The 121,896-nt window shown below is 46.2% G+C and overlaps 1 protein-coding gene across 3 annotated transcripts; it reads right to left on the reverse strand.

The window, feature by feature from the left end:
- Positions 1 to 1,239: 1,239 nt before the first annotated feature.
- FAM168A (family with sequence similarity 168 member A) lies at positions 1,240 to 105,985 on the reverse strand (the record flags this gene model as incomplete). Of its 3 annotated transcripts, none has more annotated exons than XM_082011278.1 (6): positions 1,240 to 1,352; positions 2,945 to 3,119; positions 5,564 to 5,706; positions 12,168 to 12,293; positions 24,290 to 24,370; positions 105,900 to 105,985. In XM_082011278.1, 6 exons carry the CDS (start codon positions 105,967 to 105,969, stop codon positions 1,240 to 1,242), a joined length of 708 nt encoding a protein of 235 aa, XP_081867404.1. The 3 variants fall into 3 exon arrangements, with proteins under 3 accessions (XP_081867404.1, XP_081867405.1, XP_081867406.1); XM_082011279.1 differs by having other exon boundaries at positions 12,168 to 12,320; positions 105,900 to 105,969; XM_082011280.1 differs by lacking the exons at positions 2,945 to 3,119; positions 5,564 to 5,706 and having other exon boundaries at positions 105,900 to 105,969.
- Positions 105,986 to 121,896: the final 15,911 nt, after the last annotated feature.

Below are 121,896 nucleotides of genomic sequence, written 5' to 3' on the forward strand. Positions count from 1 at the left end.
AGACTTGTGTAGTTGCATACAATGTTTGACTCCGGATCTGGAAGAAAGCAAACGTATTAAAAAGAAGGCGTGAGAAGCAAGCGGTGCAGGGGCTCTCCTCTCCTCTCCTCTCCTCTCCTCTCCTCTCCTCTCCTCTCCTCTCCTCTCCTCTCCTCTCCTCTCCTCTCCTCTCCTCTCCTCTCCTCTCCTCTCCTCTCCTCTCCTCTCCTCTCCTCTCCTCTCCTCTCCTCTCCTCTCCTCTCCTCTCCTCTCCTCTCCTCTCCTCTCCTCTCCTCAGGCAGATGGGCTGCTCTCTGAATCGCACGACAATTTGTCACGGGCAGGATTAGCCCGGAGTAACGTACGCAGCAAGGCGAGGTGGCAGATAACCCCCCGGGCTGGGCGAGGCCTCTGCGCGGCACCGTGTGCTCCCATCGGCTGCGTCGAGACGAGCAGCTGGGATCTCTGGGATCCAGAGCTCCAGAGGAGCCTGCGGCCGGTTGCACGCAGCCCCGGTGCTAAAGAACAGGATGATCTCCCACAATGTTTTAGCAGGGGAAAAATCCCACATGCAAGTGATATGAAAGATGGGGAGGGACTCTTTGTCAGGGACCATAGTGATAGGACAAGGGGCAACGGTTTTAAACTCAAAGAGGGGAGATTCAGACTAGATCTAAGGAAGAAATTTTTGATGCTGAGGGTGGTGAAGCCCTGGCCCAGGCTGCCCAGAGAGGTGGTGGATGCCCCATCCCTGGAAATGTCCCAGGTCAGGCTGGACGGGGCTCTGAGCACCCTGCTCGAGTTGGGGATGTCCCTGCTCATGGCAGGGGGTTGGACTAGGTGGCCCTGAAAGGTCCCTTCCCACCCAAACCCTTCGGTGACTCTGTGAAAGAGTGTGATGCATCCAAAACCTTAAAGCATGAAAATTTCCACCCTCACAGCGCCCGGCTGCACTCGGAGCAGCTCGATGCCACTGAGATCACCGCTAAAGCTTTGCATGCAGCGAGCAGCAAGAAGTAAGGTCACGGCACGCCGTGCTGTGCTAACACCCTCCGTAGCCCCGTGACAGCGCGCCGTGCAGCTATCGCTGCCGCGGAGCGGTGCTAAATGGCTCTTCCGGAGCCAAAGCATCGCCCGGGCAAAGGGATTCAGCAGCTTTGTGGGAAGGAGAGAAGCGACGGCAGTGCTCGGTGGCTAATTAATCGACACGGGCAGAGCAAGACTCGCGAAGGCAGCACTTACATGAATTGGCCAGCGGGTTTACCAGTGTGGAGGTACGTAGCTGTAGGTGGGGGTTCCTTGAGCCCTGTACGTTGGCACAGAAACTGGATGTGCTCCGATGGCGGTGTGTTGTGGGGTGGTCAACAAGGTTCCTGCAACGGCAGGGAGAAGTGCTTAGCAAGGAGGAGAGCTCCGGCGGGGGAGCGGTAGCCCCAGGGCAGGGTGCTGCAGACCTCATCTGAGGGGTGGGCATGGCGTCAGCTGCCTTTTTTTTCTTCTTCAGTTCTCCCAAATACTATTCTGCCCGTGAGACCTAAATCGAAGGCGTTCGACTCATGCGTTTGGTGTCGGCCAACGCTATGAAGGGAATAAACCCACCTGAAGCTCCAGTGTATTTTCCATGTTACTTTCAGCCCTTAATTCATCTTTTTCCCATTTTCCTTGTCCCTAAAGACCAACAGCAGAGTGAGCCACCGACCTGCTGACACCTTCCACCTGCTGAAGGCACCGGGCTTAACTGCAACAGCAGATCACTGCAGTGATCTGAAACATCTAAGGACCAAACTGGAAGGGATAAGAGTTGCGGAAGGAGATGAGAAAAACCCCAGACCTTCCAGGGAAAATTAAGATGAACTTTGCCAATCATCTCTCAAGGGCAGTGGAGCGTTTTTGCTTCATTTAAAGCCAGGAAGTAGTGATCCTCTCCCAGGTGTGAAGCAGAGGGACCGCCCGGTGCAGCCCCTTTCCTTTTAGTCTGCAGCTGGGATTCTAGGCAAGAATTTGCACCATGCCTTCCGCAGACACGGGGAGGGAGAATACAGCCCCAAACCACTCTGTTCTGGGAGTAACCGGGTGCTCAAAACAACTTCACAGTTTCTGGTATCTCTCTACAAATGCTACTCATGAAGTCTCAAGACAATCCACGTGCATTAGTTACGTCTATCCACTTCTCAGTACAAGCAACAGCAAATCTCTCACAGGGTGGTTCTCGTCATACCCAGGCTGCAATATCTCTGCTTGTAGCAGGGATTGCATCCCACAACAGAGTCCTATTTCACAGCTAATGCAGATGCAAAAGGATGAATGATGCGTTTCTCGGCATAATTCAATACACAATCCTAAGAATTGTCAATGAGAGAAATACAGGCTTTGGAAAAAATAAAACCAGCCCGTATCCTTCCTCCATGTGCTATCAACTAATTGCAGTTTACCAGGATTGAAGCAATCCTGCACGTAAATTGCAGAGGATTTGGGATACAGAAACCAAGGTTAATGTTCATTTTGTCAAACAAAAGCAAGACCATAAGTATCCTAAAAAAAGAACTTGAGGATAGAAATGCAACAGGATGGACAAACCTGGTTATTCCTCTACTTATGGAACAGACAGAGGAAAGAATAATCTATTTAAGGATGCAAGAGTGCATCCCTCTAGAGTGAACCTAACAAAAGGTCTTCTCTGCTATCCTAAAAACTGAGCTAGACCAGGATCGGGAGCAAATTAATTGATTTTCACCTGCAAAGGAGCGGTAACCAGCAAGCAAAACTAGCAGATGAAGCTGCAATTAGCTGTGTGCAAGGTGCTTCTGCAGCCTCTTGCCAGGTACACCCTGCAAGGCTGCGGCCAGCACGTCAGATGCCCAGAGAGCTTTTTGTCCAGGACGAGCCTCCTGCACAGGTTAGTTGGATACGTCGCACCCAAGAGATGAAACGATGGCTCAGAACACGGAATGATTTGCCTTCTTACCTGCTGACATAGCCATGGTGGTCCCAGCGACCATCCCCATGGCCACACCGTTGGTCCTGGGAGCAGCGACCGGGGCCGGATAGATGGCCGATGGGATGCTGTTGGGCTGAACCACGGTGGTGTGATGGATAACGTGAGGCTGTGCCGCGTACACTGGCTGGGTATAATACGCTCCCTGTTTGAGAAGGGAAAAAACCACCATTGTCTTTGCCGTTCGACTGAAAGCACAAGCCAAAGCAACCACTTGAAGCCCATTATTTGATTTAGAGGCGCTCACCAGCTCTGCGTGCAGCGGATGTCAGCCCGGTAACACAGACCGTGCTGTCAGCAAGGAGTTACATCAGCTGCGACCGTAGATCCTGCTATGGAGTGAGCAGTGATGCTCTCGGGGCCAGTCCTGCTGGCTGGGGCAGCACAGCCCCACACCTACCCCCCGCGCTTGGTGGGTTCCCAAACTCAGCCCATATCACAAGCCCGGAGCGACTCTGCTGTGACAGTCCTTCACTTTGAGACTTCAAGCCCTCAGCTCCTCCGGCCGTGTTGCAGAAGCAAGGCGTTACGCGTAGCTGCTGGTACCAAAAGCCGCCCATGGGACATCGTTCAAGCCCTGCCAAAGGGCTGGTCCTTCTCATGAGGGACCTTCACATGAGCGAGCTCCTTCTGCTTCACATGAGCAAGCTGCTGTGCTTGGAGACCTGGACAAGCAAGGATGAAGCTGAACCTGTGGACATGTGGGATGGTCCCTGGGATGGATGAAGGCAACGGGACTGGGAGGGGGATCAGCATCATGAGGCAGAGAGTCAGCTTGTCAGGGACAAATGGTGCTGCATCCGTTTGGTGGGATGAAATGGGACCTGGACCCAAAGGACTTTGGCTGCTGGCATAGGAAATGAACAAGACATGGAAGAAGAGGAGAAGCCATGGCTCTCGGCTGATCCCAAGGTGCTTGCTCCGGTCTGGGAAGCATGTTGTCTTCTCGGGTTTCTGATGGGAAACAGAAGGGCTCCAAAATCCAGGCTGCTGAGTCCCGCAGGGTTTTGAAACAAGGGGGAAAGGACGGGTGGGAATAAAAGAAAGGAGCCAACAGAAAAAGGTCCATGCCCAAAATAAAGAAGGGCCTGAAAGGTGAGCGGCGCAAGGGAGAGAACTGCCATCCCTGGAACAGGCAGGGACACCGCCGGCACCCACAAACCAGGGGCAGTCGGAAAGATTACGGGGTTTAAACCAACGAAGGGAGATCTTACTGTGCGCTCGTGAAAGCCATTAGAGAACCGCTGAAGGAATGGATTAAGAGGAGAAGGAGATGCAGGTGAACTATGAAATTACTTCTTTCTTTCAGGAGCTACAAAGGTTGATAGGACAAATTGCAGATGCTGCAAGGCATTTCCTTGGGGAACGAGAAGGACGTGCCAAGATAAATTATGCTCATGAAGAAAAGGTGCCTGAGGAACCAGCTGCAGAGAAGGAAAACCCCAGGCAGTGAGTGCTGCAAGCACAGCGTGCTGAAAGGATCTACCAAATCATCTACTCGCTGTTGTTCCCTTACAGGCTGTCAAAACTCTTATTTGCCGGTCCCTGGGAAGCAGAGATGAGGAAATGACATCTGCAAGCTCTGCTCCATCTCAGGCTTGTTGGTGGGCACTGCTAGCGGATGCCAACCTCCTGCTGTGGCCAGGATCGGAGAGGAACCAGCATGCAGGGATGGGTCTGGTCCCCCGCAGTTTATGCAACACTCAGTTAATGGAAGGAGAGGTGACAGCAGACAAAATCCGCAAGAGGAGGCGCTCTGGTCTCAGCAAGGCTTGTAGAAACCACTCCATGAGGTTGTAGCTGCTGGAGAAGTTGGTTGACGTTAAAGAGGAGGAAGAAAGCTAGGGGAGCCGTAGGGCCAGATTTCTCTGAGGACCTCATGATCTTCAGTGTGAAGGGGCATCAAGGTGATTTTCAGAGGACATCTACCCTGTATTGCAACCTTGTGGAGGATCTTGGCCCCAGCACATAGCTAGAGGCGGTGGCAATGCAGGAGCAGAGAAGATGGTACTGGAAACCCATCCAGGTGCTCAGGGAGAAGCTCCTCCACGAGGACACAAATCTGGGTCATGCCTGAAGTAGCTTGTGCTGGTGAAGGTGACACAGGGGCTTTTCCATGAGAGATGGCAGGAGGGCAATGCAAGTCAAGTGAGATGCCAACGGCCACCACCAAGTGGACCTTGTGGTGACCCAGACTCATCTGTGGCCCTGGGGAAGAGCAGTGTTGAGAGCCTCTGGGGAGGGTGGGGAGAGGTGGGTGCAAGGACCATCCTGAAGCCAGCAAGCCCCAGAAGTCAGGTGTGTGATTTTGGGAGAAGGGACCTGATTCCCATCCTGGCTGAGCCACAGGGATGCCATTATGTTGACTCCGCTGCACATCGATAACCACACAAGACCACATCTCATCCACAGGTTCCAATGGAGGAAGCAAGAGAGAGACTCCAGCATCTTGGAGACCCACCAAGCCCCACCAGGACATGGATGCCCAGCCCTGACAGCGAAGGATGAAGCCCTACGGGAACCTTGGGCTGCATCTGCACGCCGCTGAGTGAGGTGGTGAGCTGCCGCGGCGGCTGGCGAGGCACCTACCTGGGTGTACAGGTTCTGCTGTGGATAGGCACTTCTGATGGGGTACATAGCAGTTTGGTACGGGTTTGGAGACGGTGAGTAGGGAGGAGGTGCGTTGTTACTCTGGGTCGGTGGGACCTTGTAGGGAGTCCCCGCAGTGTACCCTGGCAGAGACAAGAGTAGTCCAAGTTAGGATAAGGATTTATAGATGCAGAGTCGGTCCACACAGCACATGAGCAACCCAAGCCACCGTCCGTGATGCACCGTCTGCTCGCTGGGCCTCACTCAGCATGGGGACGTACCGAGATGCACCAGCATCTACTGACGTCCCATAAAACCCACCAAGCCGAGACCTCTGAGTCCAGCATCCAGCCACTGCCTAATCAATCACAGCAGCCAGGGCTGCATCCTCCACCCAGCCCGGCAGTGGCTCTTCCCACACTGCCTACACCGGGCCAAAGAGCCGATGAGTATTCCCAATGGTCAAGGCATGACTTGATGGGACTCAACTAGCACTTCAATCACCCAAGACAGCAGTATCCCCACACCTACTCGCCCATCTCTACACATCTACCTGATGAGAATAATGCTTTTCCTTCTCTCCTCCCCAGATTTTTGTCCTTTCACCTTTTTTGCTTGGGGTGTGATGGGTAAAACCAGAATTTAATTGCTGGAGGATCTAATTTCATGGCACAGTACTGCTGTTCCCTGCCTATGTCCCCAGGCAATGACCGGAAAGGCAGCACCACCGATGGTCCAAACCTCCATATTAAGAGGTAAAAATGATGCATGTTTCCAAGTATTTAATCAGGGTGGGTAGGGCTGAGCAGCCTCCTCTCCTGCAAAGGAGGGCTGTGACCACCAGCTCACCTCGCAGCTGGGAGAGGCAACCCCACACGATGCTCAAGCACCTTCATACCTGTCACAGGCTGTTTGCATTAGCCGCAAAAGCAGCAGATCTGCTTTACTGCCATTAAGAAAAGCCATTTTCTCTGCTCGGTAAGCAGGCAGGGCAGGCTGCTGGCGAGGCGTGCGGAGTGGCGGGGGCTTGGGAGGGCAGCGCTTGGGCAGCCAGGGAAACGTCCCTTGCCGTATTTTCAGCTTTGTGATCCCAATACGGCAGATTTCAGCAACTTTTGTCTTCTGGTAGGATGCACGGAAAAGAAACTGGACTTCAGCATTCCCCAGTCTTCCCCGTCATCCCATCAGGCTGTTTAGCTGGAGCATCCAAGTCCCAGATTTACACTTTATCAAAGGTCTAAAGAAATTTTAATTTATCTTGCAGCATTTAGGAGATGCTGAGTATATGGGGGACAAACTAAAATGAAGGATTCTTTCCGAAACATGGGAAAAATAAAAAAATAAATAATCCCAGAAAAATAAACCTAACCTAACAAAACCTAATCTAAAGGATAACGTGATATCAGCTGACCTGCTGGCTGTGGGTGTCCCTTTGGGTTTTTGCTGATATTTGCATTATGTTCTGGTGCTTATAAAAGTCTGTTTTCCTTCCAGGAAGACCCAGCAGTACCAGCTCAAGATCCTCTAATGCAAGTTTGATCACATTTATCTTTTTTTTTGTTAAAAGCTTTCCCTGGAGTGAGGAGTGAGGACATCCCGTGAAGATCTCCACTCTTCTTCTGCTTCCTTTCAAGGTACCTTCCTACCTGTTGGCTTGTGATGAATATGGGGTTGACCCCCATATGCTCCACCAAAAAGAAAGGGGTGGCTTTAAGCAGGTCCACAATAACACTGCATAATCCAACTCTTTTCACCTGGCAGTGAAGTTCCATAAGACCTCATGGGAAGTGCAGCATCTAAAGGTGGTGCAACCTGCCTCAAGGATGGGGTGTCCATGCACCTACGATATGCAGCACATGAATTCCCAACCTTTAGAGGCATTTCCAAGAAAGGCTCCATGAAGTTGCCCCTGAAACATTATTTAAGTGCTAAATTGGGGAAAAAATCCTCAAGAATACTTGTTGTGCTTTAAGGGTTGATTTTTTAGGGTAGACTAAAAGCTGAGCTGCTGCCATGGGACACCCCGCACTGCATCAAGTGTGCTGTGAAGGCATCAAGGTGTTGGTCACAGCTCGATGAATGGTTAAAAAAAAGGAAATGGTAAAAAATCTGCTCACACGAGCAAGGAAAAGCACATGGGCTGGGATGGCTGATGAGAAACAGTAACGAGCTCTTGCAGGAGGGCTGGGAGAAATCATCCTTAGAGCAAACGGGCCCTGAAGACTGTGTAGGATGGAGAGATAAGCCCAGTGATAAGATGTCTAAACCCTCAAATGAACTAATTTACTCAACCAGTGTTCAGGGCAGCAATTAATGAAGGCTAAGATTTCAAGTCCACTAATATCCCATATTATCCACCCAGCGCTGAAACAGCATGAAGATAAAAAGGAGCTTTCTAGGAACTCCCAAACAGCATCTCACCGCCTCCTGATTACTGCAGATTGGAAAAAAATGTGCTAATTAAACAGCGCAATAGCTGTGACCCTTCTTCTGACTCGCATTAGCAGGAGAACAACTATCTTTAAATGAAAGATGGAAGCAGTGGGAGGAAATACAGGTTCGAAATGGATGTATTCACCGTAGCAGCAGAACTGGAGACTCCTCCATCATGAGGGCCTCCAGGAACCCAAGAACGTCACCTGCAGACCAACCAACCTCCTGTTTTTCAATCTTACGGATTTTTTTCTATTTTGAGCTCATTTTCTTCCAACAAAGACCTTGGAGGCTGCTGGTTCTTGGCATCACGCTTCATTTCTGATGGGCATCTGGAGATGTGGACCAACTCAAGGCTGTGTAGTTTCACCACCTTGAATGCTAACGCTTGCTGTGATTTCTCAATTGCTGCATCATGGACAATTTTGCTACAGTATTAAAAAAGGTATTAAACATAACTGTCCAGCCAGATGTAATCTTCCACGTTTATAAATTGGGAAAAAACCAGAACAATTTGCGGGTAAAAATGACGCATAATCAAGTTTTAATGACACAAGATGATGGAGGCTCCTCTCAGAAAAGCATGTCTGACAGCTAATTTTAAAGCCTAATTATGACTATCTAACACCTTATTAGGATTAGGAGGTAGGCATGGCCCATGCTTCTGCCGCTTCGCGGTTCAGCAGCAGGCTGGGATTTCAAAAGCAATAGCGAGCCTTTAAGCTCCAGCTTCTATTAAAATTGCTGATTAAATCCCTCATGCCACTCTAGAAATCTCAACCTTATGATCCTGCAACACAGAAGTGCCCTGAATTGCACAGATGAATTTTTCTATAAAAGCACGAAGGCTGGTGCGGGGAAAAAAGAGTTCTATGATGAATTTTGTATCACCACGTCCTCTTGTTTCCACATGAAGGGTTCGCCACAAGCATGACTCCTTAGATGGCTACGGAATTGGCTGGATGGCCACACCCAGAGTTACAGTCGACGGCTCAATGTCCAAGTGGAAACCAGTAACGAGCTGTGTCCCTCATGGTCTGTACTGGGACCAGTACTCTAGTATCTTCATCACTGACATAGTGGGATCGAGGGCACCCTCAGCAAGTTTGCAGAAGACACCAAGCTGAGTGGTGCGGGTGACACGCCTGAGGGACAGGATGCCATCCAGAGGGACCTGGACAAGCTCGAGGAATGGGCCCGTGTGAATCTGATGATGTTCAACAAGGCCAAGTGCAGGGTCCTGCACCTGGGTCAGGGCAACCCCCGGTATGAGCACAGGCTGGGGGGTGAAGGGATGGAGAGCAGCCCCATGGAGAAGGACCTGGGGGTCCTGGTGGGTGAAAAACTGGACAGGAGCCAGCAATGTGCACTCACAGCCCAGAAGCCAACCGTGTCCTGGGCTGCCCCCAAAGCCACGTGGCCAGCAGGGCGAGGGAGGGGATTCTGCCCCTCGGCCCCACTCTGGGGAGACCCCCCTGCAGTGCTGCATCCAGCTCTGGAGCCCTCGGCACAGGAGAGACATGGACCTGCTGGAGTGGGGCCAGAGGAGGCCCCAGCAATGCTCTGAGGGCTGGAACAGCTCTGCTGGGAGGACAGGCTGGGAGAGCTGGGGGGGCTCAGCCTGGAGCAGAGAAGCTCCGGGGAGACCTTCCTGCAGCTGCCAGGGCTGAGAGGGGCTGAGGAGAAAGCTTATAAATTGGACATAAGGAAGAAATTTCTGACGATGAGGGTGTTGAAACCCTGGCCCAGGTTGCCCAGAGAGGTGGTAGATGCCCCATCCCTGGAAACATCCCAGGTCAGGCTGGACGGGGCTCTGAGCAACCTGCTCGAGTTGGGGATGTCCCTGCTCATGGCAGGGGGTTGGACTGGATGGCCTTGAAAGGTCTCTTCCAACCCAAACCCTTCTGTGATTCTATTCTATGTCCCCACACTATAGGCAAAGCCGGGATGAAGGCACCTGGGCAGCCCTCACCCAGCCTTTAAGTTCACGCATGTCTTGCCATGGTCTTTCACTGCAGGTTCACAGCTCAGTGGAGCCCTCAGAACCTTTTCTATCTTATTGGTGCAGATGTGGGGAGGCACTGAGCAGCTATTCCATATTTATTTGTATTTATCCCTGTTCAGTGTGTGGCTCCAGTCCATACTGGTGGGGACTCTTCACCCTGGGAACAGAAGGACTCATCTCACAGGCTTCTCCTTGGCTGTCCTCCATCCAGATCTGACCCCTTGTTGATGCTCATGAGTAAGCTCTCACCCATCTCCTGCCTCAGGACACCGGGCGAAGGCTGTACGCCCAAGAACAACACCTGGGCTAGGTGAGATGGAGCTGAGGGGCAGGACCAATTTTGGGAAACCCGACCTGAAATGCTTCTGATTTTTCAGAGCCTACACCTGAGATGGCATCTCCCAGCCAAGCTCTGGCAAAGGCAACCGCAGCTATAAGCCTGAAACACCTCTGCAAATCAAACCTCAAGGCTTTCTCTATTCCATTTAATTTCCAAATTAAATGTGCTCAAGCCTGTTCTCTGGAAACGAGGCCAGGCTGCATGGGTCTGGCCGGTGACTGCATTATTAATCTCCTTTATCACCCACACTGGGTGGCCACAGCCGAATTTTGCTCCCAAACCTCTTCCTACCCCGGTACCTACTCTTGATCTCTCTGGTTTCGAGGGAGGATTCTCACCCGCAGCAGCCCGGAGGTGCAGTGGGGAGGAGAAATCGCATTCAGGCATAGGTTGAACTCCAAGGGAATTTTGACAAATAATATCTAGGTTTCTACTAATTACTAGCTGAGATTTTTCCAAACACCTTCAACTCGGTCAAATCTGGTCTGGCGTGAAATTGGGTGCGATGCAAAGCCCAGGCACCGTGTCAGGCATACAGTCTCTACCCCAAAGAATGGTAGGGACATCCCTTTTCAAAGAGAAAGTCTCCCAAAGGCTTTTAATAAGTTCATTTTTAAGAATTCTTTTCGTCAAGAAAAGAAACAATATTTCTTCCTCTCATCTCCTTCTGTAAATGGTTTAATTTAGCACAAAAAGGGAGCCTGGAGCAGAAAGACGGTGAGGAGCTTCAACCCAGGTGTGTGCACGGCCGCAGCGGTCCCAGCCTTGCAAACCGTGGAGAGTCGCTTTAAGATACCTTTCCCACCCCCCCCCAAATACGACTGGGAGATTCTCCAGGTCCCAGGGGTGTTTGGAAGGTTAATTTTGCATTTTGAACCTAGGAGTGGTCCCACCTCACACCTGCAGCACGCCCCGCGCTAGCCAGGTCCCGGCTTTAGCAGGCGGCATGAGGGCAAGAGCGGGCAAGAGTAGTCGGGCAGGGGCCAGAGGACACCCCACGCAGCAGGGGAAGCACCGGGGGCCTTATCACGGAGCTCATCCCCCCTCCCTGAGGCACTATCTGGCCTCGCCGGGGATGAGATTACAAGGCTCCAGCTGGAAAAGCCTGTTTGACTTCGATCCATAGGCAGCATCTCCTCCCCCTGCCCCTGCTCAGCCCGTTTGAGTTAAAAGGTGGGAATTTCACCGGGGGCTCCTTGAAAATCATGCTTTATTTTGGAATTCTCTCTTTCACTTTTAAGGGAACAGGAAATAATCTCTCCCCGGTTTTTCGACGCGTATCATTCTGCTGAACCGCAGAGCATCATAATACACCCGCAAACAACCGCCGGTTGCTCCCGGGGACCAAACGTTCGGCTAGAAGAGAGGCCTTCACCCTTCTCCAGTTGACTTCCTCCTCTGAAGGAGCGCTAGGAGGGTCGGTGCTCTCCTTTCCTCGCTCCTTCATAGTTTTAACGCATGTGAACAGAAAGGGGCAAGGATGCTACCTCATTTTCAGAAGAAAAAAACCCAAGAGCTCTCCAAAATTTCATCCCAGAAGGGAATTGCAGCAGCAATGCAACGCTCCCGCTGGGCAGCTCTGGCAGCAGAAGGGGATGGATCTGCTACATGGTGCCAGCGAGCACCCCCAGGACCTACGGCAGCCTCACCTGTGTCAGGGCTCAGCACCCAGGGAAGGACACACGGACACCTGCACGGACATGAGTGATCCCATCCGTTGCAAACAGGCTGATCCCAGATAACCCCATCCCCAAATAACCCACAGGAGGGGAGACAACTGGGCACAAAACAACCAAGTAAAACCCCAGAAGAAAAGGTTTATTTACTGAATGCTGCAGAAGAAGCCTGGTAAGTTCTGTTCTCGGTCCCGGTGTCCACCGGGAGGTGGAAGGTGCCCTCCGTGGCACAGGAGGAGGAGGTCTGTGGCCAGGCTTGCTTCATCAGAAGTGTAGCTTGAGTGGAGACAGAGAAGAGATGTCACACAGAGCAACGAAGATACAACTTCCCGCATTGATGTCACATTTGAACCACTTTGCTGCTCTCTTCCCCCCCCTCTTTAAGGACAACTATCTGTAGGAATTTCATACCGTGCTTCCTCTCACCCCACCTGCTCCTCATGGAGGGAGCGTTTGCACAGTGCGTTGCAGCAAACCAGTTACCTACCCCAAACAACCGGCCTCCTGAGCTAAGTGACCTGCATGAAGATTTACACCCGGGGGCTGTGGCCAGCAGAGCCACCATCTCGCCCCAGATATCACTGGTCACCCCTGTGCGTAGGGACAGTAACGGCTGTCCTTGGCCTTGTGTTTCCCAGCTGGAAAACAGGCTGAGCCTGGTGTACGAGGCATTTTATTCACCATAAAACCCTTTGAGATGCTTGCATGTTAGGTACCACCAGTGGATGAGGTACTGGTCGCTGTGACCACCCCATCACAGCGTTGGGTGGTCCTTAGAAACTCTGGAAAGCACAGGCAGCAGAAGCAGTGGCTTTGGGCAGGTCACCCTATATCCGAGTTTGTGGAAAAGTATTTATGAAGCCAAGTAAGATAACCCAGAAGAATCTCAAGAGCCAAATCTTACAGAATCACAGAATCACAGAATCACTAGGTTGGAAGGGACCTTCAAGATCATCAAGTCCAACCATTAATCCAGCGCCACCATGTCCCCTAAACTATGTCCTGAAGTGCCACATCCACACGTTTTTTAAACACTTCCAGAGATGGCAAGTCCACCACCTCCCTGGGCAGCCTGTGCCAATGCCTGACCACTCTCTCGGTGAAGAAATTTTTCCTAATATCCAATCTAAACCTCCCCTGGCGCAACTTGAGGCCATTTTCTCTTGTCCTATCGCTAGTTACTTGGGAGAAGAGGCCAACACCCTCGTCACCTCAACCCCTTTCAGGTAGTTGTAGAGAGCGATAAGGTCTCCCCTCAGCCTCCTCTTCTCCAGACTGAACACCCCCAGTTCCCTCAGCCGCTCCTCATCAGACTTGTGCTCCAGACCCCTCCCCAGCTCCATCACCCTTCTCTGGACACGCTCCAGCACCTCAACATCCTTCTTGTAGTGAGGGGCCCAAAACTGAACACAGGATTCGAGATGCGGCCTCATCAGTGCCGAGTCCAGTGGCAAGATCCCTGCCCTGCTCCTGCTGGCCACACTAGTGCTGATACAGGCCAGGACGCTGTTGGCCTTCTTGGCCACCTGGGCACACTGCTGGCTCATGTGCAGCCGGCTGTCAACCAGCACCCCCAGGTCTCTTTCCACCAGGCTGCTCTCCAGCCACTCCTGCCCAAGCCTGGAGTGTTGCCTGGGGTTGTTGTGACCCAAGTGCAGGACCCGGCACTTGGCCTTATTAAACCTCATACAGTTGACCTCTGCCCATCGATCCAGCCTGTCCAGATCCCTCTGCAGATCAACACTCCCACCCAACTTGGTGTCATCTGCAAACTTACTGAGGGAGCACTTGATCCCCTCATCCAGATCACCTATAAAGACATTGAACAAGACCGACCCCAGAACCGAGCCCTGGGGAACACCGCTTGTGACCGGCCACCAGACGGATTTAACGCCGTTCACCACAACTCTCTGGGCTCGGCCATCCAGCCACTTCCTCACCCAGCGAAGAGTAAACCTGTCTAAGCCACGAGCCGCCAGTTTCTCCAGGAGAATGCTGTGGGAGACGCTGTCAAAGGCTTTACTAAAGTCTTGTGGGATTTGAGAAAGGACCAATGGAATTCAGTCATCCTGTGGGTCTTAAATTTTCTGAAAGAGGAAAAGGCCTTGTATCAACTGCCAAAATGCACTGCTGTATGATGAACCAGCACCAGCTATACCTTTATCCTATGCCCAAATGCACTGCCAATGCTTACCTAAGAAGGACTGCCATTACACCAAAGGCTCTCTGGAGCACATCTACGGAGAAGGCAGATCACCAACACAAGCCTACAACCAGGCTCCTTCCCAAAGTTGGTGCCTTTGGGAAAGGCTTAACAGGTCTTTTTCTGTTTGTGGTTTTTTTTTTTCCCCCTGAAACTATGAATCTGTTCTAACTTTTTGTTCCAGACTAATCTCAAATGATGGCCCCCCACCATCCTTGTTTTAAGTCCCACCACCTCCCAGTGGAGTGCTTTTGAAAGCCTCAGCCAGTTACTACAGCTCGCTGCTCACCAGCTGTCATTAGAGAAGAAATAAGCTCCGGATTCTCCATGTACCGCGGTATTTCACACACCCAGCTACTAAGGAAAGAAAACCAAGCGAGGGTTGATCGATCCTCAGCAAGCTGCTTAGTGGTTAGACGTCACTGTGAAGTTGTGGAGGGTAAAGGAGGTAAAACGATGCAGCTGCTGGAATCAAAGAAAATCGCCGATCTATGGCTTCTTGAAAGGTATTTTTCGTGAACGCAGAAGGTAGACTGTTGAGACGCTGTTTTTCTACACCAAATGACTGAATTGCCCAAGATCTCTATAAGGTTGGAGGTCAGGGTATGTCCCCGTTGTCCCCTTCTCCCTGTGGTGGCTTTAGGGACAGGTAGGATTTCCCCAGAGATACAGTAAAGGGATTTTGGGTCAGATCTGCCAACTCATGAGACTTCTGGAGGGGAGGAAAAAGAAAAAAGGTCCTTTGGGCAAGAGAGGAACAATGAAGGTGTGATTTTGTAGGCAGGGAACTGACAGCAGAACCAACCAAGCTTGGACAAAGCCATCTGGGGCAGAAAGATGAGCTCTTTGGAGGGACACCATGGCCCACAGCAGGAGGTGGTGGGTTCCTTATCCTCCCATCAACCCCGAGGGAGTCACACGTGAAGACGTGTTAAAGATGCACTTCACATCTCCTTCTCCCAAGCAAGTTGGAGACATGGAAACGTGCTCCTACCTCCTCACCTTCTTCCAGAGAAAACCAGGAGGTTTGTGTGGAGTGAGATATTCAGAGCGCAACTTCTCCTCCGCTCGAGCACTGATCACATTCTGCTCCGAGCCTGTGCCCCCTCCCAAAGGTTTGCGAGTTATTAAGGGTTTCCAAACTGCCTTGCTTTATTTTCCACGGTACACTGCGCTCCGGAACATCACACTGGAGAGCTAACTCCCAGCGCTGAGACAGAAACACGCTTTTACTCAGAACCAGATTAATTTTTGCCTCTGGATTTCACAAAGGTTTTAATCTCCAAGCCTGATGAGACAATTTATTTAGATGTTATATGAATCTTTCCTCTGCGGTTTCTCCTCTCCACATCAGACCTACCAAAAAATCAAGGTAATTTGGGTCTGAGATGGCTGGGAGCTCGCCATAGCTACGTGTGTTCTGTACATTAAATCATGGATCCTTGGAGAATCCATCACTTAAAACTACACAAAAGGTGAACCAAGGAGGCTTCTAGGAACATTAATATCTCCTGGTCTTTTGCAAGAGCTACAATTCACAGAGGTTACAAATCAGCCGTGACTATCTAATATCATTTAAGGTCTAACTCCTAGCAGTGTCTTCTGGATGTGGTTTAGCCTCTCGCCTACGCTGGTCATTAAAAAATGAAGAGCTTTTATTCATTACCAGTTGGGTCCCTGGCAAATCTAATGGTGGGAACTGGGCAACCGATGAGAACTGAGCGAGGGTCTCTGCAGCGCCGGGACTGGTCCTTCTCCCTGCGAGGACCTCTAGCCAATATGCTCAGGCCATATTTTAAGTGGAAAAGAGAAAAATAGGAACCAGGTGTGCCTGAAGAAAATTCCATGCATTAACTGGAGTACAGAATCGCAAGGAAGGGATGAAGCAGATGACGCAGTATATACGATACCTACATTTCTTGCTGCCCGCCACCAACCTTATTTGTGATGGATACGGCTTTGAGCCTCATACAAAGTTGGCAATAAGCTCAGTTCCCCAGGCAGCCCCGTTACTCTGTGCCTGAGGGCCTCAAGACGGTGGGAGCATTTGTTCCTAGAAAGCCTTGCAAGGCTCTACAGGATATTCACCCCACCAGCCCCCAAGATACCCACCTTAGGGGACCCACTGGTGCCCCTAAATAGTTAGTGGGCGCCTATAGAGGATGGTTCAGAGCACTTATGTGGGGAAAGACGATGCCTACGCTTTCCCTCTGCAGAGCAACGTTTCCTCCAGGGAGGACCCAGAAGCAGGAATGGGGGATCGGAGCCTCCGTCCCGTCCCACAACATCCCCACAGAGACCCGTAATTTCCGAGGCCGACTTTAGAAATCTCTGTTCTTCTCCGAAAGGGCACTGAAGTAATGGATGCAAAGCATTACTCTCCCCTGCATTATTAATAAATGCAGTTAAAGCGTAAGCCAGCCTCCGTGCGAAAAGCGTGCCCTACTTTCAGAAAAATGAAAAGGCACGCTTTAATGAAGGAAGTTAAAACAAAACAACCATCTCAGGAAGACAGAATGCCTGGGAGGGAACATGCACCAGGCTTAATGAAGACACACATTTATTTATTTTTTTTTTAAATTGGCGCGCCTGGTGTCTCTGCAGTAGAGTGATTTTAGGTGCTCATTTTTACATACTTGAAAGGAATTTTCTTTAATAACTCTGTCCTAAATAACCAGGCTTATTACAAGCATCAGATTTTGCAATGCCGGTGTTTTGCAGCAATCTTGTGTCTCTCCCTCTAACAAATATGGAAAAACACATCAGGAAAATCACACGAGGCAGAAATTTGGGTTGTTTCAATGAATCAGGATGGAAAGAAATTAATTCCCTTGCTTGACGCAGGACTCTCTTGGCTGAGCTTTGCAAGCAATGCAGTGGCTGGCTGTTACCTGCACCTTGGGAAGGGCTGGTTTGAAATGATCTGATGAAGGATTTATCGTCCCTTTGGTGTCCGAACGTTAGCAAATATTCACCAGATACCCGACACTGAGACTGGGAGGAATCAAGACTGATTCCAGTTATTTTCCTTTCCTCACTGCTACTGGACCTGTGTGGACCAAGGGGACTCCAGACTTCTCCAAGCTCCTCTCCACGTCTCCTTACGCTTCTCCGATTGAGGCAATTACAAAGTTTGTAACACTAAACTAAATTGGGCACTAAATCATTTAGATTTGGCACTAAATCATTTAATTTTCCACATGGATCCCAGGGTCTTGAGAACCATGAGGTCAACAGAAGAGCAGGAGCATCGCTGACTTCCAGCGCGGTGTCAGGGACTGTAGCGTGTTTGGAGGACATCAAGGACGAAAGCGGATGGCACACAAGTGACAGGTATTCGAAGACTAAACTTTGGAAATTAACCACCGCCGGTACACTTCTCTTCACTTGGGGTGAACCACACTAAGGGCAGGAGCAGAAGGCAGTCTTCGTCTTCGCTCCGTGGTTGATCTCTTTGCTAAGATTTTGCATGGAAGCCAAAGGCCATGAGATTTGGGGCAGGAGACACCTAACCAGAGAGAGCTTGTCTGAGGAACACCTTTAGGGTGGACCAGAGAGGCTGATCAAGCTCGTACAGAACAGTTTCTTTCAAGACTGACAGCTCGCTTTCACTTACATCCCACAAATTCAGATCTCACAAGCGAAGGATGCTCTTCCCACACTTTTCAACCTCTATTCCAAGTAGTATCAAGGGACACATTTGCCTGGTTAACCTACATATGGAGAATCAGATATCCAAGCAGATGAAACTTTGGTTTGTGATTGCTTTTTTAGTGATCCTGAAGGATTTGTGCCAGCAGGTACCACCCCCAGCGCCAGCCCAGGAGGACTGAAACCGAAGAACCTCGTCGGTGGATAGGATGTGTTTGAGAGCAGCAATTCTGCTGGGAACATACAGCACCGCTTTCTGCAGCGAGGCAGCTAAAGGCTCAACATTGAAAATTGCTTAAAAATACATTTAGAATTAGTCTGCCGTTTCAGAATCAAAGATTTTAAGAATAATGCCGAGCCCCTCTGATTCCAAGCATGTTTGATGGACGGCATGAACCCCGGCAGCATGTTCTTCTCCGCAGCGGGGTTATTTCCAGCCTCCTGTATGACAGCAGCTGATTCAGTTTGAGTAAACGCTCTCCGTACCGATACAGACGACTGGTTTTAACTCGGCCACTGAACCACAGTATTACTTTAACTCAATTCCATTTAACACAGTTGAGGATGCTGCCCGCTCTGCCGCATGTCCCCACTGGCGGAATATTTTATGGAGCTTATTTTGCATTAGCTGCCTCTCAGAAATTGGTAGTTTTTCTCCTTTAAGTCTGTTTTCCATACCAAAGTGACCACTGACAGTGGGTGCAATGCTGGGAGGTCCTGAGCGGTGGAGCCCGCGCCTGCCTTCCGGAGTTATTAATGTGGCACCTTGCCTGCGGCAGAATCGGCATCTTAAAAAACGTTAATTCGATAAAAACTGGCACGGCGTTGCAAGTGGCTTGAAAAAACCTCTACATTTAAGAAAGGTCTGAGCCGGGATTGCCTCTGGAGCCTTTGCTCTGCCTCTGAAGATAATGTTGATAGATGCTGTCCTCACTCACAGCATCACACAGGCTTTTTTCCTCCGCTAACTGGTACTTGTGCATCCCTGGCTGCTCAGCCGCTGGTCTGAGCACAGCAGAGTCCGCGAAAGCATCCTTCCCGCCGGCTGCGGACGAGCAAGCTGAGCGCTCTGAACCATGCCTCCTCCTACGAGATCAATCTCCAAATAATGGGAAAGAGCCCTGCCGTGATATTAAATTGCATTGATTTCAAGAGCTGCGCGATTGTTTACGGGGAGGACGGAGGGGTGGGGTTGACGAGCATCGGTTTTAATCTTCGCCGTTTCCTCGCTAATTTAGCGCTTAGCTACGTTGTGTTAGGCGCTGGAAGATTTTTGCTCTCAATACAAAATGACCTGTCAGCTTTCTGGACAATAGGAGATTTCTAATATGGAAATTATTAAAAGCATTTTTAAGAATCATAAACAGAGAAATGAAATTTAAATGTCAAGACGGCTGTGAATGCTTTCTTGCTTGAGCCTTAAGCTGCGTAACAAAAAGATCTGGCGAGGGGAGACAAAAACGATCAGAGGTGGGTTTTTTTTAGAGAAAGCAAGTCAGTAAAGATTAGGATGGCACTTCAGAAGGGAACATCGGGGGAGTGAACAAAAGGCTGGCTGGCACAAAGATTGACCAGGGCTTTCGTTTCCCCTTCCACATCATGCAAATGTAAAGCAACAGACTATTACTTGCGTTGCTTTAAAAAAAAAAAAATCAGTAACTCAAGCCTTAATTAATCTGCAGAACTGCTTGCTGCAAAGTACTGTAGTGGTAAAATAGAGCAAGAATCAACACACGTGGGAGGTTAAGCGTCGTTAATAAGAGGGAGGACACCCGTAGCCACAGCCACCAGGACAAAGGTAGGGAAAAATCAGTCTTCGTGGTTTTGTCCTTATAAAAGCCGCTGACCAGGAAGGCTTGGGGTGGGTCATTCCATGCCGAACCATCACGAGGAAACTTCTGAGGACCGATCTGACTGTTTACAGGGAGGAGAGACCAGGCGGATGCCAGACAACCCGGCACTCGCTGAGTGTGGGGGCCTCTTTCTTCTGGGTGGAAGGGACAGGCTGCAGACGCCGCTGCAGGAACAATGGGGCTGAAGAAGGGGTGCCCAAGGGCTCGCTGCTGCCCGCCTGTGCGAACCCCAACTTCCAGGGTTATCCCTGTGTTTCCTTGTTGTCTCCTGGTCGTCTTGACTGTTTCTTCACTGTCTGGGTTGGGACATCCACTTCTGTCTTGTCTTTGTTGTGAGTGCAAGCAACTGCTTTGTTCAAGAGAAGGAGGCTTGTCCTCCAGCCAGGTCCTCTGCTTTGACATGCCAGATGGGTCTCATTTCTCAGGCTATCCCTAACCTATGCCAAGAAAGCAATCCCATAAAACATCATCCTAGAGGTCTCCTTCTCCAAGGGTATCTTGACTATGTATCAGCGTTACTTGAGAGAGCATCTAAACCCCCACCTTGGGTTCCTGTTCCTCCTGAGCATGAAGGACACCCCAGGCAGGATTCATCTGAAGTTCTCCTGGCAGGACAGACAAGGACCCGTGGGGAGTCTGTCCCCAAAGATGGGCTAAACGTCTCTCTGGGGAGGTTTCTCTTTCTCTCCACTGAATACAGAGCGAGCTGGGCTGGAAGGATTTGAGACCTAAGGTCTATACAGCTAAAGGGAACCAAATCTTCCCTACATGTGGCAATTGCTGCAGCTGTTCAAAAAACTTGAAAATTTCCTAGTGTTTTTTTTTTTTTCTTCTTATTTTTAATTTGGAAAATTAAACTGAGCTGAAATGAAATCTTTCCAGGGGAACGTGTGGCTTCCATCAAGATTTTGCAAAGAAAAGTATTTTGTTTGGATAGCAATGCAACATTTCTGGGGGTTGTTTCAATTTGTTTTCTAAGAGGAACTCCAGCCTCCCAAGGATGGTGTCTGAGAAGTACAAGAAGCAATACAGACCCCCAAAAATTCCTCATCCTGCAGTGATTTGGTGCTCCTTCTCCCTTGGGTGTCCCCTTGGCCATCACCCCGCTCGGTGGTGGAGCTGCTGCCTGCACGAGGCACAGGCGGTGGCTGGGGACAAGAGACATTTTATAATGTCCAGGCCAATATGCAGGAACGCTGCAGTATTTACATCCCTGGCTGAGCAGGGAGGATGCTGCCAGCCACTGGCAGGACAAGCTACTAATAAATTTGTGGGGTTTTTTCATGCTGTGGAGCTCTTTTCGCTTTACTCTTTCAGTGTTATATCCTTCAGGGGAATTTGAAGGTGGCCAGCACACATCTAGGGGAACAAAACTTGTTTCATATTACAGGTTAAGATTTGCAGTGGGAAGAAATGGAGCTAAAGACCCTACCAGAAGCGCATAAAACCAAACAAAACACAACAGATCCCTTACAGAGTCATTTGCAGTAAATGGCTTTATTAAATAACTTTGCAAAATAAACTGTGATGTGGAGAAGTCAGCACCAAAAGCTTTTGGCCACAAAACCCTCATTCCTGCTTCATCAGCCTTGGAAAGCTCCCGAGCCTGAGGATCCATTGATTTTATGACAACTGGGAGACTGAAAACTTGGCAATTCAGAGGAGAAAGGGTTTAGCAAGGCTGCCACAAAGTCCGGCTTTGTGTTCGTTACGCAAGCATCTATTTCACTCCGATGGCTACTGAACACTTAGCTGAAAAGACGGCTTTATTCAGAAGTTTTAAAATCCCACAGTTCTTTTGAGGCGAAGCATTCAGAATAAACATCTCGGCCAACTGAAAAGCCATGAAGTCAAAACGAAGGGCGAGATGTTATTTTTCATCTCCAATGTGTGCGTGGAAATGGGCGAGCGAGAGGTTTTTTCAGGCCTTTTTCATAAAAACCATGAAAAAAGGCTCAGTCCTTATTTCAGAAATGTTTTTCCAATCACAGTTCAGACACTGCCAATTCTTGCACTTGACCCGTGTGACCATAGGCCTTAAAGAAAACGCTCTGACAAGGCACTACAGCCTAAAAAGCCCACAGCTAATAAATAAAGTTGTAAACACAGAATGGCTTGGGTTGGAAGGGACCTTCAAAGATCATCTAGTCCAACCCACCTGCCATGGGCTGGGACATCTTCCACTAGACCAGGTTGCTCAAAGCCCCATCCAACCTGAACTTGAACACTTCCCGTGATGGGGCATCCACAGTCTTTCTGGGCAACAAGATCTCAAGGTTGCTATTAAATAGGAGGTTTCAGTTTCTTACGCTACCTTTCAGTTAATTCACTCGGGATAAGAGTTACATTTTGAAACTGCTACTTAGCCCTTGGGTTTCTACCGCCCTTTGTCATGCCAAGAGGCCTCCGTCCCCCAATAATCTGGCTGAAAGCAAAGAACTTAACTGCGCTTTAAAAACTCAGGGTCATTCAGTCCTTCCAAAGGGCTGGTTTCAGTAAAGTACTTAAATGTAGGTTTGACTTCAGTTAAATTATATTTCCTGAGTAGGGGCCTAAGAGAATTCTTCAACTCCAAAAAGAAAAAGACTTCCATAAAGATTTTCATGTTTGGACTTGAAAGCGTAAAAAAGCAAGTGATTTAGCAGAGCAACTCAAATATTCCTCATTAAGCACAGAACCTCATTAGTCCATGCTGTGGTGAAGACAACTCCTTGTGGACAGGTGGGAATTACTCCATGACTCCTGCATCGGAGTAACTTCTCTGACTTAAAAACAGTGGAAGGTCCACTTCTTCTGGAATAAGAAGTGTCCTTGCTTGAAGGTGCTTTGACAGCAGCTCCCATGATTAACTTACATTCTGTCCTAATCTACATGAATCTTCTACCATTGGCAGCCCTTGGCTATAAGCAACTCCCCCATCTCCCCACCTTATGTAGATGAGGTGTTCAACCTCGAAGCGATGGACGGGGCATGACTGGGTTTGTATTCATGCCACCCACATGCTTTGATGGTTTTCTCCCCTCCAGCCAGGCGGGAAGGTTCTGGATACGTGTGCGTCCTCCTCCATCCTGACCTTTCTCTGCACCCACAGAGCAGCGTAGCTGGAGCCATGGGCTGGGTATGTGTTTGGTCAAGAGACAACAGTGGAAAACAGACGGAAGGGAGGTGCGGAGGAATGGTGCTCAACAGCAGGCAAGGGAAGGAGCTTGGAAGTCTGGTCATGGGCTTTTATTAAAAAAACAGCCCATGGCTAATGGAGAAATGAGAAATGGCTTTGTGGGTGAAGAGGGGAGAGGAGCAGCAGGGATGAGGAGACGCTTGCTTGGAAAGGTAAGAGGTGAAGACAGACATCGCTGGCTGAGCCAGAAGAGCAGTAAGGCTCTGGACAGGAAGAATGAGTGCAGGGGGTGTTGTTTCTGTAAATAAAGACAAGTAGCCTGTGCTGGATATGCGCAAGAGGGAGGCAGAGTGGGGGATGACACAGTTAAAGCAGTGGACTAGGAAAATTATTTTTGTACCAGCTCTCCAGGAGATGGAGGAGAATTTGCCAAGGTTGGAGACGGCAGAGACAGCAGGGCTCCAGGGTAGGGACTGAGCTACGGAGGACGAACACGTTACCCATCAGCCTGGCTGGTAGGATGGTTCAGACAAACTGCAAAGGAGGATGTAAAAGAGCATGTGGCTGGTGTGAAAAATGAAGACCTCCCTGAAAAATGAAGACCTTTTATCTCCAAGAAAGGTTTCCCAGAGATAGATGGGGACTAGTAGAGAAGGGAATAAAGGACAGAGCCTGGCTGAGCTTTAATGGAAAGCTGGAAGAGGCAGATGACAAATACGTCCCAATGGACACACTGCAGCAGAGGTAGGAAACAAGTGGCCAACCTGGGAAAGCCAAGGGAAGACAAGATGTTACGTAGTAGAGTGCAGCTGGTGCTGTCCAAGATAACCAGCTCACCACGGCTGAGGCAGAAGGGTTCCTGAGTTTGGCTAGGAAAAGCTTGCTGCATCTTTGGAAGAGCCACTCTAGGGCGGTGTGAAGGGCTGGAGCTGGACAGGAGAAGACACTAGGACAAACCCAGAGTCCGTCAGTGCCACAGGAAAGAGGAGGACAGTAAAGACATGACATGGGAGATCCGGACACCCAGCGGGACACAGTTGCTGACGTTTCTGCATCTATGACATGGAAGGAGGAGAGGAGGGCAAGCAAGGGGAGGGGGAAGGCAATTTCGGGGAGATAGCATCCAGTATTCAGAAAATATTAAAAGCCATCAGTGCGCAGGTATCACAGCGATGAGGATTGTAACATTCCTGGGATTAGTATTCATAATCTGTGGCTCAAAAGTACTTTGCAACATAGACAAATATTCCCAATGGAGGCGTTGAAGATAATGACAACAGAGGGTGTGAAGTTAATGGCAGAGTTAGGAAGGGAAGAGCTTAACACAGGCCTCTTCCCTGGCAGGTATTTGCTGACAAGGACACTGCTGGGTTTTGTACAAAGCAAAAGGTAAATCCTCCCGCATGCTTCAACGTGCCCGATCTCATCTCCGTACATAGATTTTTACCTGGGGCGTAGCCGGGGCTGCTGGTTGGATACATGTTTGGGTTGTAGGCTGGGGCAGCAGTGGGATAGCCCGTCGGATAACCTGCAATGAGAAAAAAAAGAGAAATTACGCTTTTGTCCACAGGGAGAGAGAAGAGGACAGCATCCCTGGAAAGCAATAAACCTGTGTGAGCAAACAGGCCATCGGCACAGTTGAGAGAGAAAGCACAGACGTATTCTCAGTTGGCCAGGGTACGGGAAGGACTATGCATGTGCTCTACATACTTACACATGACATCATCAATATTTCATCTTTATTCCTCTAGAAAACGAGGATGATAACCAGAATGCAGAACGCAGGAATGCTCAACGTGCTCTGAAGAAAACTACTGAGAAAATGCACACACTGAATGCAGAATTCAGCTACCAAAACCCACCAGCACAGCTGTATTTGACAGGTTTTCCTTGGCTGCTTGCAGCCGTCATAGCTTGATCATGGTGGCACTTTGTGTTCGAACAGCAGAGCTCAGCACCCAGCTCGAGTCCTCGGTGCTCAGCACGTCCATTAACCAGAACTTCTTGCTAAAGGAAAGGTAGAGACGTTGCATGAAAACATGCCAGCTCTTATATTCACTCATGGCTGCACAACTGCCATCCCTGGGAGAGACCCAATTACCTGCCAGGCCACCTGGAAGGAACACGCACGGCAGCTCGTACCCTTTGAAGCCACATGAGGCTTTAATGAGCACTTCAGAAAAGGTTGCAGAGCATCTTCAGTTTTCATCATCGTCACTCGGATCGGTCACAGAGAGTTCAGGGGAAATCATCTACGCAGTCAGCTACGTGGAGGCTTGGAAACCACCGTACACTGCAGACCCAAGTCCCTATGTGCACCCCCACACAATGCAGGTGTCTTGCACCAAACTCTTCATTCATTAGAAGTTCTTGTCCTCCGCGAAGACCACAGCTGACAACTTCCGCACCTTGGTCTGCTCCGTTTCGCTTTTGTTCACTACCCTACCTCCATTTCTTGGAAATCTTCCTGACTGAAAACAGTAACACTCAAATAACTCCATCCCTTCTTACGTGCTCCTGCATAAATCCCCCCAACAGACCGAACGGGACACGTTAATCTTCCTTTGCTGGCGGAGAGTTTGGCTTTGCTGTGCTTCACTGCCACGGCCGCTGCCCCGGTTTGTTTGTGCATCTCGTTGGCCATTGTCCCAGAGCAGAGCCAACCCAACAGCAGACAAAATGACCCTTGGAGAGTCTTTCCACGCCAAGCTCCACTGATGCTGTCTGCTGGTTGCCAGCAAAGGCTGAAAGAGGTAATTAGCAGGCGATTCACACCCCCTTTTCTTTTTTGCTTTATTAAATAAAAGCAAGCGTGGGTTTTTCCTTCCCCTTTCTGAGCAACAAGACAAACACATCGCAATCTCTCCCTCCCATGCCCCAAAGCTTACTGCTCTTCGACTACGTGCAGATTTCTAAAACCTGGCACCCGGCACACAGCTGACTACTGCGGCAAAATTTTGATGTTCATTTGAATAAATCTAATTCAACAATCATGACCACTGTACTGGAATAAATGACTGTATGTTCTACCCTCTCATTTTCATCAGTAATATATTTGGCTTCTAAATCAGGTTAATTAAAAATTGCTGTAGTTAATGTTGGATAAGCAGCAGTTTCACAGATTTTCTTCTTTTTTTTTCTTTAGGCTACATAAAACTATGTTGTCATCGTACTCAGGAATATATACAGCCTTTTAGCAATCAAGAAGCTCCTCAGAAAGTTATTTGCAGATCCAGTGATTGCAAGCAGAACATTAATGATGAAGATCTTAAATCAGAAATATCCCTGCCTACTCTCCGCCTCATTAGCAGATAACGGTTTCTTCTCCAGTACATTCATCGCTCCAGGGTCCTCCCGTGGCCTGCTCGAGCTCGATGATCCCGCTTTGCCTCCAGAACAATCTGGCTACGGGTGTTAAACCAACTCCAGCTTGCTTCTTGACCACACCAAGCGTATTTTCCCTATAATTCTCTCAACCGTGTTTCTACACGGGGTTTTATCTCCTCGGCACACAGTTTAGTAGCCGGTGGGTGTGCGTGCATGCCATGGTGTTGGGAAGTCCCTTGCTCATCAACTAGGGATGGGATCTAGATAATAGCCTCTTTGGGCACCAAGAGGTTCTTCTGGTCTTTGCTGCTGGTTAATCTCCCCACATAAATCCTAAATCCCATGAACTGCTGCAGTAGTCCTTAATAATAGTCCTTAACTAATAGTCATTAAGTCAACAACCATGACAAACATAGTCCTGTGTGGCTACATGCAGCAAATGTGCCCTCTGAGATATCAACAGCACTCACACTACCAAATTCAGCAGAAAAACTGAATTTTTTTTTTTTTGCTCTCTTTTACTTGGACTAAAATTTTCAACATTAGGTTTATACAGAAAAAAAGAAGCCTGAAATAAATCAGACCAGTTTCAGACAACAGGAAACCTGTGGCTTTGGGTACACTTTTCCATCCAGCCAATTATTGAAAGACTTCACAGTTATTTCAAGCAGATAGAGACAACTGTATATTTAGGTCTCCTTTCTCTTTTTTTGAGTTTAACTTCTGCTTGGCAGGACTGCATCTTGCTTATTGTGCTATCTTTTGTTGTTCTGAAAGACAGTTACGGCCATTTTCAGAATAATTTTATTTCAGATAAATACCGTTTATATCAAGGAAGCTTTAATAGCTTGGGATGCGAAAAGATGCAGCCAGCCCTGCTCTACTCTATCTTCCACTCTGATCTCATAAACTTTGATAAGTGCTGACCTCCAGCAAGAAAATTTGTCCTTTCCATTTTAAGGGGAAACAGAGATGAGAAAGGTACAGGAAAATTAATGTGGTTTGCTCCTTTTTTGGACATACTGAGAGATAAGAAAGTAGCAGAATCTTGGGCAATTTGTGCCAAGGGAAACGTGCTTGAGAATTCCCAGTGCTCAAAACCAACCGGGTTTAAAAATATGTGAGACATTTTTATACCTTCTTGGTTTTTGAGCCGTTAGGATTTATGTTTGTTGGCTCTTCTTCATCCCCCGAATGACCACAAACAAGCTTCCTCAGGAAAGCGAAAGCTGCAAATCCCATGGTGGTCCCCACGTCATACATCCCCTGGGGTGTAAGACAAAGCCCGGATCCATCGACCAGGGTTGAGCTCAGGAGAGGTGGCAGCACCAAAGTGCCCGTCACCCTGCTCTGATTTTCCCCCTGGATACCCTGAGAGACCTCTCGTAAATCCCTGTTCCTCCTGCTGACCTTTCTCCCCTGCTGCATCCGTCTTGCCTCTTCACCCGGAATAAAATAACAGCAAGTGGGCCAAACCCTCTTGTTTTCAGCTGAGCGCTGCTAATCTTCCTGGGCTGGAGACGGGAAAACATCAGGGACAGAAAGAAAACATCCTTTACTTTCTCCTTGTACCGATCTGCACGTGCTGGGACCCCGTTCCTCCCGGGGCTTGGGGCCTTATGACAGCAATGATGCAGAAGGAAAGAAGATGAGATGAAAACTTATTGAACAAAACTTATTAGATTCCTCACAGAAGAAATCAAACGTTGTTTTCTGGCTTTATTTTAATTTAATATCACCTCCGCAATCAATAGCAGTAGGAAAGCCAGTGCTCCTTTAACGTTCTCCCCAAGGAAAATATACAGCTCTCCAGCTCTGAGAAGCACTAACCAACTGCTTTAAAAATCACGGCGCAATAACTGGCGGTGCAAAGCGAAGAGCACACGGGGCTGCGCCAAGTATTTTAAAGCCGCCTTTAATTTTTCATGCATTTCTAAATGTTTCTGTACCGTTATTTCCAGCTCTGCTTACCCTTGTCCTCTTCGGTGCGATGCTGCTTTTGCTTAAAGGCTACGAGTCCCAGCTACCCACCCCCTCTTTTTAACACGCACACCTTTAGGAGATGCACCAGTAAAGGAGCTCATGAAATAATTAATTTAATTAGAATTATGAAGATTTTAATTAAAATTAAAAGAGTGGCATACAGAGCCTTCAAATGTGGTTAACCACCAGCTTTGTTTAGCCCAGGCTCCTTCGTGACTATACTCAGAACACCCATAATAAAGCAGTTAGCTTGTATTTCCAGCTATATATATTTTACTGCCTACGCACAAGACCGACGCGGGTGTAACCGTGTACATGAGCTCACCGCAGACCTCTTCCGCGCGAGACAAGAAAGGGTCGGATGGGGCATTTAAGACAGCTCCTGGCAGCCTTCCGGGACAGCTTGTGCCTGGTCCCCGGGTCCCGAGCTCCTACGCAGCCGCTGGGGTTGTTCTGTACGTCAGCACAGCAAAAAACGCTGAATTACTGCGGAGAAACGAGCGGGCGGGAGGAAAAATCCAGAGGTGACAGCGGGGAAAGGGCTGCCCTGGGAGGAAGGGCGAGCAGCAGGGTGGGGAGGGTTAAAGAATTGAGGGGAAGGGGTTATTTGGGCTCATTCAAGGATTAGATTCGTTATTCTCTTTCTTTCGTTTCAGCATGTGAAATTCGGGGCACTAATACCCAGCCCCAGGCGCAAAACCAGTTCCTGCGCTTCCTTCCCGCGAGCCACCAGAAGAAGCCTGTAGGTTGGCCCCACCAGGGTCCAGAGGACCACGCAGGAGGGATGAAGTGCCATTAAACCCCACGGCAAAGGCACCCATGGCAAGTTTTAGAGGGGAAGCCCCAGTTCAAAGATCCCCTCCTCGTTTCTCTGATTCTTCTAAAGGAGGCTGCAGCGTCCACAGCCCAACCTCGCTGCAGAGGAGCAACCTGCATCCACCGAATCGCAGAATCCCAGAAGGGTTTGGGTGGGAAGGGACCTTTCAAGGCCACCTAGTCCAACCCCCTGCCATGAGCAGGGACATCCCCAACTCGAGCAGGTTGCTCAGAGCCCCGTCCAGCCTGACCTGGGATGTTTCCAGGGATGGGGCATCCACCACCTCTCTGGGCAACCTGGGACAGGGTTTCACCACCCTCAGTGTCAAACATTTCTGCCTTAGATCTAGTCTGAATCTGCCCTCTTTTAGTTTAAAACCATTACCCCTTGTCCTATCGCTACAGGCCCTGCTAAAAAGCCTGTCCCCATCTTTCTCCTCAGCCCCTCTCAGCCCTGGCAGCTGCAGGAAGGTCTCCCCGGAGCCTTCTCTGCTCCAGGCTGAGCCCCACCAGCTCTCCCAGCCTGTCCTCCCAGCAGAGCTGTTCCAGCCCTCGGAGCGATGCTGGGGCCTCCTCTGGCCCCGCTCCAGCAGGTCCATGTCTCTCCTGTGCCGAGGGCTCCAGAGCTGGACGCAGCACTGCAGGGGGGTCTCCCCAGAGCGGGGCAGAGGGGCAGAATCCCCTCCCTCGCCCCGCTGGCCACGCGGCTTTGGGGGCAGGCCAGGACATGGTTGGCTTCTGGGCTGCGAGCGCACGTTGCCGGCTCCTGTCCAGCTTTTCACCCACCAGGACCTCCAAGTCCTTCTCCATGGGGCTGCTCTCCATCCCTTCACCCCCAGCCTGTGCTGTTACCAGGGGTTGCCCCGACCCGGGTGCAGGACCCTGCCCTTGGCCTTGTTGAACCTCATGAGGTTCACAGGGACACACTCCTCAAGCCTGCCCAGGTCCCTCGGGATGGCATCCCGGCCCTCTAGCATATCACTCCAATCCAGATTTGAAAAAACGGAGCAAATTTACCAAAAGACAAAACTGCAGATGCATTGCTATGATACTCTCTGACAGCAAAGAACCACATCAGGTTAACCAGCATCTTAGCCAGGCTGCGAGCCTGCCTCGGTAAGCTTTAGGTCCAATCCTGGAGCGTCAGGGCCCCCAACACGTGGTACCAAGCAGGGATCAGCCACGTTTGCCCCCAGATTTCATTAATGTTTCTAATTGTGTCACCTACTGTGCGAATTTCTTACACTCATCTAACACAGCCTTCTGAAGGCACACCGTACACCTCAATATATCGTAAGGTTCATGCCCTTTGTCCTCCTGTCTCTGGATTTGTGCTCTCCTCTGTGTACAAACATCACAAAAGCCACATCCAAGAGACGGTGGGGTGCTCAGGAACTGCCGTAGACTTCAAGGGACCTTCCCTGGGGTTCTGCCACTCATTTCTTCCCTCCAGCCCTGCTGAAGTGGGGACACAACTCCATTGTCTGCACACCTGGGGCACACAGACGCCAAAAACCAGAGCAGACAGAGCACTTGAGAATACTTGGAAAAGGAACTCATAAGGTGATCTGAACCCGTTATGCTGAACCGGTCCGGTTATCACAGACCGAAGTCCTTCCCAAAAGAAGGTCGCTGGTTTTGCGCAGCCCAAACTCAACACGTTCCGCCAGGGTTTGGCATCTGCCGGCAGCATCTACCATAACCCGTTCACCCTCAATTTCACACCACGTATGGGTGAGCTTCCAACTTCAGATCACAAGCAAAATTGTCAGGAGCATCTAAATAACATACCAGCCAATGCAGCACTGAAAATTCAGAAGTGCTAGGTCTCTGCAGGACTTAGGTACTCCTGAAACTCTTGAAAAAGAATTTGCTTCTCTTCAGGTAGAGAGCCCAGGAGGTTTGGTCCATGTTTCAGCCTTTCACCAGTGACTGGGTGAATGAATTGTCACTTACAACACCCATTTCCAAAATGTACCATTTAATCTTTCAAGAATAGCTTCTGTTGGCCATTATCTGATTAAGGCTTAAATTGCTACAAGCAGCCTAAATTAATTTACAAGACAAAATATTCTCCTTCATTCTTTTTCCCTAGCAGGTCTCAAGCAGTGATACACTCCTAATAGCGGCCGTATCACAAGGATTTTTACAGGGACAGATAATAAAGTCCCTTATCTAAGTGAAGGACAAGGCACTATAACACCACACTTCAACTCGCTGAGCCACTGCCACCAAGGACTCCAGCTCACCGCTGCTCAGCCACTTGCTGCACTATCTCGAGAGCTCATTAACTACCAACATTCAACGGACTAAAAAGCAGCCGCACAAAACTGCCCATTTTGCATCATTCATCGCTCCAAGGCGGATAAATTCAAGGGGATGTTTTACTAATTCCCTCTTTTAAACCCCTAAATCACTTTATGCCAGCTTGTTTCTGCCGAGTGATAGCTTTGAGGCTGCAGCAGGTCCAGGAGCATTTTGTCTTTAAGATCACCTCTTCAGGCCAGCCATATGAAGCCAAAGTATTTTCACCCAAAAAATACTCTCATGTTATCTTTAAGCCCATCCACTATTCTCATTCTTATTGCCTAGACCTCAGAAACTCTTCAAAAAGAGTATTTATGAGTAACTTCTCACATGAGAAACTTCATGTCTTCAACTTTACGCTGCTGTAAATCTGTTGCCTTTAGACTGATGGGGAATTTACTCTTGCCAAACGTCACATTCTGTGACATGAATGTGCAAATCCGGTACGTGAGGAATTACCCCAGAGCTGAGAAATTAGAGAGCAGACACCGCGTTAGGCTTCCTGGCACAGCTCCATCAAAGCCTCCACCAGCCAGACTTGCAGCAATGCTCTTGAACGTCGATTGCCGGCAGCAATGACACCAGAAAGAATGTGCCTAATTATGTGATGATTGGGGGGCACAGAGAAAAGAGCCGAGAAGGACGTTCGGGAACTAATTCTGCATTGGAAGCCAAGCCTCCAGAGACGAAGAGCTACAGCACTTCAGAAATGACTTGCAGCAGAGGTTTAAACAAACTGTGCTCTCCAGGGCATGAGTCTTCCTCCACCCAGAAAGATGTCTTTTCAGCCCGCCTTGCTCCTCGCACAGCCAGAAAGCTCAGGGCTTGGGCCGTGCATCTCCTCCTGCCTGCTGGGGTGTTGTCCCCCCGGGAATATCTCTTGGTGCATGGTGGGTAGGGAGGTGGCCTCTGAACGGCTTCTTACACAGGGCATTTTACAGACCTTTCCTGTTCAATGGGAACTATTTAAAACACCACTTACTTAAATCAGAGACTAATTCCTCTGGATTTATCCAACCTAAATAAGGTGTGTAGCTGCCCTGATACAACGCAGTTGCCTACCTGATACACAGCAGGTATTCCTCCCCCATCACTTCAGATGTTCATGGCCAGCCTGTTCATCCCCTCATGGAATAAGCCATGACCCAACGCGATCAGGCTGCTCATTTTATGGGTCCAGCTGCCTTGGTGAGCACGGGGCTGCACCAAGGTCAACAGAGAGCAACACTTCCAAGACCAAGCACTTGATTTACCAGCCAGGAGCCCTTTGTCACAAGTGACTTACAGACTAACGGCTCCTAGGATGCTACAGGTATGACCAAATGATTGTACAGTGTGTCTACAGATTGTCAGTATGTTTTAAGATGTTACTGCCCTTCAGCTGGAATTCAGGTCAAACTCGGTACTAAAACATCAAGACACATCTTATCCACTAGATTTCACTTACCCCCAGCTTAATTTGGCCTCCTGCATTTTAAAAGGCAAATCTGTTGTACTGAAACTCCTTTTATAGCTCAAAATATACATTCCCCAATTCACAGAGTTTTCCAAATCAAACTTAAGTCTAGAAGCAGTCTCCAACTCAGGAGGACAGAGCTGAAACCCTCCTAAACTGAATTCTATTTTGTTTTACATTTAACATTTTAAATTATACGAATCTGAGCGAATCCTGTTTTGCCAGCTCAAATGCGACTACAGCAGGAAGGGTGGCATAACCTCTTCTTTCTTCCCTGATCACACAGAACCATTTAACAGCTGAACCGAGCACGGCGATCACATGCAATTCCATGTCAAGCTCTACCCAAACCTCTCTCACATGCTGCTCCTCGGGCATTACGAAGGACGAGCATCTAGATCTGCAAATGCACCTTGATGCTGCAGCGAGCCCAGAGGCTGGGCCAGGTTTTATTTTACACCGATTGTCCCACGTTACCGCAGGTTCCCCATCACTCACCGGCCGTCTTGCCACGAAACTGCTCCACCCCACTCATGCTACATGGGTGTAAAAATAGAGGAAAAGCTGAAAGCAAGGGTGGAACCGTTCTGAAGAGCAAGTTAACGGATGGTTGAGAATCCAGCATTTCTGAAGTCTCTGTGAATAATAAATACATTCATCCCCATGAAAAAGTGCCACCCCCTTATTACCGTTTCAAGCCTCACCAGCCTGAGAGTAGAGCAGTCAAATGAACAAGCAACTGTTTAAAAAAAAGATTTGCTCTAGCATTTGACAACCTGCTCGCTTCCCTGGAGACCTTTTATAGTTGGTTCTTTTTTCACCTGAAAGGTCCTCTCCCTTACATAAGCAGCAACTTATGTCTTGCTTGTTACCCACGGCCACGCAAAACCAATCTTCACGTGGACAGTAAAGGCACCCACAATATTGCTTGGTACTGTTGTTTCCCATTTTTAAACACTGATGTCCATGCAGACCAGCAGTTGCTGACCACATACTCAGGCTGAGAGTCTCTGCTGGACACGTTATCACACAGCTGGAAAACCATACGCGCTGCGGTTGAGACTGTAAGTTAGCACTGCCAACTCATCCTATGAGAATTAAAGGACCTTAATTAAATGGGGTAATTTATTGCATCTGCCGTTCAAGGGTTGCCCTTGTGCATCCGTGCTGATGAGAGACCTTGTGATGAGCCGCAGACAGACGGCCGAGTCCCCACAGCCCACAGAGGAGCGGCGGTGGCGAGGGATCGGCAAGCTTATGCTGAAGGCAGCGGGGCTCTGGCTGGAGAAGGGTACATCCTTCCCATCAATACAAAGTGCTTCGTGCCGTCTCTCCTCCCGAGGCATTCAGAGCAATGACGTAATAGTTTGGGTTGGAAGGCACCATCAAAGATACCTAGTCCAACCCCTCTGCCATGGGCCAATACATCTTCCACTAGATCAAGTTGCTCAAAGCCCTGTCCAACCTGACCTTGAACACTTCCAACGATGGGGCATCCACAACCTCTCTGGGCAACCTGCTCCAGTGTCTCACCAGCCTCATCATAAAAAATTTCCTCTCTATGTGCAATCTAACCCTACCCTCTTTCAGTCGAAAACCATTGCTCCTTGTCCTGTCACTACAGGCCTTGGTAAAAACTCTCCATCTTTCTTACAAGCCCCATTTACATATTGAAAGGCTGCAGTAAGGTCTCCCCGGAGCCTTCACTTCTCCAGGCTGAACAACCCCAACTCTCTCAGCCTTTCTCCGTAGGAGAGGTGTTCCAGCCCTCTGATCATTTTCACGGCCCTCCTGTGGATCCACCCCAACAGGTCCATGTCTTTCTTGTACTGGGAACCTGTGCTGGTTTTGGCTGGGATAGAGTTAATTTTCTACACAGTAGCTGGTATGGGGCTGTGTTTGGGATTTGTGCTGAAGACAGTGTTGATAACACAGGGATGTTTTCATTATTGCTGAGCAGTGCTTACACAGGGTCAAGGCTTTTTCGCCTTCTCACCTCACTCCACCAGTGAGGAAGCTTGGGGTACAGAAGAAGCTGGGAGGGGACACAGCCGGGACAGCTGACCCCAACTGACCAAAGGGATATTCCATACCATACCACATCATGCTCAGCCTATAGAGTTGGGGGAAGAAGAAGGAAAGGGGGGACGTTCAGAGTGATGCTTGCGTGCGCGGCTTTTGCTTTACCTGTTAAACTGTCTTTACCTCAACCCAGGAGTTTTCTCACTTTTACCCTTCTGCTTCTCTCCCCCATCCCACTGTGGGGGAGTGAGCGAGCGGCTGCGTGGGCTTAGTTGCTGGCTGGGGCTAAACCATGACAGAACCCCACAGTACTCTAAGTGGGGTCTCATGAGAGGGGAGTAAAGGGCAGAATCACCTCCCTCAACCGGGATATTGTATCCTCAACCAGGATACGACTGGCTTTCTGGGCGGCAAGCACACGTTGCTGGCTCATGTCCGATGTATGCGTGAAGCAAGGGAATAACGGAGCCTCACTGCCTCGTGAGTCCCTCGGGCTTTACTCCAGCTCCACATTTACAGGGCTGTGAAGGCGTTACACAGGGGTAGACAGGCTCTGCAGGAGAGGAGGCTGCTCTGGACCTGCAGAGTAGAAGATGAGGAACAAAGAGTGCAGGTCTCCTCATGTGAAAACGTGCGTAATTCCTTCCCTCTCCTTCCTCTCCTTCCCCAGGATCACAGCTCGACCCAAAGGGTGGTGAATTCCACTTGTGTAAAAGAACACACTCTTTGAAAAAGGAGTTTTTCTTATGGGTCATCCACATCTTACATGATAAGCAGAACACTTGGAGATTACACAGAAAGGAGCTCTACAGGCATCACAGATCACAGTATCACAGAAGGGTTTGGGTGGGAAGGGACCTTTAAAGCTCACCTAGTCCAATCCCCTGCCATGGGCAGGGACATCTTCAACTAGAGCAGGTTGCCCAAAGCCCGTCCAACCTGACCTTGAACACTTCCAATAATGGGGCACCCACAACTTCTCTGGGCAACCTGGGCCAGTGTCTCACTTCCCTCACAATAAAGAATTTCTTCCTTGCGTCCATTCGAAATCTCCCCCCGTTCAGTTTAAAACCATTACTCCTTGTCCTGTCGCTACAGGCCCTGCTAAAAAGCCTGTCCCCATCTTTCTCCTCAGCCCCTCTCAGCCCTGGCAGCTGCAGGAAGGTCTCCCCGGAGCTTCTCTGCTCCAGGCTGAGCCCCCCCAGCTCTCCCAGCCTGTCCTCCCAGCAGAGCTGTTCCAGCCCTCGGAGCGTTGCTGGGGCCTCCTCTGGCCCCGCTCCAGCAGGTCCCTGTCTCTCCTGTGCCGAGGGCTCCAGAGCTGGACGCAGCACTGCAGGGGGGTCTCCCCAGAGCGGGGCAGAGGGGCAGAATCCCCTCCCTCGCCCCGCTGGCCACGCGGCTTTGGGGGCAGCCCAGGACATGGTTGGCTTCTGGGCTGCGAGCGCACATTGCCAGCTCCTGTCCAGCTTTTCACCCACCAGGACCCCCAAGTCCTTCTCCATGGGGCTGCTCTCCACCCCTTCACCCCCCAGCCTGTGCTGACACCGGGGGTTGCCCCGACCTGGGTGCAGGACCCTGCCCTTGGCCTTGTTGAACCTCATGATGTTCAAACGAGCCCACTTCTTGAGCTTGTCCAGGTAATGCAACGTCCAGATAACACAACTATGCCTCTGCAATATGTATATTGTATATACCAAACCCCCCAAAAAACCTGTCAAAGACTACATGAATATGGAAAAATATTTTTAATGACTATTTCCTTTATGCTGTACAGACTTATGAGAAGGTACTATTGAAAATCATGGGAGTGGCCCAGGCGCCCTTGGCATGAAAGGTGATGGAGAGAAAATATTCAGTGTGACGGCATGGGCATGTGGTACAGTTATTTTGTCTTCATTTCACAGCTCACAACGTTGACATAACAGGGTCCTGCCTGCCTGGAGGAGATTTTCCTAGCTGGAGGTCAAAGACAGGGGATGGCTGCTGGGGCCTTCCTGCCCTGCAGCGCTGGAGAACCCCAGCTTCTTGGGAACTACGCAGGAAGAGCAGTGGAGCTCTGCGCTCTTCTATGGGACCCTGTGGTTGTATGGTGCAATATATCAGCTTGAAGCTGTTGCCTTCATCATGCCAGGGAATTAAGAGGCTTTACAAGACCAAAAAGATATTAAGCAAATGACAGAAGCACTGTTTCGGGTATACGTTGCCTTCATTTTCTCTTGCTCAGGGAAAACTTGCTTTCAGACCATTTTTTAAGGTCCAATACAGTTGCAAGCTGTTTGCCAAAAGAGATGATTCCCATTGCCATTCTTATTTCAGCTCCACCTCAGTTTCACTACCCAGCTACATCCAAAAGAAACCTCCCAGGCCTTACTGCAGCTGTCTGGGTTCAGGATGCATTTCTATGAGCAAAACTCATCTTGAAAACTAGGAGCAACTGACAAAAAATATTAGTGAGATAGTCTTATTATTTAAGGCACATACTATAAATAAACCATAGTGACAGAACTTGACAGACTGTCAATCAATATAAGTTCTGGGCAAGAGACATGTGTCATATCCGTTCCTGTGTTGAGACATGTCTCTATGGGAAAGAAGTTCTAGAAAACTGTTTAAGTCACGCAGTATTAATGCTCCCTGCAATTATTTACTTCATTCTGTATTTGACTAATCCAAAGCAAGATATGAACAGCCACTAATGATAAAATAAACTTGTTTGTTGCTCCAAAGAAAGCGTAAGCCCTAGATAAAGAAGCCACTACAGTTTTTCTTACAACATTGAACTGCGGCTCCACCTTATCGGGTAATGTTCCCCAGGGAAATATTTAGCTGGAAGGATTAAAATACGTAATGATAGCAAAAGCCTGCTAACCTTGAAGCAGACCAAGTGGTACTCCTCCTATTCTCCCTAAGATAAGCCCTGAAGAACAATGATTTTTATTCTTCCTCGAAGGATTCCCAGTCGTGGTGAAAATCAGCTTGCCATCGGTCTGCAGCTAAAGGCAGGCGTCCCCATCAGTGCCGGGTAACCACTAATAGGCCTGTCCAGAGCCGACTAACGAGGCCAGGGTTGCTGGGAAAGGACAGATCTTTTATTAGAGAACCTGACATAGCTGCAAAAAAAGGAAATGTTTTCAGGCACCGACGTCCATCTGCAGCTCGCTCTCCGGAGAACCTGTCACCATTTAGTTTCTAGTGCAGAAGACCACGTAGCGCAGGAAAAGTGAGTTTCAGAAGTAAATGTTGATATCCCCTGCAGTGCTTTAGCCATGATAGGCTCTGGGTAGCAAGAGGACAGACCACGCCATCAGAACAGCGGGGCCTGCACCGAACCATCACCTAATCAAGCGCACCCTTGCACAGGATGGTCCTGGGGAAGAGCAAGGGGCCAATGTACCAAGGGAAGGCCCACAGCTGGAGGGCAAGCTGAATCGAGAAGGTTATTATTTAGCAATAAGCTGAGCTGAGCACAAACACCAGGAGATATTACTTGGACACTAGCAGTTCTTGCCTTAACAAGGTTCAACTTGCTTTAACAAGGCTCAGTGCCGGGTCCCGCACTTGGGTCACAACAACCCCAGGCAACACTCCAGGCTTGGGCAGGAGCGGCTGGAGAGCTGCCCGGCAGAAAAGGACCTGGGGGTGCTGGCTGACAGCCGGCTGAACATGAGCCAGCAGTGTGCCCAGGTGGCCAAGAAGGCCAGCAGCATCCTGGCCTGTATCAGCACTAGTGTGGCCAGCAGGAGCAGGGCAGGGATCGTGCCCCTGTACTGGGCACTGGTGAGGCCGCAGCTTGTATCCTGCGTTCAGTGTTGGGCCCCTCACTACAAGAAGGACGTTGAGGTGCTGGAGGGTGTCCAGAGAAGGGCAACGGAGCTAGGGAGGGGTCTGGAGCACAAGTCTGATGAGGAGCGGCTGAGGGAACTGGGGTTGTTCAGTCTGGAGAAGAGGAGGCTGAGGGGAGCCCTCATCGCTCTCTACAACTACCTGAAAAGGGGTTGTGGTGAGGTGGGGGTTGGTCTCTTCTCCCAAGTAACCAGCAATAGGACAAGCGGAAATGGCCTCAAGTTGCACCAAGGGGGTTTAGATTGGATATTAGGAAAAATTTCTTTACGGAGAGAGTGGTCAAGCATTAGAACAGGCTGCCCAGGGAGGTGGTGGAGTCATCATCACTGGAGTTGTTCAAAAACTGTGTAGATGTGGCACTTTGGGACATGGTTTAGTGGGCATCATGGTGTTGGGTTGACAGTTGGATCTTAAGTTGATGATCTTAAAGGTCTTTTCCAACCTTAATGATTCTGTGATTCTGTGATTAAGACTCACAGAAATGAAGACAATTTCTGCACAGAGGGTCAACACCAGAACTTGGACGAAGACCTGAGATCCCAAACTCCCGGACCAGAGACGTACATGATACCCAGCACTTCTTAACCTCTCATCTAAGCTACCACGAAAAGCCAAAACAGGGCAAAGCATGGCCCATCCCAAGTCTCTTACCATGATGAGGCACAACAAATTCTTAATCAGCTGAGGTGAGACGTGGGCTGTAGAGATTGGGACAACACATATGAGCAGCTGTACTGGATCAAACTGAAGTTCTGTCTAGTCCAGTATCCTGCCTCTGACCGTGGTGAAAACTATGCCTAGGATGTCTGGGGAAGAGAGTAGGAAAAATAAATGTTTATGATTTCCCCCCCAACACACTCCCAGCCTTCAGCCATTACAGTCTGGGGAGTTCCTGTGCTAGATATTATTTTTACCTTATTTATTATTATTTCTCTCTTAGTGGATTTCTCTTACATGGTCTTGTCAAGTCTTCCCTTAAACTATGTAAGCTTACAACCTTGGATCTCCACAGCCCAAATACTTGTTGGAGAAGCTTCATCTTTGGTTTGTTGCAAGCATTTCGCTTTCCTTCATTTGATGGCTCCTAGTTTTTGCACTATAGAAATGGGGAGTGACTGATTTTTAATGATCATGTCATGGCTCTGTTGACCGCTCTCAGATTCCCCTTGTTATGTCTGTCTGAGGCTGCAGCTTTCCAGGTTACTCAGTTGCCCTCCGTGTGGAAGCCTTTCCAGACCTTTATTTGCCCTCATTGTCCTTCTCTGAACATTTCTCAGCTCTCCTAGAGACCTTCTGAGATGGCGGCCAAAACCACCCAGAGTGTTCCAGAGGTGGGGGTGAACCAGGGAGATGCCCAGAGCTGTACTGGCACGCTCTGGTCTTCAGCTCCTTTCCTGATTAATTCCTACCATAATAATCGCCTTTTTGGACAGGTGTTGAGCACTGAGCTGATGTTTTCATGGCACTGTCATGGTCCAGGACCCTCCTCCTGAGTGGGAATGGTCATCTCAGATCCAGCATTTTAGATGTGAGATTAAGCCTCCTTTTCCTCACATGCATCACTTCACATTCACCTACACTGTATTTCACCTTTACTCAAGTCTCACGAGAGGCTACTGTAAACCTTTACATTCAGCCCTCATCTTTTACTGGCCTGAATAATTTAAAATTAGCACTCCTCAGCACTCCTTCCCTTTCCCAGGTCACTTCTGAAAGCGCTGAACAAACCCAGCTCCCACCACTGACCTCTGCCAAATGCCAGGACCCCTTCACCAGAAAAGCCTGTTACTTCTGCCCTCTCTTTTTCTCTTTTAATAAATTACTTATCCTGGAAAGGACCTTCCCTGTCCTCCTGTGATGCTTAGTTTCTCTGCAGATCCTTGTTGAACTGACCTTGTTGAACCCGTTGGAAATGCCACCTTCTTCCTGCAGGGCCTTGTTGACATCCCTGGAGAATGGCAGTGGGTTTGTGAGGCTTCGTCCAGAGATTAAGCTACTTCTTTCCTTCTTAATCTTTGTTATTTTCAACATCTTTACTTCGAAAGACAATGAAATATGGTTTTCTTTTCTACAGAGTAATGAGGATGAAGCATAACAACTTCATTGGGTCCTTAACTCAGCCAATTATCTTAAATTTAAAGAAGGAAAATAGAGTAACTGTTCCTCCTCCTGCTCACAGTGACTATACATAGCTCATTTTTCATCCTGTCCAGAGGCTTCTTCCTCTGTCTTTTCTTGAATATTGTAGAAAGCGTTTTCTGGGGCTATTATAACATTTGGAAGGTCAGCACGGGTGCACGGCAGGTGAGGAGATGCCACAGCAGGGCTTCTGAGATGGCAGCTGAACTGATCCAGAATGACAAACTAAAGGGAGGTTACGGCCAGGAGAGTGAAGGGATTGCCTTTTTTTTTTCTCTGGAAAACTCTGTTTTTCTCTGTGTAGTCAGAGACAAATCTGCTTACTTCACGGCAGAAGTCGCCTTCTGCTCTCACTGGCTTGCAGATGTGATGTGGTTCAGGGAAAGGGAGCTGGAACCTTGCTCAGTTCCTGTGTCTTTAATGGAATAATCACTTATATTCTCAATACTGAATACGCATTTCTTTGTCTGAACTGAGATCTACACTGAAGTGCAGAGGTTGGAAGGAAAAAAAGCTGCAGTAAACTGAAATTTGGGGAGATGTCCATGAAGAGAAGGAAGAGGAGGACATCATGTTTCTGGTATTGTTTTTCCACCTTCAAGTGAAGGTTCCCTGGTGCAACTCTGACACAGAAAAGGTTCCACCGTGGTGAATTTTAAGCATCAGATCCTCCTTGAGATCCTTCTCTAACCAAAGGGGAGACAGAGCATCCTTCTGGCCCCAGAGACATCCCTTCTCTTCCGGCGGCACGGGCGTCCAACCCACGAACACCCGCAGGTCGCTCCAGTGTCGTACATGACGCCCCAGAAGAGCAAACGCTTGTCAATCATGGGTTCGCCGCCTCCCTGCAATCTTGCGGAGGGCAAGGAGACATCTCACGCTTTCGGAAGCGGGAGCTCCCGGTCCCCTTCTGCTCCGGCAGAGTTTCTATGGCAACTCTAGACGGGTCTTGAAGGGAGGATTTCGGGTAGGCTCTGTCTGGAGGAGTTTGTAATGTAAATGCAGGGCCGGCAGGAGAGCAAGCCCACGCTCTCCGTGCCCTCAGGGTATAGGTTATGGCAGGGTATTTATAATAACTGCTCAGAAAACATCCCTTTGTGATGTCCAAAACGTACTTGTTCATCTGGATAATTTTTAATTCATTTTTTTCAGCTCTGCTCCCAACCCAGGAGGAAAAAAAAAATCATTTCAAGCCTTGGCGTTCTACTCCAGATGTAATTTCTGCTCCACGACAGACAGTGCAGCGCACGCAAGACCTCCGTGCTTCCAGCTACGGAAGGGGAACAAGCTTCAGTGTGCGTCTCTGATGCCTTTTTAGGCTTCAGAATTGGGGATTTGCTCCCATTTTGTATCTATCATAATTCCTTTCTTCTGCCCGGTTGGTGTTTAGGACAACTGGGTCCAAAACATTCCTTGTTTCAATGACAGCAGCCTCTGGAAAGGGCTTCCTGTGCCCTAGATACCTGCAGTCAGAAATCAGTCTGTCCCCACAACCCTGCAATGTGATCAACTTTGCAACGTGAAGAAAGGGTTGAAAGAGCTGGAGGAAGAAGGAAGGGACATCCCAGTTTCACAGCCAGAGATGCCGACACGCCGAGGAACAAGCTAGCGCGCCGTGAGTCACCCAGAAACTGCAAACTGAGCAGAAGATGACCCTGTTTTGTCTGTTTGGCACAAGACTATCCTCCCACTTCATTTGTCATCCCTCAAAGTGTTGTAGAGATGCAGTTTGAATGTTTTCTGGGACAAGTCGCCGTTTTCTGCATAGGAGGGTTTTGCTGCTACAGACCTCGTGGGACCAGCGCCGTGTCTATTGGAGGAGTTAAATGTTGAATAATGGGTGTCAGAAATGCTTTTTCCACCTGTAATTTTACAGGACAAACAGCAAGGCGTTGGCTTGGAAGAGAAGTGACGGTAGATAGCTCCTTACCTGGCCGTGCATTGTTTTTATTCAAGATGCTTGAATTTAATTTGCCAGTGTTGGACCTACCTTAAAAATGGTGCTCCAGGTGTGCTGCCAAAGCCAAGGTGCCCGGCGCTGCCGGTTTGGCATGCCATGGGACTAACGCAACAAAAACTGCCCAGTAATTAAGTCTCTCCTATAGCACAAGCATCGTCCCGCTTCCTATCTAGGCTTTTTACACTCCATATTCTCCTCCGACACTGGGGCAGCATCCTCCTGATTTCACCAGAGCTAGTCAGTCTTGATTCACATCCTTAAACAAGACCTCTGCAGACACCAAATTTCCTATTTCAGCTAATTCTAGTAATAGGCAATTCCAGGATGATCACAACAACGTTACAGAATCAAATTATTGCCCAAAAGGGCCAGTTTTAAAGGACGGACCCAGCACTTTTCATTTGTGACGGTTAGCCAAGATAAAAATTCAAAATGATAAAATATTTGGGGCTGCGAGAATAGGCCAAGCTTGAGTTAAACTCAGGAAGATTGAGGGTTTAGGGATCACAACATCTTTAACTTAGATATGGAATTTTAAAACGCTAATTAACTTTACAATGTCCATATGGTATTTTGGACATTTTGGACTTAGACCAGCCAAGTGAATTGCTCTCAAACACATTAGTGTTAGACAAACACAGCAGCAGATGGAGCACACACAGAATATTAACAAAACCAGTTTTTGGGTGTTAAAAGGCTTAATGGGTCTCTCACATGTATTTGGGCCAGGAGATTAGATTCAAATTGTGCTTGGGGGAAGCTGAGAATACATAGTATTTGAACTGGCAAAACTCCACAGTGGTGTTTAAAAAAAGGCTCTAGCGAAAAAAAATCTAATTTCACCAGCTCAAAAGTGCAAAGGTTCTCTCGGAAAGAGAGGAGAAATACAGCGATCCCACAAAGAACCCTTATCCCGAGGTCTTTATCAGCCATCTTCCAGCCAAGAGCTGGGACGAGGTCCCATCACCACCACACCAGCCCCTTGAGAAACCCACCAGCAGATGCAGCTCCTGCCCAACTCACCGAAAGCCAGGGAGAAAAAGTAACAGCACTGAGCTACGGAGTTACACAGCATTTACTCCTTCGGGTTCACAAACTGAATTTTTCAATCCCATTACTTCCTAAAGAAGCGTCTATAAACCATGTTCTTGCCTTATAATCCCTCTCCTAAAAAAACCCAGAAACTAATTTTGGGAAATGTTTTAATTAGAGCATCGTCTGTTCTGGTAGAGCTTCTCTTCAGAAAGATTTACAAGACAAAAAAATTAAAAAGCAAATAAAAATCCCTCCCCCCCATCTTGTAAATATTTTATTCCTTACAAACAGACTTCTGCCCAGAAGAAACTACAAACATATTAAAAACCACAGCTGAGGGGTGACAGCCCAGGGATGTTTTATCACAGTACAATTTTCATTTGCTTGCCATAAAACAATGATTTCTATCATAGTCCAACTCAGCAAAGCAATTACAGCTAATTAAGTAGATTACATTTTATGGTTGAGGTGCATTCTCCTGGTTGCTCAAGTAGACGTGATAAATTTGTGGCGGCTCCTCTTTTGCTTGTTTTCGACACGGGGAAGCAGTCAGGCTTGTTTAAAAAAAATCCCAAGACTCGCGTGGTTATTACCTGGGTGCAATATTTTACGAGGATAAGGAGGAGACCTCTGAGACTCTCGGGGTGATTGACACTGAAGACTAAAGGCACAGGGAAAGATAAAATGCAAAGTGCTTCGTATGCGATTCAACAGCTGGAGACGCAGAGGAGGAAGGTGCCGACTTCCCAATTCACGCAGGCAGCCGCGGGACCGCAGGTGGGCTGCAGACCACCGAGAGCTACGGCACGAAATCAGTGCTGCCCGTCCGCGCGGAAGAACAGGAAGTTTTAGTAAGGCATCTTGAAATATTTGTAACGTTAGATACACAGCAAACTCTCCTAAAATACATAATACACGGGTAGGTAGAGGGGGTAGATGCGTATTCACGATGCACGCAAGCCCAACAACTCGAACCAAAAAGGCAGCAAGTAAGTGTTGTGGCTACACTGTCACATGCTGTTCACATTTTTGCAGTCCTCTGACGTTCAAGCCCAAATCCCAAAGGATCTAAAGCAGTCCCCAGTGTCCAGATTTAATTAGGTATAACTTATTTCCCCCTATATAACATGTGTCTTGACTGAAAGCTCACTGAAGAAAGACGGGATTTTCATGTTTCATAAATCCAGCACACCAAAGCTAATAAAAGTATCCCATTCCCACTTCCAAATGGCATTTTATGGACAGGGTTTCTTCATGATTTAAAGCTGAAATGCAGTGTTTTGGGATGGAGGTCCCCCCCTTAGTGATGGAACAGATTGCCCAGAGAAGTTGTGGATGCCCCATCATTGGAAGTGTTCAAGGTGAGGTTGGACGGGGCTTTGCACAACCTGATCTAGTGGAAGATGTCTCTGCCCATGGCAGGGGGGTTGGACTAGATGATCTTTGAAGGTCCCTTCCAACCCAAATCATTCTGTGATGGCTCAGGAACACAAGGCACTGTGGACACCTCCCTGCAGACGGGAGGAAATCAGAAAAGCATCCCAACAGCACTTCCCAACACATCCATCCCAATGACCCAACACAGCTGGTTTTCCTCTTGGTCTCCTACAACCACCCACTGCAGAACAAACAGAGCTCTACCAAAGGAGAAATACGAGAACACGTGGAATATTTAAACCTGCAGACTTATCTTATCAGAAAATGTATAAAACTGTAATAAGGGACGTCGCTGTGTGTTCCCCCATTAAATTATCCTGCCCGAGGCATCACTTTTCCTCTACAAACTTGAGGCTTGCCACGTCAGTCCCCCGTCAATCCCTCTGCCCCATGGGGTGGCTCCTGGACATGAAGACAAGGCTCCTTGGGTCACTCTGTGCCCCCTAATTGTAGAAGGGCAGACAGTCATGCTGTGTTTAGGGAAGATTTTGTGACTTTGTTTTCCTGTTCTTAAAGGGTTTGGGGATTTTACGTTGCGCTCCTAACTATCCTCTCAAGACTTAAATCCAGAAGCCAACTCCTCAGCAAAAACATAGGGGACTTCGCAAATCCATAATGAGTCATCGTGCCGCAGGTAGTGAGGCTGGCTTAAAAATAACACGTCCACCAGTGTGTCTGGGAAACACAAAAAAGGGTCACCAGTTCCCTCCAGGAATAGAAAATTGTAGCAACGGACTTGGATGGGAAAGGGAAGGGAAAAAAGGAAAACCTCAGAAGTTGGAGGAGCTAAAGGCATTATGTCGAGCAAAATAAAAATCAGATGGCTCACACCAGCCTCCTCCATGAGCTGCTGAGTAGGTAAATTAGCTTAAAAAAAGGAAGACGACTAGTTATGGTTTGGGATTCAAAATAGCAGCACACTTCAGTTTTACCAGCAGAACCTGAGGGTTTTAAATTAGGAGCATAGACAGGGAAAGGAAAGAGCCACCCAGAGGAATCTCTCAGATAGTATTACAAATTGTTACCAAAAAAGCCAACAGTAGAAAACTAATTAATTCATTGCACAAAATATACTTCATAAGAGAGAATTTGAGGCACTTGAAACTGAAAAAATAGCAATATATCTTCATAATTACGAATTTTTCCAACACTACTTCTTGTGGGAAAGGTCTCTTTCCAAAAAAATGTCTGAAGCACGATTGCTTTCACACACGTCCCTACCCACACCTCTCTCTTGGTGAGGACCATCCCAAACCATGGGTTTGGATGACGGGCTGTGGTCCATCACTGCTGACTCTGCAAACTGGGGTGCACCGCAAAACCATCCTCCGGCTCTGGAGCACCCAGGACACTACGATGAAGCCGTGCTTGAGGGTGCTGTGCAAGGACAAGGTCAACCCTGTTCTGAGAGTCTGTTGACTTCTCCCTGCAGACACACCCAGAGCTGCATGCTTTTGTGTAATGTTGATGCATTTAATAAATGCATTGCTTTTGACGTAAACTTGTAAAATTCTGTATATCCTTCAACAAGGGATGTGAAAGGCAACGTGACGAAGTAGCCAAAACTCCTGGCAGGTTTCTGTTTTGTCTTCTGCATTGTATGTTAATGGGAACAGTTGAGAAATGAAGGATCAGCTGAGTCTGTCTCTAAATTTAAAAAAAAAAGCTTAGGTGCAACAAGTATGTATTTATCCTGGCCTGTTTTTTCAGTATCAACATGACCGGCAGAGGACACAGTCCCTCACCAAAGGTTCAGCAGGCAATGGTGCTACTTTCGCTTTAGATCTCTTGAAATCCTCCTCTGCCTGGCTTTCTGCCTCCCACTCCATCTCAGCACGCCGGAGACCTCCTATCATCTGCAAAGCCCTGGTCTACTTTCAAGCAAGGCAAGTATAAATGACATGTATTTTATTGGATGCAGTTATTTTTAAACCTATACTCAAAGAATACATTTAAATTATTCTAAAATTTCAGCAATATAAAATATTAAGGTGACCCTTCTTCATCTCTCTAACCTCTTTATGGATCCCCATATCACAAAAAGGTGCTAGGCTGGCTCCTGCCTTCAGTGAGGGTCCCTGTGATGTGAAATTGTGGATAGAGGGGCCCAGCTTGAAGGATAAAAGGGCTTGCGGGGACAAGGATGGAACGGAAGAGCAGGGCTGAGATGTGGTGTCAGGTCGCTGGAGTATTTGGCAGCGAGGGTACCAGAGGGGTGGGATGGAACAAGGTACAGCGGTCATCAAAAGATGATGGACACCGGTTGGACACATCTGTGATGATGATTGCCCCATCCCTGGAAGTGTTCAAGGCCAGGCTGGATGGGGCTTTGAGCAACCTGATGTAGCGGAAGGTGTCCCTGCCCATAGCAGGGGAGTTGGAAGTAGATGATCTTTAAGGTCCCTTCCAACCCAAACCGTTCTATGATTCTGTGACACCGGGGAAGGAGGTTCTAAATATCTCCTGAGCAGGTTCAAGGGAGCAGATAAACGGGTTAATGGTGATCAGTCACTGAAGAACTGAAGGCTTCAGGAGTCCTCAAAGAGCAAGACTGCCCGAACAGGATGAGCATGAGCTGCAGGAGGGTCCAGTTGTGTGGGATGACCTTTCTCTGATTTGGACATGTTCCTTGCTTGACATATTTTTGGAGCGATCAGCATCAGAGACTGAAAGGGGCCAGCAGGTTGGAGGACTGGGGCCAAAGGAGGTCTCTTGGGGGGATGTGTGCTCCGTATAGGACATTGTGAGGACTTGTTAATCATTTCACTTTCACTTTAGCTTTAAAAGCTGTGAGATACTCTCTTAATATATACCTATAGAAAATAAATACGCATCAAGCTAGAAATTCCTTTTATAAGGGATGCAATTTTTTTTTTCACATGGTTGGAAATGGCATATTAAAAATACCTTCATGCTAAATTATTTCCCCTGCAATATTTTTTTAAGCATCATTATACAAAGCAGTTGCTATCTTTTCTGCAGATTTTTCCAGGGACTGACTACAGGAACGATATTTTGAATTAGCATTCCTTTAATCAGCATAGCTGAAATCAGCCTCCTAGTTACCAAATGAATTAAGTCAACAAAAAAGTCCAAGTTTGAAGAGACTGTTCCTTCAAACCCAAAGGGACATTTCTTCATTAAGTTAAAACTCACCAGAAGTGATGAACTGTTTTCGCAGCATCAGCTGAAACAAAACCCAAGACCCATCACTTGTAGGCCCGCCCATGTGCTTTTGTGTGATGGCAGAGAAGGTCCCCGAGGAAGCGTTTCCATGCACATCGTGCCCTAAAGAAATTAGCAACCAGATTTCCTATAGGAATCTGATTTTATCAGACTGATTCGAGATGGAGCATCCTTACAAAATACTCTCAAGAGATTTTGCTCCTTCTTTTAAACACAAGCAAGTGCCAGTTCCAGGTCACTTGGCGAACATCAAGTGGGTCACACGCAGAGGCTGTTCTCGGTGCACGGTGACATCTCGGGTGTCCTGGCTGGCACAAGCAGACTAAAGTTTGGTCAAATAACCACCAGGCAGCTGGTCAGCCAGTGTTCCTGGTCCTGTTCAATACTAATGAACTTCTGTAGATTTACAAGTATAAAATCAATGCATTACAATTAATTTATACTGAGTCACTGTCTTGCAGTATCTCCTTGCAGCAAGCAATTGTAGGGAAAACCACAACTGAATAATAGCTTCATTTTCTAGGTGAAACTCTAACATGGAATACTCATCCCCTGCCTCCCCACATCACCAAAGAGTCAAATCTAAGCTTTTGCCCCAGAATAAAACAAAGTGAGATCTTAAAACACTGAGCAAAGCTCTGAGATCAAAAATATAGCTGAAGTTAAGAGGAGCCCTACCACTGGTATCAATACCTGGGCTTTCTGCCCAGCCAGCAGCCTGCTGGAGTTTAGACCAGTACGACTGCCTCGTATCAAAAGCCAAGTGCTGAACCCTTCAAAAGTCAGGTCGTTACTGAATATCCACATTCCTGCCACCGGCATCCACTGGGAGCTGTGGCCATCCAGGCACTCCCCGCAGGTGTACTTGGAGTTTGTGTTGACCTCAGATCCAGCACTGCTTCAAAATACACACTGAGAATAAATCTGGTGACACGCAACACCTTCCCTCTACTGGAGCCTCTTGATGCCTCAGAGAAATGAGACATTACTGGGGCCTGCATGAAAACATCTGTGGGTCCATCTGAAAAAAACGATATTTCAGGTGTAAAAATAATGGTGGAATGAAAATTCCCCAAACCAAAAGCTTGTTATTTCTCTGTACTTTAAATATTGAGTTTAAAAAACAATGAAATCGCCAACCAAATCACCCATCCGGGAGTTTTATGACTGCAAAAGATGCTGGGGAATCTGAGGATACTTTTCAAAAATGAAAGGACCAATAGCAAAGAAATTCAGAAATACGACAAGAACAGAAAGACCCACTTTTAGCGTTTCATTTCTAGTAAAACAAACTAATGGGAGCTCTGTTAGAAGTATGGAATTTTCTAAATTTACGTTGGAAGTATTTCAGGAAATGTATTTTAGTTGTGAAATTTCACCTCGAAGCTCCACGTTTCATTGCAAGCTCAAGTGAGCCTTCACTGGGTTTTTGCAAAGCAGCTGCTCATGAACTCCAAAGTCACTTATATTTCTATGTGCAAGCTCAAACCAATGGAAGCAAACACCACAGTGAGCAGGATCACACCTAGAATAACTAGGAAATTCATAATCCAGTTTTCCTCATGGAAAAGTGAGCAAAATGCTATAAAACGCAAGGAGATGCGATAGAAAAAATTATGGACAAATGCTCACCACATTACTAGGAGATAAATCTCAACCAGAGCATCCATCTCAAGACAGACCACAGTAAGACATCTCTCTGCAAGGAGACACAAGAGATGCATTCAGTCCCGTCTTCTCATCTCCCTCTGACCTCCAACAAAAAAGAAAGATGAATTCTGGCTTGTGCCTCATCCCAGTTTGGGGATTACACCTTTCTTTTGTGACTGTTTCCCTGGAGAGGATCCTCCATCCTCTTTGTTTACTGCTCAGGATCTGGAAGTCGAAATATCAGCATGTCAGCGAGGCATCTAGGTCGCCAGCGCTCTGGCTTCTTTGTGGACTCTTATTTCGGGGGTCAACGTTTTGCCTGATTTCGCTGGCAGTGGGCTCTTCAACACCTTGCTTTTGTGAAAAGGAAGAGAAGGGCTCCACGGCCCCTTCCACAGTCCATGCTCCTGTTTCTGGTGCAGAATACTCTACTTGAATGCTCAGCGTTCTTTTTGGTTTATTTTCTCAGAAATTAAACATGAAGAGGGACATTGTGGCATTCATGTGTGTGCATGCTGGAGATGAGGTAAATGGTAAGTAATGCCAGTCCAGCACATGCATCACTAACGCATGTGAGATGCCAAAGCCCACTCATAATGGACACAGAGAAGAAGACAGTTGTCAGAGCCGTAGTTCATAGAATCACAGAATGGCTTGGGTTGGAAGGGACCTTTGAAGATCATCTAGTCCAACCCCCCTGCCATGAGCAGGGGCATCTTCCACTAGATCAGGTTGCTCAGAGCCCCATCCAACCTCACTTTGAACACTTCCAATGATGGGGCATCCACAACTTCTCTGGGCAACCTGTGCCAGTGCCTCACCACCCTCATTGTAAAACATTTCTTCCTTATGTCCAGTCTAAACCCACCCTCTTTCAGTTTAAAGCTTCTCCTTCTCCTGTCACTAGAGGCTTTGGTAAAAAATCTCTTTCCATCTTTCTTAGAAGCTCCTTTTATATATTGAAAGGCTACAATAAGGTGTCCCCGGGGCCTTCTCTTCTCCAGGCTGAACAACCCCAACTCTCCCAGCCTTCTTCCACAGGAGAGGCGTTCCAGCCCTCTGACCACATTTGGTGAAAGCCCAAAACCTACATCCTTACTGAATGAACGAATTCGGAGGCAAATTTAAAATATAAAGGCAAGGAGAGAGATCCTGTGTCAAGCAAAGGCAGACAGAACAACTCCCTGAGTTCCTGAAGCGCCAGTCCCAAGACTACAGCTACACTGAGAAAATTTTGCATCCACAGAAGACAGAATTGGCCAATATTTTAACCCAGAATTCACATTGTGTTTTGTGAATTGGTTCTGTTCACCTTCAGGTTGCCTTGCATTTAAGTGAGCTCAAGCAAACGTGGTGCTTATGGTACGGTGCTTTCACGGAGATGATGGAAGGTATCCGCCGCCCCTGAGCTTCCTACCTCGGACCTGGAGAGTGGAGCAGTTCCCTGCTTAGGTGTCCCGAGAAGGAACTGAGAGAGACATCCTTATTGCCAACTATTTGATTCTCACACGAGTATCAGCTACACAGCAGGAGAGATCCCCAGTAGGTCCCACTACCCCTCAGGTGACAGAAATTATGACCAAGGAAGAATTTCTTCCTTTCCTCAAATCCCTCACAAGATCTAATGATTCCTTTAGCTTTTCCACTGTTCTTCCACAGGAGAAAGGCAGAGGGAAAGGGCTGAACAAATTCCTACCAGCCCTTCCACTCCCACCCCATTGACATTTCTTTTTAGCTCTACAAGAGCTTGACATTTTCTTGGTATATCCACATGGATCCATCATAGATGGGCAAAGGGGTTACAACAGTGGTATTAATTGTAATAAAAAATCTTCCATCTGAGAATAAAGAGAATTGAAAATAAAGATTAACTTTTTTTTCCTCTTAAAAAACAGAGACAGGCTTTAAAAAAACAAAATCACCCTGGATTTGCTTCTCAGGATGATAGAAATGGTGCTCAAGAACCAGCTGTGTGAAGTGTGGTCCTGGGCACAGGAAAGTTGCCACCAGGGCTGAATAAAGCCGCAGCTGAATGCGTTTCAAGCAGCTCCTCGATGGAGGAGCAGAACCCATTAACTTCTGGATTTCCTGAACTTGCTGCTGATGTTTTCCCTTAAGAGTCGGCTGTGGCCTTGAAATGGAGTACGGGAAACTAAGAGGTGCAAAGAGCTCTTTATCTGGCAATTTTATTTGTATGTATTTATTTTTTTTTGGCAGTGCTAGACTACTTCCTACATTGTCCAACTCCGTTTTAAACAGCCAAAGCTTGCACCGACACCTGTTCTGGAGACAAGGTCTTATGGCTGTTATGACACCTTCGGCTTTGAGTGGAAGGACCTGCACATCCAACACACCCTGGGATGAAGAGGATCCAAAATTATTCTGGGGAAAGGAAAGACGAGCATGCTCCTGAGCAACAGCAAACATATTTGAAGGGGGAAACAACACAAAAAAACCCAGAAAAATCACACCTTCAAAATGGATACACTAGAATGGTGAAATTTGAGGTCCCCCTGCAATGTGGTTTCAAGACAAGGCAGCTCGGTAAAGATATCTAAAGCTCATCAACTGGCTGACTTGCAAATGTGAAGGAGAAGAAATGACCCGAGGCCAGTTTGTCAACTGGAGAATAGAAGACGTTTATGAGAATACCTACAGGAAATTCCTCTCTTCTCGAAGATCAAGGGTAATGGCACTATCCCGAGAAGAGACATCTCTCATACACGGAGTCCATACCGCAGCAACGTACAGTTACATACTCCTTTACAGCTTCCACAGGGCTTCCACAGACTCCGTCGTTGCTTTCTCTTCTCCTCAACTTCTACACCTTTACGTCGTACAACCTAATCTAAAAGTGCAAAAACCCCCTCTGTGCAAATTACACCTGCCTTCCCAACCTACGATTTTTCCACAGAATAGCCTGAAGGTACCCAAATGGCTGACACCTGATAGATGATCAGGTCACGAAGTCAAACGTCGCTCCACCTCACCTCCACAAGAGCCGTTCCCACCACATTTTCTCAAGTTACTCTGCAGACCACCACGATCCTCCTGTCCCCCTCAGCTAGGACAGATCTCGCTTCTCCAAACTATACCCAAAACTTCCAAATTCTTGCTGGTCAACACCTCTAAAACACAGCCTTTCCCATCCAGCTACGTAGGCATGTGCCTCACCTGCCGTCTTCACTACAGCAATCCCTTTTTCTCTAGGTTGACAACTGCAGTCTCACCCTACCTGCACGCATTCAGTCGACCACTGCAAAGTTCATTTTCTTAGCTCCTCATTAAGATCAACGAATATCCATCCCCGCAGACAGAGCTATTAATAGTCACTTACCTCTCTAACTGCAAATTCAAGGCTCTGGGCAGCCAACGCTCACCCTCAACATGTCTCTTCTCATCACGTATAACCCTCTCATTCTACTGAAATGCCAGTATTTTAATCTTTGAATATTAAAGGCTGTTCTATCACACACTTCAAAAGGAAAAGCACCAATAAGAAACAAACAATTTGAGGTCAGGGTATTTATTTCCCTCTTCAGCTCACAAAATAAAGAGGTGATATTCCTTCCCCCTCTCAATTCTTGTGTGCAAATTTTAATTGCTTTTCTGACATCTACAGAATGTAATCTTCTTTCCGTGTTGTTACTAGGATTAGGGCAGTACGAAGGTAAAGCTATTTTTGATTAATATGGAAATCAGAAATTACTTTTGAGAGAAAACTGGGGACTGTTCCTAATACTTCTTTATCTTTGGGGAATTACAAATCTAAAGAGTAACAAGAAAGAGCTGGCAGCTCACTAGGTCTTCCAACCTGTGCAAAATACCCTTAACAATATCTAAAAATCCATTCTGATGGAAAGATGAGATTAATATAGTTAAGAAAGGGTTCAAGCTGAAGACAAAGAGAGTTAAACCCCCACAGAATGGTGAACTTCAGTTTATCTGGGGGGAAAAAAAAGGTAATGAGACCATATGGTACAAGGACAGCTTCCAAAGTCTAATGGTTAAATTTGTTCTTAATTCAAATCTATTCATGCTGAATTTCAAATTTTCCCCATGACCACTCAGCTGAATTTCTAATGGATGAAAGTTTGAGGAATATCCAGGTCCTCCTATTTGTGCAATGGGAAGAATTTGGACATAAAATACCAGGCTATTTTGGATGGAGAACCTTAGCTGATTTCTGAATCTTTTCTGCTGAAGAGCCTCTCTTTCTTTTAACCCGTACGATCTGAGCCCATTTGTGGCAACATGGGATTAAACATTTGGCTCAAGTTTGAGGTCTCGTAACCCCTCCTTGGCAGCCACCATCAGTACATCTGGGTGAATTCACCTAAATACTGAGTTATGTGGATTCTCCCCGTCTCCAGCATCCACATGCTGGGGTGAGAAAGAAAGGAGAGAGATGACAAGTGAGCACTCCTGGTCTTGCCGAGAGAAGTTGTGGCTGCCCCATCACTGGAAGTGTTCAAGGTGAGGTTAGACAGGGCTTTGAGCAACCTCATCTAGAGGAAGATGTCCCTACCCATGGCAGGGGGTTGAACGAGATGATTTTCAGAGGTTCCTTCCAACCCAAACCCTTCTGTCATTCTGTGATTCTGTGCCTGGAGATCAGGGATAAAGACTAAAAGCCATGTCAGCAGTCCCACCTTCCTGCCAAGAGTGAGTGCATGAGTAGGAGACAGGGGATGATTTAGAAGGAGTAAAAAAGGTACATCTTGGCAAGCTTAAGCCTGGGAAATTTTACTCGATTCCTCTCTGAAGTACTTATGAAGCCCTGCTCTGACGGCGCCATAGGTGTACGCTGAATAATAGGAAGCCTGTGGAAGAGGAACCATATATTGTACTATTTTTTTTTATATTATCATTGGGTGCATGAGATTAATGGAATTTTCGAAAGGAATTGTAGAGCTTTAGCGATGCCTGGAAACAAAGGCATTTACTATGACTACCACAGAGGAGTGAAAAGGAGACAACTGTGTTTTATCTTGAAAGCCCTCAGCCACTTTCAAACAGATACAGGAATCAAATAGCTCTGTGTAAAGACAGAGAGCCCTCAAGGACCGGCTGGGCCAACCTCCTGTGTTTTCAAATGACAAGACGTGGGAGTAGGCTATTTGGTATAAAGACACAACGTTGGACCACAAGGCTTGGTGGTGTTAAAAATTGATTTAGATGTAGGTAAACACTGAGGTCTTGCAAAGTCAGAGGTTCAGCTGTGTGTGCCGGAGAAAAAAAATAGATGCTGACATTGTCGTGTTCAGAGGGTATCCAGTTGTACAATGGTTATATATGTTTTACTCCGGTACCTTGAGAGGTATCGGGTTCAAACTGGAATTTCTGCTGCAGAAAAGACAATGGGCAATGCTCTGAAATCTGCTGACAGTGATAAGCAGCACAAAAGTCAAAGAGAGCCCTTTACAAAGGTGTAACTTATTTCTTGCCATTTCCCTCTGACTGTTTCTTACCATATTCCCTTCTGTGTAAGATTTTGCAGGACGGTAAGTTTGGATTTTTTTAAAAACGTTTTGTAACTCCATTGACATATCCTTGTCATGGCAGGTTCTTATTAACCGTGCCCTTCTGAGAGGGGAAATGCATGTTTTCTTTTTTCACGAGAAAATTTTCGTCATCCTAAGGACACTAAGCGTAATCTTCACTTGATTCTCCGTTAGTTTTCTTAATTTCCAGTACAGCTTCACGTCCTGAATTCTCCCACGGGAATACAGATGATATACTTACGATTGTTTTTCGCAGTTGGCTGTGGTGACATTTCCTGCTGCTAGGTGGTTCTGGTCCTGCCAGGATAGATTAACAAGGCTCACCAAACATTTTGTTTGGGTAAGGAACAGCTTAAGGGCATCGCCTCCTTATTCTATTAAAAGCGCCACAGGAACTCAGTAACATTTTCCTGTTGATCTCAGCTGCTTTGATAAATGGAGACCTCATCCATTCCTTCAGGAGGAGAGGAGACGTTTTTAGGAAGGGAAACCAACTTCCTTTCCGTGTTATTGAGTTAAACACGGTAGTTAACTTTTCAAAGGTATTAAGGTCATTCTGTCATTCTTTGACCGAGCACTTGCTGAGCTGTCGTATCAGCCTCCAGGAATCGAGACAGAAAAACTTCAGCTCCGCAGGCAAATTCCTACAGAGCGTGTGCTCCAGCGGCGAGGGTACGGTCAGTACGTACATACTGACAGTGATGAAATACATCCAAATGCATAGAGCTCGGAACGATTACTGCTGAACAGCCCTCAGCACACTACGAGCGAGAAAGGAAAAAAAATCTTAAACTATCTTTGGAAAGATGAACAATACTTCCCGTTATCAACACTTCATTTAGTATCTTACTCGCCTAAAGCCAATTATATCCAGAAAAGGCAGCTATGAATGAACAGGATCTGAGCAACCCCAGATAATGGGACAAGATAAAAAACCACTCCAAAAGTAATGAACTGAATTGGCATTCATCAGGCGCTCAGTAATGAGCAAACGCAGATTTCAATTCTAAATTCATGTCAAATGCTTCTGGATAAAATTAATGTAAAGCATATCTCAAAACATCCATTCAAAGTGTCGCTGCTGGTTTCTCCATCCCCCTCCAGCAGAGCAGACGCTCTCCTCTTCCGTAGCTCCTGGTGTTCCTCCTTCCACCGCTCACTCTGGCTTTTAAGGCTCTGTGTCATTTCCCTATACCCTAACTTGAATCTCATTTTCCACACCAGTCCAAGCTCTCAGCACACGTCTCAAACCGCTTTTAAAGGACAATTTTTGGAGAAAATGAGTAGAGTGATGATGTTGAGGGATAGGAACCAACACAGAAGACTATCAAGAAAGGTCCCTAACAAGCCTGGACACCCCACCATCTCTTCTCTGCTGTTTTCCCAACACCCTGCTCTTCAGCTCAACAGCTCCGACTGTGCCTTAGCACAGGAGCACACTTTGCACACCACATATTTAAATAATTTGCATTCCTTCCAGGCAGATACAGACTTTTTTTTTTTTTTTTTAATATTAAAAGATAAACTTTGGGCTTTAAAACTGCAGGGCATTACAAGTGAAGACAGGCAATAGTGTCTCCCAGGAATAGGCAGGTTTCTCCATCTTTGCAGGCAAAGCAGGTGTACGTGTTAGCAGGAGACCGAAAAAGGAGGAAAAATCTCCCCTGTATCTGGCATCAACAACACCTCCTTGAGTGAGCCTCAGCTGCCTGTCATCCATCTTTGCCTTCACTCTTTGACCTTACAAGTATTTTTTATAGGGACTGCAAAATCTGTGGCAGGCACCGATCTGATTTAAACTACTGATTTTTTTCCCAAGAACTGGCAATGGAGAAGATTCGCTGTCGTTGGTAGCAGGGAATGTTGTCCCAACACTTTGGCTCATGGTCACACCAGGTCCTTGACAGCGTGACGGAAGTCACCCCGTAGCAGTCTGCTGCAGCAGGAGATGCGCGTCCCTGGATGAACCTGGCCAGAAAGCGCTCCTGTCTACCATGGCCACCATTTCCAGACACACACATAGAGAAGTCAACAAAAACTACAGCCGTCCATTACAACGAGACACGGCATCATCCCGCAGCGTGAGAGGCAACGGCGGTAATAGCTTTTACCACCATAAAGGTACATCAAACCGCTTTGCAAATACTAAAGAACGCCTTTTAGAATTGAATGGCACCTTTGCTTCTACTCAACAGAAAGTTCCCTTCCATTAATTTTGGCGGTGTGAGAAGACTGGCAAAAATCCCTACAAACCTAGAAAATGCTAGCAGGAAGGGATTGTAAGAACAAAACCGTAGTAGGCCAACCGTTGAAGACAGCACTCAAAACAAGCAGCTCCTCTGTGCCTCCAGAGGAAGCCTCAGTGCCCTTGTTTCATGCTGTTCTATACAATTTAACTACTTTTTGACCTTAAAGAACTTTGAAGCTTGTGGGTAATCCAGCTGTGATGAGATTTCATATTCCTTGATGAAACACTTCAAGCTGCTGTTCAGTTTGCTGATGGATCTTTTTATATATCTGTATGCAAGGCAGAAGCTGCTTCTTTTTCTTTTTTTTTTTTTTTTGAAGATGAAGGGCACCCAGTGGACACCAGGCAGAGACCACGCAAGCTTCAAAATAATTCTGCCAAAAGCGGAAAAGATCTAACAACAAAGGCTATTTCTCTCTCCGTCTTGAGACGTCCATCTAACTGACTTTGCTGTACCGTGGACAGCCAGGCTCCTAACCTGTCAAAAACTGAAGACTGTGCTGGGTTCTCCAACTTCAACCGTTCCTGAAAGGGAATCTAAAGCTCTTAACTCCAATACAGAAAACTCAAGCAATGTCTAATGTAGACCTGACTCCTCCTGCCCAAATAACATTTCAACTTGACATCTCTTCATGGATGTCCAGGATGCCTACCCATCAGCTGAAGCTCTCCAAGAGTAGAAGCATGTAAGCTTTCTCCACAAGCTCTTCGCATTTCTGCATCGACTGTCCCCAGCATCTTCCCTGTCACTTGCACTTACAACTTCATCGCTGCCTTCAGCTGCAACCTCTCTGTGCTCCTGCATCAAACTGGGTTGAAGTCTTCAAGTTTCTTGGTGCATAACATCCTTAAAACACGGCCTTCCCCATCCATCTAGGCAACCATCCACTTATCATCTCAAATCCCAACTATCACATTAGTTTTTCCTCCAGCCTTGACAAGAACATTGCTAATTCCACCACTGTCTATTCAGAACACCGCTAGAAAGATCACCTAGTGCATGGCTTTGTCCCTGCCATTTCTCCTTTGCTCAACTTGACTGTCTCCCTTTCTTCTACCAAGAGTAAGGAATTTGTGATTATTTTAAGGTTATCCATCACCTAATCCTCCCGTAACCATCCACATTCAGTAGTAAGGCACCAACCCCTCCTCGGTTCTCCCAGCATGACAGCCTTGCTTGTGCTGCTCAGAGCATTTCAAAATAAACACCTCTCTGTCTTCTCTCCCGCTCGGGCTGTCCCACTAAGAAAGGCTAGAATTCCTCCTAGATATCCAACATCTCTTCAAAATATTCCTTTGACAGTATACCTCCAAAAACTGACTCCAGGTTGCCACCGTGCTCCATCACCCACTTTTATCTGCTTCTCTCAGACTCTGGGGGCAAGGAATAAGGTTTTGCTCTGCACTTGGGTGCTACCTGGAACAAGGAGGTGTTGACGAACAATCCTAAGTCCCACCAAATTCCCAAGAATTGCTATTTCCAGAATCCTCTAACAATCCTCATCATTAGATTAACCCAAGCAGGGGTAGGAGATGCTGGCAGCTGTGTCAGAAGGGGGAAGAGCAGAAGAGATTCACCCAAAGATGTGCTCCTTTTATGTCTCCTTGTAACCATCACTGATGCTAACTAGATTTGATCCGCTAACTGCTTAAAAGCTGTCGATGACAGAATCCAGGATCATCAATCTGCACTTAGATCATGAGAACCCAATGCTTATTGACTGGAAATGTGCTTGTAAAAACAGCCCATGTGTGTTCAATCATTTGTGCAAGCACCAAGTAGAATAACTCAAGTGCAGCCTTTGTGCTTGTCTCCTCTTGTCCCCCAAGTCTGGCTTTGCTGGTGAATATAAGCTTTGGTTTCCACCATAACTAAGACTTAGAAGAGTGGCAACAAATGGCTACTCATCCAGAAACACAGCGAATGAGGGAAAACCCCAGCTTGTAAGCACAGAGCATGTGTTGTCTCAAAGTTGTTAAAGGCCCCGGCAGTTCTCCGGGGCTCAGCATGTCCCTGTGAGCCAAACATCATTTAAGCTCATACACCGAAGGTCTGGAGGGGTAAAGAGATCTGCAAAACATCAAGCAAAGCCCTGAGCAGAACCTTAGTCCAGCATCCACCCTCACCTGCTCCAAATGACATCCTCTTATCAGCAACACCTTTTTATACACAAGCTAAAATACTTATTTCTTTTCCCAGCCTCAAACTACTGCAGCAAAAGCGATAACCACTGTGCATCAAGAACATCCAGGAGGAAGCACTCCTGAGGTCTGTCTGCTTGTATGTAAGTGTGGGACTGACTGTTCACTGATGCCCGGGAGGAAGCTGGGGTCAGGTCCATGAACGTCAGAAAAAAAAGAAAAAAAAAGTAAAGAAAAGAAAAGTAGGTCAAGCAATTCACATTCGCTGAAAAGGACAAAGAACACTGCAGATTTTTTATTACCTTATGCAAGTGCTACCAAATATCTGAGGCATCCTTTTTATCTGATTCAAATCCCACATGAGTAATCCATGATTAAATTTAGTGGGTGTGAAATTTCATTAGGTCGTTCAATTTTAAGCATATTGGATAATGGAGTTCCATCGTCCTTCAGAATTAAGAAAAAAATTAATACTGTAATTTTTATCTCACTTCCAGCCTTCTCCCATCTGTGAGATTATTCTCATTCATGTAATACATCAGTGTCTTACAGCTCCATGGCTGATGCACGTGACCTTCGCCATCGAGAGAGGTTAACTGCTTGTGAACGTTGGCAGGCAGCGGAGAGCACGGCGGAGCCCCCTGACTGCTCTGTCAAAAGCTAAAAAACAAACTAGACTTCACCCAGTGCTTGTTTAGGACAAATACACATCAGAAATTCAAGTTTTCTGGAAACAAAGTCTCGGAGCAGCCCGCTACGTTTTACAGACTCCGGCAGGGATGTTTTCTAAAAGGTCGCGATTTCTCAGAAAAATCTTTGGACTAATCAATACTATCACACGCGACCACGTTTCTGTCGGTATGGGAAAAATGTTAATAGGTAGCAGATGCCACATTAAGTCTTAATTTACCACTCCAAAGAGCCAGGCAATTCAAAGAGAAGCCACCAGCTTGCTTCGTACGAAAAGGCTTCTTGCTAAGACAAAACAAGAGAAGTTTGGGGTTCTTCTGGGGTTTTAAAATTCTGCTTTTTCAAAAGCACTGATTTGAACTCACACTTTATAGAAGGGAAACTCTGGTAGGAATTTCTAAGACCAGCAGTGCAACGATGGGGAGAGGACCGGGCAAGCCAGCAGCCAGCCATTTACCTGCACATTGCCCTGCCTTTCCAAAGTAGGACCAATAAACTCTGCTTATCCCCCACTCCTGAAAGACTATACAATTATATTTTTCAATTCAATTGTATAATCCTTGGGAAGAGCAGCTGAGAAAGAGCTAAACGACAGCCACGATTTATCTCACTGTATTTTCAAGGCACTTACCAAGCAGATGAAGCCACTCTCTGCCAGTACAAATAAATGATACCTAAATCCACATTATTACAATGTATTTTCATCTTGACGTCGTTCACCAAAGCATGATGATAAATAATTGGTGGTGAAACAGGAGTTGTCAATTCTGCCTTAATCATGTGTTTACTTTCAGTCTTGACAGAAGTTGCAATATTTCTCCCGTTCTCCTAAATGGCTACCAGCTGTTTTCAGTAAATGAGCTGAAAACAGCAAACACCAATCTGCCTTCTGTATTCTTCTGTGCTTTATTGCTGGATAGTTTTCTCATGAAAGAAGGAAAAAAAAAAAAATTCAGTGCGGAATCTGAAGTTTCACACGTCTAGAGAAGCATCAAGGAAAAGATCACGTTTGGACAGATACTACTCAATGGCACAAGACCAGTATGTGTCAGTCTTGACATTTATTAGAAGTATACCCCAATATCACACATCTATGTTAAACAAATTCTTCTAGGAATTCATTTTAGGGTCTCCTAGAGTAGGAGTTGCGAGACATCAGTCAGGCATCAACAGTAAAACAAATTAAACATCACAAAATAGTGAAAAACCAACAAGCCAACCTGCAACTTTAAATAGCACCAATGAGCTTTTTCTGTCATTAGCTATTTTCTGGCCAAGCTCCACTGCGCTCTCCCTCAACTCCACCCAAACCTGCATTTTTCCCATTACTAAAATCCTCATTCAAGTGTGGATCGATGTAATTCTCAGCCTGTTTATCCCTCATACAGGTTCACACACACTTTCTTTATCCATCTTGCCTCCCTGCCTATCTTGGATGTTTTCCCTGAGCTCCTCTCCCATGGGACTGAACACCTTCAGCCACGTTATCAAATGCCTTGAGACTCAAAAGGGCAGAAGACAGACACCGTAGGGACCAGAAGAGCCAACAAACCTATGACCTCAAATAGTGCAGAGACAGACTAACGATGTGGCTACATCAGTGATTTAGCTTGGGTCAGAAGCACACTTCCCATCACACTTCAATGTCCCCGGGTGGTGGCACATGCAGGCTGCATGGATGCCATGGACCTGGAGGAGAACCTGGAGGAGAACCTGGAGGAGATCCCGAAGGAGAACCAGGGGAGTGAAGTTATTTGATGATGTAGGCAACGCTATGGGACTGTCTATGGGAAAAAGGAGGAATGCAAAGGTAGGGAAGAAGACACAGTAACAAAAATGAGAAATATGTGAATTTACACTTCAACAGACTTTGGCTTGTTCAGGGGTCTGGTCAGTGGGATCCCGTGGAAAGCTGTCCTTAGCAAGTCTGTGAGAGCTGGCATCAGAAAAGCCAACACTTTGCTGGAGATGACATTGTCAAGAAGGGCAAACAAGAAGGACTTCTGCAGGTACATCGGCAGCAAAAGGAGAACTAAGGGAAACGTGGGCCCACTGAAGAAGGAGGCGAGGGACCTAGCACAAAGGACACAGAAAAGACTGAGATAATTCAGCTCTTTCTTTGCTTTGTCTCTATCTGCTAGCTCTGCTCCCATGTGCCCGAGAGCAGGCCGTCTTGGCAGAGCCTGAAGGAGTGAAGTACAACTGTTGACAGAGGACAGATGAGTTATGGACCGCTTAAGCAACCTGGACATACACAAGTCCATAGTGCCAGACAAGATGTATCTGAGGGTGCCAAGGGAGCTGGCTGATGTCACTGCCACTCTCTGTCATCTCTGAATGGTCATGGTGATGGGGAAGGTCCCTGATAGTTGGAAAAAGGGAAACATCACACCCACCTTCAAAAAGGGCAAAGAGGACAAAGACGAGAATGCCAGCCCAGTCAGCCTCACCTCTCTACCCAGAAGTTCATGAAGCAAATCCTTCTGGAAACCATAACCAGGCATGTGAAGGATAAGAAGGTGACTGGGGGCAGCCACCATGCGTTTGTGAAGCACAAATCATGCCCAACTACCCTGACTGCCTTCATCAGTGAGACAACTGGCTTGGTGGCTGACGAGAAAGCCAGGGATATCGTTTAGCCTGACCACAGCATGGCTCTCGGCATGGTCTCTCCCAGGAGTGGGGAATTAAGGACTGGATTGGTGGAAAACCTGCTGGATCATCAGATGGGAAGGATAACGGTCAGCAGTTCGTAGCCAAACTGGCACTCCTGAGGCCTGGAGCGTATGTGTGAAGGAAGGACGGGAGCTGGGTTTGCTCAGCCAGAAGAGAAGACAAGTTGGAGACCTTAATGCCATCTGCAGCTACCTTCTAGGGGTTGGAAGGAAGATGGAGCCATGCTCTACTTGGAGGTGCACAGCAAAAGCACGATGTGCAACAGGCACAAGTTGCTGCAAGAAAAATTCAACTCAATATTGGGATAAAAACATCCACAGGGAGGGTGGAACTGGGGCCCAGAGAAGGGATGGAAATATCCTTTCTTGGCTAAATTTGAAACTCAATTGGATACGACTCTACATCGAACTTTGAAGTTGGCTTTGATTTGAGCCAGGGGCTGAGGAAAAAGATCTGTAGAGAGCCCTTCCAAACTAAATTATTCTAGGATTTAATATATTAGCCAGAGAGTTTCTGATACAGAATTATTTAATAATTGCTATTTTACGCTTTCTCTATTCCTTTCCTGCACTTCAGTTCCTGCTGCTTATGTCATCTCTCCCCTGAAATGGTATCTTTTCGTTCTATACTTGCAATTACAACAAGCATGGCTTTATATGCAATATATATCAGATAGCAGTCCTATCTTTCACCTGAATTTGGACGCTAAGAGGTGCAGGATTCATTTTGGGCACTGTGCTCTAAGTGGTGTCAAGTACCTTCTGTTATTAGAAGCAACGCTTGGCAATGAAGAGCATGGTGGAGGGAGAGCGTGAAGTCGGCATGCGCTCATTTGTCTGGTAATAGGTGATAAATTAAAATATGGTAATAGCTTTAATCATTCCTGTTGAAGCTAATTTACTCTTTATTTTTTTTATGTGGGCAGTTCCACACCTAAGCTTAATGAAAAAGGTAAATAAAACGGAGTGGGGTAATGACACAGACTGACTGAGCTGTCAATCAGAAAGAGAGCTTCTGTATTGTTTCCTAATGATTTATAGGAAAGAGCTGTCTTAGACCCAAGGATCCAGATCACAAACATAATTCCCACAGTGAATTACATTTGCCAGAAAAATGACACGAAATGGAGCTTCATGATTCAATGCAAGAATCGTACATCAGAAGACTTGTTCTCCCTGTCCAAGAAGCTGCACGTACTCTGGAAAATTAACTGCAAATCAAGTATAGACAGTCTGGCAGGAAGAAAAAAAAAAAAAGATAGAGAAATGAGAATGTATTGAAATTAATCCTTTGGCAGGGGATAAAGGAAAGACAGGCAAAACAAGGGTAGAAGAGTTAGACTCCAAAGCGATGAATGCTCAGTGCACGCACGAGCATCTGCCCTCCACAGCGTCCTCATCCCCTCCCGTAGGGTCCAGCCACCAAATGTTCCAGCACACACGCTGCTGCTCTCTCTGGGTACTGCAATTAAAAGATATCAGCTCACTGCCAGATTAAACAAGGGGGGAAAAGGCTCGTTGCCTGAACTGACCCAGGCTCGGTGTCCTGGACAGGGTGTACTTTCTGTCTCCCACTGGAACTGCTTTGCGCTCTCGCCGTGATAAAAGGCATCGACACCAACGGTCAGCGTTGAAGAGCGAAGAAAGGACGTTTGGTCTCGTCCTGATTCAGCGATAGTGCCCAGGGACACGGGGGGAGGCTGCAGCCCTTCGGAAGAGCCAGCGATGAGGCGCGCTAAAACCAACGCGCTGGCCTGGGGGCACGGCGGAGGGCTGGCCTGGGAAACTTGGGAAAGGTAAAAATATCCCCCGCCAGCTCCCCTGGCCTGCGGAGGAGGCCCTGTAATTTATTTTGTATGAAGCCACTGCAGTACCACGCTTCTGTTCATCTACAGAAGGAAAACAAAAAGCCGTTACAATTGTTTGATGTACATAGTAATAATGAAAAGCGAGGAGAAAAAAGAAAACCTGCTAGTAAAATGTATTAACAACAGTAGCCAGACCAGAGAAGACCTCAAGGGAAAAAAAAACACCTGTAAAAAGTTTGGTGAATAAGTAAAAGGACAACCAACAAAATCCACTACTGGTATGTCTAAAATAATACATATTGGGGAAAAAAAAAATCCAAAGTATTAAATTTACCATATCCACACAGAAAAGGGACCCCGGTGTTAACAGTGCCAGGATGAAGAGAAGCATCTGCTCAATGAGCAGCTGGGGTCCAGGAAAGCAAATAAGGTATTAGGCATATAAGGAAAGGCAGGGAGAACTCATCTCTAGTAATCAGTGCTGTGCTCTCCTCTGGACGCCCCGCGTGGTGCCAGGCTCTCCAGCTCGAAAGGAGTGCTGCAAAAGTAACGGGGATTCGGGAAGGGCAGCTCACTTTAGGAAGGAGATGAGAAAGAAAGATATAATTGAAAGATGAAATTTAAGCAGTGGACTACAGAGAGGAGGCAGGGACAAGAGTAGGGAGCGACCGGCTAGGAAATTCAGAGCCTGGCACAAAATGAACAAGGCAGCATTAATGGAAATAGAAGGTGATTGATACCAAACCAGGTATAAGAAATCCTTGTTTGTCAAAGTCCTTATCAGAGTATGTCGCTGATACCAAAAATTTAGTATGTACCTAACGCATGCGGGACAATAATTAGTATAGAATATGTCCACTGTAGAAGGAGTTAGATTTCGTACCAGAGAGCTTAAACCGAACTGACAGAGCTCTTGATGGGACTTAACATCCATGCACCTGGAGAGGGCAACAGAAGGATCCTCCATGTCTTCTCCTTGTGGAGGTCTTGTGCAGCATCCGGTGCTGGTCCTGCCGTGGAGAGGAGAGGGAACCGGGTGGACCATGAGGACCTGCTCCAGACTGGCTCTCAGCTTATCCCACACTTGAAAGACAGATGCTTATAATAATATTAGAGGTGAAATGAGGAAAACATCTAAGAAAATGAAGTACGGTTTCCAGCTTTCAAGCAGAGGTCAATAAACAGGGCAACTTCTTTTTTTATGGTTTCAGACACCTTGCCAGGATTTTTTTGGTGTTGTTACATCAAAAGATAAAGAGATGATGAAAAAGAACATGAAAGTGAAGATCTGAAGCGCTTCAGCAAAATCAAAAAGTCCTCCTAAAGCTACTGCAATAGCACAGAAGTTTTATAAACGGCACAAATAAACCTCACTTAGGTTTTTGCAACTTCAGTGCTTTACCTTCCTTCCAAACTTCCAGCTCACGTTATACCCGACCTGGTTTATGTGCCTTGCTTCTTCGCAGAGCCGGAGAACATATTGATGCAAACAGTGCAGCACTTGGCTCCTTCGTCATATATGAACCTTCCTGCCTCACTGTCTGCTCTTATACGTGTTCCTCACACACATATGATTTCACTGATCTTTTGACCAGAATTAGAAACATGACCCTAAGAACTACTGTTGAGGTTTTGGTCTTCATATTTTTGCCTAAATTTCTTCTTTTCTCTCTCTCTCCCTGCTTCATTACAGTACCGAATGTGACACCAAGCTAGCCCTCTTCATCCTCAAACAACACGCACCCCTTCCCACTCAGCAGCCTGCTGATATGTCTTAGGATTTTCATCCCACTTCCACGAGGGCTGACAAATCTCTTCTACCTACCACGCACCTCACTGAATTCTGTGTGATTGTGTCTTCGGCTTCTGGTGCGTGAAAATGAGCAGCCTCTTGGTACGTCTCTCTGAGAACGGTCCTCCCCAAAGCCCGTGTGCTCTTCATCTTCAGCCCCCTGCGTTCACAACACTCAAGAGCGCAAAATCAAGCTAGTTATGTATTTCAGTTCCTTACTGAACCTTTTATTTCAGCTGGTGTGTCCCAGGAGCAGCTTGCACCGGGTATTTACACACCGGTTACACCTAGACCAGCCATCTTGCAACCTGCAGGTGACACCAGCTTCTTGCATGGCATTTATCCTTTCCTACTGCAAAGAATCACAGCCTTTTTTTCAGTAGAAAATTAAAACTGCTGTCTGCCTGGCAATCGTGTCTTGGAAGCAGGTACAACACATTGTCAGGATTATTTTACATGACCGTTGGCAGAAGAGGAGATGCTCTGAACGCGGCAAGGGTACCAACCGGTCGTGAAGCTGTATCTCAGCATCATTACGACTCAGCTGAGCAAGAAGTTACAAAGGCTCAATCATGTTCTCATGATTAAGTGCATCAAAAAATGATTCTAGCTTAAAATCTTCACTCATAAGGGTGAAAAGGAATAAAGTTTCGTACCTCCTATAGTATCTGTCTTCTATAACTATATATAACTTATATAGCTCAATAACCTGTTTTATTGGAGTGTATAATAAAATCAGTGTCCATGCTGAATTCATTTTCCATGACAGCGAAAAATTGCCTGAAGTAGCTTGAGACATGGCATTTTTTGTCCAAATCTCAGTACACACCGATTGCTCCACAACTATTTATCATCTCCTGTGCATCTTTTTGCAGGTTGGTTTTTTTTTTTAATTTTTGCTTGTTAAAATTAGCACTGCAGAACAGGGTTGCCAAGTTAAATATGAGCACACAGAGGTCTATGATCAGTCATTCTACAGAGGTTCACACACCTTTATCTCCAATATATTTGACAGAACACGAATTAGTTACAATTAGTTAATTATGGGGGAAGGGATTCATTGCAACTCAGAGTAGTTCTACATTTGCTGAGATGAGTAACACTCAAGAAATCTCTGTTTCTCTCCAGAGGCAGCCTGTGGTGAGGAGCTAATGTGTAGACCCTCTGTACTGACTCCTCCTAAAGACAGGTGAGAAGAATCCAGGTCTTTAGCTGACATTATTTTGGCCCTTTTTTTCAGATTTATTTACAGGACACTCAGCTGAATATACATTAACCATAATCTTGAGTAGATATTTTAATTGTCCTCAAGTTTCATTTGAGGAGCAATATGGAGCCCAGCACTTTCTGATGAATATGACGTTCAGCAGAAAAGGTGGTGAAACTCAAGAGCTGGTCATTCTTCAGCCAACTCCTCCATCATAACAAAGCATAACTGCGGGGAAGGGCTAGGCAAGATCCACCAGTCTGGTTGCTGGTCATGGTCACATCCAAAAGCAATGTTAAACACAGGACAAGTGGGAGGTAGGAAACGGAACGGGGATAAAAATCAGTTGTGAGCTCTCCTCTCAACTCTAGGAGCTCCCTGCCCCTGAGATGTCCTGCACTAACAACCACACAACAGCTTCTAGGGCTGCCATACATAACCTGTACTAGCCATTTATTCTGAAACACATCCTGGTTTTAGGGTGGTTTTCTGATTATTAAGCCCTAAGCAAAGTATCATACTTGCATGAACAGAAGGAAAGAGTTTGCTCTCGTAATGTAATGTATTAATGTCCAAAAAGAACAAATGTTCTTGTACAGAAAAACACTTAAGACCATGCTGCATTTTTACGTGAACAAGGATGCATTTGAGCTTGAGTGTCTTCCTAAGTCAAGACCGATGCAAGACAAAATGACAAGTCTCCTCCGAAACCCGCAGCAGCTCTGCTCCCCGACCGCCGCCAGGCACGTTTGTGAGGGCAGGAGAACTTGACAAATTTCCTGCCAAACACCAAGCAGTCCCAAGATACAAATTAACATACCAAATTGGATTAAAATCACAACAGAAGAGAAACCAAATCACTGCTATTTGAATCAAATCAAGCCTAAAGAATATCACTGTAATTTTGACTTTAAAGCCATGGAATAAAGTTCAGAAAAGGAAGTGACGGCAACGGCATCATTCATTTTTATTATTATTCATGCTCTCATCACTACGACTTTCAAAAGACCGGTTTGCTTGTGAGACTCTTCCTCCGGGTCAACTAGATTTCTTTACACACAGGAATGCCATTTGGTTATTAAATAAATGACGGCATTAGGGATGTCTAGAGAAACTTACTGGAACAGCCCCTCTATGTCTCACAAAAGAATTAAAAGGGAAGAGCTCCAAAAGATTAGCGTGATCGTGAGTTGGTATCTTACCTGTCTGGTAATGCTTTCAAGCAATTTTCCAAAAAGCCTTTTGCTGTAATTCATGCAGGCTTTCAGGAGATTAAAGAAAATGTAGACGCAGGCTCCTTTCAAAGGAAACAGAAATGGGCTAAAACTAATTTATTAGTGGTCAAGGGCATAGCACAGCCAAGTGAGACTTAAGATTGAAGATTTTTCCAGGAAATTTTGGGAAGAGCCACTGCAATTACTATAAGAGTAATCAGCTGGATCTCCTATCCGGTGCTGAAGTATATGCTTTCAAATTGTGTAATTTCCATATGGAAGGAGGTCAGGAGGGATTAAGACAGTAAATATATCACCTGATTAGGTGTGCAACTTCAGGACGTTAGAAGGACTTAGTCAATGAATATTCAAGAAGGTCTTTGCTTCCCAAAGGTTAAATCGTACGCATGCAATAAATTGAATATATAGCAGAAGTCTGGTCAGAAAACTGAAGATCCCACCACTGCGCATGAGTATACACTTGCTCCAGGGTGAAATCAGATTTTTTTTTTTGTTAAGTACCTTTTCCATTTTACCTTGTGAAAATAGAGTTAGAGAATAAGGAGAATATACACAGCCAAGGGAGGAAAAGATACGACCTGACAAGGACATGTTCACTTACTGCATGTGAATTTTTAACAGAAGCAGACGGCACTTCCTAATTATTCTTCTTAATTTGTGCAACATTTAATACAAGACAGAATATCACACTGCGCTACCTCAGCCTTTTACTTGGGAGAGACAATACAAGGAGATAACATGATCATCATCTGCTTTCTTTGATTCACGCTTTGCTTCCTATCAAGAATGTCATTTAATTAGGAAAATAAAGTACAGACTAGCTCAACTGCAAGACTAAGGTTTCCAGGAAGAAACCCGAGCTGAACTTTTGCTAACTGATATGTATTTACCCTAATAACCAGAAAATGTGCCTTGGACTGAGTTGAGTTACAAAAATCATCGGGCAATGGTCTCATGGGAAGAGTGCTCTGCTGGAAAGCAGAGATGGGTCCCAACTCAGAAGAGCCAAGATGTGCCTAGGAGAGTCTCCTGCTTTTCTCGCCTTCTCTCAGCTGTTATTCTCTCATCCTGCGAAACTGTGAGCAGCGTCAGCTTTTTATTAACTCCACTAATTGCACATTCTAGGAAAACAAAACAATGTAATGTTCATCACTCATAACGTGCAGCATCGTAAGGCATCGGTATGAATGGGGATGTGTTTCGGATGAGACGGCACTGCTACTCCTTTCTTGTTTCTGCCGGCTGACTCATAGCCCTGGATTTGGGAGGATGTGGAAATCCATTGACAAAGCAGCACCAGCTGCAAAAGCTTTGTGTCCACAGATCCTGTAAACTTGGGGGGAAAAATAAAAAACAAAAATAAATCCAGAAACCCAGCACTCAGACTGATAATGCAGCAAAGGATACTGAATCTATCCATAGAAGACATAAAATTTTCCATAAAAGCCTGTATGGACTAAAAGGAAGATTTTGGTCCTGCCAGTGAGGAGATAACAGGGCCAGGTTTTGAGGTGCTGCTTTTTGATTTCCACTGTGCCCAACCTATCTCCTGCTCTCTGAGGTCAGCTCCAGCACTGCAGGGCTCAAACACTAACAGAGGGGAAAAAAACCCAAACCAGCAGTAAAGTGAACATTTCTGTACACACTGCCTCAGCACCCGGAAAGAGAGGTGGAGGAAAGTCACTGCTTAATGTGCAGTTGAGGTAAGACAAGCCCAACAGTATATTAAGGTAAGAAAGGACTGGGACAGCTAATAAAGTCTTCAAGTTGCCTGGAAATTGAGTCAGCACTAAGAATAATCCAAAATAATCCACACAGGTAACAGCTAAGAGAAAGCCCCGGCAATGTGCTTCCTCCAAAGAGTCTCCAGCCAGCCTTGACCCCAGAAGTGTAGGCTCATCTCGGCCAGGCATCTCATGCGTGCTACAGGTACCATCTCTCCCTTGAGCTATGCTCACTCAAAGCCCTGTCATCCTTCCAGTTTCAAGGAGTGAGTGCTTTACAACATCCTGGATCCTCTGAAGGTCTTGTCCTTTCAAAACCTGGCAAAAAAAAAAGGCAGGAGAACTTTTTTCAGCACAACTTGCAAACCTGCCAAAGCATGTGGCTTCAATCATTCGAAAACATTTCATTAACTTCTGTCAACTGGACAAGGCTCTGAGCAACCTGACTCAAGCTAGTTCTGATGACTTCCAGAGGTCTCTTCCAACCTGAATTATTCAGTGACTCTCCTTCAAATTTATGGGACAATTACAACGGGAAAAATATACTGAGGACTGAACCTGGTGGACATTCATTTGGACTCTGGTCCCGTTCCAGTGTTAATGGAGCAGGTTTATAAATAAATACGAAAAGAATTCCAAAATATCCTTAAACCTTGTGATCACTCTTGAAACGAGAGCACACAGGTTCAAACCTGCTCAAACAGAACGGAAGCTGGTTCTTCCATAGCTTGAAGACAAATCCTAACCCTGGGACTACTGGGCTGAAGGGGAAAATCAGCACCTCTCTTCACTCTTTGTTTCCTTTAATTTTCTCATAAATGATTGAAATAAAACATTCTGTGTTGAACGAAATAATTTTTATTAAATGCAACCAGAATGGCTGGCAGGCAAATAGAGTGTTTGGAGATGAATAAATATTAATTATTATTCAAACTGAATGGAATTATTTTTATGTTATCAGTTTGCTTGCCAAATTAAACATAACATCACAGTTCGAGCTGAAGAGGCAGGAAAAGAACTAGGCAGAACAGGGAGTGAAGAATGGGGACAAAATGGGGTGATGCAGGAGAGCAAGCCTAGAGCCAAGAGCTCGAGGAAGCCCTGGGAAAGCTGCTGAAGCAGTGCTTAATGAGAGAGAAGGATTTTCTTAAACCCTCTGGGCAGAATAACTACAGACCCTGGCTAGCCAAGTCCCAAACGAGAAGAAAAACATTTATTTGGATTAGATGGGTGGACTGTTGGGTGGATGAGGAATTGGTTGGATGGTCACATCCAGAGGGTAGTGGTGAACACCTCAATGTCCAGATGGAGATCGGTGATGAGTGGTGTACTTCAGGGGTCTGAACTAGGACCAGCTCTCTTTAATATCTTCATCAGTGACAGAGACAGTGGGATCAAGGGCACCCTCAGCAAGTTTGCAGAAGACACCAAGCTGAGTGGTGCGGGTGACACGCCTGAGGGATGGGATGCCATCCAGAGGGACCTGGACAAGCTCGAGGAATGGGCCCAGTGAACCTCATGAGGTTCAACAAGGCCAAGGGCAGGGTCCTGCACCTGGGTCAGGGCAACCCCCAGTGTCAGCACAGGCTGGGGGTGAAGGGATGGAGAGCAGCCCCATGGAGAAGGACTTGCGGGTCCCGGTGGGTGAAAAGCTGGGCAGGAGCCGGCAATGTGCGCTCACAGCCCAGAAGCCAACCGTGCCCTGGGCTGCCCCCAAAGCCGCATGGCCAGCGGGGCGAGGGAGGGGGTTCTGCCCCTCTGCCCCGCTCTGGGGAGACCCTCCTGCAGTGCTGCGTCCAGCTCTGGAGCCCTCGGCACAGGAGAGACATGGACCTGCTGGAGCGGGGCCAGAGGAGGCCCCAGCAACGCTCCGAGGGCTGGAACAGCTCTGCTGGGAGGACAGGCTGGGAGAGCTTGGGGGCTCAGCCTGGAGCAGAGAAGGCTCCGGGGAGACCTTCCTGCAGCTGCCAGGGCTGAGAAGGGCTGAGGAGAAAGATGGGGACAGACTTTTTAGCAGGGCCTGTAGCGATAGGACAAGGGGTAACGGTTTTAAACTAAAAGAGGGCAGATTTAGACTAGATCTAAGGAAGAGATTTTTAACACTGAGGGTGGTGAAACCCTGGCCCAGGCTGCCCAGAGAGGTGGTGGATGCCCCATCCCTGGAAACCTCCCAGGTCAGGCTGGACGGGGCTCTGAGCAACCTGCTCGAGTTGGGGATGTCCCTGCTCATGGCAGGGGGTTGGACTAGATGGCCTTGAAAGGTCCCTTCCCACCCAAGCCATGATGTGATTCTATTCTGTGATTCTATTATTTGCCCCAATAAAATAATCTTTTCTTTCCTCCCAAAATCATTGTTACTGCAAAGTTTTCTCTTTCTTTTTTACACCGTGATACATTTTCCTTGTTTTTCCACATCCTGGTGAATACACCTGAAATGTTTTTAAAGGAAGAAAGCCAATTTGTAATGCTCTATTTAATTTTTAAAACGATGTCGTGCCCTGTTCTTTGACAGAATCCTGACTATTTGTTCACACAGAAAAAATCTTAGTCTTTTCTACAATATTTATAAACGGTCACGCAAATACATAAGCAGAGAAGAAAAAAGAGAAATCAGTCCGTGGATTAGAAGATAAGGGGGCTGTGCATCTCGTAGCATGGGCATGGCACTGGAGGCTTACCGCTCCTGAATAACACCTGCAAGGCAGAAGGCACGGCTCCCAGGCGATGCCAAGCCCCCGGAAACCCCTGTATAGGTGCTCTAGGAAGGACAGAAACGTATATCGTCCCCGTAACCCACAGCTCCTATTGATTTCCCTGAAATCATTAACCGCTTGCAGAGGAGACCCCCGGAGAACGCCCTGACTGCCCTTGCAGGGAGTCGCTCCGCCGGGGACGCGAGGCTTTGCAGGAACCGGATCCAGGATAACGAAGCTGTGTTTTTCAGCCGGCAATTAGGGACATTAATTTACCCTCCGACAGGCACAGAAAAGCCTGGGCCGTGCGGCGGGACAGGACCCGTAGGTGCCACGCTTGCACGCTGTCGTTGCGTCCTTCCGGCAGTCTGTGCCCCGGGACGTCCCCGGAAAGAACCATTTCCAATGACCGCGAGTTCGTTACCGTATCCCAGCAGCATCCCTCCACCAGATCCGTCAGGCATCCCGGTGTCATGTTTTATCTCTAAAGCTTTGGATTTAGGCACAGCACGCGGCTATCCCAGAAAGCCAGGCGTATTCCAGTCAAACGGGAGAGGACCTATAAACATCTCATTTTTTTTTATGATATGCACTAAGTTTGCCAGCCTGCTTTAAATCAAATACAGTTCTGACATCTACTTAAGCTCCTGCAATAAACTGGCCAACGATTAAAAAACAGCGGAAAAACACTCAAAAGTCAGGCAAACGTTTCCTGAAAATAAATCAATATGCTTCATACGTAACAGAAGTGTGGAGTTTTATTCAAGAACTGCAAAAATGTGTTGTATAGGACACAGATTAATGACGGTGCTTTCACCTGATCCTCTGCCCAGCGCAGCAGAGTCCCGGAGCGCCAAAACGCAAGACTTGAACGAGACTTAAAAGCGTAGTTTAACCGTAGGACATAGGTTTTAAACCTGATGGCACGTCGGCCCGTCAAAGGGCTTGTGGCAACCCTGCTCATCGCCCTTCCGAGGCTACAAAACCCCACCACGACGATAGTCAACCACCGGCATCAATAAGCTGCTGCAAGGAAGTAGAGGATATTATTATAACAGCAAAGGTCCTGGCAACGCTCATCAAATAAATAAATATTAAGTACCTCATAATATCCCCTCGATGGGAGAGACGTGGCAAAAGAGCCGAGAAAGGTTGAATAAGCAAAAGGCTCAGGGATTCTCGAGGGGATTCTACATAAATAGAGATGAATAAACTATAAAAACCCCTTCCCTGTAAAGGGCTCTTTATTGCGACGCATTAAACGAGCATCTATTTTCTGCCACGACTAGTAGAGCACAGCCCGTAAAAGTGCGCAGGCCACCATTTTACTCGTAAAAAAGCGCAAGGTTATGAATGTTTTATTAGGAACACTTGCCCAGATCAACACGTGACAGAGCCTGAACCAGTTTCTTTTTTCTTACCTAAGAAAATAATGAAGAAAAATCTTAAGGATAACAAAAGGTACTCAATAAACGTGCGGGGATGTTTCCAGAAGAAAACTGGAAGTGGGACTTGGATGCTGAGATGACGCCGGCGCCAGCGTGGGGCCCGGGGAGAGAGGGATGTAGACGTGAGGATGAAAAATATACGGTGCAAAGGAGAGGGCTGAGTTACCAAGTTAACCACAACACAGCCGTGAACGTCCTTTCGTCTCGGTGAGAACAGGCTGATGCTCGGGTCGCTGGCTGGAGGGTACCCAACTTTTTCAGGATTAGGGAACACGCCCCGGGAATCCCCTCCAGGTTTCCGTCAGCGAGTGGTACAGCCAAGCGCACGAGTACAATGACAATTGAAAAGCAGCCAAGGCAGCGTACAAGTGAGGGTATCCCCAGAAGGTAGCCAAAGCTCTGAAACACGGTATCAGTCCAGACACTTAGGTTACAGCAAGGCTATCCCCAAGGTGCACCCTTGGTGCAGTTTGCTGCTTCCCCCCTCCACATCCCACTTCTGGCAGCCCTTCTGTTGATGGGGCCACGCAGCAAAAAAATAAACACAGGGTGTAATTATTGAATTAATTTTCCCCCTAATGACTTTTTGCCTTAACTGGGATAAACCATAAGCGCGACAAAAGGGAAGAAGGCAGCGAAAAGCACTGCTGGGAGCACAGCCCTGAGAGAAGACTCGGGGAAGAGGCGGCTCAGGTATGCGAGGAAATAAGCCCAAGTACAAGTTTCATCAACGCTGCAGCCCATGCCAGGCTTGGGGGAAGGAAAGAGCTTCCCGACAGAGCACTGGGGTCCCTCCTGAACCTCCACCAGCTACGTGCCACATTTAGGGACCTCCTGGAGGGCAGGCGATGGATGCGCCTCTTCGATGGGAGCTAAGTGGGGTTGGGGCTGAGGAACCCCAACTGCGTTGCTGGTGTCCTAGAGGAAACCTCCTTGGTGGGGGTAGGAAACAGAAAAGGTGTGCGGACAAAATGGGGCGGGGAGGCTGTTTCATAGCCGGGAGCCGCACTCGAGGAGGGGGGGCTTCCGCCTGCGACGCCAGCGTGGATGAGCAGACCATGACCAAAATGTAATTTATATGAAGATGTTTTGAATTTCTTCCAGCTACTCCAAAGTCAATAACGCATAACAGCTCCTTGCTGCTTGCGCACAAAGGTTTCTGCAGAGAATATAGTTTGATTATAATTACAGGACAGCGTTTAAAATTAATCACCGCGATAGCCCACGTTCAGGTGCACTGGGCAATTTAATTATTACACTCCTTGCTGTCCATAGCACTTTCTGCAACCTGTAGCCTACAGAATTTCCATCCTGGCAATATGTGGTCAACAAAAATATATTTGGGGTGTAATGCTTTTGGTTTTGGTTGGTTGGTTGGGTTTTTTTAATATGACTTCAACCTTCAGGAGCCACAGTTAGCAGGATACCATTTCCACCTGCACGGGTGATAAATAGGGCTGCGATATAACTAAGAAGAGTTGGCTATATGGAACAGAGCATTCAAAACCGGTGCTATGTACTCACTGACTCCACTCAGGCTGAGCAAGGAGAACCAGCACCACCAGAGCGCGATGGACTGGGGACATCTTGGCTCCTGCTTCACCTTCGGTCATGAAACCATCCTACGGATGTAGAGTCTAGCAATGGTGTTAATGATAAAGCAACGGGTAAAATGAAGTTCCACTTCTCCAAACCCATTCTCTGCAGTGATTTGGAGTGTGAAGAAACGTTTGCCTCAATAGTGCTCTTTGAGATACCATTTTTGTTGATAAAGCGAATTATGAGGGTTGCCTGCCACTCAGCAAGGCTGAAATCCCATGTTTTCTTCCCTGTAGTAAAATGAATTTCAATGTTATTTTAAAGAGTAACCAGGAATACAGGGGGAAAAAAAAAATCTGAAGATCAAATATTCAACAAAAAAATGCATAGAAATGCCAAGAAATTAATTTCACAGCAAAACTCAATTCTGCCATTTTGTCCCACCTCAAGGACTAATAACTTAGCCTGGTATGAACTTCAGGGAAACATGGTGGGTTTTGCAGCCATGTGTGTCCTCCACTTTCGGAGCAGTGGGATACCAAATAAAAAGGCACAGTAAGTCTCAATAAATATGCAAATAACTTCAAAAGGAGATTAAAAACCTTCGTCCTGTTTATGTAACTAATGAGTTTGTGTGCTGGTAACAAAAAGGCTGGCGGCTTTTTTATTTTAACCATCCCTTGAAGGTCATTTTTACTCAGAAATTTTTTTTTTTTAAGACCTCGAAACTTGTTATATAACAAAGACAGATCTAAACATATGGCCTTCGGCTGGTTTGAATTAGCTCCCTTGTATCAACCGCGTTTCATCAATACGCACTGCCATAGTAACTGGTTCCTCGGCTGGAATGCTAATTACTCCCCTCCGCTTCCAGGAACAAGAGCATTAGACCTACAAAAAAGATTCCTTTCTCCTCCTCTCATTAACTAGTTTTACTTGCTCAGCACATTAATGCAGAGCTAAGAATGATTATACAGGGGCAGCAAATGAGCTGCATAAATCTGCTTTCTGTACGCATTGGCCACAGGGACTCGGGCACAAGGAGAGTGATGCTGGAAGGAAACCCAAGGGTCCTTGTCGGTGGGTTCGCGTTCGGTACCGCACGGGAGAGCATCATCCCAGCCCCAGGCAGCAACGGCTCTGCCGCCGTTGTGACCTTCCCTTTCTAAAAACAATCTTGCCACGAGTATTGATTTTGAAAGGTGGGCAGGTCTTCCGTTCACCAAGGATTGAAATAACCTTCACCCTGCTGATAAAATGTGTTGGATTGACAGTGAAGGAAAGTAAAGGCTTGTAGTAAGCGAATTACTACAGTAATTAATAAGTAAATTATAAATATATTTTAATGTTTATTTTTTTACATATACACACAGTTATAAATAAGTAAAACAAAGTAAAGGCAAGTAATTGAATAAGTGTAGCGGGGACATCAATGGCACAGAGTTTGTATGCGTGTAGATGCAGTGCATGCAAGGATCTGGAGAGACCTCCCTAGGAAGACTATTGACTTATGCCAGGAGCAAGAGCAAAGCACAATATTTCTCTAAAAATAAGGAATTAAAAAAACCCAAAAAACTAACATTGCCAAATACTATGCAACTTATACCATTTGCCAACAGCACTAGAAGCCATGCCATCCACCAAATCTCCCCGTCCTGGAGAATGCCAAGTCCTCCCGCTTGGAGAGGGTGGTTACAGAAGTGCAGGATGACGTGCCCTTACCTTTAGTAGATGCCCAGCTTTGCATTTACTGGAGAGTTGCTCTGAATGGATACGCCAGAAGCTTTAACACCCAGATTCCCTAGGACCACACTATCTATCTTAGACTAGATATTAGGAAAAATTTCTTCACTGAGAGAGTGGTCAAGCATTGGCACAGGCTGCCCAGGGAGGTGGTGGAGTCACAACCTCTGGAGGTGTTCAAAAAACGTGTGGACGTGGCACTTCGGGACACAGTTTAGTGGGCATGGGGGTGTTGGGTTGACGGTTGGACTTGATGATCTTTGAGGTCTTTTCCAATCTTAATGATTCTGTGTTTCTGTGATTAGTCTTCCTAAACATACATGAGTTGGGCTTTCCCAATAGATGACATTTGCTCCCGCTTTTCCTTCAACATGATCAAAAAGTCATGCACTACTTTGCAGCAGGAGAAGTCATTCAGTCTGTCCCATAAACAACTGACAGACAGCAGCTACTGATAGTTGCAATATCTTGCTTTGTTTCTTAAACACTTCTGAAAGCAAAAATTTTGGGACAAGCTTCCCAGGGGAAGCAGGAAAGGTTTCTCCAAGGCCGAAGCGGGGCCAGATGGGTTCAAGTTGCTGCCAGACAGACCTGCAGAGAACCACCTGGACCACCTTGAGCAGTCAATTAGTCAAAGAAGCCCCAGGGACTTCTAGGGATGATTTAACTATTGGTTAACGTTAAGAGCTGGAAGGCAAACATGTGGATGAGTCGGTGAATAACCAATCGCAGCGCATTCGCTGAGTCAGTGGCTGGCAGCATTTGATACCGTGCTTACACCAAATGCCTCCTGAATTTCCCTTTGCTTTCTTCCTCCCGGTCTCACACACCAGTTCCCTTTGCTCTTTTATCCCAGAATATGACACTGAATACTTTTTTCACGTGAACACAGGGTCCTTTTCTGGTTTAATACAAAAAATAGAAGCTCCAAACACCACCCACTCAGTTCACACGGGCCAACAACCACTGGTCTGATAATCCTCACGTCCCAACCATTGCCTGGATGGAAGCTGAACTGATGGTGTAGAGCTGAAAAGCTTCATCCACCACCGTTAGTCTTGCATCTATTTCCCCAGCTCTGTTTTTTGAATAATTACCCCAAGGCTGTGTGAGCTGCCCTCATTCATCTCATGAAAATACTACACTAGGAAGAACATACTTGGCGATTAAAAGCATCTTGTACCTCCCCGTTGCAAGAAGAAATTTCTCCCTCTAAAAATAAAGTGGAATTTTTGCACCCCCATTCTAAGGCTCTTCAGCAAGCTCTGGGAGACCTTATCTCAAAGTCAGTTAAAGCCAAGGATGGAAAATGTCTCCACAACCTGGAAATTTGATCTATTGTAATTTTGCTAAAATATCCAAAAAGACTGAGTTATTTAAGATGGTCAAACACTGGAACAGGCTTCTTAGAGAAGGGGTCGATGCCCCAAGCCTGTCAGTGTTTAAGAGGCATTTGGACAATGCCATTAATAATTTGCTTTGATTTTTGGTCAGCCCTGAATTGGTCAGGCAGTTGGACTAGATGACCATTCTAGGTCCTTTCCAACTGAAATAGTCTAATATAGTCTAATCTATTCTAATCTAATCTATTTTAATCTATTCTAATCTAATCTAATCACTCTTCAGAACAAATTGAGAAACAAAAAAAGAGAGAAGCAAGCTGGCAACCTCGACTAACTATGACCTCAAGCTTACCAGCTCTGAAGGCAGATGAAGCACTTAAGTGATTTCTATGGGAATCCAGAAAGAAGAGCAAGAGATGTAAAAACTTTCTGAGGAAAAAGATCCTGAGCTCCAGGCACACAAAAAGGCAGAACAGAAAGGTCGGATTTTGTAGTGATCAAGAAGAAGCAAGTCTAAGCAGAAAGGAGGAGACGTAAATTTTCAATTAAAAGACAGCAGCTTAATTTGCATCTATTGATAAAATTTTCTGCAACAGAAGCAAAAACAGAGTAAGGAAATACCCCAGCGGGGAACCCACAGAAAGATGGAGGTGGAACAAAGCAGAACCTCTGAAGGACAAGAGGTGACAAAGCCTCCTAAGTTGATGGAGAAGGTGAATCTCAAAGACACATCAAGGAGCCTGAAAGACAAAGCTGGAGGTAGAAAGAGTTCGTTGGAAATTCCGCTGAGGTGCTTCAGTAGACGAGGAGCAGACGCTGCACTAGAAAGGAGCTCAGATGGAGGTACAGGAGAGAAATGCTCCCAATAATTCAGGGCTAGGCATTCACCCTGCAAGAAAATACATTCAGTGCTTGAGGAGAGAAAATTTAATGCTCTGGACTCAAGACCCATCTTGATATTTAATATATTTTCAAACCAGAGCATAATAAAATGCCCTTACGCAGAGAGGACCTAAAACTGTCACTGCTGAGAAGAAGCCAGGAACCCAACCAGTACAGAAGTAGGTCACAGTTAAAATGGAAAAAATCTCCTTGTTATCACAAGATTACGATAATAAATACCAGCAATATTTTTGAGGGGCACAAACAACATCATCCTTTCGTAAGCTATTGTTCTACTTTTTTGCTTGCTCCTTGATCTCAAGGCTTCAAAGATTTGTTTATTATAGTAAAAAGAAATATTTAAGAACAGATTCCTGCTTGGGATGACTTCTTTGGTATCCGAGGAAAAAATGCACCAGCTGCCTGGAGCTGTTTGCCATATTTACCGACAGAATGGAAGCTCTTGCACATTACTTGTGGGGTTTTTTTAACAAGAAACACTGAAAATAGCTGCAGATAACTTACATTTCTACAAAATCTTTACAAGCCCATTCTCCAAGCAACTGTCGGTGCTTTTGGGGGTGAGTGTGTAATCACAGAGAGAAAATCTGGAGATGTAAGGATTTTACACAGCTTTTTTTATCTCTAAGTCTTTGTTTACACCAAAAGTCATTGGAGTGGAATTTACATTAAAGAGAAATCACAGAATGTTTTGGGTTGGGAGGGACCTTTCAAGGTCATCTAGTCCAACCCCCTGCCATGAGCAGGGACATTCCCAACTACAGCAGGTTGCTCAGAGCCCCGTCCAGCCTGACCTGGGATGTTTCCAGGGACGGGGCATCCACCACCTCTCTGGGCAGCCTGGGCCAGGGCTTCACCACCCTCATCGTAAAACGTTTCTTGCTTATATCTAGTCTGAATCTACCCTACAAGAGGATTCCTCATAGCTCTTCATCTCAGGTAGCCTGAACCCTAACTCTCCTCCTTACCCTGTTTTCAGCGCAAGCGATCTCTGCTGCCGGCAGCGGCACCCTTGCCGCAAGCCAGGCACGAGGGTACTTTGCCAAACTGGGACTTTTCTCATAACCGCTGCAGGTCGAGGTGTTTTACCATCCCATCAGCCCTGGCTTACGATGACGATACCTTTTGATAGAGAAAAGTCTTCTTCCTCATATTACTAAGGGAACTGAATAGACTTAATTTATACTTGCGCTGATTTAAATAAGATGAATTCCAGTCGGGAAATCTGAAAAATCCCCCCCCTTCCAAAATAATACATTACCTCTTGCCTTTTCCACACCTGCTAAGTGCCAGAGGAAGGAAACTCCGTTTTTCAGTGCCTGGAGATTTCTCATTGCAATTCATTGTAGCTGCCAGTCCCAAGCTTAGAGAAAGCACGGATTCTGGTGTATTTTGCTAACCAACGTGCCTCATAAAATTAATCCACTGGTCACAGAAATGCAAATAAAAAATCAAATAGCAAAGCCCTTAATAACATGCTTTAACTTGGTCAGCCCTGGATGGGTCACGCAGTTAGACTAGATGATCATTGTAGGTCCCTTCCAACTGAGATAGTCTATTCTATTCTAAATAATGTAAAAAGAAACAAAAAACCCAAGCAACAAAACCCACTCAATATGAAAACTATCAGCAGCGTTATTAATAACCTGGATGAATTATATTAGCTATATCCTTTATTGCTAATGATAAGAGCCATTAGAGTAACAATTGCTATTGGGGACCTCTTAAACACACACAAAAAAGGCAGAGAAATTATTTTGAGTACAGCAGCCTTATACAATTCTGCAGAAACACTTAGACACAGCCACACACCTTACAATCAACATAATTTACCACGTGAGTAATATCTGCGTAATTATGCAATGTCCTCTGCAAGTAGTAGTACGAAAAAAATTATCAAAGGGATTTGTGGATTATTATTTCATTTGGGTGCCATATTCTCAGCATCAGGCCTATATCTTCTTTGCATCTTGCAGAATGCTAAGCAACATCAGGATAAAAATCTTGATAGCCACGGTGAGCACTACAAAAATCAACCGTATTTCATAACTACTGCTCATAACTGAAAAGCAGAACTGAACCATTAACCTTCCCAGGAAATCGTGCTACCAAAATAATGATACGATGTTAGAGATAAGGGCTGAGTTATGCAGAAATCTTGTTATATTTTGATTCTACATGGAAAATGCAAAATCAAACGCACCAGAACACAAAAGGACTCTGATGAATATTGAGATTCTGCAAGCAAGAGACACTGAAAAACTGTTCTGATTGCCCTTATCAGCTGTAAAAAGATTCAGAGTGACCTTAAGCAGCAGAAGGATTTAATTAGACCAGGAAGGGAAAGATTTTACACCATTGAAAAAGAGCTTTTTAGAATCAATTATAAGCTAGAGAGGTCTAAAATTATTGATATAAATATTATCTGTATATTTGCACCACCTCTTAGAACAACCAGTTTTACTTCAGGAAATTGGAGCGCCGACCGACACCAGCTTCATCACAAGAAACTCTTGACAACCCAGCTTTCCGCCAGCGCAAGCATGTCCAGGCATGGTTTGTTAGGGATCCAACCCCACCCCAATAAAACCAACCTGCAGGAAAATTAGTGAAAAGCATTTAAAAGGATTGTGGTGCCAGAAGGTCTGATTTTGGGTGAAAGATTACAATAGTGAAACACAGGTAGTTTGGGTAAGTGACAATTTCATAGAATCACAGAATAGTTTGGGTGGGAAGGGACCTTTCAAGGTCATCTAGTCCAACACCCTGCCATGAGCAGGGACATCCTCAACTTGAGCAGGTTGCTCAGAGCCCTGTCCAGCCTGACCTGGGATGTTTCCAGGGATGGGGCATCAACCACCTCACTGGGCAACCTGGGACACTGTCTCATCTCCCACACCATAAAGAATTTTTTCCTTATGTCCAATCTAAGCCTACCTTCCTTCAGTTTAAAAGCCGTTGCCCCTTGTTCTGTCACTGCAGGCCTTGGTAAAAAGTCTTTTATGGGATACTGATGAGTGTCTACAAGAACTTAAAGGCTGTTTACAGGCCTTCAAGAACAAAGGCAGAGGAAGTAGACCTAAGAGCTAGGCGAGTATTAACAATACAACAATTTAAGATGGCTATCAAAAAGCTACCTAAAAATTGTAATAGTTATTAGGACCCGGTACTTGGCCTTATTAAACCTCATACAGTTGACCTCTGCCCATCGATCCAGCCTGTCCAGATCTGCAGAGCCCTCCTACCCTCCAGCAGATCAACACTTCCACCCAACTTGGTGTCATCTGCAAACTTACTGAGGGAGCACTCAATTCCCTCATCTAGATCATCAATAAAGATATTGAACAAGACCGGCCCCAGAACCAAGCCCTGGGGAACACCGCTTGTGCCCGGCCGCCAGCCGGATTTAACACCGTTCACCACAACTCTCTGGGCTCGGCCATCCAGCCAGTTCTTTATCCAGTGAAGAGTACGCCCATTCGAGCCACAAGCCACCAGTTTCTCCAGGAGAATGCTGTGGGAGACACTGTCAAAGGCTTTACTTAAGTCCAGGTAGACAACATCCATGAGCCTTTCCCTCATCCACTAGGTGGGTCATCTTTTCATAGTAGGAGATCAGGTTTGTCAAGCAAGACCTGCCTTTCATGAACCCGTGCTGACCGGGCCTGATCACCTGGGTGTCCTATACATGCTGTGCGATGGCATTCAAGATGATCTGCTCCATAAACTTCCCGTGCACCGAGGTCAGACTGACAGGCCTGTAACTCCCTGGATCCTCCCTCCAGCCCTTCTTGTAGATGGGAGTCACATTGCTACCTCCAGTCCAATGGGACCTCTCCGGTGAGCCAGGACTGCAGATAAATGATGGCAAGTGGCTTGGTGAGCACTTCCACCAGCTCCCTTGGTACCCTTAGGTGGATCCTGTCCAGCCCCATAGACTTGTGTGTGTCTAAGTGGTGCAGCAGGTCACTAACCATTTCCCCATGGATTATGGGGCCTTCATTCTGCTCCCCGTCCCTGTCTTCCAGCCCAGGGGGCTGGGAACCCAGAGGACAACTGGTCTTACTATTAAAGGCTGAGGCAAAGAAGGCATTAAGTACCTCAGCCTTTTCCTCATCTTTTGTCACTATATTTCCCCCCACATCCAATAAAGGATGGAGCTTCTCCTTAGCCCTCCTTTTGTTGCTAATGTGTTTATAGAAACCTTTTTCATTGTCTTTTACGGCAGTAGCCATATTAAGTTCTAGTTGGGCCTTGGCCCTTCTAATTTTCTCCCTGCATAACCTCACGACATCCTTGTTAGTCCTCCTGAGTTGCCTGCCCCTTCTTCCAAAGGTTCTAAACTCTCCTTTTTTTCCTGAGTTCCAGCCAAAGCTCTCTGTTCAGACAGGTCAGTCGTCTTCCCCAATGGCTTGTCTTTCAGCACATGGGGACCGCCTGCTCCTGCGCCTTTAAGATTTCCTTCTTGAAGACTGTCCAGCCTTCCTGGTCCTCTTTCCCCTTCAGGACTGTCTCCCAAGGGACTCTGTCAACCAGGCTCCTAAACAAGCCAAAGTCTGCCCTCGGAAAGCCAAAGTAGCAGTTCTGCCGACCGTCCTCCTTAATTCTCCAAGAATCGAAAACGCTATCATTTCATGATCACTACGCCCAAGACGGCCTCCAGCCATCACATCACCCACCAGTCCTTCTCTGCTCACAAGCTACAGGTCCAGCAGGGCACCTTCCCTAGTCGGCTCCCTCACCATCTGCGTCAGGAGTTCTCTTCCACACACACAGGATTAGATATTCCTCACAGATATAAACCCACAGGCAATAACAGGGAAACGGGCACAGAATTACACAAGGACAGGAGGCTCTGATCTGCTCTGCTCTTTGCGGCGCCCTGCAGAGAACACCCAACCATCGCGGCGGCACCACCAAGGGATGGATCAAGCCAACATCAGCTACCTACAGAAATACTCTTCTTGCGTTCTTTGTGAGAGAAACACGAAGTTCGAATGATCTGAATCAGTACTGCAAAGACAACCGTATACTGGAAGGTGTCCTTTTTTTAAACTGTAAGCAGCAAGTGCCTAAATGTAAAGAAACCCGGACTAATCCATAGTGTCACCTCTCTGCTAACCCTCTCCAGCGCAGCACAAGTGGTGATGCCATCTCAATTTTGCCATTTTTTTTCACTTCGGGCTACCTATGCTTACACCCACTGAAGAAGCAGCAAGATAAATACTTCATAAATAAATAGTAGTTGACAGTCAGCCTTGCCCAGCTTTTGGGAAGCAGTCTGATGGATGCAACCTGGGTTTTCTGCTCTTCATTCTTATATACGTTTAATTTCTAATTCCAACTGATAAGGGGAAGACTCCCATGGATCACATGAACTGGCTACTTGAGGAGAAAATAAAAGCACAGGAAAAAGAGAGGCTCAAAAAGTAGTTTTATTTTCTTTTATAATTGAGGTAATTTGTAATATTGCTTAATGATAAGCTAGTAAATTTTTAGCTGATAGAGAAATGCTACTCCAGTAAAACTTCCTTCATAAACTGTTAGAAAGACAGAGAGAAAACTTAATTTCTGTGCAATTTTTCCCCCAAAAACAACTACACGGCAACTAAAAACAAATTACCACTTTAAGTGCCCAGTTCACAGTCTTTTATAGTTTTTCTTTTCCCGGGTAGACTTTTTTGTCCCAGTGTCCTGTGCAGAATCTGAAGTTTTCAGGCAGAATTTAATGCAACACACAGGGTCATATGCAAAGAAGAATGCAAGTGCTCAGGCACTACAGCAAATGTAAACGTTAAAAACCACACAGGAGAAGATAATTTAAAAAAAAAGAAGTGCACATAATATAACAAAGCAGTCGAAAAGCGTACTGTACAGACCATTCCTGCAAGGGCTGACGGAGGGATCGGTTGACCTCGGAGGTCTCTGCCTTTACTGACTTACATAGTTCTGTGAGGCTCATTAAAGGCTCCAAGCACAAAGCATCAAACACTTCAAGTAAAAGTTGGTCTCCATGGGAATAGAGGACAAACTAAAAATAGCGATAAGACGACATTTTAACAATTTTGCGGGAGATTGTCATGGCAATGAAGAGAGTTGTAACCTGTTGTCATGATAACCGAAGTTTTAAGTTAGTGGGAAAGCATTCTGCTTCCACTTCATCTTTATTCATAACGGGTCTAACATCCACGATGGGAGAATTACACATCACTGCCTTTAAGGAACCAGACAGCTGGGGAGAAGCAAGGGAGGGATAACGTGCTGTCTAGTTAAAAAAGCAATTTAAAAACTCCGCAGCCGAACTGAAGCACTGATAGGATAGAAAAGAACCCAGAGATGAAAATGCACGGGGAGATGCATGATGCCTTTCTGAGGGAGATATCTCCTCTGCCTTTCAGTGCTTAGACAGCGCTGGGACAAGCAACAGCAATGTTGGCAGGGAGCAGGGAGGTCACTTGGGCCAACCGCTCTGGCAGAAGCACCACTAACATTCAGGGAAGCAGCAACTTGAACGATTTATCGTTTTAAAGGAGACAGATTAATTGGACCAAGCTAGCGTGGCTGTGCCGATACCAACTTTTCCCTCTTTACCTGGAGTCCTTGCGTTTTGGCAGGTGGATTTTGGCATGGGAACCATGAGTAAGCTGGAAAGCGAACACCAGCCCCATGCCCATGGACTCTCCTCTCTGCAAAGGGAGTGGGAACACAACAAGTGTTGTCCTTCATATGAACCTGTCATCAGCCACTCATTTTTACACCACTGCTTATCATTTATTTTCACTAGTCTCAGCATAATTAGAAACTTTTAAGACTTTGTTTTCACAGAATCATTAAGGTTGGAAAGGACCTCTAAGATCATCAAGTCCAACCATCAATGCAACACCACCATGCCCACTAAACCATGTCCCGACGTGCCACGTCCACACGTTTTTTGAACACTTCCAGTGATGGCGAGTCCACCACCTCCCTGGGCAGCCTGTTCAATGCTTGACCACTCTCTCAGTAAAGAAATTAGACGTGGAAAAAATTCCCAAGTACAGCAAAAATCCATTTACTCAAGGTGTGATGAATACAAATTAAATGCCTACAGAGTCTCAGCCACCTTCAGGAAAGACTTCCAGGCTGAGCCAGATAGAATCACAGAATCGCAGAATCATTTAGGTTGGAAAAGACCTTTAAGATCATCAAGTCCAACCATAACCTAACAATTCCAAGACTAAACCACGTCCCTAAGCACCACATCTACACAGCTTTTAAATCCCTGCAGGGATGGTGACTCCACCACCTCCCTGGGCAGCCTGTTCCAATGCCTGACCACCCTCTCAGTAAAGAAATTTTTCCTAATATCCAATGTAAACCTCCCTTGGTGCAACTTGAGGCCATTTCCTCTCGTCCTATCGCTTGTTACTTGGGAGAAGAGACCAACACCCACCTCACCACAACCCCCTTTCAGGTAGTTGTAGAGAGCGATGAGGGCTCCCCTCAGCCTCTTCTTCTCCAGACTAAACATCCTCAGTTCCCTCAGCCGCTCCTCATCAGACTTGTGCTCCAGCCCCCTCCCCAGCTCCATCACCCTTCTCTGGACATGCTCCAGCACCTCAACATCCTTCTTGTTGTGAGGGGCCCAATACTGAACACAGGATTCAAGCTGCAGCCTCACCAGTGCCCAGTACAGGGGCACAATCCCTGCCCTGCTCCTGCTGGCCACACTAGTGCTGATACAGGCCAGGACGCTGTTGGCCTTCTTGGCCACCTGGGCACACTGCTGGCTCATGTTCAGCCAGCTGTTGACCAGCACCTCCAGGTCCCTTTCCGCCGGGCAGCTCTCCAGCCACTCCTGCCCAAGCCTGTAGCGTTGCATGGGGTTGTTGTGACCCAAGTGCAGTTTTATCTCAGTGGAGGCATTCCCACGGCTGCCTGAGAGAATAACACAGCTGTTTGTTGAAGAAATGGCAGAAGAATAGTTAAGAGAAAAGCACGTTGGTGGCACCTGTGTTGGCAGGTCACAACACATTAAAAAATCACAGTATGTCCAGTTTCTCAAGATACCCAAACTAGGAAAAAAAAAGGATGAGAGCCGTAAGACCTCCAGATAGAGGGAAAAAGGGGCAGTAAGCAAATAAACAATGTTGACTAATGACTTACAAGAGGCATGAGAGGATGAAGAAGAGAAAGATCTCAATCACCGTCAACTCCTGAAGGGCACAAATGGCACATCTAAAAACCAGCTGGTCTTTGCCCATCAAGGGGGACCCAAGAGACGTGATGAGGACTTGATGGCGGCATGCTGTCTTCTCCATCCGGAATGCATGTGGTCCTGGCGCACTCTGCGAATACATTCATCTTGGTGCTGTGGGTGTGCGAGTATGGCAGAATAAGCAAGCAGGAGATGAGGTATCTGTTGTTTGTTTTTTTTTTTTAGTAAGTCACCTTCCCCTTCTATATGTCTCACCTCCATTTTGCTAGACACACCGCAACAAGCTGCATGACATGGACCACTCCCACCACCTTTGGAAACTGGTATCAAGTACAGAGTGTAACACACGTGGACCCTCTTGTAGCCTCCATCGCTTACAGGTAGCTAGCAGAATTGACCTTCAAGTGGTCAGCTGGACACAGAAGCAGAAATGCATTTCTGCTTTCTCCCTCTCCGCAGACAGGGAGACATCAACCATTAATTTTACAGTTTAACACCTTGTACCTTGGGTTAGGTGCTGGAGAAGAGACAAACCAGGTTCAAATGCATGTACCAACAGTCAAGGGCCAAACTGAAGTCCTGCATGAGAAGCGCTGTTATCCTAAAGTCTCCGAAGCCAACAGAAAGAGAATGATCCCCTCATCTAAGACCTCAATTTGTCTCAGATGGCTGCAAGAGACCTGAGAGTCACCAAGTTGCTGCTCATGCATTCAATCGGATGCGGTAGGTGCACACCATAAGTCTGAGTCCATCAGTCCTAGAGCCTGAATTATATTAATAAGCTCAAAGCAAACCATGCCCTATTTAAAGACTACATAATCATTACTGTGTCTTCACTTATGAAGAATTGCTCTGTTCACCCTGGAATTCCTGCAATTGTTAATTATACTACTGTTTCCTTAAGTGTTTTCCAAGGAGAGAAAAACATTCCGGTAACAGAATGCCTGAACAGTACACATCCCTTTACCCACGCCTGCAACACACAGCACGGAATGGTCCTCACCTCAAGAAATAGCTACTAATTTGAAATGAGAAGAAACTAGAGGTAAACAGAAGTTCAGATGCATCCACGGTCATATCTTTCTGAGTGAAACAACTCATTGTTAGACTATTAAAATCTATTTTTCCCCTATCTGATTTTATTTATAGTTATCATGTGTTTTGCATCTCCTAGGAATGCCACCAAAATCTACAAGAAAGGCCAGAAGGAGGATCCTGGGAACTACAGGCCTGTCAGCCTGACCTCCATACTGGGGAAGATCATGGAGCAGTTCGTCTTGAGAGTGCTCACAGGGCATCTGCAGGACAGCCAAGAGATCAGGCCCAGCCAGCATGGGTTCATGAAAGGCAGGTCCTGCTTGACCAACCTGATCTCCTTCTATGACCAGGTGACCCGCCTAGTGGATGAGGGAAAGGCTGTGGATGTTGTCTACCTGGACTTTAGTAAAGCCTTTGACAGCATCTCCCACAGCATTCTCCTGGAGAAACTGGCGGCTCGTGGCTTAGACAGGTTTACTCTTCGCTGGGTGAGGACCTGGCTGGATGGCCAAGCCCAGAGAGTTGTGGTGAACGGCGTTAAATCCGGCTGGTGGCTGGTCACAAGCGGTGTTCCCCAGGGCTCGGTTCTGGGGCCGGTCTTGTTCAATATCTTTATAGATGATCTGGATGAGGGGATCGAGTGCTCCCTCAGTCAGTTTGCAGATGACACCAAGTTGGGTGGGAGTGTTGATCTGCTGGAGGGTAGGAGGGCTCTGCAGAGGGATCTGGACAGGCTGGATCGATGGGCGGAGGTCAACTGTATGAGGTTTAATAAGGCCAAGTGCAGGGTCCTGCACTTTGGCCACAACAACCCCATGCAACGCTACAGGCTTGGGGAGGAGTGGCTGGAGAGCTGCCCGGCGGAAAAGGGCCTGGGCGTGCTGGTTGACAGCCAGCTGAACATGAGCCGGCAGTGTGCCCAGGTGGCCAAGAAGGCCAAGAGCATCCTGGACTGTACCAGTGTCCTGGTTTCAGCCAGGAGAGAGTTAATTTTGTCCAAGAAAGACATTGAGGTGTTGGAGCGTGTCCAAAGAAGGGCAACGGAGCTGGGGAGGGATCTGGAGCACAAGTCTGATGAGGAGCGGCTGAGGGAACTGGGGTTGTTTAGTCTGAAGAAGAGGAGGCTAAGGGGAGCCCTCATCGCTCTCTACAACTACCTGAGAGGGGGTTGTGGCGACGAAGGTGTTGGTCTCTTCTCCCAAGTAACTAGTGATAGGACGAGAGGAAATGGCCTCAAGTTGCACCAGGGAATGTTTAGATTGGATATTAGGAAAAATTTCTTTACTGAGAGGGTGGTCAGGCATTGGAACAGGCTGCCCAGGGAGGTGGTGGAGTCGCCATCTCTGGAAGTGTTCAAAAAACATGTGGATGTGGCACTTCAGGACATGGTTTAGGGGACACGGTGGCACTGGATTAATGGTTGAACTTGATGATCTTGAAGGTCCTTTCCAACCTTAGTGATTCTGTGATTCTGTGAAAATTGACGACTCCTTCTCCCTAGAGATGGATGCTCTTCTCTGCAATACATTAGGTTTCGAATAACAAGAGACAGCAACATAATTTTTGAGTGTAAATGGATAGCAACAAATCAAGCATGAGGCTGAAGCTGCCCTTGGTTACTTACTAAAGAGAATTTCTTACCTATGAAATATGAAGGTCTCTTCACCTATCATTACCCCAGGGTTTCATTCTTGTACTCCTCCCTCCAACGTTTATATCCAATAACTGTTGCCCACAACTCAAGTTTTCTGAGAGTTCATCTTTTCAGCCTGATTTCTTCTTTATTCTTCTTCTTCATTAAAAGATTTGAAATTATTTTGTTTATGAAGTGAAACATATTAGACATGCCACCAGGGGAAGGGCTGCTGGGCTGAAAGCGCTCTAGAAGGGACTCATTGGGGACCAGCTTCGGAGGTGAGCACGGCCAGCACTGGAGTGGTGGTCTTCTCTGGAATATTAAAGTGTTGGGTTTCTTTCCCCAGATCAGTGCTAAGAGAGGACACCAGCATAGGAGAGACATGGACCTCTTGGAGCGGGGCCAGAGGAGGCCACCAAAATGCTCAGGGGATGCAACAGCTCTGCTGTGAGGACAGGCTGGGAGAGCTGGGGGTGTTCAGCCTGGAGCAGAGAAGGCTCCGGGGAGACCTTACTGCAGCTGCCAGGGCTGAAAGTGGCTGATACAAAAGATGGGGACAGACTTTTTAGCAGGGCCTGTAGCAATAGGACAAGGGGTAACGGTTTTAAACTGAAAGAGCATAGATTTAGATTGGACATAAGGAAGAAATTCTTGGTGATGAGGGTGGTGAGACACTGGTACAGGTTGCCCAGAGAACTTGTGGATGCCCCATCATTGGAAGTGTTCAAGGTGAGGTTGGACAGGGCTCTGAGCAACCTGATCTAGTGCAAGACGGCCCTGCTCATGGCAGGGGGTTGGACTAGATGACCTTCAAAGGGCCCATCAAACCCAAACCTTCTGTGATTCCACGACAGGCTCTGATGCAGATGTGAGAAGTGCCCCCAGTAGCGGAGAAGCAGTGGACAGCACCTAGCTTTGCCCACCTAATGCAACTCTCATATCCCTCCCTGGCAACAGAAGACTGCTCATCTCCACCCAACACCTGCCTTCAGCAGGTGACACAAGGAGCATCATCAGGACCAACACCAGCAGTAACACAGTCATCTTATCTGTAAGCAGTGGGATTACCTCCTTTATGCTTTACTTTAAATCACAAGTAGAGACGGCCACACCGTGGAGGAGCCCATCGCAGTGACATGTCGGTAGGGTGGCCAGCAGCAGAGATGGCCAAAACCCAGTCCCTTCAGTGGCAGAGCAATGACAACACTAATTTTACTGCTCTCATTCCTGTCCTGTGAAGGAGGCAAAACATACTTAGAAAATTAAATCACCTCTCCATCAGCACATACAAAAGAAAAAAAAGGCAGTGACAGATAACACATAACTCATTGTGCCTTGACCTGTGGGGACGTTCCAAGCAGTAGCACAATTTTCCTCCCAGCTAAAGAAAGATTTATTGCATACTATAAACTCAATGGAGAAACCATGTTTTCCAAAGTCTTTGAAAACCTACAGTAGGTAAAATATCGCCCTGGAGAGCTCAGCTGCGAGCCACAGTGACCCACAGGGCTGCTCCGGCAGCGTGCCACCCCATAACGGTGCTGAGCACAGAGCCTATGGCACCGCAGCTTGCCAGAACAAGGACCACGAGGACGTCTCCCCGCGCACTGTGACGCTACATTACCACCGCAGCACCGCTGGTTCATCGCTGGGAGCCCAACCTTGCGCCCTGCCACAAAAGCTTCATTTTTTCCCAACTCGAGGACTACAGCTCCTCCTCGGCCTCACGTGAAGCATCCGAGTGGATTCAAAGGGCTTTGTACAACGAGGCTGTTGACAAACACGTTTATCATAAAAAGACCGGGAGATGGCAATTCTTGCAAGGAAACGAGCACTTCTCAACATCAGCAGAAACTCAAGGGGTCAGGGACGGGGGAAGGACCGGTGGGGGTGAGAGGAGGAGAAGGAAAAAAAGGCCGTAACACTAAAGAGTCTTTCAGGACTCATTTATTTGAGCAGTGCCAAGCCAGCTCACTGATGCAATATTTTCTTCCTGCACTCTGAGCCAGGGCTTTGGGATCTAATAAATCATTGCTGGCCGCAGAGACATTAAAATTCTAGCCCAGTACTGCATTAGATGAAATGAGGCCGAATGCCAGCAAGCGTAGGGAGAGGGAAAGGCAGACACATGCACTTTAAAATAAGTATACGAATGCGTTTGCATATAAGCAACACCCGATTTTGCTTTCAGATGAGGCTAAATCTAACGCCAACAGCATAGCGAAACAGATTAACAAGCTAGAGCTCAACCCCGCCACTTTGGGAAAGCTGATCCCCATTAAACTAAAACTAAGATGTTATGTATAAAGCACAGTAGAAAAATAGACTCGGTAATTTACAGATCTGGTACAAACCAGGGAACTATTTCTGAAGCTTATAAAAGTCTTTTATGACCCTGTACCAGATTACGTTTCTGTACGTACAGACCTCTGCACTGTATCGCATTGACTGCGCACGGTGTAAAAAATAATTGTGCACCAGGAGAGGAGAAAAATTCAATATTTAATCTACAAACACGTTTCCAGAAATCAAGCCACAAAATTTTAATTTATTGCCTTCGGACTGCAAAAATACAAGTATGTAACCACTTATGTGCTATGCCAGACACACAAAAAAAGGGGGGAAGGGGAGAGGAAAGGCAGCAAATATTAAGGATTTTCAGTGAATCGTGAGGCAGTATTGGAACTTATTTTCAATCATTTAATTGAAGCACCTGGGGATTTAAGAGGCACTGAATGTGTGGTGTGCAAGTATGCACAAAGAAAAACAAGCATGGATATGAATTTGAACTGCAAATGATGGAAACAATATGCAGAAAAAGCCATTTATTTTAGACCCGGTGAGATTTTAACTTACAGCTGAGAGATTCCACGTGGGCATGGGGTTTCAGCGCTAGGAGACATCTTCATTTTGTTTTATGAACAACCCCCATCTCAAATTCACACAACGACAAGGTCACACTCCAGCTCCACGGTGCCCATGGCAGAGGCTCCCAAAATGCTCTGCAGAGAATCACTGACCCATTTACCAACGGCTGACGGACTTCTGCCAGCCAACGCTGGTGCTCTTCACCCCCAGAAGGAAGGATTTTAAAGACTGGTCTAATATTTTTTCCACAATTGCTACCATTGGAAGAGAGGCACCGTGGCATCGTGAAAGGAGGTGTGCTAGATTGGAAACAAGAGGAGAGGGGTCCCTCAAATAACCTCTTGGTAGAGGGCCTTCATGGGAGGAACACCATCCACATCAGCAGCTTTCTCAACAGAGCAAACTGGACATCCAGAGATAGTTACGGGCAGGGGGGAAATAATTCTGGGGGTTTGGAAAGCAATGAGGCTGACATAAGTTTAAGATTTGATGTATGTCAAATCAAGCGTGACTTGGCAATGTGACCTAAAGGCATGGAGAAGCCAAGTGCCACAGAGACGATACCAAGATGGCCAATGGGATCTTTGACTGCCTACACAGAGGCTCCTTGTCGTTCAGCAGTGCAGTAAAGGGAACATACAGGAAAAGAAGTTTTAAATGGTGTAAAACAATACAACCATGGCTAAAACAAAGAAGAAGAAGATGGCTTAGAAACACAGTATAAACGAACAAAGCCACTAAAAAAAAGAGTTTCATTCTATGATATACAGAGACCAAGAATCAAAACAAGGAAAAAAAATGTTAAGACTGATTATACATTTTAAAAGCCTAAATCACTGGTCAGAATTTGTCTACGTGCTACGTAAGACAGAGCTTTGGTAAGGTTCATGCTTAAAAATAAAGCTTATTTCTTCCACTAGTGAGTGAAGAATTTCAGATTATATGCCAATACTCTACAGAAGTAACCAACACACAAGAAAAATCTCCATTCACCTTTTATTTTCTTTAAATGGAGCACGTTCCCTTTCAAAACATGTTTCCAAGGTCATCTCTTCTTTCCACCTATGATTTTTTTTTCTTCTTTGCCTTATACACATTTTCTTCACCCCTCTTCTAGCCCAAGTCATTTAATCTTTTTATTTCTTTTTCCACTATGGGAAAAACCAAAATCAATATTGTAGCCAAGAAATGAGGCAGAGCATAAACCAGTTCCACGCACTAACCAAGCACGTAGGATTAAAAGGCACACAATGGGGTCATTCGGGAAAACGCAACATGAGTTTTGTTTGGTTTTAAGATCTGAGACTATGCTGTTTATTTACAACACAGGGATACACAAAAGTGTGTAAAACCTTATACAAACCGTTACAAAACAAGGGGTGCAGGATGTTCCCTGAAGTTTCTATGAAACTCCTTGGAAGGCTGACATCGTTTGGTCCCATTTCCAACCCAGCCGAGCCTACAAGCATCTGTAGTGAGATGTTATTAATTATTTTCTTTAACGGAGCTTTACTATGCCTCCATTTCTATCACTAAACAGCAAGAAGTTTTTTGTCTTGAAACACGAGTATGTGCCACTCGCACTTCTACCAAGACTTATTTTGCACAGCAACCTGTGTCCATCCATAGGTGAGCGCAGTGGGGTGACCTCCATGCCCATTGTCCAACGGTGCTGCCGTTGGCAGGAGAACGACCCAGCTACAGCCTACAGCTATTGCACACACTCATCAATAACCCTAACCTCACCCAGACCCCCTCTGCTTCCTTCTCCCTCGCTCCTCCATCAAGAGAACTTGTCCCCTCCTTAGGGGTTTTATGCTTTTTACAACTTCAAGAAAGTCCATGAGTTAATTTATTACGAAGACGGTGAATTAGCCATCGTTGATCAACTAACCAGAGCGCTGAAACTCAAACAGCTTCCAACATTGAGAAATTCAACAAGTTGTTTGGAAGTATTCCTGTACAAAAATTATGCATTTAAACATAACAATAACAAGAGTCTACACAAGTCAGAGCTCATTCTTCTCCCAGTCAAGTATGATTTCCTTGTCTGCTCTGCACACACCAATTAATAAACATGAAGAAACGCCAGAGGAAAAATATTCACGTACCCACTTCATACATTTCTAATCACCCTGAAATCAATTCAACACCCTGAACACAGTTTAAAATTCCTGTTCTACAGAAGCAGTAAGCAATGGATCACCTAATTAAATCCAGAATGGCATTTCCCCATCAATGGAAGGGGTAGACATGCACGCAGATATTACAAACAGAGGGAAAAGTAAGCAGAAGAGCTCCCCAAGCCTGCCTGCTTCAGCATCAAAGCCATTTGCCTTGCATTCCTCAGCGCTCCCCATAAATGTGCTGAGGAATGCCAAAAAGAAAGGAAAAAAAGTCAAGTTTATCCTCTTTGCACACAGCAGTTCTGAAAGAACTTGGTTTTCTTGGCCAAAGAACTAATCTGTTATCAAAGGCCCAGCCTTTCCAGAGAATAAAACAGCAAAATTTTAATTTTAAGTTAATAAGAAAGGCTGAAATCAAGCCTAGAATTAGCTTTGTCCCACAAAGAGTATGCAAACGAGGATTAAAAGCCGACTTCAGAAATCCTATCGGAGCATCCTTCTGTCTTCTACAAAATTGGAGGCTACCGGCTTTCAACATACCAACAAATTAAATGGACAGTCAAGTGTAAATCGGGTCAGTCCTCACATGTGCAGTTGTGTCTGCGGTGCTGCAATGAATACAAATGATACAGATTAGGACAGAAACACACGTGAGAATCCCACACCTCCTGTCCTGGCAACAAAACCAACGACCAGAGGGCAGACGATGCCAATTCCCTCTGTTAATCATTATGTCCAAACAAATGTTGCGGTTTCACCTTGGGGAAAAAAATGACAAAACTTAGGAGTTTTCAAATTGCGAGTGCAGCAAACAGCCCGACTCACAGAACGACAGGATAGTTTGGGTGGGAAGGGACCTTCCAAGGCCATCCAGTCCAACCCCCTGCCATAAGCAGGGACATCCCCAACTCGACCAGGTTGCTCAGAGCCCCGTCCAGCCTGACCTGGGATGTTCCCAGGGATGGGGCATCCACCACCTCTCTGGGCAACCTGGGACAGGGCTTCACCACCCTCAGGGTGAAACATTTCTTCCTTAGATCTAGTCTAAACCTCCCCTCTTTTAGTTTAAAACCATTACCCGTTGTCCCATCGCTACAGGCCCTGCTAAAAAGCGTGTCCCCATCTTTCTCCTCAGCCCCTCTCAGCCCTGGCAGCTGCAGGAAGGTCTCCCCGGAGCCTTCTCTGCTCCGGGCTGAGCCCCCCAGCTCTCCCAGCCTGTCCTCCCAGCAGAGCTGTTCCAGCCCTCGGAGCGTTGCTGGGGCCTCCTCTGGCCCCGCTCCAGCAGGTCCATGTCTCTCCTGTGCCGAGGGCTCCAGAGCTGGACGCAGCACTGCAGGGGGGTCTCCCCAGAGCGGGGCAGAGGGGCAGAATCCCCTCCCTCGCCCCGCTGGCCACGCGGCTTTGGGGGCAGCCCAGGACACGGTTGGCTTCTGGGCTGTGAGTGCACATTGCCGGCTCCTGTCCAGCTTCTCACCCACCGGGACCCGCAAGTCCTTCTCCATGGGGCTGCTCTCCATCCCTTCACCCCCAGCCTGTGCTGATACCAGGGGTTGCCCCAATCCGGGTGCAGGACCCTGCCCTTGGCCTTGTTGAACCTCATGAGGTTCACACAGGCCCATTCCTTGAGCTTGTCCAGGTCCCTCTGGATGGCATCCTGTCCCTCAAGTGTGTCACCCACACCACTCAGCTTGGTGTCACCTGCAAACTTGCTGATGGCCCTCGGTCGCACTGTCTCTGTCACTGATGAAGATATGAAACAGGCTCAGGAATGCACCTCATTCTTCTGGAGCGTGCAGAGGTCCTATGCAGGGAACCCAAATCACGGCTGGGAGAGCGCGATGTGCCGGAGGAGGCACTGGAGCTTTCCATGTCCAAAGAGGACAGAGCAGGGCTCGCCCACATGCAGTAGCAGAGGTGTGGATGGAAACCAGGGGAAACCTGTCCTCGACAAGCAGCGCTGGTCAACCTCGCGCCCGGCGCAATGGCCGCGAGGTTGACTGCACTTCTGTTCTCTCTTTCTACGGGGATTTAGACAGAATTAGACTATGATGGCCGTAGAAGTGTTGCTTCAGACTTGTGCAGCCCGCCAGCACGGGTCACAAACGTAAAAGCATCAGCTCACACAAATCCTTTTAACCCTTTCCAGAATCCCTCTGAAAGATTTCCAAGATTTCAGACCCGCAAGAGAAACACCAAACCGACGCCTTTCCACCAACATAAAAAACCAGTAATTAGACTTGCCTATTCGCCCAGCAGCCACACCTACTCCTATCACAAAATCTTGTAACTATAACCGCATGTGTGCATTACACCATAAATTAAAATGACATTACTGTCATATATCTTTTCCCAGTGCTCTCAAAAATCCCACAGAGAGATTGCCACTCGAAGAAGCAGGAAAATTAATTAAATTGGAAAGCAAATGAACCCAGACCTTGCAGACAGCGTAAAAAAGGTTGACAAGTGACACAGGGAGACACCATGCTTCTCTACATGCAAATGAAAAAGCTCTTACCTAGGGCTTCTTAGACCACCAGAAATAAGACTATTTTATGCTTTAAAACGAAGATGACACATTTGTTACTTGAGGAGGAACAGACTGGGTCTTGGCAGCGAGACGAATTGTAAACGCGATTCAAAGTCTTCCTTGCTTTAGACTACTCCTGTGCTTCCCCAAAGCACTTCAGTGAACCTTGGGCAGGACAAAACTTGCCGAGCAGCAACCCTTGAATATTTATTTCACGTTCGTGTGCTGCACAGGCTCCCTAAAAGCATCTCTGGGCAGCCCAGGTTAACCCACTCTGGAAATGCAGCTAGACAGAACCCAGTCGCACAAAGACCTTTTCTGAAAAGGCGTCAGGTTCCTCCTTGTGAGACGAATCCGGCGCTCCCGGACCCGTGCAGGCGTTTGCCAGCTGGGCCAGGCGGACAGGCTGCAAGAGAGAAGCAAAAATAGCTGGGATGGAGTGAAAGACCCCCGGGAACGAGCAATGGAAGGAGGAGATGGAGCAGAAGAGCCGCAGAGGGGCTTGACGTCATCTTTTCCAAATCGCCAGGGAAGAGGGTGATGGAGGGTGCTACCTCACAGCCCCATCCCAGAGAAAAAACAAGCGGAGAAGCAGCAGAAGGTCCACGGCAGAGAGCTTCTCATCAGCAAAGGAGAAAAAGCAATTAAGCAAAAGAGCCAAGGTCCGTTAGCAAAAGAGAGAAGGGAATTCCTGCTGCAAAGACACGGGGAGGCTGGGGCCTCCACCTGACAAAACAGGTAAGACCCTGGGAGACGCAGAGGCCATCGGAACGAGGACACCCGTCCCGTTCGGATACTGCCATTCGGACCGCCAAGCCTTGCGTGCGGCAGGCGGAAGAGCGGGAGCTCCCAGCCTGTACCTGGTCACATTTAAGGCCGTTAGGCACTGCCTCCCGTAAGGGTAAACTGTCCCAGACAGGGTGATGCTGATCCGAAGGCATTTTGGGGAAAGCCATTGGGAGCTGCGGGTTGGAGACGCAGCCCCAGCAGTAGCACTCACTGACAGCATGCCGGGAGAAGTGAACTCCCTGTAGACCTGCAGCAATGGGGCGGCTCGTAGCTAATTAACTACCAACAGGACAAGTGCCTTAGATATCCGAACTCTGAAACGCACATTTGTATTTATCAAAACCAGAGGATTAGGCCATTTGAATGCTGCCACCCAATAAAAGCTTCTTGATGACGGCAGCTCACGTTTGTACTCCGTGATCTACCGGTTCCTGAAAGAAACAAAGACTTGGTTGTCTTCTCTAAGTCCTTTATGAGGGTGAGACCCTCGTCCTTGAGGACTCCTTGTCGTCGCTTTCTGCCATGCTGTCCTCGGCAGCCACCAAGCTCCACATCCCCAACTCTCTCCTCATCAAGACCAAAGAGGTGGGAAGACCAGTGACCTACGTGGCTTCAGACCAAGCGTCCTCACTAGTCCAAACAACCTCGATCTGATGGCCTTGAGGACAGACTGCAGTGATGGCCACAGGCTGCAGGCATTAGATGAGAGCTGAAAACCTTGTGTTTGAGAAATGACCGGCCCAGTTGGCCTGCAGTGGGCACAGTGTCCACGTTTGAAATGCGGAGGGAGTATTCAGCCTAGAAGGAGAGCTACCGTCCTTCCTTGTCCCACACATACTCACCTCTGAAGATACATTTGCCTTTCCCTTCGCATCCAAGGGCCAAGCACGTGACCTTGGCAATACAGAATCTCTTTAAAACAGATTTTACCATTTTTAGAAGACCTGCAGTAAATAACTCGGACACAAATCTCGGAGATGGGACTCAAGACCAAATCACAGCAGGGATTTAGGACTACTATGAAGAGTTTGAAATAAAAATGTGAATTTTTGTAAGGGAGCAAGTAGAGGGTTGGATGTGGGAAAAGGTGGAGGGGGACAACTATCAGGAAGAGTATCATCAGTAATCTGTGGTGAAAGAAGGAACAGAAGAGAATATATCCATAGTGTTTAGTAATTTTTCCCAATGGATAAAGAGTGAGAAACGAGAAAAACGGAACTTGTCCCACTCCTTTCAAAATTTCAAAGAACCTATTGAATAAAAGAATTTTTCCTTTACCTTCAATAATTGTGAGGGGGAGCAGAAATATTGCTTCATGGCACGTCGACCCTGAACGGAGCTGTTTGTCGAAAACAAACCAAGGGCTTCAATCAGCAAAATCTTGAGCTGGAGAACATCTCTTCTGAGCATGGAAGCTCCCGAGTGGGTTCCTGCTGCAGCAGGACCTGGGAAGTGTCGTGCATGAGAGCAGTGTGACACAAACTCCCTGGAGATTTACCGACCAGCTTCTCATCTTTGGGCTCTTGGACTTTATTATCATTTATTATTTAGTAATAACTACGACGAACACAAAGTCAGTCTACCGAAGGTTCATGAATCACAGCATCTTATCAGCATATTAATCAGCTTCTGGTAGGGAAAATTATAATAGTGTGAGCTCTAACAAACGCTTTTATCGTTTCACGCTTGAAGTCAAACAAGCTACAGGCGAGACTGACTCTTCATCCCTGATTCCACACCAACGAGCTAATCTATCTGCTGCAGGACTGGTGCCGTAGCAAAAGTGGACGCAAGAAAACGGGATGGATAACGTGTCAGAGCAAAACCAGGCAGTTCAGCAGCTCATATTTGGGGCAGATAAAGTGAATTCTACCAATAATAAAAAAGCAAGGGAGAGTCCATAAATACACTTTAAAGCTACCCGCAATTAAAACAGCTTACATGAAGATCCAAGTTAACTACAGTCTGCTTTAATTAAACAGTAAACGACACCCAAACACTGCTGCCGATGTTCCAAAACACACTGAATTAGCGAAGCGGGAGCAGTCGCCAGCCGAGCACGAGGAACCAGGACTTGCTGGGGCACAGACGCGGCGCTGGACCCACGCAGCTCTGTCTGCAGCGAGAATATTCTCTCTGTGCCACCTTCGCTCAGCTCAACAACCAGCCCGTTCAGCAGCGAGAAAGCACGGCTAGCAGAAAACACACGAGGCTAATTCCACTCTTTCAGTTTAAGAAGGAAAACGGGAAGGAGGTTGTAATTCAACAGAGCTGGGGATCTTAAGGATGCCGAAAAATGACGCTTACTAACTACATGAGAAACCACCTTTGCGTAATAAATCTGTTAGTTCAAATATGGGGAATGTTTCGATAAACATTTCTTTTATGAATTTAACACTTATGAATTTGTTTTACTTAGTAACTCTATTTTAAAACTTCCTTTTTTAAAGTTAATTATGATTTCCCATAAAAATTCATCTAATTCAGACCACATTTTAAAAATCGTTTAGGAAATTACTCTCCTTCATACTTCCTTTAAGGAAGATCAAAATGGAAAAATTAAGAATCTGAATAAATGTATGGTACATCAAGTACCTGAGTATGTGCCAAGGATTTCCCATTCTCCCCAACACACAGCAGCCAATTTGGTACAAAAATTTTTATTTATCTTGAAATGGACCTTTCCCCCTAGCTCAGCAGGCAGAGAAAAAAACAAAGAAGTGAGAATGAGAAGGAAAATCAGATTAAAACTGACTATTTCAACCAAAAGCATTCTATTCTGTATAAAGCATTCAGAGTTAGCACTAAAAAACCACAAGATCACAGAACTTAACTTGCCAGTATCCTGATTACCATCCTTGCCTTTCCGCATATACCCCACCTGAGTTTTACACCACAAGGTTAGAAATTAATGGTTTATGCGTGATCTTTAAAGATAAAAATTCAAGTCATACACGCGCTGTACTTGATTTGGGGTAAAAAAAAGGGAACTCTCAAACAAACGGAGGACATAGCCTACGGCTAACAACCTTTACCTCAACTTTACACTTCAGGGTTTTTTTATTTCTCTTTCTCGCCTAATATAAAGCTTGGCATTAATTTTTTTCAGTGTCCTCCACTATTGCAAAATGATGAGATAAAAAAAATTATATCTGATACTGTATAAAGTCTATATTCTATCCCAAGTTAGATGTCAAATCAAAATTTTGTGACAGATGTTGTATACTCTGTCCATGAAGTCATCGTGGGAACAGTTTGCTGACATGCTATTCCAAATTAGGGGCTCTGAGCAAACTCTTCCATTCAGCGGCCGGTCAGGACTGAGACACTCGTTAAGCCCCAAAGCTGTAAAGAGCTCCCCGGACCATGGAAGGGGTTTGCACACATGGTGGCAGTCAACATTCCCTCCAGATCTACCAGGTCATACGCTTCTGTGATTATTTTCAAAGCAACTTGAGAAGGAAGTATCTACAGACTCCTTCACTTTATGCTTCTCCTGTGAAAAGTCTATTTTCTTTGTCTCTCTGAGTTTAAACATCCTCCAGAATAGCTCGTGGCTACACTAGAGACGGATACGTAGCTAAATGACGCAAGTTAAAGCAACGTAAATGAAGTCCAAGCACAGAAAGCAAGAACTGGATGGACAGCACCTAGCACTTGTAACGTAGAAGACGTGGCAGCCTTCGTTTAAGTCTCTGTTGAGACCACCCTCAGGAGTTGCCTGTCTTTTTTATACAAAGGATAAAAGTTAAATTTTCTCCCCTTCTTTTGCAATATAACTTTAGGTCTTACATTAAATATTCAAACAAATTCATATTTAAAAGGTTTTGTAATGCTAATCGCCTAGCAAAGAAAATAGCTCTTTATTTAAACACTTTTTAACCTATTATCTGTTTTGGGACTTTATTGTAAGAATTCAGCCCACTGACTCCTTACCTTACACTTGTGCAACGGGAAAACCAAGCACTAATACGATCCAATTCCTGCTTCGGTGTCCTATGTTCAAGCAGTCACTTGAATTTTCCCTTCTCTGTTTTTCAGTTGATATAACCAAGGACCTTGTTATATTTTTTCCAGTCTGATCTGCCTCCAGCTTTTTTCTCCAAGGTCTTCCTGCACATCTGCCACTCATTTCTCTTCATTTACCACAAACTCTGGAAGACAAATGTCTGAAGTCCGGTGGTTTGGGGTGAATCCAGCCTCATGGGGGCCACCTCGTCATGATCCCTACCAGAGCTGGCACAAGCTGCCCAATACAGACAGCAGCTTTATACATTTAAGTGCACAGTATAATCTTCATGGTGACTAACCAGCAAGTTATTTTAGAAGATAACATCCTATTAATGTTGCCATTTGATTTATTCAGAATGCAGTCATGTAGAATTCATTCATCTAAACCAGAAATCACCCTCTAAAATTCTCCTTCAAGAAAAGTCAAGGTACAAATTCTATCCAAACTGCACCTCAATATTTAAATACAATTGCCTTATCAAGTGCCCAAAAGCAGCTTCTAAAACATTCAGGACTGGATGAAAGCAGATACAGAAAATCTACACTGCCTTGGATATTAAGGTGGAGCTTTAGGCATGTGCCAAAAAAAAAAAAAAGTAAAGTGGGAGAGAAGTAGATTCTTGTTGAAACCATCCTTGTGCTGGGAAGCGCAAAATTGCTGTTATTTCTAGGGCAGGAAAATAACTGTGCACTTACGAGCTCATTCTATCATCCAAGCACTGCTGGAGTCTGCAGTCCTCTTACAATGGTGATATTTTTGAAGAGACTATTATTCACAGAGATTTTTTTTCCACGCCTCTAGTCCTTTGCCTGTGAGACCAAAGTTCCCCCGAGCTACAGTATCTCCAACAAAGCAGCATGCATAAATTTCACAGGGAAAAAGAAAGGGTGAGTAAACACGGGGCACAATGCCTTTGAGGAACCCTTCGCTCTGCAGAGTATCGGACAGGTCTCCCTCGCAGCAATGCAGCCAGCCCTACTGATCCACCAGCTGAAATAGCTACTGAAATCAATGAGAATATTTTGTAAATGAAGTAGCTAAGAGTATTTGATGTGCATTACCATTTGCTGTTGACCACTCTCCTCCACAAAAGCACATTCCCAAGCAATTTCACACATTAGGTAAAAGTCAACACATACAACTGGCGATGCAAATATAAAGAAGAAAGTCTTAACACAATATGACACTTAATAGCTAATTACATTCAACAAAATGTTAGAAGGCGGCGTCTTCCAAGGCTAATTTTGTAGGATGCTTACAAGATCAGAAGAACACACGCTAAACATCATCCATGGGGAAGAACACAGGTATGCCTAAACTGAGATACTCTTTTTCCAAAGCACTATTTCTGAGCTAAAATCTTTCCGTATCAGTACACTTTAGTTCCCCGCTAGTCACGTCATTTTGGTAAACATATTTCAATGCCTTTTTTGAGTATTAAAGATTACATTTTTAGACAACTCCATTCTAAAGGTGAACTTCAAACAGACATCAGACTTGCTGTTCAACATAAGATTAACTCAACCAAAGCATAACTTGGGAACAAAAAAGATCAGTCAATACTGCAGTTTAAATCACCACCTCTAACAATAACTGCATGATCTTCAAACAAGGGACTCTCGCCTGCGGGATCCTCATTTCTACGGCAGGATTATTCCAGCACGTGCACTCGAGTCACTCAGTTCAGCTCCGGAGGCAAACCCCCCAGCTCCCAGCTGACTCCCCTAGCAACTTCTTGAAAGTTTTGTTTGTCTAAAGAAACCCCCTTTTGATCCTTCTCTTTAGGATCTCCAGGGCATCCTCTTCTTATGAATTCAGGTCCATTTCTTCTCACTAACCTTTGTGCACTGGCTTTGCTGAAGAGTTTTTCCTGCAAGTCACGCTCCTATCTGGCTCCCTGATGGAACTCTTTCTCCCTTCGTTAAGGGATTTAACCACCCATTAATGATCATCTGCTCTCACCACCGAATACGGACGCTCACGAAAGAGCCACTGAACACTGGTCCTACCTGTATACGCCATGTTCTTCGGGTTTCCATAGGGAGCCCCAGGTTGGACGGGGCTGTAAACAGGGTTCATGATGGAAGACCAGGAACTCTGGGGACAAAAGAAAAGCAGAGTTTAGGTGACTGCCTTACGTTAGCTGCAGAGTCGTCTTCTGTGCAGAGAGTCTTCTGCTCCACGATACCATTACTGCATTGTAATTCAAGACAGAGCGAGCTGTGAAGGAAAGGATTTACAACTAGACGTTACAACCAGATAGCATATTTAATAATTCAAGTTTTGGATCTCTCAGTTAATTCCCCTAACTTCTTCAGCGCTGCATATTCTGCCTACAAATGTGCCCGAAGCAGATTCATCTTACACATCTCTGCCTTCAGGGGAGCTCAGGACTCATGACCCCACTTCTCGCTTGCGATGAACAAAGGGGAGAAGCCACAAATTCTGACAAGGAATTCTCCCCCTTGGAGGAGTTAATAGTTCTTGGGTGACAAAAACAACCACAACAAAGACCTGACCTTTCAGAAATTAGCAGATAAAAGACCATTTGCTGCTGGCGAGATGGAAAGCAGCAAATATTTGTGAGCTTTCAGCGTGACCTGACTACAATAACCTTGAGCCCACGGCTTGGGTCCTGTGCAAGGCTGCACAGGGCATCCAGGGCCACCCACCGCATCCCACCGCTGTCCCAGACGGGGAGATGCAGTCATGGACCTAACGTGGGCAATGAGATTTTAACAGCCCTTCTGTTTCGCTCTCCAATAAAGATGATGAAGCAGTACTGGGTTAGCTTCTCGTGAGTTTTATTTAGAGGAAAGCAAGTAACTTGGGAATTTGTGTCTACTAACTGTCAGTGAAGCAACTGGCTCAGTTAATTATCTTAATGAAGCACATTCTCGATTCTGATTAATGGGAAAATCAGTCATTAAGCTTTATTAGGCGACGCATTTGTCTCCACAGCTATCTAGCGACAATTTCACACAAGAATCTCAACGATCTTGCTTCAAAATGTGGGGTTTTTTTTAAATGTATTATTTTACAGCTCATAAATAAAACCGTTCTTTCCAAACAAGTCTCTCATGATGGATGCACAATTTGTTAGATCATTAACTCCTTCCGCTTTACCTCAGGATAGTAAACAAGTCAAATGTTAAATGTTAGCACCAATTGACTTGACAACAATTACTGCTTAATTAATTAGCCTTTCCTCCACCCCCAAGTTAGCACAGAAGGAGTAATTCTCAAAGCAAAGGAAATCGCGGTTATAAAAGCGAGCGGGAAGCGAAAGCTACGCAGAGATACGTATTTACACCAGCAGCTTCAGTAACGCACGATGGAGCTCTTAAGAAAATCAACAGGAAAATCAGTGCAAAACTTTCCATCCATGAGACATTACAGCTGGGGATTTACATCCAAGTGTAAGGGCTTTACGGCCATTTGGTCCTCGTGTCCCCAGGCAGTGCTCCGAGTCCCAGAGAGCCTGCCTCCGGCAAGCGGGTGTTTGCCTTCTGGCTTGAGTTCTCGTTTACAGGAGAAAACCCAACGTCATCGATCTCCGAGATGGTAAACACCAGCTTCTGTGTGTCCGTCCAAAAGCCTGGCTCTTTGGCTGCCGTACAGATCCCGTTCAACACAGGAGGCTATTTCAGCATAGGATGTGGCAGAAACAGGTCGTACTCATACCTCAAACTGCATAAACACACACATTACGTGTCTGCATACGCTACATGATACCTCCCTACCACATATGACTTCTTCAGATGAAGATGAAATTTTTAAAACCCCTATATTCACAACAATTATCTTTTCTCTAGTGAAAAAAAAAGTTGATTTAAGCCCAACCACCCCATCTCTATCACACGTTATTTCTCCAAACACTTCATCATAGATGAGGCACCGAAGTGAAATGCTCCTCCCTGTCCAAAGCATGTAGGACATGTTTCACCTTACTCATTCAGTAAGTTGAATGCATCTGATGGTTTGACAGTAACACGGTGGGAGAATGTGCTGCCCAGAAGCACCAGCACGACACAATGCATGAGGACCATCTACTTGCTGCTCTAAACACAAGTCTGGAAGCCAAAACCTCCTCCTTTTCACCCAAATGCCTCCATCAATGACTTTTTTTTTTTTTTGCAATTCATTTCCATTGTCACCCTGCAATGCAGATTCCACATCAATAGTGGGAATAAGGCAAGAAGGTGTTCTGAACTTTTAATGGTTGTAAAATATTCTGACAAGGAAAAGCACTATAAAAATTCAAAGGTATGTCCACATTAACAAACACCTTGGTGTAATCAGATGTGATCAGGCAATCAAAGCATTTTGTGCTGAGGCTCCTGTGGCTACACCTTCTGTGCTTTGAGGGTTTCTTTTGGACTAGATTTAGTCTGGTTTTTAGTGTGGTCCCCATCTGACACATGGTTTGAAGTTGTCTAAAGGACATCACCAGTATGTCCTTTACTGGTATGTCCCTCACCGGTATGGACCGTGAGAGGTTGGAGGACATGTAATGGGCAACTGGAGTGAAGCTTCTGAAAGAAATCTAGTCTATGCACACCAAAACCACTTTGTGCACAGAAACAACAACGCAATCAGTGGGAGTCACTTCCAAAGTGGAGTAACTGGTCTGAATTAAAACACCAGTAACATACGTAGCCTAAGGGTTACTACTCTACATGATGCTTTAAGTAACAGATGCCACAAATAGGTCTTGAGAGAAAGAGGAGAGAGGTGTCATAAGAGTTGCAGAGATTTATGGCCGTAATTCACTGTTAAATCACTAATAGCACTCTTCAAGTCCAGACAAGAAATGCCCAGTGGGACAGGGAATGTGACAGACATCAATAAAAAAAAAAAAATCACAAATGACCTGGAGAAGGTGGAGAGGCCGCAATCACATACTCTTTCTCATAACCCAAGCAAGTGGAGGCGTTAGAAGAAATAATTTTGTAGGTTCAAAACAAGCCAAGGGGGTGGCTGGTTGCTTTGCTTGCCCCAGCACCTCCCTCGCTGCCAGGACAGTGGGATTTGGAAAGCCTTCCACGGGACACAGCAATTCCTCCTCTCCCCGAGACAGACTTCCAGACAAGCTTCTAGACTGCGAGGACCTTTGACCTGATCCCATCCTGCCATCCTTGTGCTCCCAGGAGAAAAGTCAATATCCAGGTTCCATTTTAAGCGCCTGGCCACCCAACTAACGGCACGATGCCTGACATTGGACTACGCTCTCAACAAATGTTCCCGTGGTGCTGATCGGTGCTCCTTGCATGGGGGGGCCACTGGGAGATCCTTACATCAATACCAAACGGCTGCAAAAAGCCGCATCCTACTCATCAGTCAAGCATGGGCACGTGGCTCTTCGTGTTGGCCATTTCAGAGGATCCGTAAGCTGAGGATGTTCTGCAACAGAGCGAGGAAGTGACGGGTCCATCTTTCTCCAGCCCTATATTCTCCTTCTCACACACACAGAGCCAGCCTCTTACCCAGCTGAGCCTTCCAGCCCAAGAAATAAAGTTTATGAGGTTCCCTCTTCCCTCCTCCTTCCAGTTGAATGTGTGTTCCTCCACCAGAACCACAGAGCTGGACCTGCTACCGAGCAAGGATGGAGTCACAGCCGCATTTATAAAGTGCCTTCTTCAATGCAGTTATAATTTCATTTGCTCTTTTCTGGGTGTGAGGAGTGCTAATAAATCATAATTTGGTGAAATTTACTGCGTATGTCTGGCTTGCATTAGGTGGTGTACCAAACGGTAAAAAGAAACACTTATTAAGAAGGATGAAAGAAAACGCTTTTTTAGGCAAGATAAAAAGATTGTAATCACATTAGGGGTTTGAGTGTGTTGTGAGGAAGAGGCTTGTGCTTCCTCCCTGCTTGGTATGCAGGGGGTTATTTCCAGCCAGCATGAAAGAGTCCATGCGAACGGCATTTCAGATGATTTTCTTTCTTTTCAGCATCTAGTATTAAAGCACATCCAGATGAGTTTCAAACACATTCTGCAAGACAATACCATTCAAAAATACATTTTAAATTCATTACAGGCACCGCATTGTGGCATCTGAAAAGCTACACTGAAATGGGAATAAAACAGGATTAGCAAAATTAAACCTTCACCACAATAACTTGCAGCACTTGCTCGTGGCCATGAATACACAACAAAAAGACCAATAGAAATGAATTCTAAACAGACAAACACAAGTATTGCTCTATTGCACGGAGCTTCCACCACTTCCTAATCCCCACGACAGTGATGCTCAGCTGCTTAGAAGCTGCTGGGACTCCAGCAAGGAGTTGAAGGAGTGGCTCCAGTAGGAATGGCATGGGAATAAGTGGCGAGCAAACAGCCTTGGGATACTTTCTGGTTGTAACCTGGTTAACATTTTCATGCATTTTATCTTCCCTGTGAAAGCGCATGGCATGCTTCCATCACACTAGGAAATCACTTCAGATGAAGGGTCAACAGAAATACAAGCGAGGTCAGTCTACGGGCGACCACCACGCCATCAGCAGGTCAAGGCACAAGTCAAATCAAGTTTGCACAGGGGATTTCCAAGCAGCACGAGAAGGGAAATGAAAACTTGTGCTGTGAATGCTGAGCTTGAACTTGCCGCGCTGTGAAGCGGCTGTAGAGCTACGCTCGGGTGTTCTCGCCTCGCTGGACCAGAGCTGGGCTTCGCGCTCTGCGTTGCGCTCTCCTGCTGCTGCCAAGGCAAGAGGACTCTGGCCCCCGACCCTGGGACGTCGCCTGCTTCATCCTCTTCCTACAGCAGCACTCAAAGCACTCAAAAACCAGCACAGGTATCACCACCACCTTTGAACTACTGCAGACGCGAGACAATGGGAACATCTTACCCTGTCATTTTTTTCTGTCGTTAGTTTACTTTGCACCTTTGAAAGCATCATGACCAGCTTCACTGCTTCCCAAAGTCATTCTGGCCTTAAGTCTTCAAATACCGATGGCCATCAGGAATTTTTACACATAAACAAATTTTTACACAAGTATTTCTATGCACACATCGGTGGGTCTGGCATCTTATACGCTTCTTCCACTCTGATATACGGAGATACAGGTATTTCCCACTTACGCCATACAGAGGCAGAGGAAAAGAAAGACGACACTGAAGATTTAAAAAATCCTAAAAGAAAAGAATAAATCTGGCATGCAAGGAAGTTCATGAAGTTATTTTTCATTTTCTTTTCAGACTAAGAATAAAATCTTTATAAACGGAGTGTTACTGAGAAAGAAATATATTTTTCAAGGGTTCTTGAAACAGTGACACTGACAGGAGCATCTTTCAGGTTCTCAAAAAATTGAATAGTAGATATCAAGTTCAGTCCAGTTGTGAAGAGTGAATAATGTAAATGCGAGCTTTTCTAGATGTCAGACACTCCTCCATCGTGTTTCATGTCAGTCCTTGTGTCAAGGTGACTTAACCTTTGGCTTCCCACACCGCTTAGGTTGTGATTTGCCTTCGCCTTCTGTGAAACGGGGATGTAAGTGCTTTTGAGAGACCAGTTCCTTACGTTTTTCTTTGGAAAGAAAGTGTTATTTGATCCTCTGAGTGTTTGCGTATCTGTACCAAAAATTATTTATTTCACATAAGGCGGCACAGAACCGAACATCAGAGAGTGCGAACAAAGAAAAAAGCCGAAGCAAAAAGATACGTTTCTTCCTTGATTTGTACATCACCTCTTTAAATTCATTTTATACAAATCGCATGCTAATAGTATTCAGCCAAAGCCTCCTTGAACATGAAAAGACCTCCTGACCTTGCACTACATTCAAATTCCAATAATTTTATGACAATTTTTCAGTTAAGTCATTTGAAGCTTGACCCTCACTTGGGATCCACTAAACAATAATTAAATTAACTTCCAATTCATCTGCTGAAGGTTAATTTAGGCAAGTTACAAGGCTACATCCCACCTTTCCCCCAAAAAAACTCTGCTATGAGTATGCACGAGCTCAGAGATTCATAACACAATGTGGTTTTCCACAATTAACATGTCCTTTTTAATTTACTCCTTTTTTAGCTACCCAGTAACTAAAAGTTGATTGGACATATCTCACCTAAAGCAAAATATTTAACCTGTTAGAGACCTTATAAAAGCATCAGGCCAAAGTTGATACAATTTTAGCTAATCTTTTATTAATAAAATAAAATGCAATTTGAAAAAAAATCAATTTAAAGAGGGAAACCTAAGAAAGGCCAGACTCCATAAAAAGTTTAAGGCTTCAATTAGCAGTAAATTATTAATGGTAGCACTTGTATGTACAATAGAGTGTTCACTTTCATCTCTTCCACTACACTTCAGCTACACCTTGATGTTTATACAGATCGATCTAGGACATCATTCCAGAGCCTGAATGTTGCTTTTTTTCTGCAGTTCTCCCCAGTTTTCACTTTCAGAGAAAATTTCAGCTCTGCTCCAGTCTTGTTTTACCCGGATAACTGTAAAATCTGCACCACAACCTCCAGCTCCCCCAAACCTGCAGCACCCTGCTTCATCAACTCATGCAGCCAGAGAGAAGGGTCATCGTGGTCCTCAATCATCGCACTGGTGCGTCTATTGATTTTCATACTGCCATCTTTATTGACGAAGCACCCATGAAGCGGTAGCGAGCAGCAAGAGCTAGGCAAGAAGTTTTTCTTCTATCCTGAGACAACATTTGCTGTTTCAAAAAGTGTTTCCACATTTGAAATGCACGTTAGATTTCAGGTTTGCTCTCCGTCATGCCCTGGACCCTTTTTCTGGGAGCATTTCCAGTGGAAATGAAGATGTGCAGCGAAGCAGAGGTTCAGGAATGCTTTAGCAGTCGACGTTACTGCACGCAGGAATGCCTCTGCTGATGTGAACCAGATTTGGGATGGCACGTCTGCATCCCTCAGGGGGTAAAGGCTTGCAGACAGCGTCAGCGTCCTCCATGCACAGATCTCTTCAGAGGAAAGATATGCTGCACGGTTTCACTCTCCAGTCAAGTTCTGAATCAGAAGAGTTTAAACAATATTCCCTCCACTCAAGAGATTGCAACCTGGAGAGAATACGCAAAGAGCATGATGTGAAAATATTTGAAGCAGAGTCGTTACCCGATGCAATCAAGACGTTCAATGTGTGAACACGAACGGTGTTGAAGTCGGCAGTACAGCTAATGCAGCTGGTGATTAACGCAACGTCACTTGTGTACGGTCTTCCACAAGGCTCTGAATGTGACTGAATTGCATTACTCATTAATTACATTGAGGATGTAGATACTTCGTGTCACACCACTTCAGCAATCGCAAAGGCAAGAGCGTTTGTATCCAGCTGCTCCGAGGAATCCCGGGGACACAGCAACGAGCCGCTGTCCCCTGCCACAGGGATGTTACCAGGTCGGACTACACCAACAGGAGAGCAGACACAGGAAGGGTGAGATGTCAATGACCACCATGGACCAGCGGTACGGTTCTCACCAGATGAAACACAAGCTGTTCAGCTGAAGCTGACCCTGATGGAGGCAAAGAATTAAAACAACTGGAAATGCTGTGGAGCGAGGAATTTCTGTACAGCACTTGACCTATCCAATCTCGAAGACCAGCAAAGGGAAAACGAAAATGAGATGGATTATTGACGGTCCTACGGCATCTTTCATACTGATCCACCTCCAAACCAGGGCAGTAGCACCCATATATTCACAGGGGAGACACATGAGGGTGGCATGGGCTAGCTGGGAGTCATGGAATCATAGAACCACATAACAGTTTGGTTGGAAGGGACCTTAAAGATCATCTAGTCCAAGCCCCCTGCCATAAGCAGGGACATCTTCAACTCCAGCAGTTTGCTCAGAGCCCCATCCAGCCTGACCTGGGATGTTTCCAGGGATGGGGCATCCACCACCTCTCTGGGCAACCTGGGCCAGTCTCACCACCCTCAAAGTTAAGAATTTCTTCCTAGTATCTAGTCTAAATCTCCCTTCTTTCAGTTTAAAACCATCACCCCTCATCACTACACTCCCTGACAAAGAGTCCCTCCCCATCTTTCTCCTCAGCCCCTCTCAGCCTTGGCAGCTGCAGGAAGGTCTCCCCGGAGCCTTCTCTGCTCCAGGCTGAGCCCCCCCAGCTCTCCCAGCCTGTCCTCCCAGCCTGTCCTCCCAGCAGAGCTGTTCCAGCTCTCGGAGCATCTTTGTGGCCCTCCTCTGGGCCCTAGCCAAGCTCATAAGGAGCCACATTCCCTTCGCCTATTGCCTCCTCTCAGATAAGTAACTAAATAAACCCACAAACTTTTCATTTGAGAGAAGTTTGACATCTATAATGGGAAAAAGCCCTTGTGTCTTCATTGTATGAAAAATCAAATGGCTTAATTTATAAGCACAAAGCAGCTCTTGACTTTGGAATTTGCTGATCTCAGACTGCCCAAAAATAAATGCTGAGGCAGGAAAAATCTTGACCTTTCGTTTGCTGAAGTTTATGATCTACTTAAAAGCCAGAGGATCCAAAAAATTTGATGATTCAATTATGCTAGACAGTATACTAAAAAAATAGTAAAGGAAATTCTTGTCCTAGCCTGAGAAAGTGAGAGACAGACAAGGAAGACAGGATCACCTTTTGCACTTGGTGGCAACAAGCAGTTGCTCAGTGAGCCTGAACGTGGCACAGCAAAAGACCTATATTTTGTATTATCTGAATTAAGTAGACCTGATAAAAGTACCCTTATGGGCCTCAGTAAATGAGAAACCAGTTCCCCTACAAGAAACTTTGGCAATGAGGGAAAAAAATGATGCTAGCCCAGCTGATGTAATATTAGCTTGTTTCCAGAGGAGAAAAGATGAATTCTGTCTGTAAATTCCTTGCTTTATATCTGCACGACTGATGCGTTTCACCAGCAGGTAACCAACAAATAAAGGTTTTTTTTTTTAATATCTAATATATCTGTCCCTGCATGTCCAAAACCATTCTCAGTAGCTCTCAAAATGACTTTCTTGATATATTCGTATTAATTTCTTTAACTTGAACCCTTGCTGACTTTTCCTTTTGAAATGAACCCTGCTGTACGCTTTTATTTAGTGTTCTCGTTCTGCTCTCCAACAGAGTCACATCCTTCTCTGGCTGATTATCTCGATTCTTTTATCTTCACAATCCTACTTCATTGTGTTCTGCTGAAAAGGCTTCCCAGGACACGCAGTTTGAAGACTCTTCTCTCTGCTCCTTTCTTTCCACAACCGATGCTTGGAAGATTCAGGTTGGCCATTAGGAAAAGCCTTTTGACTTGGTGGGTACTGCCTTACTGGCCCAGGCTGACCACAGATTTGCTAAGAGGTTTTCAGGACTGGTCTAAGCAAGGCCATGGTTGACCTAACCTGGTGCTGGTGAAAGCCCCACTGTGAGTACAAGGTTGGACTGGATGGCTCCAGATGTCCTTCCTACTAGCATTTCATCTCCGGCTCAATAATTTGCGCTGTAACTCATTTCTCAGACCTCTACCTCCTTCCACAGTCTCAGGCTGTAACTTTCCTGGTGCCAGCCACAACCACTTTTCAAAGACTGTGGCCTTTCCTAACGGCATCCAGTCAGAAGTTTCCTTAGCACTAGGTAGGACACCAGAAACCTTGGAGGGATCATGGGGGAGAGGGCAGCATTCGTGCTTTTCCATTGGTGGATATCTATCCCATAGCATATCAGTCAGACTAAGATGCCTCACAGGACCATGAAAATTTACTTACCACATCAGGTATGATGCTAAACAAGCACTAAATAGTGTCTAACTGACATTTTTTATTAACTTAGTGCAGAATTTGACGTACCATAAAATCGTTGAGGCTCTGGCTAGAAAATTTCCCCGGATTACGAACATCTATCCTATAACATCACCCAGTCACTATAAAAAAAAGCAAAATAATATTCTTAGTTGTCTTTCTTATCTGAGGCTTCTCAAGCTGCTTCAAATCTTTCTCACAGTCAACCACTTCTCCTTCTCCTAAGGGAAGCTACACTTCAGTAGTCAGACATAAAAACCAGACACAAAAATAATACTCATAAAAAGACAATTTATGTTACTAATAAATATAACCTTCCCCTCTTCCAAGCTCTTTAGAATTATTAAATAACCCATCACCGCTGCAGCTTTGTTTTACAGATGCCAAGAAGCCTGCAGGAGAGCAGTGTGATGATGGGCTCAAGATAAGCAAGACCACGATGCCAGGACCAAGATTCAGCTCCCGAGCATCAAACTTGCTGCCATCGGTATATTGTTTTCAATAGGGAAGACTCAAGTACTTGAGTTTTGGAGATGGAGGCTCCCATCTCAAAGGGTTGAAAGCATAATTTAAAAACAGGATGTGGTCAGCTAGACAAATACCAGGTTGGTAAAAAAGTTGAAGGCGACACTGTTACAGCAAGCTGAGGACGCAGTCACTTGCAGACGGCGTTATCACGCCGGTTGCATGAACTCTTTTCATTTCAGGCTACGGTATCAGATTTTCTTTTCTTTTCCACTGGGTCAAATTAAGCTGTGTTAACCAGTTTCCAACAGAAAGATTTCAATACCAGAAAAAGTCAAATTATCCTCAAAGACATGCTTTAATTTATGTTTTGCTCCAAAATTTCCAACCACTACCACTAATTACCTTCCTTCAATTTTTGTAATTACTCCCCTCAGTATGGAAGAATCGCTTTCCAACCATATCCTGAATATTGAAAACATTGCTCCTTCCCACGCGCTGCAATAGGATAAAGATCTAAATTTGTTTCGGAATGGATTACACCGTACAAAGTTGACACAACAGAAATAAAATATTGCTGGAATTAAAATCAGATGAGGGCAGAGATGTCCTTTGAATAATATATGGGTCAGAATCCTCTCGGTTTTATTTGGCCAGCATTCAAACCCACCGCGCTTCAGGTTTTGACTGTGCAATTTATGACTTCCAGCCACGGTTGTTCCTCGTTGTCCTCCAACGATCTCCTCCCGCGTCCCGCTTTCTGGTCGCATGTTTTCTTCTCCAGGCAAGACTGGAAACCCAGCGCAGGTTCGGCGGCAGGAGGACGATGGAGCCGTCCTTCAGCTCCAGCCCCATTCCCCTGGCAGGCAGCACAGCAAATCCCTCCCTCTCTCTTCCTTTGGTCGCACTCATGCACGGACAAAGATGGGGCATAGAGACTGGGAAAAAATGAGGATTAACGGTGCAAATGGAAGGCATCAATCCTCTGTAATAGTCCCTTCTTCCTTAAATATTTTGCAATCTTTGTTCTAAAACACAGCTGTAGCAGGGGAGACGAAAAAGAGGACAGGCTAAATCTGTTAGCGGAAAGGGAGCTTTGGCAAGACGTCTGTTTATCATCCTCTTCTTGTAATTTCGTGTTGGCAAGAGGTACCATATTAACGAGCCCAGGAGACTGAAAGTCTTTCCTACCCATCGGACAGGCAGATGCTGGCATTCATTCATTCCCTTTGGAAATCAATCCTCAAGGAAGGAGAACAACAACAGGCCTCCGATTTACACTGGTCTTCATGCGCCTGGTGCTACTAAGGACCACCGAGACCTGGCTAATATATGTGGCAACTTGAAAATTAAGCAAAAGAACGCTGCTGGCTTTTTCAGGTGAAAGCTGCCAAGTGACGAACAAACAGAACTCAAGTTAAGAAAATATTATATTCATAACAGCCATAGGCAGAGCTCAGGCAGGGTTTTTACTTCCTAAGGAACTATGGGACAGTCCGGGCTAAAAAACAAGAGAGGGATGCACACGCGAAAGCAGAGGTGTTGCAATTATTATTACAAGCCATAAAAATAAAGATGATTCCAACTGAAAATATGAAATTAATTAGTTGATTTAAATCCTAAAGACTTACTTAATCACCTCCACCTCTCAAACATCAAAGTGGAGCGGGAGACCGGGTGTCCTACACCTTGCTGCCGTCCCCCTGCCCACAAAAGCTTTGCACTGCTTTGGCTGAGGGTTAAGCAGCGCTGGTGGGGATCACGACTCGGTCGCAACGTCCCACACATCTCACCAGCTGCCCAAACCCAACTGCCTCCATGACCCAAACCGTGCCGTGCTCCTGGGCGGCTGCGGGTGGGCGAAGGAGCCGACCTATCACGAATGCATACCTCCTTCTGCACATATGCCCTACTGCTGTGGTACATATCCAACTCACATCATAGCTGAATTCTTCACTACTCGGTATTTCCTCTATAGACTCTGAGCCTAAGCCTCTATGGGTGGATGCTGCAAAAATATGCGGTAAAACAACATATAACCGGCGTAGGAGAAAGAAAGTTTGCATCAGATGACCATGATCAATCACTTGAAATCTTTACATGAAGGCTACGTATGTTTATAAAGCTGTACTAGCTCTTCAAACACAAGTTGAACATTGAATACAGGGATTACCGGAGGTTACTGGCAGACACTACACAAGAGACAGGAGACCACGATCTGTGAATGTATGACAGGACTCTAATGCATGCAATATGCAGTCAATTAGCACACTCGTTTCATAATCACTGTAAAAGCCAAGAATTTTTCAGCCTGCCATTTACAGAGGATTTTGCAGTGCTTTTATTCACCTAAACACCCATTCAGGTTTCCAGTGAATATACCCAGCACAGGAGGCCAAAACCAGGAATGCTTTTGCAGCGCACACAAAGAAAAGGGCTGAAAGGCCACAGCAAGTCAACAATTAACACTTTTCATAGATTTCCGGACTTTCCTTCCCAAACTAAAGAGTGGGAAGAGATTCAACGGAGTTTGAAGGAGCTTACGGCTTGCAGTTTATATCAGCAAAAAAGAACTGCTAAATCCTCGGCCGATGATTCAGGCTGGCCAGACAACCCAGCTTGGCTTTCTTGTTCTCCATCCGGGGAGGACAGGGCCGGTTTGGGGACCGACTGGCACGGCAGAAACTAAAAGCAGAGAAGTCATTCACTTCTTCCTTAAAATAACAGCGTATGCCGACAGTTAAAAACAACTAAAAGTGTCTTTGAGGTCTCTCGGAAATGATTAAAAGGAAAAGCTTGCTCTGAAGCACCTAAGCAAATATTGGTCTTCACATGTGAACGTTTCTATTCACCTCAAATTGATTTCTCCTGCGTGTAAGGTCAAGGATACACGGAGCTACTCGAACAACCAGGGCTTCGGCATCTGTGCGTAGGAAAAATAATCCTGCTGGTTTTTTTTAAATATTAACAATGCGATACTCACGCAAATCCAACACGGGACGATGCTCTCAGTGTCTCAGAGTGAAGCAGGAGTTCCAATCACAACTACCGTTATTTTCCATAAAAGCAATACCAAAAAAGTTAACGTGTTCACTTGTCAAAGGATATTATGCAACATTAAAACTCAAGAGGGCATCCAGCAATGATATGATTAGTTTAATTCACTAATCTGTCATTCACGTTTGCTTTGGCTTGCAGGATGCCAGAGCCTCCACACCAACAGCTACGATGCCTTTCAACATAGCAGCGATAAAAACCTTATTTCCTATCAGTGTCCCTTTAATGCTATGACTCCCGCGCTGACAAAAAAAAAAAAGTCTGAAAGATTCCATTTGCCACAAAATGGCCTAATTTCATCTTAATCCCTATTGTAAGAAATCAATTTTGCAATTTAACAGATTCCGTGAATTTCTGTTTTTTAAATATCATCTACAGTCAATGGGTTACCCCAAATTTTACACCCACGCTACCACCACAACTCGGACCATCTCTATAAAATCTGTTTAATTGTCACCTTGCCTAAGCATTCTACATTTTCAATATCATTTCGGTAGCATTATAGGTACAAAAGTTTAATTGAAGACAGAATGTATAATCTTCAGGTAATGGCCTTCTCCAAAATACACTGAAATTAAACTTTAACATCTACCTACGTCTTCACACCATAAATAATGTAACAGAAGATAGACACTAAAACATACACTTGCCGCTGCCTTGTACCAAAGCCAACACCAAATCAAGCACTTGTGCATGTCTAAATAGATAGTCGGGGACCGATAATTTCATTATTCTTAGAATTCAGTGCTGCAGCTATGTTACAACACACCTAAGTGTAGGCATGCTTAAACCCACCCGGATTTAAGCACACAGAGATGCCTGTAGTGTCATAGCTTTACATTATGGATTCTACAGAGCAAAGCCTTTTGTATATTCTGCAAAGAGCCTAGCGTACGTTACACAGTGATTACAGATGCACATCCCTTATTTATGCAGTTTGGAAAAGAAAAAAGGAAAAAAAAAAATCAGGCCTTTGATTTGCAACCAATTTGTGACACATTTCATGCTGATAAGCATCATCTCTGTACCTAATAACCTTTTTGCCATCATTCTTCCTAACAATTCAATTCGCGTCTTGAATTAACTCTGTCGCTCATACAACAGGTACGCACCGCCGACGCCAGAGACTTCCTTTCTCCAAATGTTTCTCTGCTCTGACAATGCCCAAATTGATATTACCTGTGATGAAAAACACAGCCTGGCAGGGGACTAATTTTGGTAAGATTCACTCAAGTTTTTAATGAATTCACAGGTTTGTTTTTACAAACAGGTTTGTTTTATTTTTGGAAAATAAGCTCAATATTCTCAGGCAGTGCTTTGTGAGATTTTGGATGGCATGGGCTTTTGTCTTAAAAAACAACAGAAATCGAGTCCCTGGTTTCAGTTCAACAATTAATTCAGTTTTAAGAGACGATTCCAACAGCAAGGAAGAATGATGCCTGGAGAGTTCACAAGGAACCGGGATCTAGAAGGAATTAAACATATAGTAAGCGTAGCAAAATGCCCCGCAGCCCGGTGGGCAGCGCACCCCGTTAGTAAGGCAGAAGCCAGGCTGGACATGCATCCTCTGGAAGACCAGTCCTAAGATGCTCAACAGTGTGACCGGCACAGAAAACAGAGGGAGAGCACAGGGCAGGACCGAAGTGATCTTCACATGAATCGCCAGGCAACATGGGGGGAAAAAATGTCCTTGATGGAAAGAAGAGAAGGGCAAATTGTGAGAGTAATCATGACCTCTACGATCTGGAGAGCCTGGGAATATGCACTTCATAAAGAATGAGAATTACACAGCAAGACACTTCCCCAAGGTCCCCCCTTTCTTTCTTTCTTTCTTTTGGTTTTTTTTTTTCCCCCCAATAGACTTCTTTCAATAACTATAAAATAAGCTGGTTATTCCTTTTCAATTCATAATATATATTTAAATATTACATTCAAATATAAATTTTTTATTTCAATTTCTTTACATATATGAATGCATTTAAACAGAATGCTGCGTGTGTTGAGACGTCAGAGCACACCGAATGACACCCCATAAAAAATCTCAATATAAACATTCCAGGGCAGAGTCCATGCATTACTGGGGTCGTGCTTCCCCCACCAGCACCCCTCAATGTGCAAAACGCTCCCGGTCCAATGACAGAGGAAGACTCAGGACACATGGCGACGAAGATGAGCTTCACACCCCTCCGTTTTCTCCGGAAATAGTAAAAGCGACAGTGCCTAGATTTAGCTATCAGCACAATTAGCGTCAGGCTTTTCCTCCTAACGTGCTTGAAGGCTACAGAAATGTAATTAGAAAGCTTTCTAGGAGCGGCACCTTAATTTCAGCCCTAGGCAATCTGTTTGCCACGGGCAAGCAATTAAGCGAACGCGTACCTTCAGCGTTTAAGCCCTTGGCAGAGGAAGCCCAGGTTTCCCCCAGCTGGCACTATTAGCGTTCAAATTAACACGACGCCACGCTGAGCGCATACAAAACAGCAGGTATTTTAGGCTCACGCTCCGCGTGGACGAGCAGGGCCTTTTTCGCCTCCTGGCGAAGCGGCCATTGATGCTCGCTGGTCTCATCCCTCCTTTGTTCCCATCAGAAAGCCTCCATAAAAAGAGGGAGCACATGCCTGCACCTCTCCTGGCTTTTTACCTGATGCAAAATGCTTGTTATTGGCTGAAAGAGGAAGACAGGTAGGATAGTGAAGAACATTTTTGGAAGGATTTTATTCTGCAGAGAGAGGTGAAGCCCCCAAGCATTTCCAAA

The sequence above is a fragment of the Phaethon aethereus genome (assembly GCF_964289735.1).
Source record: "Phaethon aethereus genome assembly, chromosome: 1".
NCBI classification, from domain to species: Eukaryota; Metazoa; Chordata; class Aves; order Phaethontiformes; family Phaethontidae; genus Phaethon; species Phaethon aethereus.